This window comes from Dendropsophus ebraccatus, chromosome 7 (genome assembly GCF_027789765.1).
Source record: "Dendropsophus ebraccatus isolate aDenEbr1 chromosome 7, aDenEbr1.pat, whole genome shotgun sequence".
Classification (NCBI taxonomy): Eukaryota; Metazoa; Chordata; class Amphibia; order Anura; family Hylidae; genus Dendropsophus; species Dendropsophus ebraccatus.
This window is the reverse complement of record NC_091460.1, coordinates 99,981,208-100,125,386: the sequence shown is the minus strand read 5'-3', so window position 1 is coordinate 100,125,386 and position 144,179 is coordinate 99,981,208. Positions and strand designations below refer to the sequence as shown.

Sequence of the window (144,179 nt, the reverse complement as noted above, 5' to 3'; positions counted from 1 at the left end):
CCCTGTAGTGTCAGCAGAATAGAACCCCTCCCAAAAGTCACCCCATTTTGGAAAGTACACCCCTCAAAGAATACATCTTGGGGTGTGGTGACCATTTTGACCCCACAGGTATTAGAGGAAAGTATTCAAAAGAAGACAGTAAAAATGAAAAAATAGAATTTTTCCAATAACATGTTTGTTTAGTTTGAAATTTCTCAATTTCACAAGAAACAGGGGAGAAAACTCACCCCAATATATGTAACGCAGGTACTCCTGAGTAGAACGGTACCCCATATGTGGGCATAAACCACTGTGTGGACACACAGCGGGCCTCAGAAGGAAGGGAGCTCCAAGCATTTTCAGTGCATGATTTTTCTGAAGAAGTTTCTGAGCGCCAGGTGCGTTTGCAGTGCCCCTGTAATGTCTACAGAATAGAACCCCCCCCCCAAAAGTCACCCCATTTTGGAAAGTACACCCCTCAAGGAATTCATCTTGGCGTGTGGTGAGCATTTTGACCCCACAGGTATTGGAGGAAAGTATTCAAAACTAGACCGTAAAAATTAAAAAAATTTAATTTTTCCAATAACATGTTTGTTTAGTTTGAAATTTCTCAATTTCACTAGGAACAGGGGGAAAAAAGCACCCCAAAATTTGTAACGGAGGTTCTCTTGAGTACAATGGTACCCCATATGTGGGCATAAACCACTGTATGGGCACACAGCATGGCTCAGAAGAGAAGGAGTGTCATTTTAGTTACAGGCAATATGTGGGTGTTTACTGGTTATCTGGGGTGGTAATAGACAATCTCGGGGTGTTTACTGGCTATCTGAGGTGGCAACAGGCAATCTGGTGGGGTTATGGGCAATCTGAGGTGGTTACGAGCAGTCTGTGCCAATCTGGGGTGGCTATGGTCAATCTGGGGTGGTTACGGTCAATCTGGGGTGGTCACAGGCAATCTGGGGTGGTTACGGGCAATCTGGGGTGTTTACTGGCTATCTAGGGGTGGTTACTGGCTATCTGGGGTGGTGATGGGCAATCTGGGGGTGTTCACTGGCTATCTGGGGTGGTGACGGGCAATCTGGTGGTGTTCACTGACTATCTGGGGTTGCAACGGGCAATCTGGGGTGGTGACGGGCAATCTGGGGTGGTTGCGAGCAATCTGTGGTGGTTACAGGCAATTTGGGGTAGTTACAGGCAGTCTGTGGCAATCTGGGGTGGTTACGGGCTGTCTGGAATGGTTATGGGCTATCAGGGGGGGATACGGGCAATCTGGGGAGATTACGGGCAATCTGGGGTAGTGACAGGCAATCTGGGGTAGTGACAGGCAATCTGGGGTAGTGACGGGCAATCTGGGGTGGTTATGGGCTGTCTGGGATGGTTATGGGCTGTCTGGGGTGGAAACGGGCAATCTGGGGTGGATACGGACCATCTGGGGAGATTACAGGCAATCTAGGCTGGTTACAGGCAATCTTGGGTGGTTACAGGCAATCTGGGGTGGTTACAGACAATCTGGGGTGGTGACGGGCAATCTGGGTTGGTGACGGGTAATCTGGGGTGGTTACAGGTAATCTAGGGTGGTTACAGGTAATCTGGGGTGGTTACAAGTAATCCAGGGTGGTTACGGGTAATCCAGGGCACTTGACTTTGGTGACAGGCGTAAAAAAGTGCTGGCACCATTTGGAACAAGCGATCAGTGGTATATAGTATATACTGCTGATCACTTGTACTGGGACCACACCGGGTGGTCACCAATCATTGCCCCATGCTCTCCGCCACCTCCGGAGGTGGAGAGAATGAAGCTTTGATCATTTTTAGGAATCCATCACTGTGAACAGAGTCTGTTCACAGTGATGGTGGCTGCCATCTTGGATCAGATGGCCGCCCAGGGAGGGGAGGGTCAGTGGCCAGGTCACTAGGGTTAATTCTGGGGACAGGGGGGGGGGACATGTTCTCATCTCCTCTCACTGTGGATTCACGGTGAGAAGAGATGAAAGCGTTCAGCTGCACTGGCAATGTCTGTTACCGGTGGCCGCCGTTATACTGATAATAACGGCGATCGCCGGCGAGGGGACTTGCCGGGACTGACCCCACACTCTGCCCCAACCCCTCAGCGACCTCCGATAGCTGAGAGGAGGGGGCTGCGGGCATTACCGGAGCCGCTGCACTATTCTGCACCATCGCCATAAAGAGCTGATGGCAGCAGAATAGAGCCCATTAGTGATCGCCGTAAAAATCCATATCGGCGGTCACTAATAACATAACATAATACATGTATTCTCTGGGTCGCTACGGTTACGGCGATACCACATTTGTATAGTTTTTTTTGGCGCAATAGAAACTATCTTCCTAGCAAAAACCCACAAAAACTGTCGCCGCATTGCAAGATCCATAGCGTTCTCATCTTTTGCGTGACAGAGCTGGTTTGAGGCTTATTTTTTGCGGGAAGATCTGTAGTTTCTATTGATACCAAGTTTTATATGTATATGACTTATTGATCTCTTTTATGACGTATTTTCTAAAGTGGATTGATAAAATACAGCTATTCTGGTACTGTTTTTTTTTATTATTTTTTTTTACAGTGTGTGTCGTGCGATATAATTATTGATAGAATTTTATAGATTGGGTCGTTACGGACGTAACGATACCAAATATGTATAGGATTTGTGTTTTTGATCACTTTTATGTAATGTTTTATAGTGTATGGGGAATGCAATGCATCTTTATTGCTGGGGGGGGCTGTGTTGTGTTTGGTGCACACTTTTTATAACTTTTTTTTACTTTTACACTAGTGTACATTACTGTACACTAGTGTAAAAGACTTAGATCATTGATACAATACATTGCAGTACCTGATGTACTGCAATGTATTGTATCATGCCTCATGCTGACAGGCAATAGCCACGGCCACCCCTGTCAGCATCAGGCATCTCCATGCTGACCCCGGGGACCTTCATTAGGACACTGGAATCACCATGGAGACATCGGGACCCCGGACGGCGCCGCTGGACATCGCGATCATGTAGATGGACCTGCGGCGCCGTCCGGGATCCACCGGGACCCGTTAAATGCCGCTGTCATGGTTTGACAGCGCCATTTAATGGGTTAAACTGCCCAGAGCGGAGAATCCTCCGCTCCGGGCAGTTACAGGAGGGGGTCAGCGGTCACACTGACCGTTGATCACCCGTCCTGCAGCTGCCGCCCGGCGGTAATTTATTCCGATGCGCCCCCCGTTAAAAGGCGTACGCATCGGAATAAAGCCCATTAGTGGCCGCCGTGAAAAGGCAGCATGGCGGTCACTAAGGGGTTAAATATACACCTTGTGTAAACTGCCAACAGCAACCAATCACAGCTCAGCTTTCAGCTCTGGTAGAATATAAGAGGAGCTGTGATTGGTTGCTGTGGACAGTTTACACCAGGTGTATATTTACACTCTTTCATAAATCTCCCCCAATATGTATACCTGCAACAAGAAAGCTCATCTAGCATTACAGCTTTGTCACTTGGGTAGTCCTTGGAAGCAACATGTAAGGGAACCCAGGACCTGAAAGGAATACAGGGACAGACAGCACTAGGCCCTCCAAGACTGTCCATGCCTACTTGCCAGCTCAACTCTAGGCGTTCGGGGACAACTGGGCGATGGTCCCTACGCTGAGTAAGTGAGACACAGAACAAGACAAGACACAAACACAATAAAGAATAGTCAGCGAGATACAGGTCAAACCGGAGATAGCAGTACAAAAACTGTAGGCATATTATCCTGGTCCAGGGAGGCACTCTGACATCCAGACCGCAAAGAACAAAGACTGACAACTAAGATAGATAAGTGGAGAAGGCAACTGTCCATTACTAGTTAGAACTCTGTCTGGAATCGGACAGGTAGGAGACGTGCACACTGGATCATGGCCAGTAGCGCAGTTACTTACACATTTTACGGGCAGAGGTCGCCACTGAGGTCTGAACAGGCACGGACATAACACAATACCAGCAAAAATCTCAGTGTGTCTGATACCAACCTAAATGGGAACTTGGAAAGGGGAAGTTAGTAGCAGCTCCGCTACCGAAGGTCAAAGTGATCATAAAGATGATTATATTTTGTGCCCGATCACAATTTTTTTTCACTTTTTTCCCATTAAATCTTTTGTAACTTAGGTTGGTAATGATGTTCGCAGTGATGTGGAAGAAAGTGAGGAAAGTGGACAAGAAAACAGTAGACCATCGGGGATTGAGACCAAGACCGGCTACTGGACTAGTAACAATAACAGTGTATCTCAAAAGATTGTTGAAAACAGAATAAATAATGGACACTCAAAGACTAGTTAACACACTACTGGTTGACAGCTACTCAAAATGTTAGTATTGTTCCTTTGAAGTTATACTTAACAAATTCTGAAATAGCTGCTTGTCATACATCCGCCACACTGCAGAGCAGTGTGTTTAGACATTACCTAATTTATATAATACAGTGTTGTACTTATGTGCCTACTTTCTGTTGCCATGTAAAGTGCAGTTCACATTCACACAGTGCTAATCTGGAGTGAATTCTGCGCTTTAATTTAAAGGAATAATGCCTGAAATTATCAGCTTCTCCCCACCCCACTGACTTATTCCTATCTGAGTATAGGGAGAGATTGATTAAGTTTACTAGTCACTAGTTGTCACTAGTTTTAGGCCCATATAACCAGTAGCAGCATGGAATGTATGAAAATACCACATCTCCTACCATTGTTAGATGTCTCTAGTCCAATTCATGGGTGTGAAGAAATTAAAGGAGAAGTCCGGTGAAATTTTTTATTTAAAGTATAAAGTGCTTTTTTTCCCTGCACTTACTACTGCGTCAAGGCTTCACTTCCTGGATAAAATAATGATGATGTCACGACCCGACTCCCAGAGCTGTGCGGTGGCTGCTGGAGAGGATGATGGCAGGGGGACACTGAGGGACACAGGGCACTGGAGGGACACTGAGCATCCCTCTGGCATCATCCTCTCCAGCAGCCACAGCCCACTCAGCTCTGGAAGTCGGGTTGTGACATCACCATGTTATCCAGGAAGTGACATCACCATTTTATCCAGGAAGTGAAGCCTTGATGCAGTAGTGCAGGGAAAAAAAGCACTTTATAAGGCCCCCCTTTACACGTACGGAAAAACGGACCCAGACAGCTGTTTTGGGGTGTTGCCCCTCATCAGTGTGGAGCAGGATTCTGGCTAGGTGGGAGCAATGCCTAGTAGAGCCATAAGAGAAACAGCTGTCTGTGGATGGATACCTGGCCTAAGTTTTTTCCCTTGTCATTACATTGACTTATAAGGCCACTTAATATGGTGGTTTTGGTGGTTTCCCTACAGGAGCCACCCCTTGGCTGGGTCCTTGCCAGAGGGATATCTGGCTAGTCCTGTGTTTTTAGAGACTCTTAATTGAGGCTCCACAGGCTCCTCTTTTGCATATTAATGTTTCCCAGGGGGCAATGCACTTAGGATTTCACTGCATTGAGCTCTTTGAACGGCAGTGTTATCGTTTGGCAGATCAGCGATCTGTTGATCTTCTAAGATGGACATTACTCTGAATGGAGCACAGCAAGAGGCCACAAAAGAGAAAGTAAAAACAAATTTTCAATAAAGACTGGGTTCACACGTTTTTGCAATACGTTTTTTTTCCGGATGCTTGTGTGTGCATCCATTTTGATCTGTTTTAACATTGACTTCTATTATGAAAATCAAAACGGATCAGTTTTTTTAACAGACACAAAAATTAGGTCGACTACGTTTTTGTGTCTGTCTGTCAAGAAACGGATCCTTTTTTACTATGGAAATCAGTGAAAAAAACTGATCAAAACAGATGCACACAAATGCATCTGTTTTTTTCATCAGGTTTTTTTTTATTTTTTGCAAAAAACGGATGAAAAAACAGATTGCAAAAACGTAGTGTGAACCCACCCTTACATGGAAAATGTTTATACACTATATTAAGTATAAAAAAAATAAGAATACAAGAATAAAAAACAATCATTCAAAGGTGTCTATAGCCTTAACAATAAGTATGTTTTACATAATAGAGGGGAAACAGTTTTCATTATTGTTCAACTCTGTATCAAACATCTTATGTAAAAATAGCATGAAAATGTTAATTTGCAACAAAAATGTGTATTTAAGTGGATGACCTATGCAAACAAAAAGTTTTGGGGTAAAAACAAGAAGAAGAGTGCATACATAACACACAAACCTTCACATGTAAGTGCGTTAAAGAAAAAAAAAAAAAAGACTAAAATGGCAAAAGTATGCTAGCCAATCACAGATGAATTGGAAGTGGTCACACTGCTGGTGCTCTGTAAATTGCCCCCAGTACCTTGTAGCTGCCAGGCACAGCTCTCCAGAACCGTGTTCGGTAGCCTGTGGCAGTTCAGCTTTTTTTTTAAATAAAAAATCCTGAATGCTGGGGACTTAATGCAAAGCCCAGCACCCAAACATCCAACCAAGTATGAGCACAGAGAGCAGGATTAAAGATTTAGGGCCCTATTCCACCAGACGGTTATTGTTCAGATTGTCGTAAAATCGTTTGAATCTAAACGATAATCATTCGTTTGAATAGCAGTTAACGACTAACTACCGAACGAGAAATCGTTTAATAAGACTTGGACCTATTTATATCGTTGCTTGTTAGCAAATTGTTCGCATTGAATAAGAAGTCGTTCGGTCGTTCGCAGTAGTGACGAACGCAATAGCAAGACGACCGCAAGAACGATCATAAGTAACGACTATCTTTCCATGTAAATGGGCGAACGATTTCAGGTCTTTCGTAATAGCGGTCGTTTGGATCGTTTATCGTTAACGATTATGCGTCCGGTAAAATAGGGCCCTTACATTTTAAATATGCCACCAACTACCTGGCACAGTGCCAGAGAGCTGCATCTGACAGCTTCCCTTACGTCCCATTGGCATCACAACATATGGGGTAAATTCGCCCCTGCGAGCCCCTGGGACGAAGGAATATTTAATGAAAAAATAACAATTAAATTTTAATCTCCTCCTCCATGAGGTATAAATAGGCTCCACCTCCCCCTAGACCTCAGTCTTTTTTTACTTTGTTGCTGTTAGCCCTAGGGGACTTTGTCCCTCCTCCGTTTTTATGCTTTGTTAACCTGTTGCATTCAGGTTTTCTCTCCAGGTAATGATTGCTGGGATGCCGCTGGAGCCGGTGTCCAGGTAGTATCCTGATATTTGCTTCTGCAGGTCTTGGCTTTTAAGTTTTTCTTACCTAGTGCGTCTTGGAACGCACTCTGCGTGTCACCGGAGCCGCTGGCTTTTCTTCCAGTCGCGTTCGACTGTGGAACGCATCAGCGCTGCGTGCGTCTCAGCACTGCGGCATCCGCGTCATGTAACTTCCGGGGGCCGGCAGCGGCGCGTGCTCTCTGCATGCCGGATTAGCTGTGTGTTCAAGGCAGAAGGTAAGCTGTTGCTACCTCTAGGTCTGGCTGTCTTCCTCTGGAAGGATTTTCTGTGGCTCATTTGGATCTAATAGAAAACATCTGAGTGCAAAGTGCTGTGATCTCTCTTCTATATACTTAAAAGTAAGTGTTGCTGCCACCTAGTGTCTCTTTCCGATATCACTCTAGCCAGGCTAGTGGTTTATATGTATTGTAATACATTGACTATTTGCAGATGTCTGAAATGGAGACCAGTCCTGCTGCTGGCAAAAGACCTTCTAAGGAAGCACTTCATGTGCCGAGTGTGAGACTCCACTACCTGACGGCTATGGATACCGTAGGATGATCATTTTTTCCAGATAAGATTCATCCTTTCTTTCATAAAAATATTTATGAATGCCTAAAAATATTTATAATGCCTAAGTACGCTGTCCTTCATGCAGACCTAAACCTATGAGGAGCCTGATGTTCAGGATGTAGTTGTATGGGTCAATGACTATGTGCAAAAGACTTTAGCGGCTAATGAGAATCGCCGCCCGTGTCCTAAGTTAAAGACCAAATGGAGTATTTCTCTCTCTACTCCCAGCCTTTGAGTATATTACTTTATGGCTGTAGGATTATGGTCATTTTCAGTTTTACTGTGATTGATGAAGTTAAGTCATCCTCTTCTTCTGAAACCTCTTCTACTGAAGAAAAACCCTGGGTTGGAGATGCTAACTCCAAAATTCAGCTCTGTAATATGGAGTTCCAGCCAGGTAGGCTGTTTGGCTCTGAGCTGGATAAATTAATGGAGGAATTGTCTGACAAGGAGGGGAAGTCCCTACCATTGTCCTATAAGAGCGGTGATTCCTTTCGCAGAGCAAAATCTCCTCAGCGAGGCAAAGAGAGATACCAGTACAGAGGTTGAGGAAGAAACTATTCCAGAAGAGGTTCCGGGAAGCAGCAGAATAAGGACATCAACTAGAAACCAGACTTCTGACGCAGAAGCTGTCCAGTGGGAACACGTCTGAGTTTGTTTCTCCCTGCCTGGGAAGAATTAAGAAAAGATCACTCAGTCCTAGAGACAAAAATTCTTTACCTCCTTTCCATTGAGGCTCTAGAGGATGTTCCTCTATCTGAGATCGGTCAGGGAGTTTACTCCCCAGTGTTACTAGTGCTGAAGCCATCCGGAAATTGGAGGCTTATTATAGATTTGCGATATCTCAACAGGTGCATCATAAAGAAGATGTTCCACATGGAGAACATAAGATCGGTAAAATCTATCCTCCAGGAGGGAGATTTTATGGTCACCATAGATCTACCGGATGCATATCTTCATGTACCGATTCTGAAGGCTCAAAGGAGAGCCTTCACCATCCAAATCCAGGGGAAGGTAAGACACTTACAATTCAAAGTCCTTCCATCCGGAATACCTCCGCACCCTTTGTTTTCACAAAGGTAGTGTCACCATGATAGTTCGCTTTCGTTTACAGGGGATAAAGTTATCCCTTACCTGGACGATTGGTTGATTATGACTCAGACTCAGGATCTTCTGAGAGTTCAGTTGAACTATGTCCAGGACATACTTCAACAATTAGGTTGGCTTATCAACATAGAGAAATCAGACTTAATTCCTAATTCCTCCTCGTCAGGGATCCATAAGAACATAAATGCGCTTTCTAGGGCTCCTTGCCTCAGCTGCGGACGCGGTGCCATGGGCGTTATGGCACATGAGATTTCTTCAGAGAGAAGCACTAACAGTATGGAACCGAGGACTGAAGGACTTGGATGCGATGCATGTTCTATCGACTCAAACAAGACATTCTCTAATGTGGTGGAGACAAGTCAAACATGGAGTTTTATTTTCAGAACCACACTGGATAGCCATCACGACAGATGCTTCAGGAACAGGTTGGGGAGCTCATCTGACAGTCATCACGACTGCAGGATCTTGGAGTCAACAGGAATCCGCTCTGCCCTCCAACGTGAGGAAGCTCAGAGCGATTTACCTAGCTCTTCTTCATTTTTCTCCTCCTATTTTACAGAGAGCAGTCAGAATCCGGATGATTGACAGGACCTGTGTGGCGTACCTAAACAGGGAGGTACCAGATCCCATTCTCTCCTCAGGGAAGTAGAGAAGATTTTTCTGTTGGGCAGAAACCAGAATAACCAGACTCTCTGCGATTCATATCAGGGGTGTCGACAATATATTGGCGGATTGACTGAGTTGAGGCCTGACATTACCGGGAGAATGGTCTCTCTCAAGGAGAGTGTTCATTCAGTTAACCCAGAGGTAGGGGCTTCCTCAGAGAGACCTCATGGCATCAGCAAGCAATGCCAAACTGAGGAATTTCTGTTCCCTTTACAGGGCAGACAATCCCACGGTAGTGGACTCAATGACAATACCATGGACATACCAGCTGGCGTATATCTTTCCTCCCATAGCCATGATTCCCAGAGTTTCACGAAGATCAGTCTAGATCAGTCGTCAGTAATAATAATAACTCCCTTCTGGCCGAAGGGGTCATGGTTCACCCTGCCCATGAATATGAGCAGAGGGGAATTTTGGAGGTTACCTCTGCATCCGGATCTAATATTCCAGGGTCAACATCTGTGCAGGAATCTTTCCAGCCTCAGCTTGACAGCTTGGAGACTGAGAGGACCGTATTGGACTCTAGTTTTTCTGAGAAGGTATAGTATACCCTTTCTCACGCTCGTAGTAGCACTACAAATAAATCTTATGCACGTTTTTGGAAGATTTTCAAGATTGGTGTGCGAGCAGGAGTATTGATGGACTTAAATCTTCTACTCCACAGTCATTGGAGTTTTTACAGGAAGGCTTCTATAAAGGATTAAAACCTAGTTCCATCAAGGTGCAGATAGCAGCCCTCTCTGCACACCTAAACTCACGTTTCTTTCAGATCTTGGAGGTAAAGAATTTTGTTAAGGCTAGACTATGCCTAACCTGGTAAAGCAGGTAGACCCATGGGACTTATCATTTGTGTTGAGACGCCTGTGTCTTCCTCCCTTTAAGCCTTGGGAGGAAGTAGACTTCAAGTTAACATTGAAAGTTTCTCTTTTAGTAGCCATTACCTCTGCTAAGAGAGTTGGAAAACTTCAAGCCCTTGGCTCTGCACCTCCATACGTGATTTTTTTTCCCAAGACAAGGTTATCCTTGGGTTCCTTCCAGGATTCCTGCCTATGGTGGCTTCATTTGCCAACATCAACCAGCCAATAGTATTGCCTGTATTTTCTCCTACTGGATCATCTAAAGAAGACTTGGATCTTTCTTTATTGGACGTATCCAGAGCTATCAAGATCTATCTACATAGAGTAGGTGATTTTCGTAAAGACGAGAATTTCTTTATCCCTTTCGCAGGAAAGAACAAGGGGAGAAAGGCTTCAAAACCTTCAATATTCAGATGGATCTGTGACTCCATTGCCTTATGTTACTCCTCTGCTGATCTGGATCCACCAGAATTTACCAGGGCTCACTCTACTAGAGCTGTGGCCTCCACTTGGGCAGAGCGTGCCGCTGTGCCACTTGGGGACATATGCCAGGCAGCTACCTGGTCGTCTTTGACTACCTTTGTGAGATATTTCAGGCTGGATACTTCTTTCTTGTCAAGAACAACCTTTGCAAGATCTGTTCTTAATGCGGACGTAATAAATAACCCGCCCATTGGGGATAATGCTTGCTAATTCCCCATATGTTGTGATGCCAATGGGACGTAAGGGAAGCTAAAATTATTATGTTAATTTGTTTTCCCTAAGACCCATTGGCATCACAAGACTCCCTCCCTGTGTTTTATGTTTCTTTATAATTAGACTGAGGTCTAGGGGGAGGTGGAGCCTATTTATACCTCATGGAGGAGGGGATTAAAATGTAATTGTTATTTTTTCATTAAATATTCCTTCGTCCCAGGGGCTCGCAGGGGCGAATTTACCCCATATGTTGTGATGCCAATGGGTCTTAGGGAAAACAAATTAACATAATAATTTTAGCTACAAGGTACTGGGGGCGGTTTAGAGAGCACCAGCAACTTGACTGGTTCCCTTTAATTTGGAACATTACATTAGTATGTAGTTTTCAATCTCTTTATAAAATTTTGAACCCTAACCAATAAACATAAATTCCTTAACCTTTGTGAACTAGAGAAGCTTTCAGGCAGACATATTATTAGTGCTTATTGCAGGTGTATTATGGAAACAACACCAAAGCCTCAAGAAATGGTAGTGTGCATAAACTTTATTGACATCTATGTATGGGTTAAGTGCTTGGTGCAACTTAGCAGACACTGTGATCTGGATGCTGGGAAACATCTGGGTGTAGAGTCTGGCACAAAAGTGGGAATAGATGCTAGGGGTAAAAAAAAAAAAAACCATCACAATCAGAGATTATGGGGACTATGTATCATTGAGGTTTTTCTGTCTTATAATAGATGTCTGAGGATTTTTTTTATGCTATAATATTTATCAAGCAGAATTAGTTTGTTTTTCCTTGTGTTCACCACATTTTCAGAAGAATCGTGGGACTAACATAAAGTGAAGATTGTTAATATAGAACCTAGTTGAACCAAACCTTTTGAGCATCTCAAAAAATCTTATACAGTATTAACAATATATATATAAAAAAAGTGATTCTTTACATAATTATTTAACTGCATAAACATGTGTTCTCCATAATTTTACAGTTGGGTCAAATATATTTTGTACATTGATTCAACTTTACCTGCATAAAATGTAGAATGTATTACAAATATTTAAGTAATCTTTTTTTTACTACTTTTACTACTGTATTTTAGCTGTATCCTTCCACAGAAGTCTGTAAGGTGCAGCTGAAAAACACCCAATGACAGCAGGGGTACATTACTTTGTCCTCTTCTTCAACATTTTGCAATTTTCTGTGGTACTCAAGTATAACGGTCTCTTAGGCCGCATTCCCATGTTCCGTGTTCTGCACGGAACACGGATGTGGAATACATGTAACGGACTTCTCCCCTGCCTGGGCAGAATCTGTGATAAGAGGCTGGAAGCGGGAGGACTGTATTCTGTCAATACAGCACGGCACATATGAATACAGTTCCCCCGCTCCCGGCATCTAATTGCAGATGCCGCCCGGGCAGGCGAGAAGTCCATTACATGAATTCCACGTCCGTGTTCCATGCAGTACACGGTACGTGTGAATGCGGCCTTAGGGTTACCTTTTAGGATAAGCTACCCTGTGTAAGCGAATCTGTCAAAATGTTTTGGTTTGGCAATGTTATTCGAAAATGAACATTCGGGGGGACATGTATCATTGTGCGGTCCGGGGGTTTTCGGCGGAAATTGCCGATTTGCGCAATATTTTATTCGCAAATGGCCGATTAGCGAATAAAATATTCACAAATGCACTTTCCGCCGGGTACGCCGGGGGGCACAAAAAGATATGCCGAAAACTTCTCCAGTCCTCAGCTGGCGTAGGTTTTCGGCGGTGCACACCAGAGCGCACGGGATTTATGTAGAGGCGGACTCCGTAGCGCCGGAGATGCGGGGACATTTATAAGTCCGGTGTAAAAACCGCCGGACTTAATAAATGTCCCCCTTAGTGTTTGAATGCCCACGGCTACTGAAGTTGGATGCCATCCTAGAGAGTTCTGGAAAACATGGATATAGCCTTTGGCTATGTTCCCACACAGTATTTTTGCTCAGTATTTTGAAACCAAATCCAGGAGTGGATTGAAACCACAGAAAGGCTATGTTCACACACTGTTGAAATTTAGTGGATGGACAAGATTTACTGGCAAATAACATTAGATATTTCAAAACAAATGGCATTAAATTACGGCTATCCACTAAATTCTAACAGTGTGTGAACATAGCCTTTCTGTGGTTTATATTCACTGGTTTTGGTTTCAAAATACTGAGCAAAAATACTTATTGTTAGCATAGCCTAAGGGTCAAAGTGTACAAGGCACAGTGTATCTGAAGGTAGGGGTCAAAATAACAATGTCCATTAACCACCTCCCACCACTGTATAGAAAATTAACGTAGCTGCAGCCTATGCCCGAGGCTGCAGAAACATTAATTTACAATCCAGGATGATACAGGGGACCCGCCGCAGCTGTCAGCACCCAAGCCGCACTCCGGTGCTGACAGTTAACCCTATAGATACTGCGGTCAGCACGACCACAGCATCTATAGGGCTTTAGAGAGAGAAGTCTCCCTCTACAAAAGGAGAATTCTCTTGTAACCATCAAGTCCAGATAGTAGCCACGGACACTGTAAGCCTCAGGCTTCTGTTGTCCTGGCTATGGAGGCTGGCGGGGAAGGGAGGGAAATAAGGCCGTCTTAGGCGTGCGTCCGCAAGCTTTGCCCCCTGCCGCTGTTGCAAGCTTCTAACAGTGACAGGTAACAGAGAGGAGGGGGCAGAGGTTGGGATTTAAAGGGAACCTGTCACCCCCCTGTGCCGTGGTGACGCCCGCCTGACCCCCCGGTGGAGCACCATATACTTGCCCCTTCCCCGAAGTCCCAGTCCTGGACCCGCTCCTACCACCACACTACAATACTTGACTAAAACTTTTTGCCAGACTTCTCCTTTAAGCTAGAATATGGTTTATATTTTAGAGTCTTCAAAGTAAAAGCCCCCATTTGTTTTGATGGTTGCTTTGTACACTCTTGGCATTCTCTGAAGGAGCTTCATGTTTTCAGTTAACAGGTGTATTTAACCCTATCATCATATAAACAGTGCACTGAAACCAATGAATGAATTAATGAATAAAAGTTTGGAAAAATATTAGAAGAAAAAAAAAAAAAACAATACATTGAAAGGGTGTCCAAACTTGTGACTGGTACTGTATGCTGTACACTCGGAGTGGTTTGGGGAAAATAGATGTAAAATAAAACCAGATTAGTACTAACTTCATATAATTAAAGGGCATATGCAGAGAGAAGGAAAGGTCCTACCTTTTCTGCTCTCTGGTGCGCCACTACCTCTCTCTGTCCATCTGAGCTGACACTACCACAGACGAGAGGCAGAAAGGAGCATGTTGCGGCTGCCCAATGTTGCCAATGTCCTTTACCATTGGCAGATCCAGCTAAATTTGGTGAAATCTGACAAAATAATATCTTTGGTAGTCATACACATAAAATTAACAGAAAAAAGCTCATACTGTCATAAAACAATAGGCATAAAACCCTTCTTTGTCTCTCTCCAGCTTTGCAATAACATTTTAGACTTGAGCATTTGTAAACTACTGTAATTATCACTCTCTATAGCTACAATATAAGCTGTGTAATGGACAAGATTAGATGACATAACGAAACACAGAATGGTTAAAATAATTCCTATTAACTTTTAACTTATACCTTTTAAAAATATATACATTTTAAAAACATTCTGTGAGTTGTAAATTTTTTAGATGGAACCCTATTTTTTTCAGCTTGCTAACAATAATTTTTTTGAGTGGGAAAGTGAATTTTGACTCCTTAGTAACTGATCACTTAATATAATCTGTATTACACAGAAAAATCGCATAAGGTTCACATAGCCCTCCTACAATATTGATTTTTTTTAATAATGACAACACTACAAAGTATGCACCACTTAGAAATTGGCAAAGAAGAAAAGGGTGCAGGAAAGAAAAGGCAAGATATGTGGTTAAAAGCATGAATAAAATATAACTTGAGTTTCAAATAATCAGTTTGTGTAGTTCATGTGTTGGAATTAGGAAAAACTAGCATGCCCTGGAATCTGAACAATTTTGACTATTGTTCTAGATCTGTGTTTCTTAACTCCAGTCCTTAAGACCCACCAACAGGTCATGTTTTGCGGATATCCCATACAACGGACAGCTGTGGCAGTTACTGGTGCACTGACTATAATTATATCACCTGTGAAATCCTCAAAACATGACCTGTTGGTGGTTCTTGAGGGCTGGAGTTGAGAAACACTGTTCGAGATAGACAACTAGGTCAGAATATCTTCAAAATATGAGATTTTAGACTTCTGGTTCTGACACATGTATTTGATGAGAAAACAGGTGGGGTGTACTCGAGCGCTGTCTGTGTGAACTAGCCGCGTACTAGGGACAGATGAGATCACCTGAATATCCTAATAGTGGTACCAACAAAAAACAAAGTAATTGTATCTGTTACTCTCAAGAGTAAGAAAGGAGGTTGGATCCTCCAAAACATGTTGAGGTGTTTTCTCTCCCATCAGCCTCAGTAGTTTGTGACATCACACTACCCGGCAAAGTGTTGCACGCGCTACCAGCTAGAGCGCGTCCCTTGTGAGGAGTATACTTCAATTGGAGCAAACAGACTGCAACTCTCTTCAGCAATCACTACACCACAATTTGGAGTAAGGATTGCTAGCTTGCTGTTGAGGTATGACCATTCTGGCTGCTGTCCTAATGGGGACCCAGGAAGCATGTATAGGAGACCTATGGAGGGAGGTGCCCCCACTTCCTATCCAGTGATAGTATTGTATAATTGTATAGTAGGGAATTTTTGTCCAGAATTGTCAGAGAGGTTACCACTAGCTTAAAGACATCCTGACGTGTTTAGCATGGGGGGGGGGGGGGATAAGTAATGTGTAGGAAGGGATGGATATCTTCTTATGTGCATGGCCTGCCATTGGAAATTTGTGTCTAATCTGGATGGGCATACAGCCAACTCCCTTTCCGTTACAGTGACAGAAGGGTGTCTGGTTGCGATGAAGGGCAGAAGGTTAGAAAAAGAGTCTAACAATGATAGTATATAAGAAGCCAAGCCATAAAATAAATATATGCAATAATCTCTTTATTAGATTGAAAAAAAATGGCCATAAAAATGAATGAAACCATACTAATAGGTTGCAGCAACAAATGTACAAACTGCTGAAACCAACCAACTGCTCCAGGTGCACGGAAGGTTTTAAGTCCAGAAACCATCAAATGCAGCAAAGATGATTCAGCACCAATGGAAGTAGAAAAAACCTTTTTTTTTAGCCTTTATTCAGCATAAAAGTACAATGCTTATGCGTTTAGGCTATATGCCTTGGTTGCAACATATAATACTTTGTTGGTGTCCACCTTTTTTTAAGGCATGGGTCTCCAAACTGCGGCCCTCCAGCTGTTGCGAAACTACAACTTCCATCATGCCTGGACAGCCAAAGCTTTGGCTGTCCAGGCATGATGGAAGTTGTAGTTTTGCAACAGCTGGAGGGCCGCAGTTTGGAGACCCATGTTTTAAGGAGTAAGCTTACTCCATTTTAGAGTCACATGTCCACAATTAGGCCCCCTTCACGCGTCCGGAAAAAACATCCAGATTTCCGGACCCATAGACTTTAATTAGTCACGGACACCCTTCCGGACATGTCCTAATTTTGTCCGGAATTCCGGCCGGGACGCTCCCATAGAAGTCTATGGGAGCGCCGGAATCACTGGCACTTTCCTGATGTACCCAGCAGCATCCAAACCCCCCCCCCCCCCAGACCTTAGTTTAAATCCCCCCCTGATCGGACCCCTGCACGCTCTCAGGGCCAGCCACCGCATACACCCACCCGCGGCACAACCACAACCCCAGCTCGCAGCACCCCCACTCCACCCGCGGCACCCTTGTACACTCATCCCCGGTTCCACATCAGAAGACCAGGAACCAGGACAGGTGAGATCACTGCTCTCCCCCCCCCCCCCCAAACTAAAACTCCCATCATGTCCTGCTGAGAGGTCATGATGGGAGTTGTACTTCTCCAGCCTGTGGCCATCCAGGTTGCAGAAGTACAACTCCCACATGTCCTGCTGACAGGTCACAATGAGAGTTTTACTTCTGTAGCCTGTGGCCATCCAGGTTGTAGAAGTACAACTCCCATCATGACCTGTCAGCCAGGCATTATGGGAGTTGTAGTTCTGCAAGCTGTGACCATCCAGTTTCCAGAACTACATCTCCCATTTTTTTCTCGAAGGTTTTTCCTGATGGTTTCCTGAAGGTAAAAACGGATTACTGTCAGGAAATCCTGATACTTTCCTGATGACATTTGAGGCTTCCTGATCAGGATTTCCTGACAGTAAAAACTGACACGGATGTGTGAATGGGGCCTTACACCAATTGTTTACACATGTATAGATAAATGAAAACCATGCAAATAAAATAAGAAGGAGAACATAAAAACAAAAAACTGGCATGTGGTGCTTGATGCTGAGTTATAGTGTGTTTATATAGACAGATTTTTCTAAAAGATTATTAAAATCCATTCCTGGCTTTGGCTTCAATAATCTGTCAGATAAATCTTTCTGTGTAAATACACCCTTAGGGCCCTATTCCACCAGACGGTTATTGTTCGCATAATCGTTAACGATGAACGATCTCAAACGACCGCTATTGCGAAAGACCTGAAAACGTTCACTCATTTCCATGGAACGATAATCGTTACTTATGATCGTATTTGCGATAGTTTTTTCTTCGCTATTGCATTTGTATTTACTGCAAACGACCGAACGATGTCTTATTCAATGCGAACAATTTGCGAATGTTTTGCGAACGAGCAACGATAAAAATAGGTCCAGGTCTTATGAAGCGATCAACGATTTCTCGTTCGGTTGTTAATCGTTTACTGCATTTCAACCGAACGATTATCGTTTAGATTCGAACGATTTAACGATAATCTGAACGATAATCGTCCGGTGGAATAGGGCCCTTAGAGGTACATCCCACATTTTGTATATAGCACTGTTCACATGCTGCCAAAAAAAAAAGATCAACGTCTGAGTAATATAAAAAAGAAATCATCAGTGTATAGGGACACTGCTGCTGTCTACTGGATATACAGCTGCAAGGTGTTCCATCACTTGTTGTCCGGGATTTTTTTTTAATAAACTAGCACTGCATTGACCTCTGTGGGTGCTGTATGTTGTACACACACTTCTATTTAGAGCACTTATTGGGGGAGATTTATGAAAGGGTGTAAATATACACCTGGTGCAAACTGCCCACAGCAGCCAATCACAGCTCCTCTTCTATTTTACCAGAGCTGAAAGCTGAGTTGTGATTGGTTGCTGTGGGCAGTTTGCACCAGGTGTATATTCACACCCTTTCATAAATCTCCCCCATTGTGTTCTCAGGCTCAGTCACATGACCACTCTGCCTGTGTTTTCTTTACTTCCTGTGATGTCACGTTCTCTTTTTGTATCCTGTTCCTGCCAATGAGGTAACAGTGAGTCATCAGGTGGGTGGGACAGACATCCACACTTATCTAGGTCCACCCATGTAGGAGGAGCTAACATCTGAGTCTAGAAACTCCAGCAGTAAGGGCAGCATGACATTGAAGAGACCAGGAACTAATAGTTTTGTTTTGGGAGACACAGATTAGCCATGTTGCTCTGTAGTGTCCTGTACTCATGTATGTCCCCCAATGTTTGCATGGATTGTATCACACATTGTAAGCCCCTTTGGGGACAGGGACCAATATGAGTGACTACAAACTCTGTACAGCGCTGCAAAATAAGTTGGCACTATGTAAATAAAGGAACAATGTTATTATTGTACAGTAAAGATCTACAGTGGCCGGGCAGTGTAATATGGAGAGGAGACATGCTACGTCACCTCTGTCTATTTATTGCTGAGGGAAACTAAATCCTGGCTCATTAAACACACCCACCTGCAGGATGGCAACTGTAGTGTTTATGTATTCCAGGAATACTAATGTGTACATGTGTGCTGGGGTTTGTAGTCCTACAGCAGATAATATAATATGAGTAACTATTAGAGGAACAACTACACGAACGGAACAGATTACAAACTATTCACTTTTTAATAAAGAAAAAATTGTTGGACAACCTTAAAATGACAGTCACCCCCTTTTTGCATTCTGACATCTCTACACAGGTGTAATGGGTAAATTTAGCAGTTTTCATACCTTATTTTATATCATACGTCATGGTGCTTGTTCAAGTAAATAAAAAGTCATCTTTTATCAACTGCAGATTATGTTAAGTGGGCAGGGCCTCATGGCATTAGCACCACTTAGCCCCACCCACAATGCCACCGTTGCCCCCCCCCCCTCACCAGCCATTGGAACAGGCTGGCCTAAAGGTCTAGGCCCCACCCCCTCTAGGTCGGCCCACAAATGGCCACCAAGGGGGTGGGGCAAACAGTGTTGTTGTGGGCGGGGCTTAGTGGTGCTAATGCGGCGAGGCCCCGCCCACTTAACACAATCTGCAGTTCATAAAAGATCACTTTTTACTTGAACAAGCACCATGACGTATGATATAAAATAAGGTGTGAAAACTGCTAAATTCAAACCCTTTACACCTATGTAGAGATGTCAGAATGCACAAAAGGGGGTGACAGTGTCACTTTAAGTATAACGTAAAGGGGACAATGGCCAGCCCTGCCTGGTGCCTTTGTGAGAAGGGTTCAGACAGAGGTCCATTGACCCTAACTCTGGTGGGGGGTCATAAAGAGCAAGGATTTTCTGGAGCATGACAGAGATGATGCCAATTTGTGCATTCCAGGAAAGACCAATGGACCGACTCTGTCTATAGAGCACTGACAGGTGAGAATCTTACACACAGGACGTGATATGTAGTGTTTTGTTTGTATTGTCTCTGGCTTCCCTACCCTGCACAAATCATGGATGACACTAGGGCAAGGCACCAGGCAATGACCTTAGAGTAGTTCATAACATCTAGGTTGATTAAAAAAATGGGTAAGGTAGTTGTGGCACAAAGTGGGTTTGGGAACAGGGCCGTTTCTTGTGCCGGGCGACAGCACGGGGCGCCACCAGCTAGGGGGCGCTAGTGGCGCTCCCGGGGACCTCACCCAGCCGGCTTGGACAGTGTGCCCCGCACCTCCGGCCCGGCCGCCGACACACGCCGCCCTACACTGCGCTCTGAGGGCCATTCCCCTGCTCAGGACGCCCTCCGTCCGTATCCTGGCTGCAGCCCCCGCCCCCGCACATCACCTGCTCAGGACGCTCTACATCCTGTCCGTCCCGCAGCCGCCGCCCGCATTCCCCGCCCCTGCACTTAGCTGAGCTGAGCCCACATCACATCCCCCCTGTATCCCCCCTATAGATGGCGCCCCCGTATTCCCCCCTTATAGATGGTTCCCCCTGTATCCCCCCCTATAGATGGCTCCCCCTGTATCCCCCCTATAGATGGCTCCCCCCTGTATCCCCCCTATAGATGGCTCCCCCCTGTATCCCCCCTATAGATTGCTCCCCCTGTATCACCCCCTTATAGATGGCTCCCCCCTGTATCCCCCCCTATAGATGGCTCCCCCCTGTATCCCCCCCTATAGATGGCTCCCCCCTGTATTCCCCCCTTATAGATGGCTCCCCCTGTATCCCCCCCTATAGATGGCTCCCCCCCTGTATTCCCCCCTTATAGATGGCTCCCCCTGTATCCCCCCCTATAGATGGCTCCCCCGTATTCCCCCCTTATAGATGGCTCCCCCGTATTCCCCCCTTATAGATGGCCCCCTGCACAGCAGATAAAAAAAACAAACACCCAACTCACCTACCAGCGCTCCCCCGTCGCTGCTTCCTCTCCTCTTCTGCCCCCGGCTGATGCGTCGCTCCCCGGGGGATTCTCAGGGAGCTCACACATCCGGAAGCTGGGATTTCCGGTACAGGAAACCCCAGCGACGCGCACTGAGGTTCCTGATTCGTGCGCTCCCGGAGAATCCCCCAGGGAGCGACGCATCAGCCGGGGCCGGATTTCCTCTTGCGATCGCAAGCAAGAAAGTGCTTGCGGTCGCAAGAGAAGGGGAAGGGGGCGCGCGCAGGGCCGTCTTACCAATTGGGCATGGGAGGCAGCAGCCTGGGGACCCTTGCGTCCTAGGGGGCCCCTGCCCGCTGTGACAGCGGGCAGGGGCCCCCTAGGACGCAAGGGCCCCCGGGCAGCCGCCTACCATGCCCAATGGGTAAGACGGCCCTGGTGGGCCCTACCCCTGAGTGGGCCCCTGGCATTAGGTGGGCCTTCCTGTCTGACTCTTTCTACCAGAGAATAAAAACAATTTCTATGCTATAGAAGCACAGACAAATATATGTAAGGTACCATGTGTCTTCTTGACCTAACAGCATCTAACAGTGTCAGCAGTTTGGAACGTGAATTACGTGAATTATGTGAATTACAGAAGTCTCGTAACAAATGATAGTCAGGCAATGGAGTGTGGGAAGATAATAAAAACTATACTCACCAGTCCCCGTGTCCCTGGACCACGCTCTCTCCCACAGCTGCTGGAAGTTTTTCAGTCATTTTCGAACAGATTCTGTGTATGTCACGGCCCCAGCTCAATATCACATACTCGCCTGATGGATTGCCTGCTCAGCCAGTCAATAACTGCAGCGGTGTCCATCCCCAGTCAGTGATTGGCTGAGCGGGCACATTAAGGAAGAGCTTCAGGGGCACAGGGATGGGTAAGTATACTTTCTTTATTATGTTCCTGCACCCCCCTGCCTACCTGAGATTTGTTAGTTTCATGGGGCTGCCCCTTTCAAGAAACTTAAGTGGCACGTTATGCTGTTCGCATAGACTGACTGAAGAGTTACTAGTAGTGAGCTAGCATCGCTGGTCACATACACAGCTCTGTGCAAGGTCACTATAGTAATGTGTAAGGTTTGGTGCTTATTATATCTGGTGTAAGGTATGGTGGGCCCCAAGAATCAAATTCCCAGGTGGGCCCAAGGTGGTGCTTCCCTTAAAATCCATAGGATAGGGGATGTCAAGCTAAGAAAAAAATCTTTCAAATCAACTGGTGTCACAAAGTTATATAGATTTTTAATTTATTTCTACTAAAACCCCTCAATCCTTTCAGTACTTATCAGCTGTATGTCCTGCAGGGAGTGGTGTATTCTTTCCAGTCTAACACATTGCTCTCTGCTTCCACCTTTGTCCATGCCAGGAACTTACTTTAGACAGTTACTTACTTTAGCAGCAGATATTGACGTGTCAGACTGGAAAGAATAACCACTTACTGCTGAACATACAGCAGCTAATAAGTACTGGAAGACTGGAGATTTTTTTGATAGAAGTAAAGTACAAATTTCTGGCACCAGTTTATTTGAAATAATTTTTTCTGCTGGAGTACCCCTTTAATACTGTGGACTATTTTACTTTTAAACAACTTGACAGCCCCTTTTGTACAGTCAGTGCAGTTTCTCCATTGATCAACTAATCGGGTGATCACTGATTTCCTATGACAGCCTGGGAAATGTAGTAATACTCTTTGGCTGCCTTTTCCACATAAAACAAAATCAGATTGTCAGCTGTCTCACTCATGTTAACAAATCCGCCGTATATAACTGTATACCAGTGGTTTTCTAAACTCTGTATAGAAATGTCTGTGAAGCACAAGTGTCCCTCCAAAAAGTTGTGAGGTATGGGGGAAGGGCTGACTGCAAAGCATTATGGGGAAGCTTTATGTCCTGTGTTTTCAGTCATCATCATCATCAGCAGCAGCATCATCAGCATAAGATTTTACAGTAATGGAGCAGCTTTATCAACCTGCCAGAGACAAAACACAATCTGATTCGCCTAGAGCAACCAATCACAGATAACCTTCATATATTAACAAGCTCTTATAAAATTAAAGCTGTGCTTTGATTGGTTGCTATGGGCAGATTAGACTGTCTAGGTTGTGCATGGCAACCAATCACAGTTCAGCTTTTATTTTAACAGAGTAATTTGAGAAATGAAAGCTGAGCTGTGATTGGTTGCCACATCAAACCATATTATTTAGTGTTCTTAGTGTGGCCTAACCATAAGCTGTTTGCTTGGTCACAAGTGTGTTTAGTGACCTCTGCAGTAAAGTGCATCACCAGTCATTAATGGGTTAATGCTTCAGATGTGTTTACCTGCAGTAACCATAGCAACCATGCACTATGATGACAAGTTCTTATGTCATAAAGAAGGTTCCATAAAGCAATGCACCGCACCCGGATCAGTGCCATCTTGGATGCGCCAGAGGACCTTGAGCTTGACGAATTTACTGCCCCCTACCCTTGATGAAATTTGGAGGTTCTAGCAGGGGACCTGGATCTGTGAAGGAGAAGAGATACATCCGCCTAGCCATCAATAAGGTGACAGCCTCATCTCATCTCTCTCACATCCAGTTTATTATATTTATAGTATGGTATTACCCTCTAAGCCCAGGGGAGGGGCAGCTCTCCAGCCATGGCTCCCTCAAGGTTTCCCCCACAGGGGGTTTTTCCTCGCCTGAGTGCTGGAGGGTGACTCTTTGTGAGTCGGGGGTCTGCCATTTTCAGTGTCATGTAATTTTAAATAAAATTGGGCCCCTTTGACACTTGATTACAATGTGTTGTGTCTTTATTTTGCGTTCTTTGGTTTAACTTGGGGGAGTTGGGGGTCCATCACATATTGCAGAGCCATAAAGCTGGACGTCTGCCTGCTACACAGATCTATCACCTGCACAATGAGCACAAGTAGCATGGAGCAGTGGACGGTAGAACTCCTGCTTGTATGTACATATCCCTGGATTAAAGGAAGACTCACATCTTGAAGAAAAAACATGCATCACAAGGTTTATACCTACGACTGTAAGGCTTGGCAAAAGGTCTTATCAAGTGACAGGGTCACACCAATCATAGCAACACGGACACCACCATAAATATACATCATATATACATAACCCCCCCCCAGTTCTTCAACATAAAACCTGGAATCACATGATAAAGAATCACATGATTTGTACCGAAAAAGCCCCACAGGGGATAAAATGAGAACGAAACTTTACACTAAAATGAGAACATGGCAGAAAAAGTGCCAGAAAAAACACCAAAAAGCAGGAAGATGTGCAACAGTCTTAATCTTGGTTCACATTTGTAGTGAATTCAGTAGAATTAAATTGGTACTTTTTTATCTTTCAAATCAACTGGTGTATAAAGATTTGTATTTAACTTTTATTTAAAAAAAAACCTCTGACTCAGTGTTCTCTGCTGCCACCTCTGTTCATGACACAAACTGTCCAGAGTAGAAGAGGTTTTCCTGTCATGGACAGAGGTGGCAGCAGAGACTGTGCACTGTGTCAGCCTGGAAAGAACACAGCACTTCCTGCAGAACATACAGCAGCTGATAAGTACTGGAAGACTTTTAAAGTGTAACTGTCATTTCAGGGTCATTTTTCTGAAAACAATAAATATCAATAGTACAAGCGATTTTAAGAAACTCTGTAATAGGTTTTATGTAATAATAATAATAATAATAATAATTTTTTATTTATATAGCGCCAACAGATTCCGCAGCACTTTACAATTCTGGAGGTACATACATAGACAAAAAATCGACATTACAGAGATACATATAATTATCCATACATGAGGAGTGAGGTCCCTGCTCGCATGCATGAGCTTACATACTATCAGGAGGGGGTGCGAGACAGAATGGCAGAGGGGCAAAGTGCATCGTTGTTCTTATGGTCCAGCCATCTTTATGTACTAAAAGAGTTTCCTTCTGTACTGAAAAAGGTATCTCCCAGCCTCCCCCCTGGAGATTTCTGTCTCCATTATGTGGCTATGGAGAGGGGAGGGGCTGTTAGGAGTGACTGAGCACGGAGGATTTCTGCACAGCACAACACCCTGCAATCTTGTCTCAGTACGTTCATAGATAAGCACTGACCTTTCTGACACCTGAATTTAGCATTTTAGGTGCCCAGACAGTCTACAAACAGCTGACCTTCATGTCACCTCTTCCTGCTCCCTCATCTCCCTCAGCCCCTCCCCCCTCCATAAGGATAGAATGGAGAGAGCAGAACCCGTCTTCACTGGCTTCTCTGTAATGAAGACGTGTTTGCCTGATAATGCACAGATAAGAAGTCAGGGGGGAAGGCTGGGAGATTGCTTCTTGAGTACAGAAGGAGTTTTTTTTGGCTGATGAAACCTATTACAGAGTTTCTTAAAATCGCTTATACTACTGATTTCTGCAATAAAAAAAAACATGACAGTTACTCTTTAACCTCTTAAGGACCCATGACGTACCGGCACGTCATGGATCACTGTCACTTAAGGACCCATGACGTGCCGGTACGTCATCCCTTTAAACGGGCGCCGCGGCCGGCCGGGTCCCGATCGGGGGAGATAGCCTGCTATAATACATAGCAGGCCATCTCTCCCTGTCGGCATGGAGGGTTGTTAACCCCCCCCATGCCGACGATCGCCGCTATTGGCTGATAAGCCCATAGCGGCGATCGGAACCTTTCCGGGCCATCGGTGGCCCGATGACCCGGAAAAAAAATGGCGGTCGGTGCTGTCCGAGGACGGCACCGACCGCCATTACTGTAAAAAGTAATGGTGGTCACGGTACCACCGTCCCGATCGCCGTGAACGGCCGGCCAGCCGGCCGGCCGTTCACGGCGATCAAAGTCCCCACAAGTAATAAATACCTGCTCCGGACCCCTCAGCTAGGTAGCTGAGGGGTCCGGAGCAGGTATTTGTACATTACTCACCTGTCCCGGGGTCCTGATCGGCGTCTTCCGGGTTCCCGGCGTCCACTTCCTCTTGTTGGGACTTCGGCTTCTTCCGTGAGTCCCGATCGTCTCTTTCCGGCTCCAGCGTCGTCTATTTTCGTATTTTTCCGGCTCCAGCGTCGTCTATTTTCGGATCTTGCGCTCTGCTGCCCCCTAGCGGTTGATAAGTGTAATACACGTATCAGCCACTACAGGGATGTTCAGAATGTAGTAAAAAAAAAAATTTTTTTCCCAATTTTTTTTTTTTCTATTTTCCGCACCCTATCGCCGCTGAGTGTTGATCAGCATCGCACGAAAGTGCGCTGCTAATCAGCAACTCCTCCTTTTTGGCGTAGGGTGTTTTTTTTTTATATCCTACTGCCACGGTCTGCTTATAAGTGCCGAACATAAGTGCGGCATTCATCAGCAACACCATTTTTGGCGTAGGTTTTTTTTGTATACTTACTGTAAAAAACACGTAAAAAAACACTACATTACACCACACTACATTGAATAAAGTTTTACACTACACCACTACATACCCCATATACCAATCCCCATATAAAGATGGCCCCCAGGGTGTTTTCGGTGTCGGACGCATACATTATTATTGCCTCCGACACCGAAACAGCCAGTGAGGATGAATTGGGGGTCCTTCTTTCCTCCATTCATCCTCATCCTCCTCATCATCCAGTGACGTGTCTGGGAGTAGCGTAGCGTACGCTGCCCCCCAGACACGTCTTTTCCGCCAGTACCGTCCCAATAAGAGATGACGGTATGGCGTGAAATTCTACAAACTCTGTGAGAGTACCTCAGGGTACACTTACAGATTTAGGGTACGTGCACACTGCGGAATGGCGAAGGATAACCCTTCGTGCATTCCGCAGCTGGCACCCGCCGGCGGACTGATGCAGGGGCGCGTCTCTGCCTGTGTCATAGACTCTATCCTATGCATGGGCGGATTCCATTATCCGTCATTCCATCAACACGTTGGACGCAGAGCGGAATCCGCCCGTGCATAGAATGGAGTCTACGACACGGACGGAGACGTGCGCCTGCATCAGTCCGCCGGCGGGTGCCAGCTGTGGAATGCACAAAGGGTTATCCTTCGCCATTCCGCAGTGTGCACGTACCCTTAGAGTGTATGAAGGAAGGGACACTCGAATCCAGCCGCCAGATGCCCCCCCCCCCCATCCTCGGAGTTAGTGGGGAGATCGTCCGGGAACTGATCTTCCCACTGCTGGATAAAGGTCACCACCACCCGTACGGGGATAACCTTTATACCAGCACCCCCTCTTCCGGTCCCTCGCTGCCCGAGCTACTGTAGCTTGCGGCACGATCCGAACATATCAGAAGTAGTAATAGAGCCCTAATATTTAGCAGCCATGGAGCGGACCCAGCGCTTCTGGATATGAAGGACCCTGTATCGCACCAGGACAACATTTTCCAGGTGACGTCCCCCACACTGGAGAAAGGGAGACCCCAGAAGAAGTGCAGAGTGTGGGGTAACAGGGGGATCAGGAAGGACACCATTTACCAGTGTGACACCTGTCCTGATCCCCCCGGCCTCTGCATACTGGATCGCTCCAAGGCGCACTACACGTCATTGGGGTTCTACATTATCTAAATTCTGTCCCTTATTCCTATTTCAGGGGTCACGTTGATCCAGGGATTATTCTGATCGCCATTATGGAGTCGGGAAGGAATTTTTCCCCTGTGATGAGGCTACTGTCGTCTGCCTCACGAGGGGTTTTTGCCTTCCTCTGGATCAACACAGGTTGAATTTGATGGACACCTGTCATTTCCAACCTTATAAACTAATAATTGGCCTAATACCCCCAAATAAATTAGAATTGTCCCTTTTCCCCAGCTAAATAGGTATGGCCGCCATTCCCATTAGAGGATGCCATGATGCAATTACAAAGCCTCTGTGCGGCCAGGACAGTAGAAACCCCCCACAAGTGACCCCATTCTGGAAACTACACCCCATAAGGAATCTAACAAGTGGGGCAGCGGGTATATGGCCCCCTGGTGACGGCCACATTTGGGACGTGAAAATGAAAAAAATGGTATTTTTTATTTTCACGGCACATGTCCTACACATGTGCCCATCACTAGTGGGGTCCATATGCTCACTGCACCCCTTGTTAGATTCCTTATGGGGTGTAGTTTCCAGAATGGGGTCACTTGTCGGGGGTTTCTACTGTTCTGGCAGCACAGGAGCTTTGTAATTGCGACATGGCCTCCATCCCCCATTCCAGCCTCTAAATGGCGCTCTGTCCTTTTGGTGACTTGCCCTGTGCCCATATGGCAAATTATGTCCACATGTGGGGTATTTTCGTACTCAGGGGAAACTACCCTACACGTTTTGTGTTCATTTTCTTTTTTAACCCCTTGTGGAAATGGAAAAAAATCAAGGCTAGACCAACATTTAGTGTAATTTTTTTAAAATTTTTACTCTAAATCATTGATCTTGTCTTGATTTTTTCATTTTCACAAGGGGTTAAAAGATAAAAAAAAACACAATGTGTAGAGCAATTTCCCCTGAGTACGGAAATACCCCACATGTGGACATAAAGCGCCATGCGGGTGCAGGGTAAGCCTCCAAAGGGAAGGTGCGCCATTTGGTTTTTGAAGGCTGGATTTGGATGGAATGGATTTCGAGGGGCCATGTTGCATTCAAAAGGCCCCTGTGTTGCCAAGACAGTTAAACCCCCCACAAGTGACCCTATTATGGAAACTACACCCCTCAAGGAATGTAACAAGGGGTGTAGTCAGCATATGGACCCCACTGGTGACGGGCACAAATGTGGAACAATGTGGCGTGAAAATGAAATATTAAATTTTTTACACTATAATGTTGGTCTAGCCTTGAATTTATCATTTTCACAAGGGGTTAAAAGAGAAAAAAAACACACAAAATGTGTAGAGCAATTTCCCCCGAGTCCGTAAATACCCCACATGTGGACATAAAGCGCCATGTGGGTGCAGGGCAAGCCTCCGAAGGGAAGGAGCGCCATTTGGATTTTAGAGGTTGGATTTGGCTAGAATGGATGATGAACGCCATGTCGCATTTACAGAGCCCTTGTGCTGCCAAAACACTGTAAAACCCCCACAAGTGACCCCATTCTGGAAACTACACCCCTCAAGGAATCTAACAAGGGGTGCAGTGAGGATATGGACCCCTGGATGACGGGCACATTTGTGCCATGAAAGTGAAAAAATGAAAATTTTCACTTTCACGTCACATTTTTCCACATTTGTGCCCGTCACCAGTGGGGTCCATATGCTCACTGCACCCCTTGTTAGATTCCTTGAGGGGTGTAGTTTCCAGAATGGGGTCACTTGTGGGGGGTTTCCAGTGTCTTGGCAGCACGAGGGCTCTGTAAATGCGACATGGCCCTTGAAATCCATTCCAGTGAAATCCAGCTTCCAAAAGCCAATTGGCGCTCCTTCCCTTTGGAGGCTCGTCCTGCGCCCGCTTGGCACTTTATGTCCACATGTGGGGTATTTCCGTACTCGGGAGAAACTGTGCTACATGTTTTGTGTTTTTTTTTTTCCTTTTATCCCTTTGTGAAAATGAAAAATTGAAGGCTAGAACAACATTTTAGTGTAAAAAATACTTTAGTCTTTTTTCAAGCCATATTGTTTGGAAAATCTGTGAAGCACCTGTGGGGTCCAGATGCTCACCGCACCCCTTGTTACATTCCTTGAGGGGTGTAGTTTTCTAAATGGTGTCCCTTTAGGGGTGTTTTTTAGGTTTTGGCACCCCAGAGCCTCTGCCAACCTGAAGTGGTACAGTCAAAAATGACCAAAAATAACGGAGCCATTGAAATTCACTAGGCGCTCCCTTATATCTGAGGCTTGTGGTTGCGTCAAATAGCGCAATAGGGCCACATATGGGGTATTTCTATAAACTGCAGAAATGGGGCAATCAATATTGGGGTGCATTTCTCTGGTAATAGGTTTATAATTATGAAAAATATTGGATTACAATAAAATCTCTGCACAGAAAATTAAAATTTTAAAATTTCTTACACACTTAGCTTTTATTTCTGTGACTACCCTAAAGGGTTAAAAAACTTTCTGGATGTGCTTTTGCAGAGTTTAGGGGGTGCAGTTTCTGAAATGGGGTGCTTCGTGAGGCTTTCTAACACACAGTCCCCTCAAATACACTTTAAACCTGAACAGTTCCCTAAAAATATCTGATTTTGAAATTTTACTGAAAATTTGGAAATTTGCTGCTAATGTTTTAAGCTTCCTATTGTCTAAAAAAAATGAAATATAGTTTAATAAATGCCGCCAACATAAAGTAGACATGTTGCTAATGCTATTTAATATATAATTTATGTGGTATAACCATTTTCTGTATAAGCAGAAAAGTTTTAAAGTTGGAAAAATGCATTTTTTCACAATTTTTCACGCTATTTTGGGTTTTTTCATAAAGATTCGTTATAAGTATCGACTCCAATTTACAAGAAATGTGAAGTACAATATGTCACGAGAAAACAATCTCAGAATCAGCCGGATAGGTAAAAGCATCCCGAAGTTATTAATGAATAAAGTGACACTGGTCAAATTCATAAAATTTGCTCCGGTCCTTAAGGCCATTTCAGGCTCTGTCCTTAAGGGGTTAAATAGAAGTAATTTACAAATCTATATAACTTTGAGACACCAGTTGGTGTGAGAAGAAAAAAGTATTTGCCAGAGTATCTCTTTAAATTAAATAAAAAAGTCAATTAGCTTGACAGTGGAAACTTAAACTAGACGGTGTAAAAATGCACCATATTAAGGTCTCGTTCACACCACGTTTTTATTCTTTTTGCTCCATGACCTCCATACCCATCTGTTATACATAGACTTCCAAAATTCATACTGAAATACCTCCCATTCTTGCTTTTTTTGAATCACCCCCCTTTTCCTATTTTATGAATACAAATAAATAAATAAACATATTTGGTATCGCCGCTTGCATATTCTCCCAAACTATTAAACGATCACATTCCTGATCATGCACAGTAAACAGCGTAAGTGCAAAAAAATAGAATTGCATTCTGGAACCTGTAGTACTGTGTACAACTGATAAACCAGGAAGTGCAGAAACACAAAACAGAACAAAACCCCCCAAAACAAATGGATTTTTGGTAGTTTCAAAACTGGAAAAGATAGGTAAGTAATGCTTTATGCTTCTGCAGAAGTTTCATTTTTTTTAACCTCTACCTGGAGTTCCCCTTTAATGGGACTTCTCCTTTCAAGATACTTATGTGGCACGTTATACTGTTTGCATAGAGTGACTGACAAGTTACCAGCAGTGAGCCAGCATTGCTGGTCACATACACAGCGCTGTGCAAAGGTTTGCTTATATCTGGTATAAGTAGGGTGGGCCCCTAGAATTAAATTCCATGGTGGGCCCAAGGTACCCCACTGGGGACACTGGGGACAGCGTTACAATAGGGACAGCACAGGGGAACAGTGTTACAATGGGGACAGCATTACAATGGGGACAGCACAGGGGGACAGTATTACAATGAGGACAGCACAGGGGGACAATGTTACAATGGGGACAGCACAGGGGGACAGTATTACAATGAGGACAGCACAGGGGGACAATGTTACAATGGGGACAGAACAGGGGGACAGTATTACAATGAGGACAGCACAGGGGGACAATGTTACAATGGGGACAGCACAGGGGGACAGTATTACAATGGGGACAGAGCACAGGGGACAGTATTACCATAAGGACACAGCACAGGGGGACGTTATTACTGTATGGAGGGCACAGCAGTAGGCATTATTCCTATATGGAGCACAGCATGGGGCATTATTCCCATATGGGGGCACAGCAGGGGATCCTGTATACAGGGGGCAACACACATACTGTACCCACTGACTTTAGTGCACATGACACAAAAATGTGGATAGAAGTTGTTGTAAAAGTGCGGAGCCTGAGATGTTTGTCTGGCAGGTTCAGAAGAGAAGAATTGTAGCTGCAAGAGATCATCATGGTGGCCTGGGCGAGATGGAGAGGAAAAGTGAAAGTGACACTCCAGATGAAAGAAGACGTCACCTGTGAGTCACTGGATGATTTTTGAAAGGTTGGGTAACACTGCTCTGTGCCATAATACACACACTGCTTTTTTCTAGCAACAACCTGATCCAATATCACTCGGACATCAAAGGGGGGGGGGGGGGGAATGGGCGCTTCTGTCAAGAATCTCCCTATAGTCAAAGTTACCTAGAAACTGCCCTGTTTGGGAATGAGGGTGATAATGGTCTCAAGGAACTAAGGGGGTAGAAATTGCATTAAAAGACATACATGGTAAGAGGTTTATTAATAATAATAATAATAATAATAATATTATATATTTTATAGAGACTATTGTTGAAGCCGTCAGGCTCAGGATTTTTCCTAGAAGGAAAAAATTTGATGAAACCTTTGACCTCTAGTTCTTTAAAATCCCTGTTCAAGAGATCCCTGTCTTACTGACGATGTGATAAGGATGTAGCAGAGCTGAGATAGGGAAAATGATGTAGCAGAACTGAGATAGTGAGAACGATGTAGCAGAGCTGAGATGTCCAGGGGTGAGAAGGCTGCAGGTTAGAGGGCTGCGGGCGGCCGCGGATGAGACGGCTGTGGGCGGCCGCGGATAAGACGGCTCCGGGCGGCCGCGGATCAGACGGCTCCGAGCAGCCGCAGGTGAGAGGGCTGTGGGCGGCTGCAGGTGAGAGGGCTGCGGGCGGCCGCAGGTGAGAGGGCTGTGGGCGGCCGCAGGTGAGAGGGCTGCGGGCGTCCAGGGGTGAGCAGGCTGCGGGCGGCCGCGGATGAGGGGGCTGGGGGCGGCACACAGTTGGGGCTGCAAGCACAGGAGCGCTGCGGGCAGCCACCGGGTGAGCGGGGGTAAATGCACAGCCTGATGGAGAGGGGAGGAGTGAAGGGGTTGTGCACACAGTGTGGGGGGAGGGAGATGCATGATATGGGTGATCTCTGTGGGGGGCGCCGCTACACAGTTGCACTTATCGGAGGCTGCCAGCGGCCACCGGGAGACGGGGGGCACAGACTGTGGGTACGCTCAAGGTGGGGAGGTTACATAGAGCTGGTGAGCTCCAGGGCGAGGGGCACACAGTGGGCGGTGCTGCTGTCAGAGAGGCAGACAGCTGCAGCGTCTCACTGTCCTCCCTCACTTCAGTGGACTGGGTTAGAAGCGCTAATCCGGCCCATTGAAGAGATGGAGGACACGTGATGCCGTCTCGGAGGGTGCGGGCCAGGAGCAGGGAGCGGTGTCGGAGTGGACTGAGAGCTGATGATTCTATGCAATCCGTGGGGGTGGGGGCACCTAGATAACAGCAGAACTGTGCAGAATCTGTAATAAATTTATATTGGAAAGATGGAAAGCTACGGGTGGGCAATGTATTAATGCAAAAATAATTTTGGTGGGGAATACCCCTTTAAGCATGTTATAATGGCCTTTGATGTTGTAAAGTGTATAATATTGGCTAAAGACATTAGTAATGTCTGCAGATTTATGCACTACTGATCCATGAGGTCTTTATCTTAGGATGCATGTGGTCTGCAGTCTAAGGGTACTATTACACGAATTCTCCATGTAATAAATATAACGAGACTTTGCTTTTGAGTCCTGCACAAAAGCCGTGTACTTCCCCCAAATGAGCAGAACGTTGTCACATAATGACTCCGTCCTGCTCATTTAAGTCAATGTGGCCGCCGGTCACACTTCGGAGTAAACACAGCGTAATTCCTTGAGCGGAGAGCGGCGGCAGCAGACAAGCGCGCCCCCTTATTCACTCAAAGCAGCACACTGAGCGTGGCAGGATTACGCTGTGTTTACTCAGTGTGAACTAGCCTTAATGCTGGAATACAGTGAGCATTGCAGCTCAGCTCTTGAGCTCAGTGGTGCCTTTTGCAACAACTGCTGTTATTGCTCTTCATTGTGGGTGTGGGAAAGGGGGATATATGTGTATGTATAGGTGTAAACAATGAAAGGAAAAAACGTCAGCTCACCATCCCGCTAAAGTGTCCACAGTGCAAATCCAGTGTCCCGTAGATAGGAGCACGTGTAGAACGAGATATTGCGAGCCGTAACTCGCATAGGATCCAATGGAAAGGTGAAGTCCACAGCTCCTTAAAATGTGAAAATCTTTATTTAGCGTCCAACATCAAACAAAAATAAACATACTGAATAAAAACAAGCGCCTACGCGTTGCGGAGATACACTCCTTAATCATGGCAGAAATAGAGTGAATGTAATAAACTTTTAAAACAGACAAGATGTGACGCCCTGTATGGAAACCACCCCCCCACAAAGGTGGGAGGGGAGGACGCTCCAGCCAGGTAAATCACATGTATTGTTTCCAAACAAGAAAACCTGGCATGGATAAAAAACACACATTAGTAAATATACATGAGGTCACTTCAGTAATTTAATCCCTTTGGAAATCTAGTGTTCAGGTTAAGGATGCAGAATGCCTCTCTTTTACGGTTCAGGGAAGAAAAATAGCGCTGCACCTGATAAGGCCAGGTATTGGGATTTTACCTACTTGCACCGTACCTATTTGACTACACCTATATAGACTGCCCTCTGAATGAGGAGATGATCAGAGCGTGACAGAGAGATGTTCTGGATGAAGAAGAGGAATGCTGGAAGCACGTCACTTAGAACAGCTCCTGGAAAGTTATCATTTGTAGACACAATCCCCAAGGACCCAGAGACTGTTATCTATAAACAATTTATGGAAAACAAATACATTGTGCTCTTGGATTCATGAAAAAGTATCTTTGTACAGAATGTATTGTTTTAACCTTTTTGACCTTTTTGAATAATAATAATAATGAATACTAATATAGATGCCATTGCGCATGACTGAATATCTAAATCACTAGCACCGCCTCATCTATGTCTTATTAGCATTTGTTACCACCCTATATTTTATCTGTCTATAAAATGTGATGACCATAATAAAACTTGGGCCATTTTCTCCAGGCTTATAATCATGATACATTGTCTTATCTGTGTCAGTGACGTATAAGTAACGAGCTGGTAATACTGCAGGATTCCAACTCTAGATATAATTTAAAAACCATCCTTTACCTGGGTTTTCGGCTTCTCTCCATAGAGAGAGGTCAACATATAAATTTAGACTTATCAATTTGGCGTCCGAACCGGGACTCAGCCTTTTTGCAACCAGAACGCAGACAGACGGGATACGGTGATTTATCCGTCATCAGACGCACAGATATAACTGGCCAGGTAAGAAAGACTTTCCTTTCTTACGTACTATCTGTGCCTCAGGGGAACGGATCTAATCAGATTCCTGTCACACCTGCGTTCTCTATATATGTTTGTAAAGCTGAGTCTATTTGTTAGACAAAGAACTCTGTAACCCAGGATAGGACAAGGTTAAAGTGCTGCATTGCCGTCGCAAACTGTTGTGTGATTGAGATAAGCTGTTGCTGTATTTATGCTGAATTAAGAAAAGGGATTGCCGAACTTATTCACTTCTACGTCCTTACGGGGAGGCTGTGATTAATGCTTAACCCTTGTAATACAGCATGGCATCGAGAACAGCTGCAAGGTCACAGACAGTAGGCGCATAGACTCTTTGTATGAATGGGTTCCTGAACTGAGAATTATCTGTCCAGAGGATGGTGGAAACAGTACTTGTATTAGTTCCACTCCTTGGGTTTGCCTTGTGGAAGGCTTACCGACATACACGGCATGGATCAGTAGATCCGTGGACGATTCTCACCTCCTAGAAGGAGAGAGCAAAGAGGGAAGGCATCCCGCCGCAAGCAGGAGCCTACTAGACAAGACCTAGACAGGTCTGGAGAGTCCCCGATAAGCTATCTAGGATCAGGGTGAGAATGGGACAGATGTTCACTAAAGAGGAACCCATCATCTTTATGGGAGGGCTATGGGAAATTGAACAGCTAAGATATAGTTAGCGACGGGCATGGGAAGATGCAGTGCAAGATCTAGAACAGATCTTGAGGAGGTTTGATATGAAGGCAGATACATGCCTTAGCCCCACCAACCTCTGCTCTCTGACCAATACCTGGGAAACTCCTCACACTCCTGTGCACACTTATTTTTGCCTTGTGGGTAGGTAACCAGACCTACATGTAACATGCAGGGCAAATGGGTCCTTGGAATTTCCAGGAACCTTAGGGTCAATGTAAGTACTATCCCTAAGGGGGAATCAAGGATTAGAGTTCTAAGAGGGGAGGGTGTGGAGTAGATAGATGAGAGCCGGAGGGTCAGACAGAAGGAAAACATTCAGAATAATGGGTGGGAAGCACAGGTCCAGCTGGGTGGACATGTCATGTGCCGGTGACCAACAATATCTAGATAAGACAGAATATTGTAGTGTGTGTGGCAGACCCAAGCCACATCATTATGTTACATCATTGTACCCAGTTTATATCTGTATACAAACCCCAGATCCTGCGAAAAGCCAACCTACCTCCAATGGTGGCGTATAGACCCTTTGCTCTGCAGGAATCTTCCCCTTGGTCAGCTGTTGAAGTAGTTACTTTGATTTAAAGTGCCCCTGACCTGATAATAAGACCAATGCCTTTTGAAGTGGGCAGCCTAAATTCAAATAGTGTACAGTGCCATGTAAGTGTCTAAGTACAAAGCCACGTACTCAGACAAGGAGAACAGTCCAGCTCATTGCTAGATACAGTACTGAGAGAGCTGAAAAGAGGTTAATTAATGCTGCGTAGTGAAGCAGCATACAAAGTTTTTTTTTGTGTGTTATTTGTTATGTGTTGTACAAGGTCATTAAACAGCTCTGAGGGCTGCAGATCACATGCAAGCAGAGTTAGAGAAAAAAAAAAAGAATCAGAGCTGTTAGTGTAATGTAATGTACGCTCCTACATTATATACTATATTTCAGCCAGTCTTACTAAGCTGGTGTTCCCCTTTAGAAGTAGTATGTGACTTGTTACAAAATGTTGATCATTTTCTGTTGTCCCGATCATAAAACATGTATTTAGTTATGTACGCCACTTTTCTGTAACCAAAGATGGCGACTGAGAGCCAACCACTTCTACATATCATTCACGTCTGTATTATAATTGTGACGTCTCAAAACCATGCCCTAAGCCAACACCCCTATATCCGGTTATCTAGTCCGGTGGCCATTTTAACTCCTGGCATTTCTGTCCTCCGCCCATACTGCTTAGTGTCACTGAGGGGGCGGGCACAGGACTCTCCGATAGAGTCTAACAACTGTTTTGCACATTTATCAATGATTGTTATTACCTGATGGTGAAGAAAGTTAGACAAAGGTTTGTTGAAAGGAAAAGTATAGAGACTGTTTGAAGGAATCAGGTCTAGTAGACCTATTATTGTATAAGATTGTTATACGGGAGTGTCAGTAGGAGTCAGAGGGAAAAAGTACGTTTATTTGGAATGTCAAGAGAAAAGTGATAATTGGTAAAGATCAAACGCAGAATTTTGTGCACTTATTAAGAACCCAATGGTATAAGGAGCCTGTAGTAACTTATTACTGTAACTTACACATTTTTATTTAAAAAGTATTTTGTAGGTGTATATATATATGTATCCCAATATATATATTGTAAGTGTGTGTCCCCAACGTATGATATTTCTAAGAAGAAGTAGTTTACTACAGTAAAATATATATATATTTCTATGTAACTTATTTAACAAGTCTTTATATATGTGTATATATGTGTACACATCTATCCTAATAAGTTCTACGCAAATTGTTTTTTTTTTCCTACTAAGTTATAAGTATGTGTGCCACTGTCCAAGGTTACAGTCTGGTGTATAAGAGCACAGCGCTGATATCTTCTGTAACTTCAAGAATGTTTGAAAAAAAAAAAAAAAAAAAAAAAAACTTCCAAGAAGTTTTAACTCTTGTATCTATGATTTTACTGCTCACTGCTCAAGGTTAGAAGTGAAACACAGAGCGTTCTGTTTACTGATAAGAGCAGCGTATTGAAGGAATATTCATTTCAGCGGATTCATTTAATTTTTTTTTAATGTTTTTATTTTTAGGGTTAACAGTTTTGTGATGATTATAGCAAACTTAGCTCATGAATATATATGTATTTTTATCCCTAGTAAAAACCAAACCCATATCCATGGCTCCAGTCTGCACTCCTTATGCCCCCAATATGTATATATTTTTGCTAGGTGCATTGAATCCAGCATCTCTGTTGCCTCTTGATGTAGATTCAAATGGGGGAGGGGATAGAGGTGAATGGGAGTAGCCCATTTTGATGTTTTAAATTTTTTTTAAACATCGTACAATTTTTTTTATTTTTGAATAAAGATGTTTCTGTTACTTATTGTGTTTGATATTTTAAATTGTGAAAGATGAAAATGTAATTGAAAGCCCAAATATTAATGAAAGTTTAAAAGTTTTCATTGTAGATTATACCAGACTTTTCAAAGATGGATGACACAAGACGCAAGGATATATGGTGACCACCATGCAGCGTGACGTTCCACTGCAGAAACCGCTCCTGCCATAAGCTGGAGGTGAGGACAATCACTGAGACATGTAGGATGGTTGGAGGTAACTGTGCAGAGGTCTATATGAAGCCCACAATTATGGGTTAATTGGCAAATTAGAGATTTGTTTGGTCCCTGGGCTTACCAAAAACACTTGTAGAAAGAAAAAAACTGTTCAAAAAAAAAAAAAAAGAAGAAAAGCCACCATAGAGCGGCTGACGCAACGTTCACGCAGACAAACCCTGAAGCAAAAAGGGTGATAGATGATGGATGAAGCTGCCAATGCTGTTTCTGTGCTCTTCCCAAGGTAACCGCGTACAAAGCGTACAAGGGAATGGGGAGATGTGTCCAGTCTCTTCCTGAGGTAACCGTACATAGTGTACAGGTGGAGGGGGAGATGTGGATCTGTTTGTTTTTAAGTCTTTTCCAGAGACAATCAGCAACAAGCTGAGAGACCAGCGGATGGAGAGAAGGTACAGGGTAAAGATGGCATGCAGACAGTAAGTAAGTTACTGTGTTTGCCAACCGCCTTGTATCCCACTGTAAGTTATCTGACAAAACCAGCAGAAGGAAGCCATGTGTAATGTGATGTAGTATCCTCACATTGGGCGGCCCAGGGGACAACAAATATAGCAGAGAGGGTTGTGTAGGGCTGTATTATCTACACCTGCCATAACCTACTGTAAGTAACACCGTAAAGTGCCTGTCTGCATAGTCTGTCATCTTCCTGCCTGTTTCAGGGAATGTAAGTGGACGTCATCCACCTGCCACAGGTGGTCCATATAGGTATGTCCTTGTCTGTACTGGTGTCTTCTTTACAGGTCAGCCAAAGCTATGGGAGACGACAAAGCCAATGTCTGAGGTGATACTAGTGGCCTATATATAACTGGGGCCAAGAGTCCAAGTGTCCGTAAAGAGGCCTGTCAGTCAAAAGATGGGTTTAAGGATAAAGGATCCATACCAATGCTACTATTACAAAAAGGATCATATGATATATATTATTCTCATAAAAAGGCTTCGAAACCTTAGGTGATGTATCATTTACACTTTGCTTATATTTCTATGGTGGTTATTTTATGTGTAATATGTGATGATCTCAGTGAGACAAGAGACAATTCAGTAGGATCCAAATATTATATCGGTAATAAGCGCCCAGTTACTTCATATTATTGGTCTATGTATTATACTATATGATTATGTACAGTAAGAGATGGGACCATGAGACCAGTCATTAGGCCTGTGTGATCTAATCATAAAGATGTTTTCTATGTACAAAACGAAGTAAAAAAAGACTAAAAAGAAGTGGAAAATTCTGAAGATCTCATACTGACGATTGTGAATTCACTGATTGGTTATTATAAGTGAATCTAGTGGTTACATAGTAGGTCACATTGTGGAAATGTTATTGCATTCACCTGTTATGCTGTTTTTGGTTTATGTATCAATGAACTTTTATTTTTGCTTTTGCTATGAGATAAGATTTGTTCACATCTAAACTTTTCTTTTTCAGAAACTTTTTAAAGTTAGTTGTTGTGACTTTCCAATACCCACATGATGCCTAAGTGGTAGAGTCCTTGTGATAGAGTCACGTCTGTTATATACAGTGAAGAACTTATTGTCTGATCACTCAGTGTCACACGGAGACGTAGGAGTGACAGGAGACTAGTTAGGTTCGAGACGGAGGATTGTCTTACCTTTAAAGCCTTCCTACGGTAAAGGGACCTAGAGAAGGGGGCTACATCTGTAGTCAAGATTAGGGACAGGAGTGATAAGACAATAAGGTTTGGTTATTTTGATAAAAGCCGGAGAGGTATTAGTCATGTATATATGTTGGTTTGGGTATTGATAATAACCTTTTATTTGTTTTGTTGTAACTAAGCTGTATATTGATTTGATGTATACTGCACAGACTCACCCATTGTTTAGTATTTTCTTTCAGTTATTGCAAATCTACCTACCTCATCTGCTGTAAGTTTGTTCCGCCATCTATAACTCTCAATAAAACATATAGTACTATTTTTGTCTATCCTATGGTGATGCCCATAAACTAATGGGAGTCCTTCAGGGTCTCATCCAAGTGGTCTTATGCCTAATACTGGTCTGTTTGCCAGTAAAAGTGTTTATGTGTATTGTTTCTCGTATAAAACCTCGACAAACAAAAAGAATGTCTACCATCATATAGGTAACTAACGGGATTATGTTTTCTTTCTCTTATCGGTTCTCTTGAATCTGTGTCGCCTGGACATTTCTGGAGGTTGGATGCTGGACAAGTACTTGGAGGATGGGTTCACCCTATGGAGAAGATGTGACCCCTGAGCAACCCGCGGCTCAGACAGTATCTTTGGAACCTCTGGCTATGTACCAACCACAGTGATTCCAGTCCAAGGCTTCACGGATGTCAAATGGGGGAATGATAAGGCCAGGTATTGGGATTTTACCTACTTGCACCGTACCTATTTGACTACACCTATATAGACTGCCCTCTGAATGAGGAGATGATCAGAGCGTGACAGAGAGATGTTCTGGATGAAGAAGAGGAATGCTGGAAGCACGTCACTTAGAACAGCTCCTGGAAAGTTATCATTTGTAGACACAATCCCCAAGGACCCAGAGACTGTTATCTATAAACAATTTATGGAAAACAACTACATTGTGCTCTTGGATTCATGAAAAAGTATCTTTGTACAGAATGTATTGTTTTAACCTTTTTGACCTTTTTGAATAATAATAATAATAATAATGAATACTAATATAGATGCCATTGCGCATGACTGAATATCTAAATCACTAGCACCGCCTCATCTATGCCTTATTAGCATTTGTTACCACCCTATATTTTATCTGTCTATAAAATGTGATGACCATAATAAAACTTGGGCCATTTTCTCCAGGCTTATAATCATGATACATTGTCTTATCTGTGTCAGTGACGTATAAGTAACGAGCTGGTAATACTGCAGGATTCCAACTCTAGATATAATTTAAAAACCATCCTTTACCTGGGTTTTCGGCTTCTCTCCATAGAGAGAGGTCAACATATAAATTTAGACTTATCACACCTCACACCTATGGCTGATACTGGTGCCCCTAGGCTAAATAAAAAACACATCAGAATTTTGTGTATGAATTGATCAAGCCATACTGCCCCATGTACCATCATGCCGGTATCTGATACACATGGGTCCCTACACTAAGTCCACACCGTGCCAGTCAGTGGCCACCAACCCCGCAGGCACGCACAGTCAGGGAACGGGGGCCATGGGACGGCCCTGCGACCCCCATGCCACAGGACCAGACCCAAAAACACCACACCAGAACCCGGCCAGCACCGCCGGCGGAGAAGGTCGCCCCCAAACAGCACAAGTCTGGATGAGGTATTGCGCTCACCATAGCTGCTGCAGACAGAATGGGAAAAGACAGGAGGGATTAAAACCATGTGCACTCAGGTGTCTCCTGCTAATTGCGGTCATGTGGGTCTCACCAGGAGGAGTGCAAAACACGGAGAAACACTCTCTTTTACGTAAGTGCTGCGTCCAGTTGCCTCCTCGTTTGGGTTTAAACACCCTTTCTATTGCACTAACCTTGAGGCTGCTAGTATCCCCAGCGTGGCATTCAATAAAATGTTTGGATAGCCCAGACACCCGTCTCGTAAGTCCATGTCTGGATTGTGCCCTAATATCTCCCAAGTGTTCTCCAATGCGTATTCTGAGTTTCCTAATCGTGAAGCCTACGTACTGTACATTACAACTAAGGCAATATGCTACATATACTGTGTGTGTTGAGTTACAATTTATAAAGGTATGTATTTTGTAACTTTTACCTGTATTGCTGGAAAGAACTGTCTGCTGTTTGTAAGCCAGAGTGCACGTTGTGCAGCGGGGGGTGCCACATTTGAAAAAACCATCTACTGATCTACCAATGTCACTTGGGGAAAGAAGGTTACCAACAGTCTGGCCCCTTCTAACTACACAGCGAACACCAGGCATAAGGATTTCCTCACATCTGCTATCCTGGTATAAAAGCGGAATGTATTTTAGAATGATTTTCTTGATATCATTGAACTGGGGACTATATTTGGTACTAAAAGTAAGGGGTTTGGGTACATTTTCCTGTGTAGCCAGTGTGCTAGAACCACATCTATCTAGCAGATGGTAAGATCTATTATGGCGTTCTGCAATAGACCTGGCTCTGTCAATGACGTGGTCCCTGTACCCTCTTGCTCTTAAACGATCCCCTAGTTGTTTAGCACACATATTGTAAGAAATATCATCAGAACAATTGCGTCGCAACCTAATGAATTCCCCGATGGGGAGGTTGCGGGTCACATGGGGCGGGTGACTGCTACCTGCATGCAGTACCCCATTTCCTGCACTCGGTTTTCTGTATAGGCTGGTAGTGATTAACCCATTATTAAGGTGTAGCATAACATGCAGAAAGGGAATGGACTGCAATTCAAACTGAAATGTAAACTTTAGATTAAGAGTATTGCCATTTAGATAGTGAACAAAATTTATGGCTTCCTCTCTGGTGCCCCCCCATATTAGGAGGAGGTCATCAATGTACCTGGCGTACCACCTGATGGCCCCCCTATACGGTCTGTGGACGCTGTACAGGATGACCTCCTCCCAATATGCCATATAGATGTTTGTGAGCGATAGAGAGAAGCTCGCGCCCATCGGGCAGCCTAGGATCTGCAAATAAAAATTATTCATGAACTGAAAGAAATTATTGGATAGAAGAAAATCAGTAACTTACAATATGTATTTACGTAGGTTAGTACCGTAGTTACTGTACTTATCCAAGTGATAGGACAAGGCCTTCAAAGCTAGACCATGGGGTATACTTGGATACAGTGCGGTGACGTCACAGGACAACCAGGACGAATTTGGGATAGGAGGTAATTTCTCTAGACTAGCCAATAGGCTTTTACTGTTCCGCACGTATACTGTAGTACGGGTAGCTAATGGCTGCAACAAATCATCAAGCCATACACATAGACGCTCCAGTAAGGAACCAATACCTGCGACTATGGGTCGTAGTGGAGGTGGGAAACAATTTTTATGAGTCTTGGGCAGGGCGTGGAAAACTGGGGTAGCAGGAAAATCATTACAAAAGTACTGTCTTTGTTTGTCATCAAATACTCCCAGCTCCACGCCAGCAATACAGATAAAAGTTACAAAATACGTACTTTTATAAATTGTAACTCAACACACACAGTATATGTAGCAAATTGCCTTAGTTGTAATGTACAGTACGTAGGCTTCACGATTAGGAAACTCAAAATACGCATTGGAGAACACTTGGGAGATATTAGGGCACAATCCAGACATGGACTTACGAGACGAGTGTCTGGGCTATCCAAACATTTTATTGAATGCCACGCTGGGGATACTAGCAGTCTCAAGGTTAGTGCAATAGAAAGGGTGTTTAAACCCAAACGAGGAGGCAACTGGACGCAGCACTTACGTAAAAAAAAGGCATTCTGGATCCTTAACCTGAACACTAGATTTCCAAAGGGATTAAATTACAGAAGTGACCTCATGTATATTTACTAATGTGCGTTTTTTATCCATGCCAGGTTTTCTTGTTTGGAAACAATACATGTGATTTACCTGGCTGGAGCGTCCTCCTCCCCTCCCACCTTTGTGGGGGGGTGGTTTCCATACAGGGCGTCACATCTTGTCTGTTTTAAAAGTTTGTTACATTCACTCTATCTCTGCCATGATTAAGGAGTGTATCTCCGCAACGCGTAGGCGCTTGTTTTTATTCAGTATGTTTATTTTTGTTTGATGTTGGACGCAAAATAAAGATTTTCACATTTTAGGGAGCTGTGGACTTCACCTTTCCATTGGATATGTATAGGTGTACCTAAGTGCTTTTCAACTTTGCCAAGTGACCATTGGTCCTCTTTTTCTACACTTTTGACATTTTGTTGTAACCTAGTTGATGTGCTTATTTTCTGCTTTATGTCTGTTCCATTGTTTTACACAGTGTTTTCACTTTCACTGGAAAAAAATTAGATGTTGACCTCCATCTGATTGAACATCTGTAGGAACTGCTGAACCGTGGTGATCCCACCTTGCAACTTATAGGATGTAAACGTTTATTTCTGTCTCATCAACTTTTGGGGGCCAAGAATGGGGAGACAAATGTCCTTAGAGTGGTGGCCGTGTACTGTAGTGCACTCCATTCATCCTATTTATCCCTATGGGGCCACCTAATTGTTTTCTTCTTAATTTGATAATATAATGGGGGCTACACAATATTAAGTAGGTGGTTTAATTTTATGGTTGATGGGTGTATAACTGTAAAACAAAGGTAAAAAAAATTTCTTCCATACTACACTAATGTGGGTATTATGGAAGTCGCAACCACTTTTATCCAATTATGGTTAGAAAATGAAAAAAGAGACTATGGGGTCCCAACTGGTATTTGAAAGATGTGTATGTCTCCACTTAGACACAAATTGCAATGGAAAAAATCTAAAACGAATGAGTGGTAGACTGACACTCTAAGTTCGGGTGTGAAAAATAGTTATTTATTCAGTGCAGATAATGTATAGAGGGGAAAAATAGGTAGCAAGTATATAGGACTATTAACAAGAAGAAATAATGAGGAAGGGTGTGTGACTGATGGAAGGGTCTATTACACCCTGCCTCACTCTAAGAGCCACTAGGATAGAGTGTTCCCTTAAACCAAGCGGAGCTAGCCCTATTCTAAGTGAGTGTGATAGTCAGGTAGTCAACTTTTACTCGGTCGCTTGTGTGGGCTATGTAACAATTCCTGCTTGGAAATAGCAACAGCATAACATATAGGTATATGTGGTGTGCATGAAACGAAAAATTCCATCCACGGCTTCAATAAAATTATGGTAGCTTTATTGGGACATCACAAAACAGAAAACAAAAAAAAAAGATAAAAAAAACACGCCGACGCGTTGCAGGGTTAGAACCCCTTAATCATGGCCATATGTGGTGTGCACTCTCTTGGATTAGACACAGATATTGTATTCTCGGCTATAGTTATTCTTCAGGAAGATGTGATGACATGTTGGCACATATTCGGGAAGTCAGTGCATGCGCACTAGCTAGGGCATAAAAACCTACTACAGGATGAAGTGGTAATAGTGTGCGCAAGCCTAGTAACAGAGAGACTGTGGATGTATCAAAACACATGTCTGTGTGGAAGATATAACCAATGTAACCTTGTAGCATGATTTAATAAACACTTGATAATCAAACACTGAGTGGAGGGGGGAGGTAAACTCTTGTTATGAGAAATGGAGAATGTAGTGGCTACCATATGAGGATTATGACATATCAGAAAGGGGCAATTATCGGTAAGTAAAGATAAGTATGATAGATACGTGGTAAGTATATGGTAATGGCTGATATAGGCAAGTGATTATACAGGGATATAGACCATGGTAGGTATGAAGCGGGGGATAGAGAAGGGACGAGGTGGAGGGATCGGGTCGGGAGAAAACTAACATATGATATGAAGAAACAACGGACATTTTTAAATAAACAATGTAAATAATAGTTGGACGTTTAGGCCCTCTGGCTCTAGGGTTTTTAACCAATATATCCACTCTGTCTCTTTCCTGAGTAGTTTGTTATCAATGTCACCCCTTCTGGCATCAGGCGTTAGATTCTCTATTGCTTTTAAAGTGATGTTAAAAGGGGATTGGGGGTGTATGGTCCGCATATGGTGAGACAATGGTTTATATCCAGAGTGTTCTTTATCCCTTATGTGTTCCAAGATTCTCCGTCTGAACTCCCTTTTGGTTTTACCTACATATGATTTAGGGCACCCACATGTGGCCAGGTAGATCATGTGGGATGCCTTGCAATTGGCAAATTATCTGTTGTTGAAATTGGTGGGGTTGGAGACTAAGCAAAAAGTTTTAGACCCTGCAATATAGTGACAGGCTTTGCAGGTTCCACATTTGTATGTGCCTGTGATCTGGTTGTCGAGCCAGGTGTGGGGTTTGTGTATTGGGGGAACATAGTGGCTGTTTGTAAGATAGGTTGCGGCCACGCCTATATGAGATCAATGGGCGTTCAGGAATAGTGGAGGCCATATGGGGATCTGTTTTAAGAATCGGCCATGCCTTCTCTAGGATAGACCTGACTTGCGGTGCAGCGCAGTCATATGTCCCAATGATGCGGGTGTCTTCAGGGAACTTGGTCGTGTCCTTAGGTCTAGAGATCAGTAGATCCTGGTGGTTGCTTGTTTTGGCTATTTTGTAGGCATGCGTGAGGGTGCGGTTGGGGTAGCCCCCTTCTTTGAATTTCTTTCGGAGTTGTTTTGCTTCTTTTTCAAAGGATTGTTCTGTAGTGCAATTACGCCTGATCCGTAGGTATTACCCCATTGGGATTCCCCTCTTCAAGTTGAGGGGATGATGACTCTCCCATTTCAGCAAACTGTTTCCCGCAGTGGACTTTCAATATGCTTTGGTGATTATTTTAGTATCTTTCATCCTGATGATCATGTCCAAGAAGCAGATTTCATCCCTGTTGATCTCTGATGTGAATCGCAGGCCGATTTGTGGTTTAATCAGTATTTGGGTCACTATATTGATGATAAGGTTGGTAGGTTTCATGGTAGGGGTGACATTAATAACAAAATACTCAGGAAAGAGACAGAGTGGATATATTTGTTAAAAACCCTAGAGCCAGAGGGCCTTAACGCATTATTCACATTGTTTATCTAAAAATGTCCGTTGTTCCTCCATATCATATGTTAGTTTTCCCCCGACCCGATCCCTCCACCTCGTCCCTTCTCCATCCCCCACTTCATACCTAACATGGTCTATATCGCTGTATAATCACTTGCCTATATCAACCATTACCATATACTTACCACATATCTATCATGCTTATCTTTACTTACCGATAATTGTCCCTTTCTGATATGTCATAATCCACATATGGTAGCCACTACATTCTCCATCTCTCATAACAGGAGTTAACCTACCCCTCCACTCAGTTTGATTATCAAGTGTTTATTAAATCATGCTCCAAGGTTACATTGGTTATATCTTCCACACAGACATGTTTTGATATAGGCATGCGCGCACTATTACAACTTCATCCTGTAGTAGGTTACTATGTCCTAGCTAGTGCGCATGCACTGATTTCCCGAATATGTGCCAACACGTCATCATGTCTTGACGTGACACCATTATGTCACCAAATTATGCGATCAAGGTACGCTCTATTCCACGATCTTCCGTGCAAGCGCGCTATGCTGACACGCATCGTTGTGACGTCACCACTCCATGCTCCGTCATCACATAAATAGACGCTGGAAGCAGCTAATTCAGTAGATGTCCATCGCTGCCTCTGCCAAACCAGCCATCGCACTGTGCTCCAGGTCTACCTGCATTATAGTAAGTTCCATCATACTTTTACCCAGTGGAATAACTATATCTTCCTGAAGAATAGCTATAGCCGAGAATACAATATCTGTGTCTAATCCAAGAGAGTGCACACCACATATAGCTATATGTTATGCTGTTGCTATTTCCAAGCAGGAATTGTTACATAGCCCACACAAGCGAGTAAAAGTTGACTACCTGACTATCTCACTCACTTAGAATAGAGCTAGCTCCACTTGGTTTAAGGGGACGCTCTATCCTAGCGGCTCTTAGAGTGAGGCAGGGTGTAATAGACCCTTCCATCAGTCACACACCCTTCCTCATTATTTCTTGTTAATGTACTTGCTACCTATTTTTCCTCACTGTATTTTATCTGCACTGAATAAATAATAATTTTTGACACCTGAACTTAGAGTCTCAGTCTACCACTTATTCGTTTTAGATTTTTTCCATTGCAATTATGGTTAGGATCATCAACTTGCTAAACAGCATTGTCTCTGTCTTATAGGGGTATTTTGCTCAGAGTTAATATTTCAATATGTTGCTGCCCAGGCACAAAAGATAAACAACCTATTCTTACCTCTCCACGCTCCCCTCGATGTCCTACTGCATGATCTTTGGTCCCCAGGTGAGCGAACCCAACTCTACATCTGAGACAAACTCGTCTGGCAGTGACAGCCTGCTCAGCCAATCACAGGCCACCACGGTCTCCTGTCTCACTCAGTGATGCTGTGATGCACTTAAATTAGTGTTACTTCAATATTGGCAGCGTATCAAGTATTTTTATTGTATTGTTACTGTGCAGGAAAGCGGACATGCATTCACATTTTCACACTAAGACAAATTGTCATTAATTATTCTTGCCTATAACCTCTTTCTTTCCACATCCTGCTATTTTTGCTAAGAAGAATCTAGAATCACTGTACCGGCTAAACAGAAAATAAACTACTACACAAAATACATTTTATCATTTCTACCCTGGAAATTGTACCATAAGGTGTTGAATTTAATGGTGAAATCTAGTAAAAAGGAAGTCTTCAATAAGTTTGTAATCCCATACCAACAACATTGATATCTAAAACAAAAACTTCTAAGGCCACACATCAAAGCGTCTCATACTTACGCAGCCTCTTATGGGCAATGGGCAAGGAAGTTTTACATCTATTACCTGACAAATATCCAGGTATGGATCAAACAAGACAAAATTGGGAATGTCATGTTTTATACTAGCTCTTCTCTGTCCAAGTAAATAAATCCGGCCATTTGCAGAACAGCATCCCATAAAGAACTTGCAGTTGAGACATTCTTCTTCAATTACTGACCACATTTCATTACGAAAGTCGAAGCGGAGAGCTTTTCCTCCAATGGTATATAGGATTCCATTAAGTACAGTAGCCCCCAAGTCATACCTTGAAAACAAATTGTAAGTGTAATTTAGAATCATGCTTATCAGTGGTATGTATAGAATTATTCCAATGCAAGATCATAGCATCTCACTGACATACATTACCAGGCAGGTTGCAAATGCCATACCATAGCTGCAAAATCGCCAAATACCATACCATAGCTGCAAAATCGCCAAATACCATACCATAGCTGCAAAACGGGCCAAATCACATGCATATCGTGTTCCAGTCACTTTTTCGCAAAACAACTGTATATGAGCTGCTGAAAATCCATTTACAGCTCACCAAAAATCAGTCTGTAAATCAACCGCATGATCACTACCAGACTTCTTCCTTTGAGGTGTGCTTGGAAGATTTAAAGGGCAACATCCAACGTGAAATTGCTCACGTTGCAGGATTAAATCACTTACCATGTTCCCTCACTACATGAGCTTAACTGTTGTCAGTTCCCAAACAGATCCTAAATATCTTGTGAAAAATTATACAGTTCTAGTTATAGCGGTCCAGGTTTCTCATTTGTGGCACTACTGCAGTCAAGGATTTCGCTCTGCTAAGTGCCTGGAAACTGTCCTAGCAGAAAAAAGTGTACAATGAAGGTGTCACCTGTGTCTGCATGGTGAACGAGGAAATTGTAGGTGCTGCTTGTACTTGTAGGCAGATCAAGCATCTCTACTAAAGGACTCTGGAACACCTTGTGTGCATGTCCTTACTTAAAGAGAACCTATCAGCTGCAATTCATGTTCCAGACTACTGACACTGTTAGATAGCTGTTAGGTCAAGGAAACACCTTTCATATATCCATCTGTGCTTCTAGAACATAAAAAAATTGAAAAAATCTATAGTGGGCTTTCCCAAGCTCATAAAGTGCAGCAAACATCTCCTCATCCCCCTTCCCATACCTGACCCTGCTTAAGACGCAGCTTCCAGATGTTATGCAGGAAGGGGGAAGAGAGAAAGCATTCAGCTTGTAGCTTTTCAAGAGTTTGGAAAAGCCTATTTTACTCTTCCATAGAATAAAAAGCATTTTTCTGCATCCTGGAAGCACAGATAACGTGTCTCCTTAATCTAGAAGCTAACAGTGTCAGCAGTTTGGAACATAATAAGTTCCATTTAACCATTCCTTTCAACACAATCTAACAACTTAGTCAGAATGGCCTAGAAGGTGAGCAGTTCCTAGAAACTACCATCCTTTACTCACAGTCCAATGATGCACCCCCTCTCAAAGTCTGTTAGTTGGGCAGAAGGGAACCGTAGGGGCAAGTCTAACAGTCTGTAATCTCTGACCATGAGGTACTCTAGTGTCTGAGTATTAATTTGGGGGTAAGCACTTTTACACCTACTTGTGGGAAGCCTCAGGGGGACATTTACTAAGATGCACTCCTGGCGTACAGCATGGAAAAGGCGCAGATTCGCCCCTTTTCCATGGCTTATGCCAGTCGTATCCCCCGCTTACCTCATAGGCAGGCTGGTACGGCAAGGCGTGGCCTCCTCCTGTGCCTGATTTATCATGATTAACGTCCACTCTACACCTGCATGCGTCTTCAGGGAAAAAGAGGTGGGGCTTTATTTAAGACTGATGGATCAGTACACCTGTCTTGATAAATGTCCTCCTCAGTGCCTAATCAGAACACAAACAGTTTTGCAGCAAGCCCACATTGGGTGCATGCCAGAGGTCAGAAAAATGGCAAAAATAAATAAATACGGGAGTCAGAGAAACAAAAGAAAGTAGGGAGAGGGTGAAAAAGGAGGGTATAAAGATTAATAATGGGAAGAAAAGAAAGGACACTGCTGAAGAGGAACAATGTTATGGCTCTCAGGATGAATGGCTTCCCAGAAGGAATCCCAGGATGCACAGATTTCATGGAACTGATCTAATGTGATGTTAAGGCTGACACTAAGATACTCCATATTTCTTGTCAAGAAGGCGGGGGTAAGCCTTTCCAGTGAAGAGGAAAATGTGGAGAAGCATTCTAGTGTTGTACATCCCAAGGTTCTTAATGGGGATATTTAAAGCGTAACTGTCATTTCAGGGCCATTTTTCTGAAAACATTAAATATCAACTGTACAAGCGATTTTAAGAAACTCTGTAATAGGTTTTATGTACTAAAAGAGTTTCCTTCTGTACTGAAAAAGCAATCTCCCAGCCTCCCCCCTCACATCAGATAAAGCAGGATTTCTGTCTCCATTATGTGGCTATGGAGAGGGGAGGGGCTGTTAGGAGTGACTGAGTCCTGCACAGCACAACACCCTGCAATCTTCTCTCAGTAAGTACATAGATAAGCACTGACCTTTCTGACCCCAGAATCCTGCAGTTTAGGTGCCCAGAGAGTCTACAAACAGCTGACCTTCATGTCACCTCTTCCTGCTCCCTCATCTCCCTCGGCCCCTCCCCCCTTCATAGGCTTACAATGGAGAGAGCAGAACCCGTCTTCACTGGCTTCTCTGTAATGAAGACGTGTTTGCCTGATAATGCACAGATAAGAAGTCAGGGGGGAGGCTGGGAGATTGCTTCTTGAGTACAGAAGGAGGCTTTTTTGGCTGATGAAACCTATTACAGAGTTTCTTAAAATCGCTTATACTACTGATTTCTGCAATTAAAAAAAACATGACAGTTACGCTTTAATAAAAAGAGGCCCAAGGAGGACATGAATATTGAAAACGTCATTTTCTTTCTTACAGCAGTAGGTGCTAAAGGAAGGGGCTTGCCATCGATTTGCAAAACGAAAGGAGGCTTTTGCATTAAAGCACCCCTTAAACATGTCATGGTGAGGCCATCAGCGATTGACTTCTATTGGAAAGCCATTCAAAGTAGTGAACACACTAATTGATTCAGTAGGACCAAAATGTGATAATGTGGGATATCTGAAAAACACCCTTTCCTTCCTCTTTAAATATAATTTTACACATAATGGAGGAATTAATATAGATATTATACTCTACCTGGGCATAGGAGAATAAGTGATTACCTCCCACACATCTAGTACTGTGTTCAGTCGCTGTATTCCACTATAGACATCACCATTGTCATCACGGCCACATATAACATAAAGTTTGTCGTCAACACTGACAGCTGCTGCTCTTTCAACAGGTTTAATGAGAGGGCTCCTGGTCTCCCATGTCATCTCTGCTAGATCCAGCCTCTCTACATTTGCGATGACACCCTCATCTGTGCTCCCACCAATGACATAGAGGTGCAGCCCTACTCCCACAGCACAATGAAAGCTTCGGGAAATCTTCATAGGCGGCCCATCTCGCCAACAGTTATCTGAAGTATCATAAATGAGAACCCAGTCTATGTTGTACCATACAAAATCTCCTCGAAAATATCCACCAGTGACGATAACCAGGTTTCCTGTAATCATAAAAACAGAACAAAAGAGAAAATAATTATTACCAACAATAAATTGTATTCAGTTATTGCATTGCTAGATTTTTATTACATTATTACATTTTGGTCATACTAAATCATTTAGAGCCTCACTACTTTGTATGGCTTTTCCAATCAAAGCCAATCGCTGGAGACCTCGCCATGACATGTTTATTAGAGACAGATACGCTTCGAAGAAGCACTCAAGGTTTTATTCGCCCATGTAATGATAACTCATCACCAGTATTCCCTCAGTGTCATCTGTTTCATCCCATTTTAGCAGCATTCATACAATACTGCAGCTGTACTGACTTACTATACAGCTGCTTTAAAGTCCTGTTCTCCTGAGATCAGGGGGAGAGAGGATGGTAGAGGGACAGCTTGTACAGTCTGCATGGGTCCCCCCTTCCATGGGCTTTTACTCATGACAGCTAATGAGTAGAGATTAGCGAACCGGGTTCGGGTTCCAGTCGATCAAAATCCGAACGTTTGGTATTTGATTAGCTGGGGCTGCTGAACTTGGATAAAGCTCTAAGGTTGTCTGGAAAACATGGATACAGCCAATGACTATATCCATGTTTTCAACATAGCCTTAGGGCTTTATCCAAGTTCAGCAGCCACCGCTAATCAAATGCCGAAAGTTCAGGTTCGGATTGACTCGAGCATGCTCAAGGTTCGCTCATCTCTAGTAATGAGTAGGAGCCAAAGTCTTGTTGAATCATCTACTACTCAATAGCAGTTTACCCACTGCTGAATTTACACAGTGCTGCAATGTAATCTTTACCTCCCTTTAGCTTCTCAACAGTAGCAATAGTTCAGTGCTTAGTATAACCCCTTCATTGCTGTTGCTTTATTGCATTTCTGCTCATACAGCACCTTGTAAATCCTAACTGTAAACCCTTCTCCACCACAGTGAAGCCTGTTTGGTGCACTTTCTCCAGCTCTATGTCATAGCAGCAGTATGAACTTAGTATTGTACTGTACTGGGATTGGCTAGGTAGCTAAGGGATGAAATAATAGCTAAGCCCTAGTCCCACCCCATACCATGGAGAAAATGAGAAATGCTACCATTTCTCCATATATGCATCACCTATGTTTCTATCACCATAACTTGAAAATATCTATCTAGAGGACAGTAGTAAAGATGAGCGAATTTGCCGAAGTTCGGGTTCGTATGGACCTGAACTATCGGCTTCTGATTCCCGCTGTCTGCAGCCTCCGTAAACAGGGTGGATACAGCCTTACGGACCTCCTGGAAAACTGGGATACAGACACTGGCATAGGCTGTATCCCAGTTTTCCAGGCGGTCCTTAGGCTGTATCCACCCTGTTCACGAAGGCTGCAGACAGCGGGAATCAGTAGCCGATAGTTCAGGTTCATACGAACCCGAACTTCGGCAAATTCGCTCATCTCTAGACAGTATATAAATAATCACTATATTTAGAGAGAGAGTTACCTACTGTGGCCACTGCATACTGGGTGAGGTTTTTCCGTTTTAAAGAGGGGCATGCCCTCCATGTACTTGTTTTAGGCAAATAAATGTAGAGTTCTTGTTCTTCTTGTTCATGTTTTCCACCAAGCACATACAAGGTCTCATATGTTCTGCTTGATGACATCACATCACCCATGGTGCGCCATGCCATGGGCGGGTTGCTGTTTAATGTTTCTAAAAGCCTTAAATAAGTATCTTGCCCTTTTGATTTTTGAATTTGTTTGACCAGACCATCAAGGAAAGTGAGGCTAAGGAATGCAGGTCTTACCAGTGCAACGAGCTCCTTGAAATGCATTTCTCGTACGGTGTCCGCCATGACCCATTTCATAACAGCATCAAACACAACATCTTCATTCGAAACATATAAGTCATCCGTTTGCAGCACTGCTTCTAGAGTTTCCTTATCTACCTGACTGAATTCATCTTCATGGTCATTTATGAGCTCAGATAAGTGTGTGACAGCGACATTAACAGCAGAGTCATGAAGATCCATATATCCGTATTGCTGGGAATAGGACATCATACTTAAACAGTTAGACATCTTTAATTCTTGGACCAGAAATGCAATGCAGAACTTCTTAGCTTGACGCAAATCTAAAAAATCTGCTGTTTCCAGGAGATCTGTGACATTTCCTTGATTTAGTTCCATACTCCCATTTTTTACAAAGTCTAGCAGAGTCTGGAAACATTCCTTGTTTACCCCATTAAGCTGTATTTTACATAAAGAACTCTCTTTAAATCCTCCATAAAACATTATCTGGAAATATCTACTTTCTTCTGCCAACACAGATTTCTCCATATGGAAGAGTTTTTTGTCAACTTCAAGAATAACTTCATTCACCTCATCCATTTTTGACGGTGATCCTTACGGAATGCTACTGAACAAGAGAACTAGTAAAATAACTATAATTATAAGAATAAGTTATACAACTCACTGCTCAGAACCACAGCAATGCTTCAGTTTGTTGAGAAAGTTCTGCATGTCCTTGATCCACACGTCCTACTTTCCTACTTTTCCTATACAGAAAGCTTCTCAAACACAGTGACTTGTATATTCTGAAGAAGCATCTAGCTTGTAGCTAAGTTTGAATATTGTCTATTCAGCTGTTCCAAAAATAGCCTGCGTTTCTGTAACTTCTGCTTCTGTCTTTCATTTTCAAAAAGAATCCTATGATCGAAGGCATCACCACAGCTTAATGGGCAACTCCGGCCAAAAGTATTTTTAATATGTTATTACTTATGGAAAGTTAGACAAATTTAATGTACACTAATTATGGGAAATGCACATATAGGGCTATTTCCCTTAATTTACTAGACCAGGAACACTGGGAAGCATCGGGAGCACCGTGCTTCCTGCGGGGTGGGGGAAGGCTGATGCTTCCCAGTGTCCCCGGCCGGCATGCATGTAAGCAGAGAGTGGCGGCAGGACGGTGAGTGGGTCAGTGCGGCCGGGCGGCAAGTCGGTCAGTGCAGCCCGGCGGCGAGTCAGTCAGTGCGGCTGGGCGGCGAGTCAGTCAGTGCGGCCGGGCGGCAAGTCGGTCAGTGCAGCCGAGCGGTGAGTGAGTCAGTGCGGCAGGGCGGCGAGTCAGTCAGTGCGGCTGGGCGGCGAGTCAGTCAGTGCGGCCGGGCGTGAATCGGCGGCGGGATAGTTTGACGTTTGAAGCTGGGAGGAGGAGGGGGAGCAGCGGAGGGGGCATGCTAAAGCCCTTGTGTAAGGAGCGGCGCTGCCGGTGTGGGGGGGGGGGGTGCTGGTGATGGGGATAGTACACTACCGTTCAAAAGTTTGGGGTCACATTGAAATGTCCTTATTTTTGAATGAAAAGCACTGTACTTTTCAATGAAGATAACTTTAAACTAGTCCTGACTTTAAACAAATACACTCTATACATTGCTAATTTGGTAAATGACTATTCTAGCTGCAAATGTGTTTTTTGGTGCAATATCTACATAGGTGTATAGAGGCCCATTTCCAGCAACTATCACTCCAGTGTTCTAATGGTACAATGTGTTTGCTCATTGGCTCAGAAGGCTAATTAATGATTAGAAAACCCTTGTGCAATCATGTTCACACATCTGAAAACAGTCTAGCTCATTACAGAAGCTACAAAACTGACCTTCCTTTGAGCAGATTGTGTTTCTGGAGCATCACATTTGTGGGGTCAATTAATCGCTCTAAATGGCCAGAAAAAGAGAACTTTCATCTGAAACTCGACAATGTATTCTTGTTCTTAGAATTGAAGGCTATTCCATGTGAGAAATTGCTAAGAAATTAAAGATTTCCTACAACGGTGTGTACTACTCCCTTCAGAGGACAGCACAAACAGGCTCTAACCAGAGTAGAAAAAGAAGTGGGAGGCCGCGTTGCACAACTAAGCAAGAAGATAAGCACATTAGAGTCTCTAGTTTGAGAAACAGACGCCTCACAGGTCCCCAACTGGCATCTTCATTAAATAGTACCCGCAAAACACCAGTGTCAACATCTACAGTGAAGAGGTGGCTGTAGGATTTTGGGCTTCAGGGCAGAGTGGCAAAGAAAAAGCCATATCTGAGACTGGCCAATAAAAGAAAAAGATTAGGATGGGCAAAAGAACACAGACACTGGACAGAGGAACACTGGATCACAAAGAAGAACGTTTGTGAGACACAGAACAAATGAAAAGATGCTGGAAGAATGCCTGACGCCATCTGTTAAGCATGGTGGAGGTAATGTGATGGTCTGGGGTTGCTTTGGTGCTGGTAAGGTGGGAGATTTGTACAGGGTAAAAGGGATTCTGAATAAGGAAGGCTATCACTCAATTTTGCAACGCCATGCCATACCCAGTGGACAGCGCTTAATTGGAGCCAATTTCATCCTACAACAGGACAATGACCATAACACACCTCCAAATTGTGCAAGAACTATTTACAGCAGAAGCAGGCAGCTGGTATTCTATCGGTAATGGAGTGGCCAGCGCAGTCACCAGATCTGAACCCCATTGAGCTGTTGTGGGAGCAGCTTGACCGTATGGTATGCCAGAAGTGCCTATCCAACCAATCCAACTTGTGGGAGCTGCTTCTAGAAGCGTGGGGTGCAATTTCTCCAGCTTACCTCAACAGATTAATAGCTAGAATGCCAAAGGTGTGCAATGCTGTCATTGCTGCAAAAGGAGGATTCTTTGACGAAAGCAAAGTTTGATGTAAAAACAATGTTATTTCAAATACAAATCATTATTTCTAACCTTGTCAATGTCTTGACTCTATTTTCTATTAATTTCACAACGTATGGTGGTGAATAAGTGTGACTTTTCATGGAAAACACAAAATTGTTTGGGTGACCCCAAACTTTTGAACGGTAGTGTACATGTACTACTCCCCCAGCATCTGCTCATGCTATAAGCAGAGGATGGGAGGAGTAGTACAGTGTATATGTGTCCAGCACCGAGCAGGGAGGTAGATGCATAGGCACCTCTTTCCCTCCCTGCTTGGTGCCCTCCAAATGTACTGATTGAATACATTTATGGATTACTTTGGGGAGCAAGGACACTTGCTCCCCAAAGTATTCCATAAATGTAATCAATCAAAAACGCAATGTACATAACATTTTTACATACACAGTCATCCATTGAATCAATAGAGTGTCCAGCGGGGGCTCACTTTATATAGAAGTCAATGGTACTCATTGACTTCTATATATAGTGCGCCCCCTGCTGGACGTTCCATTGGAATTACACCCTGGAATTCCACCCTGGACGTCACGGTATTTCTGAGAAATTAAAGTCTCCCTGATCTAGTAAATTAAGGGAAATAGCCCTATATGTGCATTTCCCATAATTAATGTACACTACAAATTTGTCTAACTTTCCATAAGTAATAACATATTAAAAAATACTTTTGGCCGGACTCCTTTAAGCCTAAAAAGTTAATATAAACAAACAGTAAAACCAAACCAAATCATATATGAACTGCACCTCCAGGATTTATTTTTAGTTGTTAAACCCGCCCTGTTTTACAACCTGCACCTGATGCCAAATGTGCCAAAGGGAACTCAAGTTTGTTCCCTTGAGTTTCAACAGACAGACAGTTTGCTTTCATACCTATGTACTGTGAACAATGAGTGTTTACACTAAGGGCCCTATTACACGGGACGATTATCGTTCAAAAAATCATTAGATCGGATTTGAACAATAATCATTTAGTGTAATAGACAACGATTAAACAACCAACGAGAAGACGACCGCAAGAACGATCATAAGTAACAAGAATCGTTCCGTGTAATTGGGTGAACAATTTCAGGTTGTTCGCCAAAGTGGTTTAAGATCGTTTATCGTTAATCTTTGATTCATGTAATAGTACCCTAAGACTTGAGGACAATTGACAATAATTTTGAGGTCAGCTCAATATATGCAATGAACAAAATACGAACAAATTTTCATTCGTCACTTGAACCTTGCCGCGTTTACACCACAAGATTATAGCTTAAATTCAAAAGTACGTAATTTTTTGGAGCACTAATCGGGCCATGTAAAAGGCGCTCACGCATCTCATAGGTTTTCCGCTACAGGTACCCCTAGGAATTGTAAGTAAGTTATGGGCCCTAGAATCAAGAGCGCAATTACCCTGCAGTGCCACTATACCGTGAATGTAATATTGTACAGGAAGGGCAGTGTAACGCTGCTAGACGAGACTCACCAGAGGCTGTGCCTTCCTGTCCACTCCTCTGCTATACTCCATGCTTGTCCTGGGGCTGTTTGTGTCTTATGTCGCCATATTCTTATGCCTTCTGTTGCAGTGACACCTCTGGCCACTAGGGTGTTCAGACAGCAAACTTTTCTGCATTTATAGATGCAGCTGGTCTACACCTGCTATTGCCTTCTGCCAATCCAGAGTCACCTGCTCCTATTTAAACTAGCTCCACCTACCACTTCCTTGCCTGAGCATTAATGGAGTTTACATTCCAAGCAGAGGTATCTGTCTGTTGTTTGTGCTGTATTCTCATGTATTTTAACCCATGCCTGTTCTTTGGATTACACTTTCTGCTTGACCCCTGTCTGTACTGCATCTCTACGGTTGCTGACTCGGATTGTCTGACCTACCTCTAAAGTCTCCTGCCCCGACCCTTCACTTGTCTGACTACGATACCTGTCTCGCCCCCGGTACTGCGCTGACTCTCCTTCTGATGACCTGGCTTGCTGACCACATGTACTCAGCCTATTCCCAAGCACCTTGCACTGACTCTAGTTCTTGGGACTTCGACTCCCGACTCCTGCTCCTTCTTAAATAGCCAGCCAGACACCAGAGGAGTTATTTATTAAACTGGTGTTAAGTAGATCTAGCTCAGCAGCTTCTTTCTTGGGGCAACTTATGAGTCAATGAGGCAAAGATATAAAGCACATTCTCCGGTGTGTGTGTGCAATGGATGCAGCCAGTCTCCAGCCTCCATCTCCTGAAGAACTCAAAAGTAGACGAGATGGAGCAGGTGGTCTTTTCCTGCTGACAGTCTTCTATGTTTCTAAGTAAATATTCACTATATACAAAGAAAAACTGCCACATTGCCACATAGGCCCCGTCCCCCTCGATGCCCATTGGTATGGGCTGACTTAGAGGGGGTGGGGCCTAAACCTTAAGGCCAGCTTGTTCCAATGGTCGGTGAGGGGGTGGGGCCTATGTGCCTATGACATCATGGAGGGGAGGGGCCAATAATGAGGCTGTGGGGCTAAGTGGCGCTGATGCCGTAGAGCCCCGCCCAGTTAGCACAATCTGCAGTTGATAAAAGATCAGTTTTTACTGGAACAAGCACCATGACATATGATATAAAATAAGGAATGAAAACTACTAAATTTACCCTTTAAGGGTGCCTTCACACGTACCGACTCGCAGCGTTAATAACTAGCTAGGTCCTGGCAGATCACTGTCAGTACATACACGCAGCGGTCGAAACGACGCGCGTGTATGTAATTCTGCCGGCCGCTTAACCCCTTCTGATGCCGCCCGCTCCCGCTCCGCTCTGTATACATACCTCCTCGCTCCACGGGGTCCCGGCGTCCTGCTCTCTCGCCCGGCCAATCAGTGGCTGCGGCAGGGCAACACACTGATTGGCCGGGCGCGAGAGCAGGACGTCGGGACCCCGTGGAGTGAGGAGGTGTGTATACAGAGCAGAGCGGGAGGCGGCCGGCAGAACTACATACACGCAGCGGTCGTTCAGACCGCTGAGTGTATGTACTGACAGTGATCTGCCAGGACCTAGGCGACTCGCAGCGTTATTAACGCTGCGAGTCAGTACGTGTGAAGGCACTCTAAACCTGTGTAGAGAAGTCAAAATGCAAAAAGGGGGTGGCAGTGTCACTTTGAGAACCGGACCGATTTTCATTTTTGCGTTATCATTTTTTCCTCCTCTTCTTTTAAGAGCTATAACTCTTATTTTTCCATCTACCGGGCCATGTGAGGGCTTGTTCTTTTCAGAAACAGATGTACTTTGTAATGCCACCTTTTAAGCTACCATAAAATGAATGATATAACACTCAAAATATCATTTATAGGATCAATTTGGGGCAAAAAATGCAATTCCGCAAATTTGGGTGAGTTTCTGTGTTTACGTAATGCACTTTTCAGTAAAACTGACAAGCTATCTTTATTCTATAGGTCAGTCTGAATACAGCGATATGCATGTTTTATAGTTTTTCAAATGTATTGCTATTTTTATTAACAGTGAAACTTTTTTTTTTTTGCAAATAGGTATTATTATAATGGCCCTATTGTGACCAATGGGGCTGTATGGGGCATCAATTTTTTGCGCCACAATCTCTAGTTTTTATTAGTATCTTTTCTGTGTAGATGGGACGTATTAATCACTTAATCAATTATTATTAATCATTAATTTTTTATATATAAAATGTAATTTTAAAAAAATCAGCAATTCTAATGTTTTTTTTTTTTACAGCTTTTTGCTCACGCCGATCACCATGTGGGAATAATATTGTTTTATTTATTTATTTATTTATTGTTTTATATGTTTATTTATTTTATTATTCTTATGTGTTTTATTTATAAAATGAGAAGGGGGGGAGGGGTGATTTCAATTTTTCTTTAAAACATTTATTTATTTATTTACACATTTTTAGTTCCCCTAGGGGACTATTACATAGATACATTAGATTGCATTCACTGATCAGTGCTATGCCATAGCATAGCAGGGACTAATGTTATCTGCGATCTATCTGAAGACAGAAGATCTGACTACACCGAGGTAAGCTGTATACCTCCAGCAGTCAGGCCATGCGATCGGAAACCTTGCAGACATGCTGCGGAGGGCCCGATCATGAAGTGACAGGAGCTGCTCCTGCCACTTACACGTAAATGCCACGATTGTGGTGTTTAAGGGGTTATTGGCCATCTGCTACGCGATTTACGGGTTAGGGTAAATGTATGCACATCACATAGATTTGTGCTTGGCAGGAGGATGAGGCAAGGTTGCCCGCTGTACCCCTTGCTATTGCGATAGAGCCTCTGGCCTTGTGTCATTCTGGTATGGTGAGGGGGTTCCCTTGTGGCAAGAAGGGCAAGAAGAGGGTACCATTATATGCAGATAATAATATGTGACTTTGTCCGGACTTAGCATAAACTGGCATAAGTCGGTAATGCTACCTCTTGCCCCTCCTTGCTTCCCCTCCATATCCTTGATGTGCCTTTTTAGCTAGTGAATAAATATAAATACCTGGGTATAGTGGTGATGCCCTGAGTGCAGGACTATATTTCTAATAATCTAGTACCTTTGATGAAAAAATGTGTAAACAAGATGGACGCCTGGCTTTCCCTTTCTGTGCTAGGTAGATGTAATCCTCTACAAATTATTACAATGTTCCAGTTCTTATATGTGCTGCACAATACAGTACTCCCTCAACTTAAAACTTGTAACTTGAGACCAGAATCAACATACAGTGCTACAGACAGTGAAGACATGTGGCACATGTGAATAAGTAGAAGATGGATCCAGGCCCGCATCTGCCATGAGGCGAAGTGAAGTCTTCGCCTCAGGCGGCAGCTCCCACGACCCTGCAGGGGGCGGCACTGGCCGCCCCTGCACAGTGAGCTTTCATGCATATATTATATGCATGACCGCTCACTGACTACAGGAGCAGAGAGATCAGCCATAGACTGATGTCTCTGCTCCTGTATGCGTATTCCGGGGCGTGCTACGCTAATAGCGTACCGCCCACGGAATATACGTGCAGAAGCAGGGACTCCAGTGTGATGCCGGACTCCCTGCTTCTGCACTATAGGAGCGCCCCCTGCTGTCAGCTGTGTCTGTGTCCTTATTAGGAGGCACACACAGCTGACAGGAGGCTCAGAGCAGGGAACTAAGAGTTCTCTGCTCTGTGCCATTCACTTCTAGGTCGCAGGCTGTGTTAGTGCTGCGATCTAGAAGTGATCTGGAGCAGCCAGTGATGTCTTCCTGGTCAGGCTGCTCTATGAGATCTGTGATCAGCCTGACCAGGAAGCATCCAGGAGGCCACAGGGACAGCGGGGGAACGAGTGGTGAGGTGAGTAGCTGCTGGCCTGTTTTTTGTTTTACTTTGCTGAGATGGGGGGCGACACAGGAAAGGAATGATACAGGGGGTGATTGTGGGGAGATGGGGGGACACAGGAGATGGAGGGACACAGGAGATGGATGATACAGGGGGTGATTGTGGGGAGATGGGGGGGACACAGGAGATGGAGGGACACAGGAGATGGATGATACAGGGGGTGATTGTGGGGAGATGGGGGGGACACAGGAGATGGATGATACAGGGGGTGATTGTGGGGAGATGGGGGGGACACAGGAGATGGATGATACAGGGGGTGATTGTGGGGAGATGGGGGGGACACAGGAGATGGATGATACAGGGGGTGATTGTGGGGAGATGGGGGGGACACAGGAGATGGATGATACAGGGGGTGATTGTGGGGAGATGGGGGGACACAGGAGATGGATGATACAGGGGGTGATTGTGGGGAGATGGGGGGGGACACAGGAGATGGAGGGACACAGGAGATGGATGATACAGGGGGTGATTGTGGGGAGATGGGGGGACACAGGAGATGGATGATACAGGGGGTGATTGTGGGGAGATGGGGGGACACAGGAGATGGATGATACAGGGGGTAATTGTGGGGGGACACGGGAGATGGATGATACAGGGGGTGATTGTGGGGAGATGGGGGGGACACAGGAGATGGAGGGACACAGAAGATGGAGGGACACAGGAGATGGAGGGACACAGGAGATGGATGATACAGGGGGTGATTGTGGGGAGATGGGGGGGACACAGGAGATGGATGATACAGGGGGTGATTGTGGGGGGACACAGGAGATGGATGATACAGGGGGTAATTGTGGGGGGACACAGGAGATGGATGATACAGGGGGTGATTGTGGGGAGATGGGGGGGACACAGGAGATGGATGATACAGGGGGTGATTGTGGGGAGATGGGGGGGACACAGGAGATGGATGATACAGGGGGTGATTGTGGGGAGATGGGGGGGGGACACAGGAGATGGAGGGACACAGGAGATGGATGATACAGGGGGTGATTGTGGGGGGACACAGGAGATGGATGATACAGGGGGTGATTATGGGGAGATGGAGGGGGACACAGGAGATGGAGGGACACAGGAGATGGATGATACAGGGGGTGATTGTGGGGGGACACAGGAGATGGATGATACAGGGGGTGAGTTTGGGGAGATGGGGGGGACACAGGAGATGGGGGGACACAGGAGATGGATGATACAGGGGGTGATTGTGGGGAGACACAGGAGATGTATGATACAGGGGGTGATTGTGGGGAGACACAGGAGATGGATGATTCAGGGGGTGATTGTGGGGAGATGGGGGGGACACAGGAGATGGATGATACAGGGGGTGATTGTGGGGAGATGGGGGGACACAGGAGATGGATGATACAGGGGGTAATTGTGGGGAGATGGGGGGACACAGGAGATGGATGATACAGGGGGTGATTGTGGGGAGATGGGGGGACACAGGAGATGGATGATACAGGGGGTAATTGTGGATAGATGGGGGGACACAGGAGATGGATGATACAGGGGGTAATTGTGGGGAGATGGGGGGACACAGGAGATGGATGATACAGGGGGTGATTGTGGGGAGATGGGGGGACACAGGAGATGGATGATACAGGGGGTGATTGTGGGGAGATGGGGGGACACAGGAGATGGATGATACAGGGGGTGATTGTGGGGAGATGGGGGGACACAGGAGATGGATGATACAGGGGGTGATTGGGGGGACACAGGAGATGGATGATACAGGGGGTGATTGTGGGGAGATGGGGGGACACAGGAGATGGATGATACAGGGGGTAATTGTGGGGGGACACAGGAGATGGATGATACAGGGGGTGATTGTGGGGAGATGGGGGGACACAGGAGATGGATGATACAGGGGGTGATTGTGGGGAGATAGGGGGACACAGGAGATGGATGATACAGGGGGTGATTGTGGGGAGACACAGGAGATGTATGATACAGGGGGTGATTGTGGGGAGATGGGGGGACACAGGAGATGGAGGGACACAGGAGATGGATGATACAGGGGGTGATTGTGGGGGGACACAGGAGATGGATGATACAGGGGGTAATTGTTGGGGGGACACAGGAGATGGATGATACAGGGGGTAATTGTGGGGGACACAGGAGATGGATGATACAGGGGGTAATTGTGGGGGACACAGGAGGAATATGAGGAGATGGATGATACAGGGGGTGATTATGGGGGGCACAGGAGGAATATGAGGAGATGGGAGGATTATGGGGGGCACAGGAGGAATATAAGGAGATGGTGAGACACAGGTGGGGGGGATTATGATGAGATTGGAGGATTATGAGGAGATGGGGGACACGGGGGATTATGACTACAGGAAGAGATGGGGGGATTATAACTGCCTGGGGGGATTATGACTACATGAGGAGAATGGGGATTATAATAGTGTGGGGATGCAGAAGGGATCTTCTAAATTGTGGAGCCTAAAATGTCTGTCCAATAGATGCTGCGGGAACAAGTCATGGCTAACAGAAGTCTTCATGATGGAGTCGGATCTGAATGTAGAAGAAAAGAGAAAGTGAACAACTCTGATGAGAGAAGACGTCACTTGTGAGTCACTGGATGTAACTGTACCCTGATCACTATACTGTCACTGTGTGGGGGTAATGCTGGACTCTATACAGTGTTTTTTATTCAGTAGCAGTACTGGTGGTATTGATCAGTCAGTGGTGGAATTTTTCCCTTGTAGTGGCAATATTGGTAATAGTATTTAGTCACTATGGAGTGCTGATATGCAGTCATCATGTGGTGGAATTATTTGGTGTTTATATGATGTTGATCTCAGTTGAGGGGGGGGGGGGACGCTATTTCAGTTCTCGCCTCAGGCAGCAGAAGAGCTAGAATCGGCCCTGGATGGATCAATAAAAGAGTCCATTTTACTTGTAAAACCCCAGTATTAGTGAAGTGCATGCAGTCATTGGCTGTCTGGTATCTCCTCTCTACAGTATAGTGTGATACTACATGTCCTGTACTGCTTATTTACCTGTGCCAGGATGAGTTGCTCCTTAGGGCACTAGGTGATACAACTATATTTTATTTTTCTGGGACCCTGACGGAACTGTACAGGACCCTGTAAACCAGTCCAGTGTTTTACATAGGAAGAAATGTAGTTTCCAGTAGCTCTTTCTGACTGTTGTATGTAAGTACCTGCTGTATCTATATTAGTTATCTGCTTATTTTTCTTTAATTTCTTAATTTTTTTTTCTCATTTTGGGATTATATATTGGGGCTGCAGAACCAATGACCAGTTTTCTATAGAGTTATAGACTCAACAAACAATGGTTCTCCTAGAACATTGTATGTTGAGGGACCACTGTACTCCTTTGCAGTGGGATAAGGACATGGGTGGATTGGCGGTTCCTAACCCATTTTTATACTTTCTGGCTTTCTCACAATTACGGCATCTAAAGGGATGGGGCCAAGTCTGGCGATTTGGGAAGTCGGGAAAACTAATTGAGTGGATGACAGGTTATTCCCCTTCTGTTGGCGGGACGTATGCCTACATTTGGGCAGCCAGCCCCTACATTAACATCGATCACTAAGGGTCCTATTACACGGGCCGACAATGGTCCGATCATTTTAGTAAACAAGTGCCGATCTGCTAGATCAGCGCTCACTTGCTGGACCTATTAGACGGCCCAATAATTGGGCAGTAAGGGCTGCATGGACATCATTAGCGATGTCCATGCAGCCTTTGCTCAAACACCTGATACCTTACCTCTCCCCGCTGTTCTCTCCTGTGCTCCCCAGGTCACGGAGAGGACCAGGAGGCTGCTCTGCATATCTGATCAAAAGAAATCTGAGCCAACTCTGCCCATGAATTTGATGTTGATCCAGTAGAGTGGGCTCTGATTCCTTCTGGGGGAGTAAGACCAGAGGAAGCATAGCACTAGCTGGTGTAACTTTTTTTGGACTTTTCTAGGTAGCAGAGTATAGCTCGCTTCATATCCAGAGTATGCAGCTTGGCATGCTATTTTTGGCTCCGGGAAGAAATACCTTCTGCAGAGGTGTAGCTAGCAGTGCTGACTGCACTGAGTGTCCCAAACACTGTTTTAGGCTATGCTCACACATCTTTTTCTGTCCATGTTTAGCCTGTTTCTTTGCTTCACAATGACGGCTGTCCGAAAAGGTGGACAAAATACGTCCAAGAAAAGTCATTGTGTGAACACAGCCATACAATGGATCCAAGCCCCACTCTAGGGCTATGTTCACACATGGTATTTTGATCAGTATTTGTAGCCAAAATCAGAAGTGGAGCTGACAGGGCAAAATTATAATGGAAAGATTTGCCCAATTTCTGTGTTTTCAAACTACTCCTGGTTTTGGTTGAAAAAATACTGACGGAAAAACTGTGAGACCATAGCCTAGTTCTTTTAGGCTGCATTCACACGTTCCGTGTTCGCTCCGTGAATCACAGATGACACAGACAGTGAATGCCTGTCTGGTAGCGGGGAAACAGTTTGAATCTCCATGGCACTGTAGTGACACGTCCGCGCAGCCCTGAACTCCATGGCTTGTTTATTGCAGCTGCTGGCATACATTGTGTACACTGTGGAGAATGTGTATACTGAAGGGGAGGGGCAATCTGTGGCTCTTTAGGTTGCAGAACTACAGCCCCCATAATGCCATGCTGACAGTTTGTGATGGGGGTTGTAGTTTTGCAACAGGGGGGTCTTCAGCTGACAAAACTACATCATGTTGTGCTGACTTTTCATGATAGTTGTTGTAGTTTTTTCAACAGCCTGGGGGGGGGGGAAGAGATTTGGAAGCAATGATTTGCAGACTGTTGCACAGTACATTAGAGGGGGCAGTGGTATAGTTCATTTGGGCATGGTGGTACAGTATAGTAGGAAGGTGGCGCCAGAGCAGGATGGAGGAGAAAGCGAATATGAACAACTCTGATCAGGGAAGAAGTTACCTATAAGACTGCATCTGACTAAGGGGGGTGGGGGGCAAGCTGAATAAACAGAGAAGTGTTTCTAGATACTGGAGGAGGTATGTTTGAGTGAATAAAGGGATTATGGCTGCTGTTATTGCACTATAGTGTATATCTTCCTATCCCCTCTTGTCATGCTGACAGGTTATGTGGACAGCCCTAACAGACGGTACATAGTGTTCCTTCTCTACACTCACCCCTCTCTGGCTGTTCAGGTCTCCTCTATCAGTCACATATATTTAGTGCAGTAAAAAAGTCACTAGATTTAACCCTTACACTGCCCTTCTGGAGAGATTACTGCTCCATTATCTGCAGCAGGGCAGTGAGGGGTTAAATCTAGTGACTTTTTTTGTGCAAACTTAAATGTCCCTGAACAGCAGACCAGGGCAGCCAGAGACCAGCTGACTCACCCTTATCCCAGACCCTGCACCTACCATAACTAAAGTACAGGGGAGATCCCTTAATGTGCAGAGAGATTATCTGTGAAAGCTCTCTGCAGGCCGGGTCGGGGGAGGTCCTGCATCCCTTATGCTGTTTATCAGAGCAGTGAGGAGACTTCCTGCTGGTGCAGAGGTCTGGTCAGCAGTCTCCTCTGCTGTGTGGTGAGTCCCCTGACCCCCCCCCCCCCCCCCCCCCTCCTCCACTCTGTCCCCTGTCCCCAAGCCCCCCCCCCCCTCCTCCACTCTGTCCCCTGTCCCCAAGCCCCCCCCCCCCCCCCCCCCCCACCGGTCTCTGCGCCCGGGGCAGCTACCCCCCCTGTTCCCCCTCGCTACACCCGTCAATGCAAGCTGTGGCAAGAAGGTTAGCTATGTCTGTCAGCACAGTGTCCAGAGCATGGAGAAGATAGCAGGAGATAGGCCAGTACACCAGGAGACATGGAGGCTGTAGGAAGGCAACAACCCAGCAGGACCGCTACCTCCTCCAAGTGCTAGAGCCCTGTAAAATAACCTCCAGCAAGCCACTAATATCAATATGTCTGCTTAAACTGTCAGAAACCAACTCCATGAGGGAATGAGTGTCCAACTTCCATAAGTTGATGTTGTGCTTACAGCCAAAGACCTGCAGAGCGATTGGCAGATTTGACATTGGCGTCCTGTGCTCTTCACGGATGAAAGCGGGTTGACACTGAGCATGTGACGGATTTAACAGTCTGGAGACGCCGTGGAGAGTGATCTGCTCCCTGCAACATCCTTCAGTATGACCAGTTTGGCAGTGGGTCAGTAATGGTGTGGGGTGGCATTTCTTTGGAGGGCCGCACAGCCCTCCATGGTCTCTCCAGAGGTAGCCTGACTGCCATTAGGTACCGAGATGAGGTCCTCAGACCCTTTGTGAGCCCATATGCTGGTGCGGTTGGCACTGGTTTCCTCCTAATGCAGGACAATGCTGGACCTCATGTGGCTGGAGTGTGTCAGCAGTTCCTGCAAGATGAAGGCATGTAGGCAATGGACTGGCCCGTCCCTCCCCTGACCTGAATCTGATTGCGCACAACTGGGACATAACGTCTCGCCAAATTGTAGTGACAAGTGTTTAAACAAATTGTCACCCGCTATTTTTTATTTGAATGTGAGTGGTAGTCACTGTACAATCTACGTTCAGAAATAAAAGTAACATTATACTGATATAACTTGAGTAAAGATAAGTGTGACTTGAGAATGCTTAATGCTTTCCGATCGTGCGTCATTTGAATACCAGAGGCTGACGAAGTTGGATGCAGCCCTAGGGAGTCCGGGAAAACGGGACTGCCTAGGGCAGCATCCAACTACATCAGCCACTGGTAAATGGACTTCCCTAAAAAGTATAAGTGTCAGATGCTATGTGTAAAATCATATGAAATGTAGGCTAAATTAGTTGCAGTTGATGGGTCTTTATAAGTAGTAGTGTGTATTTATTTTAGGGCATTGTAGATGTCATATTTTACCTTGAATACGCAAAAAGAATCAATAGCCAAAAAACAACAAAGCGCAGAAAAATAAAACAAATCCCTCATAATAAAACATGACCATATGTGGACAAACTTATTTATCTTTTAAAGCAAGTTATTTCTTGCTCAATATGGCTTACATCTGCCATCACAAAATAAAATATAAAAAAGAAAAGAAAAAAAAAAAACAAAAGAAAGAAGATCTTCAACTTGAAGTATTGTGCATCCCAATGGAATCTCAGGTTAAATAGATCCTGAAAGAAAGCTAACCCTCTTGTTGCTGAACGAAAGGGTTTGGAATGGCCTCCATTCCATCCTGCGGACAGATAAGAACCACAGACGTTCCTCTACAAACAACAAGTCCAAGCTGCCTCGTGTCTTCTGTTAGCTTGTACTGGTCATCTGGGTCTATTGAGGAAAATAAAAGTACATTAAAGCCATACATTTATTTCTTGAGGTTTGCTCCAACATGTTCTGCAGCTCTGTATAAGCAGTAACAGCCGCAGAGCCATTTACTGGCCTCAGCGCTGTCCCATATGTCAGTGATTGGCTGAGCAGGTTGTTACTGCTAAGTCTGGCTCGAAAATTTCGGTGGGACACCAGAGACAGTGCAGCATTATATAAAAAGTGCGGAAGTATCCCTTACAGGTGCACGCTGAGCGCCAATGAAGCAAGCTTGTAAGTTGAGCTCACGCTGTAGATGATGGGTACTGACTACTATCAGCAGCCGACACTCATTGTTATTGACCAAAATCAATGTTATAGCGATCATGGCACTTAAAGTGACTCTGTAACCACCTTAACTACTTATACCTTCTTTTAGCTGATAAGAAGTTCTTTTTCCGGGTATGTTTATCCATGCTGGTGTCGCTTTCCAGAGGCCGAAATTCATACTTTATTCGGGCTGTAGGCGTGCCAAAGAGGAGTGGCCTAGAGCGATCGTGCCCTAGGCAAGCGCCGCTTTGTGTGGTGTGGTTATCCATCTCCCCCTGCCTCCCGATCCGCCCTCTGTCCGGCCGCACAGTATCAGCAGTCATTGCGCATGCGCCGCCTCCTGACCCCCCCCCCCGGCACGGCTGCAATGACGTAGCTGGGTCCGCACCGCCTCTTTGGTATCCTCACAATGCTGCCCCCGCCCCGTTTGTGACGTGCCCGGCCTTTCCCCGCCTCTCCTGCGAGCAAGCAAGCAAGGATAACCAGCAAGGATAAACATACCAGGAAAAGAACTTCTTATCAGCTAAAAGAAGGTATAAGTAGTTGGGGTGGTCACAAAGTGGGTAAATGGGTAAATGCGTCTGTCAGGTGTCCGATCAATATCCTAACAATAAGATCTGTTACCCTTTGTCGTTACCATGCTAAAGCCAAGCACCGATTTCACTACTTAATCCAATGACAAGTTTTTAAATGTGTAAAACAGTCCCTCCCCTAGCACAGTTCAAATTACCCTCCTTTTCCCATGAAAAAAATAAATACATTTAGGGGGAGATTTATCAAACTGGTGTAAAGTAGAATTGTCTTAGTTGCCCCTAGCAACCAATCAGATTCCACCTTTCATTCCTCACAGACTCTTTGAAAAATGAAAGGTGAAATCTGATTGGTTGCTAGGGGCAGCTAAGACAATTCTACTTTACACCAGTTTGATAAATTTCCCCCTTAGTGTCACTATGTGCAGAAATTATTAGATAACTAAAATATGTTACTGTTCCGGAACAGTGATCAGCATAAACATTGTTGAGTGTATAAGGAAAGGGCTGAATTTAAAGCAGTTTAAATGAATAAAACAAAAACCACACAGTTCACACCCACCTCTCATGTATTCTATGGTTCCATCCAATACAAGATTCAATAGAGGATCAAATCCTTTCAAAACGCCACTGGCTGTAAAAGCAAAAAAAAAAAATAAATAAAATAAATAAAAGGATTTTTATTAAAGACCATAGAAGAGGTGAACAAACCTGCATCAGTGCAATGTTACTAGTTTCACGTGGGAAATTCTGGCAAAGAAAAACAAAGGCCAAGACTAACTTTTTAGGGGAAGTGTCTTCAGAAAATGATAATTTACCCATTTCACTACCTTAGGGGGCATTCATAGTGAACAGACAGCATGATAATAGTCTCCTGGACGTGTAAGTGTGTGTGTATTAGAGATGAGCAAACATTAAGCTTGCTTGGGTTTGCTGTAGGCTGTGTCCAAGTTTTCCAGGACTCCTCCGCCACCATCAAATGCTACACGCTCAGGTTCAGACAAAGCCAAGCTAGCTCGAGGTTTACTCATCTCTAATACACACACACACACACAATTACACTTCTAAGAGACTATTATCACTGAGTTGTTTATACTATCAATGCAATGCAGTTATGCTAAAGCTATACATATTACCTAACGTGTACAAGGTTCGCTCATCTCTAGTGTTTGTATGTATATTTCTATCTATCTATCTATACACCTTGTCACAAAAATATATAAAAGAAAAGGTAGACGGAACTCCGTAGTCATAAGCTGGTGCATGTGATAGGAGTTCCCTCCTAACATACAGCTAATGAAAGAATCTGGCACTCACCAATTCTGATTCAAAAATTTATTTTCAGACATTGTTTATCTATTCACAAACTATGCAGGACCCATTTTGGCACTAGCCTTTTCCAACTGCTAGAAGAAGGCTAGTGCCAAAACACGTCCTGCATGATTTCCAAATGGATATGCGATATGTGAAAATAAATTTTTGAAGCAAAAGTGGTGAATGCTGAATTCTTCCATTTACAAAAAAAATATATGCATCCAGAAAAAAATAAATAAATAAAAATCGAGCCACAATCAGGCCACTCAGCACGAATGTTGTCTGGTAAGAGATATGCAAATGAATAAAATTTAGATGCCAATGAGACAAGGATAAGCGCGTTATGCGCATATGAGATGTGTAGCTGGGAGAGTTTAAAAGCAGGAGTGCTCGCACTGTAGGGCTATTCAAACAAATCTGTCAACTTGAATGGACAGTAATGTCACTAGAGATGCCCTGTGATGTAACCGGCGGCAGTACGAACAACTGTCGGACTTAGAGAGGGGCCATATAGTAGGCCTCAGAGAAGCAGGGTGGTTGAACAGGCATATTGGCCGCCCCCTCATTTGGAGTGATCTGGTAGTTGCTCGGCGTTGGCATAAATGGATCACGGAAGGGAAAGTCTACCAATGCAGATGGTCAGGACATCCCAGGAACATAAATGAGCGCGAGGATCGCACAATCATAAGAGCAGCTTTGTCCGCACCAACACTATGACGGCTTGCAGTTACCTGGACGGCACTTTAACACCGGCTGCTATGCTATCAAGTCGCCCAGGTGCAATTTATCAGCAAGACAACACTTGTCCTTATCATGTAATAGGTGACCTAATTGATTTAATGCCATGCTGTGTTTTGGCTTGTATAGCTGACAGAGGTGGCTTTACTACTTTCTGATATGTAACCTTTTTCATGCCATAACTTCTTAAAAAAATATATGTTTTCTTCTGAATTTGTAATCATTTACTTATCTCCTCAAACGCTACATACATGTTTAAGAGGTTGTCCATGAAAAATTAACTTTTACCCATCCACAGGATAGGGGAAAAGCAGGTGCTCGCGGGGAGTCCAACCTCTATACACCCCCCCCCCCACCCCAATTTCTGTATAAAAAATATATATATAATTTATATTATAGCAAAAAGATGGCAAGCTGTTTATGTTATTCGCATGGGCAGCAACATATCAAAGTTATTTTTGAGCAGGATACCCCTTTAATAAGCATGTACATCTAAGCAAACGTTTATGTCAAGGAGAGGGGTATTGGGGTGAATTGTTTAGGTGCAAGATATACTACATTATAATGAATATTGGTATCAATAATATTGGATAGTCTCAAGTCTTCACAATTGCCACTTTAAGGATGTGTTTGCTACATATAGGCCTGTGTTCACCGGTGCATATTCATTGCGTTATTGCAACATTTAGTTGCAGTAGTTAAACATTTCATTGCTGTTATGCGACGTGTGTGAACATACAACTATTTATCTCCTTAACGACCAATGGTATATGTATGTCATGGGGCTCACAACGAGAACTCTCTATGTACTGTGCTGCTTCCAGCTGCCGGGGTATGCGGCTATTGCCGGAACAAACCACTAGGTAACCATTTAAAGGCAGCTGTTAAAACTGACCGGCATTTAAAGGGAATCTGTCAGCTCCTGGGCCCTATCTAAGGTGCTTACAGTGTGCTGTAGCTGGCAGTCCCCTAGTCAGCATGGTGCTTTTTGGCAATTTTCCATGCAGTGGATTATGCACAATTTCATATCTCCTACTGTACTGAAGAGGCAAAGAGGAGTTGTTTGTGCCACACTCTGGCACACCTCTCCACTCCTTCCCTCCCTCCTCTTCATGAATAATCAAGGCTGCCTGGCCTCCTGCTCGCTCAGCTGTCAGTCAGTGTCTCTGATTGAAGATCAGTCCTCTGTAGGCAGGTTATGTCTGAAAGAAACACTCAGGTATAGTTGAAGCTGTGGTCTGGGGGTAACTCTCCTGTCTAGTGACCTGCCAGCAGTTCATTCTCTGGTTCAAATCCCCTGATGGAAATAAAATATAGGTCTTTATTTATTTAAATTTTGTTTAAATGTTTAAATTATTGTATCATTTTTGAGGCTATGTTCACGCACAGTATTTTTGCTCAGTATTTTGCAACCAAAACCAGAAAGGCTCTGTTCACACACTGTTGAAATTGAGTGGATGGCTGCCATTTAATGGCAAATAATTACTGTTATTTTAAAACAACGTACGATATTTGTCATTAAATGACGGCCATCCGCTCATTAGATTATGTGATCTGGTCTGGAACCTCTCACTTCACACCGGTGTGTGTGTTAACTCGGGATATAGCCAATTACCACCTCTTTGGCTAATATCAGCTCAATAGTTCAGTATATCCCAGTGTTATAAATGACACTTTCTCTTGTGGGTGCACAATATATGAAAAGAGTTCACGCACATTTAGTAGTCTTCACTTTGACTTCTTTTATTTGGATTATTCATTGGAGGTAGCTGGAGGCTAGGTGTCCTCTCTCCTGCGCGACAGGGGAGAGGACGCCTAGCCTCCAGCTAGCTCCAGTGCTCTGTTCACACGCAGCTGAACTGAACTACAGCATTCAAATAAAAGAAGTCGAAGTGAAGACTACTAAATGTGAGTGAACTCTTTTCATATATTGTGCACCCACAAGAGAAAGTGTCATTATAACACGGGGATATACTGAACTATTGAGCATCCGCTTAATTAAACAGTGTGAGAACATAGCCTTTGTGTTCTCAAGCCACTCCTGGTTTTGGTTGCAAAATACTGACCAAAATAGTGAGCAAAAATACTGTGTGGGAACATAGCCTTAAAAGTGATACAATAATGAGGAAAAAAAAACCTCTGTTTAATTTCCATCAGGGGATTCAAACCAGAGAATGATCTGCTGGCAGGTCTCTAGACAGGTGAGTTACCCCTAGACCTAGGGCTGGGCGGTATACCGTGAAAATACGGATACCGTCTCTGGTGTCGGTTAACCGACCTCAACTTTGCCAGGACGGTATCTGCGGTATTTTACAGATTTTTGTTTGTGTAGGGACAACGTGTCACAGCCAGACAGGACGTGCAGCAGATTGGATGAGGGGAGTCTTATCTCAGGTCCGAGACAGAAGGGGGATCACTGAGCTCCGAGACTACAGCCCGGGGATCCGGATTATCTCTCTCCCGCCCCAAAATGCGGACACTGATCCTGTTGAGCCTCGCAGGCAAGTGCAGCTTCGCAGTATCCTGCGGTCCCTGCCTGGATCTCTCTTTCCGGGAAGCACAGGGCAGACGTCTGCAGGTTGAGGACCGGACTGCTGCTGCACCGTGACCTTCTGCCCCCTCCCGCTCCTGTCAGAGCAATTGCCGCGCAGAGCAGGGACCTGGAGCCAGAGCAGTTCCGAGGCTCCAGTCACTGTGCACTGCCACAACTATCCCCCGCATGTAACAGCCAGCAGCCTTCAGGGGGTAACCTACTACTGTCCTGCCGTCCACACAGCCCTCCCCTCCCCCGTAACTCACAGACGGCACCGGTCTCCAGGAGGTCCCCGGCCAGATAACGATCACGCTGTGAAAGTGTCTGTGTAGCGGCAGGTTACTGCACGGAGGAGCCGCTTTCTTGTTTAGCTTCACTGCACTGCACCTTATCATTGACACCTGAGGCTGAAGGAGAAAGCGGCTTCCTGGCATAGCAGAGCTGTCTCAGTTCCTGCACACCACATATAGCTCTGGCTGTGCCTGGCATAGCAGAGCTGTCACACAGGAGGGGACAGGTCTCTATTTATAAGCTATATGCACACGCTCCTGTGTGTACATAGTGTATATACAGGGACCCGTCCCCCTTCCTCCTGTGTGTACATAGTGTATATACAGGGACCCGTCCCCCTTCCTCCTGTGTGTACATAGTGTATATACAGGGACCCGTCCCCCTTCCTCCTGTCTGCACATAGTGTATATATAGGGACCCGTCCCCCTTCCTCCTGTGTACATAGTGTATATATAGGGACCTGTCCCCTCCTGTGTGTACGTAGCTGTATAACAAAATATCCCCAGTTTGGCACGGGCAAGTGGGTGTGGCTTGCAAAAGGGGTGTGGCATACAAAGGGGCATGTCAATTATCGTTCAATTATTGTTACCGCAGCTACATGTGCGATAAACCGCGATATTGATTTTGGCCAATATCGCCCAGCCCTACCTAGACCACAGCTCCAACATAACCTACCTACAGAGGACTGATCTGCAATCTGACAGCTGAGCGAACAGGAGGCCGGGCAGCATTGATTATTCATGAAGAAGGGGGATGGGGAAGGAGTGGTGGGAGAGGTGTGCCAGAGTGTGGCACGAACAACTCCTCTTTGACTCTTCATTACAGTAGGAGACATAAGATTGTACATAATCCACTGCACAGAAAAATACCAAAAAGGCACCATGCTCACTAGGGGACTGCCAGCACCTCAGCTAGGGCCCAGGAGCTGACAGACTCCCTTTAAATAGCTTGTAAAGGCCGTCCATGGTGGTCTAGTGTCCAGAATGGCTTCCCACAATGCAATCGGAAGAAGCCAATCTGTCACTTACTGGCTTGGGCCTCAACAGCATAATGACGCTGGTCCTGATTCTGCCTTCAGCAGCCCCAAGTAACTGAGCACCAATCACATAGATCAATGCAGTACATACGTACTGCTTTGATTTGTTATGAGCAATACACTGAATGCTCATAGGAGTTTTCTGGGAGGACTACAAATCTATGGGACTGTATATCATGGACTAGACTCCTGACCTCTTATGGAAATCTCAACATCATGATTTATTACGATGCCTTGAGCTCTGAAACAGTTAAAGTGTCACTGTCGTTAAAAAATTTTTTTTTGCTGAAATCAATAGTACAGGCGATTTTAAGAAGCTTAGTAATTGGATTAGCCGAAAAATTTATTTTTATCATGAAAAAGCAGTTTAACCTCTTAAGGACATATGACGTACCGGTACGTCATATGTCCTCATTAGCACTACAAGCGCCGTGGTCCCGGGTGCTGCGTGTAGCCCGGGACCGCCGCTATTAGCGGGCACGGTCTGATCGCCGTGCCCGTTAATGAGCTAATCGGAGGCAGCTGTCAAAGTTGACAGCTGCCTCCGATTACTGGAGGCAACCTTTTCCTGGGGTCTAGTGGGGGAGATCGCTCATCCGGGACGTTGTCCCGGAGGAGCGATCTCCGTTACTGATGCCGGACGGGGACTCGTCCAAGATGGCGCCGTCCCCGGCTCGGCACTCGTTTACTTCCGGCTGCAGCAGCCGGAAGTAAACGAGTGCCTATCTCATTGATCTCTGCAGCATATCTATGCTGCAGAGATCTCAATGAGAGATCAAAGTGTATATACTAGAAGTCCCCTAGGAGGGCTTCTAGTATATGTGTAAAACAAAAAAAGTGTTGTTTATTGTAAAAAGCCCCCTCACCTAATAAAAGTCAGAATCACCCCCCTTTTCCCAGGTTTTAAATAAAAGTAAAATAAACAAACAAACATTTTTGGTATCGCCGCATGCGTAATCGCCCGAACTATTAATCACATTCCTGATCTTGCACGGTAAACTGCGTCAGCGCTAAAAAATCCCAAAGTGCAAAATTGCGCATTTTTGGTCGCATCAAATCCAGAAAAAATGTAATAAAAAGCAATCAAAAAGTCATATATGCGCAATCAAGGTACCGATAGAAAGATCACATCATGGTGCAAAAAATGACACCTGACACAGCCCCATAGACCAAAGGATAAAGGCGTTATAAGCATGGGAATGGAGCGATTTTAAGGAACGTATATTTGTTAACAATGGTTTGAATTTTTTATAGGCCATCAGATACAATATAAGTTATACATGTTATATATCGTTTTAATCGTAACGACTTGTGGAACATGCATAACAAGTCAGTTTTACCCCAGGGCAAATGGCGTAAAAACACAGTTCCCCCAAATAAAAGAAATGCGGGTTTTTTTTTCAATTTCACCACACTTTGAATTTTTTTCTGGTTTCGTAGTGTACCAAATGCAAAAATGCAGCCTGTCATTGCAAAGTACAATTAGTGACGCAAAAAAATAAGGGCTCATGTGGGTTTCTAGGTGGAAAAATGCAAGTGCTATGGCCTTTTAAACACAAGGAGGAAAAAACGAAAACGCAAAAACGAAAATGGGCCCCGTCCTTAAGGGGTTAAAGCTCTCCCTCTGTCTTCATGGTTTTCCTATGAAGAGAGGGAGATAAGGCACCAAAACAGGGCAACAAAGAGTTAATTTACAGTTACATCAGCACTGACCTCTGAATAGCTCCCCCACTGTGTAATCCTTTGTTCTCTGCTGCAGACTAATCTTGCTCCTTCCTCCTCCCCCCTCTCCTCTCCATAGCACAGACAGTATTGATTTCCTGATTCTGAGCAGTGGATGACAGAAAGGAGAGGAGGGGGGGACCTGGGAAAAGCCTTTTTAAATGCAGATAATTGCATATTTGCCTAAAAAACCCAATTACAAAGTTTCTTAAAATCGCCTGGACTATTGATTTCTGCAAAAAAAAAAAAAATAAAATTAACGACAGTGACTCTTAAAAACTTTGTGCTCCTGTAGCGACACAGCTACGTCAGGTAAGCTATTTCAGAACTCTCTGGATCGTAATAAATAACCATGCCAAGAGTTCCATAAGAGATCAGGAGTCAAAACGATTGCGCTGATATAATTCACCTCCCTTACCATATCAGCTGCTTCTGCAGCATTATCTTTATATCCATAAAAAACCTGTTTTATTCTAGCATGCAAGGTCGGGAGAGTTAGCAACTAGTTACCTGGGAGGAGAGCTGTCTGTGACTAGTCATGGCTTTCTGCCTCGCAGCGCACACTGCAGGGATGATTGACAGGCAGAGAGACCCATTAGTGACCTTTCTTCCTGTCAATCATCCTTGCTGAGGCTCTGACAGGCAGAGAGCTGTGACCAGACATGGACGGCTCCCTGCCCAGATGACTAGTTGCCGCCCCTTCTCCTGACCTCACGTGCAGCAATAAAACACGTTTTTGATGGATATAAAGATAGCGCTGCGGACATGGCTGATGTGGTAAAGGAGGTGTATTGGGTGCAGCTGGAAACTATATCCCTTTAAAGTGAATTAATAAGTTATGCAAACAATACCTTCTCTGCCGCCCTGGAACTTCACTCGAATTGTCTTGTCAATATATTTTGAGAGGTCAAGGATACTTTCCTTTTTCTTCTTTTCTTTATCCTTATTCACAATAAAAGAACATAATTAAATGTCTGAAATGAATGCAGATTGTGCTACTATGTTTCTTTCCCACAGATTCTCAGTTATAAAGAATATTTTTGTGACAGCATAAGCAGACACCCCTCATGTTACCCCCCTCCCCCCCCACATTACACTGTGGCCGTTTTCACGGTCAGGAAACAGGGATCAGGAAGCCTTTTGGAGACCATCAAGAGTTTCCTGCTCCTCCTTCGCTTTTGGCTTTGAGTACAGAAGTGACGTCACTCATGCACTGCAACGCTAGGAGGTAGCAGCCTCTTGTGGCTGGAGGTATAATATTGCCTATGGCCACAAGACTGATTGACAGGGTCAGGAGCCAACGGCTCCAGACCTTGTCAATCACAGCGCCACATTTAACTGTATGCGCTCCAGATTAGGAGTTTGTATAGTTAAAGGGAAACATAGCACCTGGTAGCACTCGGCCGAGCTGCCAAGCAGTGTATCTGGAATTCCAGACAGATTCCGCATTTGTGTCCAGAGCTGTCCAGATTTCTAGATGCCCCCATAGGGTTCTATGGAGCGTCCGTGACTGAATTCTTATTTAATGTTATATGACGTATGCGCAGCACAGGAGTGTTATATACCGTATATACAGCACAGAGGTGTTATATACCGTATACACAGCACAGGAGTGTTATATACCGTACATACAACAAAGGTATGTTATATACAGCACAGGAGTGTTATATACCGTATATACAGCAAAGGAGTGATATATATACCGTATATACAGCACAGGTATGTTATATGCCCAACTCTATTGAACGTATGTCTATCACCGCAGCCAGCCGAGGGACAGCCACCGATGAATCAATGGTGTGTAAGTGCAAAGCAGACAGGAGTAGTATATATAGCAAAGGAGTAGTATATATACAGCACAGGAGTGTATATATACCGTATATACAGCACAGGAGTGTATATATACCGTATATACAGCACAGGAGTGTATATATACCGTATATACAGCACAGGAGTGTATATATACCGTATATACAGCACAGGAGTGTATATATACCGTATATACAGCACAGGAGTGTATATATACCGTATATACAGCACAGGAGTGTATATATACCGTATATACAGCACAGGAGTGTATATATACCGTATATACAGCACAGGAGTGTATATATACCATATATACAGCACAGGAGTGTATATATACCGTATATACAGCACAGGAGTGTATATATACCGTATATACAGCACAGGAGTGTATATATACCGTATATACAGCACATTAGTGTGTATATATACCGTATATACAGCACAGTAGTGTATATATACCGTATATACAGCACAGTAGTGTATATATACCGTATATACAGCACAGTAGTGTATATATACCGTATATACAGCACAGTAGTATATATACCGTATATACAGCACAGGAGTGTTATATACTGTATATACAGCACAGGAGTAGTATATATACCGTATATACAGCACAGGAGTGTTATATACCGTATATACAGCAAAGGAGTGATATAACATACCTGTGCTGTATATACGGTATATATCACTGCTTTGCTGTATATACGGTATATATCACTCCTTTGCTGTATATACGGTATATATCACTCCTTTGCTGTATATACGGTATATATACTACTCCTGTGCTGTATATACGGTATATATACTACTCCTGTGCTGTATATATGGTATATATACTACTGTGCTGTATATACGGTATATATACTACTCCTGTGCTATATATACTACTCCTGTCTGCTTTGCACTTACACACCATTGATTCATCGGTGGCTGTCCCTCGGCTGGCTGCGGTGATAGACATACGTTCAATAGAGTTGGACATATAACATACCTGTGCTGTATATACGGTATATATGTCCAACTCTATTGAACGTATGTCTATCACCGCAGCCAGCCGAGGGACAGCCACCGATGAATCAATGGTGTGTAAGTGCAAAGCAGACAGGAGTAGTATATACAGCACAGTAGTGTACATACACCGTATATACAGCACAGTAGTGTACATACACCGTATATACAGCACAGTAGTGTACATACACCGTATATACAGCACAGTAGTGTACATACACCGTATATACAGCACAGTAGTGTACATACACCGTATATACAGCACAGTAGTGTACATACACCGTATATACAGCACAGTAGTGTATATACACCGTATATACAGCACAGTAGTGTATATACACCGTATATACAGCACAGTAGTATATATACAGCACAGGAGTAGTATATATACCGTATATACAGCACAGTAGTATATATACCGTATATACAGCACAGGAGTAGTATATATACCGTATATACAGCACAGTAGTATATATACCGTATATACAGCACAGTAGTATATATACCCTATATACAGCACAGGAGTAGTATATATACCCTATATACAGCACAGGAGTAGTATATATACCCTATATACAGCACAGGAGTAGTATATATACCCTATATACAGCACAGGAGTAGTATATATACCCTATATACAGCACAGGAGTAGTATATATACCCTATATACAGCACAGGAGTAGTATATATACCCTATATACAGCACAGGAGTAGTATATATGCCCTATATACAGCACAGGAGTAGTATATATGCCCTATATACAGCACAGGAGTAGTATATATACCCTATATACAGCACAGGAGTAGTATATATACCCTATATACAGCACAGGAGTAGTATATATACCCTATATACAGCACAGGAGTTCTCAGGACATGATGGGATTGCACTGTGCACTGGAGAGCGGCTGCCATAGACGCAGCTGGGCCCGGCTACCCCAGACCAAGCTCTTTATTCTACTGAAACCCACAGGGTGTGTGAATAGTGCAGAGAGCGGCCCATGTAGATGAGGCGGCAGCCGCCACCCCCGCACACAATACCGCCCGCCATGCACCATGAACACCGAGCGGCCGTTTCTTACACCGGCGCCATAACAGATATAATATAAGTCCAGCGAAAACCGCACATTTCCCCCTCAGTGAGAACATTCACCACTCACCGCCATCTTTCCGCGCCTCTTTCTCCCGGGCCGGAAGCTGCCACTTTAACTAACTCGTGGGGTTTACCGCACCGTCCCACTTCCAATATCTCCATGATACAGTTCTTTAAAACGGGTTAATAAACAAATACGCGATTTTTACTACATTTTAGTATTGTGTTTAGCTTACTATAAAGTCAGGACATTTATTTACAATATTAAACCTGGCATTATTTATCATAACGCGCTCCTGTAAATTGTGGTACAGTCCGTTCTTCCTGGCACTTTAAACTGCAGAGGTCAAACAGCGTAGAGGGTAGGCGGGCAGCCATCTTGGCGTAGCCTTCACTCCAGTGCATGTTGCCCAAATGGCTGTAACAAGTCTGTAGGTGTCTGTAGAGTCAGTAAGTATCCCTTTTATGTGCCATTAACTTTTCATCTAGCTTTTTTGTTCATTCATACCTCTGAGTAACAGAAGCTGGCCATAGTTTGTCTTTGATTTTATTTGGAAGGAATTGGGCTATTGGCCTGTGCATCTATATCACTACAATAAAAAGAACAATAGAAATAAATTGCTGTTCACATAGGTGCATCATGTCCTTTGGCACTCCCATGGCTTCTCCAGGTGTGTACTTCTGCAAGAAAATCATTTTAAGCTCCTGTCCCGCGGGTACAAAACGTGGCCTGGCTGGCCGCATATGGATCAGCCCCCTCTGACAAATGCTGGCGCTGTACCCCTACACCGGCTCATTGATGCATATCTGGTGGAGCTGCCCCAAATTGAAATTATATTGGTAGTGATATTGGAAGAGAGTGATCACTGAGGTAACAGGATCTACTGTGAGTCTTTCCATGCCTATCATCATTCTGAGCCTGCCAACTAAGGATTGTAAGCTCACCAAAGGGACTTTAGCTACCCACTTACTGGCGGCAGCTAAGGCACTCATTCCGCTGAAATGGCCGCAAACACTTCCCCCAACTCTATCGGAGTGGTATCAGAAAGTGAACCAGATCTGCAGATTCGAGGAACTGATCAGCAGGGCGAATAGGTCCCTGTCCCATAACAAATATATGAAATTATGGAAACCCTGGCTGGACTCTCCTTCCTATGCCCACCCAGTCCTCCTCCAGCCCACTCCTCCAGGTAGCCCTAGCCAATCCTCTCCTATACCCAACTCTGCTCAGGCGCATTGATCTGGCCCCCTGCCTGGGGAATTTACTAGCATGTCTGTTGTTGTTGTTTGTATTACATGTTCACAACAAAAGAATAAAAATGATAATTGATAGAAATAAATTGCTATTGCTTCCTGGTTCAGTGCAGGGGGAGTGAGGACAGGATGCCAGGGCTCTGAGCCTAATCAGCTCAGCATCACCATGTGTCTCCACTGAGGTTACACTTGGCTCCAGGGACAATAAAAGATTTATAGACATGTGTGACCTCAGCGGGTGATAGTCGAGAGGGGAAAAGTACAGACATACTGTTCTCCAAGGTCTAAACTACCACTCTTTTGCAATCAAAACCAGGAGTGGATTGAAAACACAGAAAGGCTATGTTCACACACTGTTGAAATTGAGTGGATGGCCATCCACTCAATTTTAACAGGGATTTGAATCACAGAATGAACTGCTGGCAGGTCTCTAGACAGGTGAGGTACCCCGAGACTACAGCTCCAACACATTTTGGCTCAGACATTCAACTATATCTGAGTGTTTCTTTCAGACATAAACTGCCTACGGGGTACTGATCTGCAATCAGAGACACTGACTGACAGCTGAGCGAGCAGGAGGCCGGGCAGCATTAATTATTCCTGAAGAGGAGGACGGAATGGTGAGGTGTGCCAGAGTGTGGCACAAACAACTCCTGTTTGACACTTCATTACAGTAGGAGACCTGAGATTGTGCATAATCCACTCCATGGACAAATTACCAAAAGGCACCATGCTTGCTAGGGGGCTGCCAGCTACAGCAAACTACCAGCACCTTAGGTAGGGCCCAGGGGCTGACAGATTCCTTTTAAAATAATGGCTGTTATTTGCCATTAAATAGTGGCCATCCACTCAATTTCAACAGTGTGTAAACAGAGCCTTTCTGTGTTTTTAATCCACTCCTGGTTTTGGTTGAGAAAAAAAAAAAAAAACTAACAGGCTGTAACATATCCTCCCTCCCATACCTGACCCTGCTGGGAGGGGGAGAGAGGAGAAATCCCAGCTTTAAGCTATGCAGGAGCTTAGAAAAGCCTCTATTTGTTCCAGGGATTAATAACAGATTCCCTTTGAAACAACGGCTGTTGTTTTGAAATAACAGCCGTCATTTTCGTTAATGGCGGCCATCCACTAAATTTCTGTGTTTTCAATCCACTCTTGGTTTTGGTTGAAGAACACTGAGCAAAAATACTGGGGGAGATTTGTCAAACATGGTGTAAAGTGAAACTGGCTCAGTTGCCCCTAGCAACCAATCAGATTCCACCTTTCATTCCTTACAGACTCTTTGGAAAATGAAAGGTGGAATCTGATTGGTTGCTAGGGGCAACTGAGCCAGTTTCACTTTACATCATGCTTGATAAATCTCCCCCACTGTGTCTGAATTTAGACGGATTGCAGCGGAAATCTCACAAGTTTTGCAGTGTGATCCGTTACGATCCAAGGTTCTGTCCATGCCTGGATTGGTAATCTGGCGGATCGGGCAAATGCCTGCTGGGCCACCACTATTACCAATCCGGGGGCCGCCGGTTCCGCTGCATACTTGGACTGGCGACCCTCTGCAGTGCTCGAGAACAGGGCGGCCACTGGCCGCGCTGTTCACTGACCCGCTGTGCCACGTTTGGGACGGCCACCTTCCCCCCCCCCCCCCCTTGCGCACTTAGGGGCTCTGCTGCCACTTTAAAATTCACGTCTGAGTAGCAGAAGTGCCGCGTGCAGGCACGTTTGCTACAGCCCACCACTGACGGCTGACGGCACTTCCTGGACGCGCCGCAGAGGATCCTGGAGGGCTGAGCTGAAGATGCTGACGGGAGTCTGGACAGCAGGAAGCAAGAAGATTCTGCTGCTGCTGCTGGGGAGCGATGTGGCAGGTGAATATGCTTGTTTTTTTTCCCTCCACATGGGGGCTGCAAAGCAGGGGCTGCCTATTCTACATGGGGATATTACAAAGGGGTGTAGGCTATTCTCTATGGTGGGGCAGGCTATTCTATATGGTGGGGCATGGTATTCTATATAGGGGGAAGGCTATTCTCTGTGGTGGAGCAGGGTATTCTATATGGGGGGCAGGCATATTACAAAGTAGGGGGGACTTTTAATATGGGAATGTTACAAGGCGGGGCGAGCTATTTTATATGAGGCTATTACAAAGGGGGGAACTATTCTATATGGTGATGTTACAAAGGGGGGGGGGGACTATACTATATGGGAATATTATAAAAGAGGGGCCTATTCTTTATGGGGATGTTACAAAGGGGGGCTATTTAATTTCGGATGTTATGGGGGGCGGGGGGGCCTTAATACAGGGATGTTACAGGGGGGCCTTTAATATGGGGATGTTACAAAGTGTGTGTGTGGCGGGGGTAATTTTATATGGGGATGTTACAAAGTGGGGACTACTGTTTGGAGGCACAAACTGGGCCTAACTGCTTATATAGGGGCAGAGAGGGAGCAAGGTTACTGTGTGAAGCAATACTCTTGGGGAGTTTGTATATAGATGTGGATGATGCTGGAGCGAGGAACCTAAAATGTTTGTCCAGTAGATCCTGCTGAGAGGAGTCATGGCCAGAGAAATCTTCATGATGGCCGAGCAAGAAAAAGCAACCAACTTCAGAAAAAACATTACTTGCTCATGCAGAGAAGACGCCTCCTGTGAGTAGATGTAATTGCACTATAATCACTTCATTTATAATTCTTCTTTTCATTACCAGCTGAAGTGTCACAGTGACAGCCACAGCACCTCCATGTAGTTCAGTCTGAGGTACAGCTGTAGCTCGGCTCCGCCTCTGTGACACTTTCGCTGGTAATGAAATGGAGAATTTTAAAAGTTTACACTGGCTAAAGGTCAGGGGTGGGCTGGCCAGGGGGGCAGGGAGGCATTTGCCCCCCAGGCAGGGCCCCCTGTGGATGCTTGGGGCCGCTGGCATCTGCAAACATAAAGTTGTGCTGCACACACGGTCTTGCTGCTCAGTAATAGTAATGCAGTGACTTACTATACTTTGTGAGCAGGAGCCAGGAGCATTACTTTCCGTGCGGCCAACACCTTTGTGGAATCATGCACATGTTCTGAGCTAGGCTGCATCCCGTGATCTACAGGAGTTGTGGTGGCTCTGTTTCCTGCATGTTACATGGCTCCGCCCCCCGACCTTACACCTCTGCTTTCTGCTCTGCACTGTAAGTGCTCTTCTCTCTTAGGGTACTATTACACAGAACGACAATCTAGCAGATCGCTGCTCGTTTACAGGTATTATCGGGCCCCCATTGGCCTGTGTAATAACACTCTTAGGATCCCACTCAGCTCCCACAGGCTGCCCACAGCTCCCACAGGCTGCCCACAGCTCCCACAGGCTGGTAAGGCAGTGTAAAAGCTTTTATTCTGTGGGGTGGAGACTGAAAAAATATGATGTGACCAACTGTGTTCATAGATCTGCATGGATACAATGGGCACAGTATCCAGGAGGATGGTGCCCAGCCTTGGTTGCTCACCTCAGCCCCTGTACTTGTCACCTCAGTGATATGACCCCTAATCTAATAATTCATGTGCATAAACTAGAGGCTGTTCCAGAGGTCCCAGCACTGCCTGAGGTCACTGTGGATAGTTCTTGCTTCCCTTGCACATCCTGTAGCTCACTGTAGGATGGATGAAAGTCTGCTCTCTGTTATCAGCCATTTCAGGCTGTGGAGAGGCAGAGTAAATGACCTGTTATCAGCCTGTTATCATGTCTCTAGTCTGGGGTCTTCATAACTCAGTTAAGGGTCCTGTCTAGAGTCTGGAGTCACTGTAGAGTCGAGAATTATTATTTAGGGGTCAAGTATATTGTAAAGAAGAAATGTTAGCAGAGCTGCCATATCTTTTGTACTGGTTATGTATTCTCCCAGTGACTGTATCAGATCAATGCTGTATTCTCTTGTATAGTCTTCTGGGTGACAATACTCTGTAAAGTGCCATTGAAGACTTAGGCCCCCTTCACACGTCCGGAAAATCTGTCTGGATTTCCGGACCCATAGGCTTACATTAGTCACGGACACCCTTCCGGATTTTTCCCGAAGGGTGTCCGTTCCGGAAAATAGCTCAGGATTTTTTTTTCGATCCTGCCCTATTTTCCAGAAATCCGGCATGGACGCGGGGCGCGGGAACCATGGACGCGTCCGGGGTTACGGATTGTATGGGCAACCCCCTCCAACCACCACCCGTACCCCTCTCCACGGAGCTCACCAGACGGCACCCCCGGTCACCTGCTGCCGATGTCCTGTCTCCCCCTGGCCCTATTGCCAAGCCACCCATCCACTCACCCCCCCCAAGAACTCTGTGGCCGCCACCCCCGTGCTGGCAGGTCATGATGGGAGTTGTACTTCTGCAGCCTGTGGCCATCCAGGGTGTGGAACTACAACTCTCATCATGCCCCAGCTGACAGGTCATGATGAAAGTTGTACTTCTGCAGCCTGTGGCCATCCAGGTTGCAGAACTACAACTCTCATCATGCCCCTGCTGGCAGGTCATGATGGGAGTTGTATTTCTGCAGCCTGTGGCCATCCAGGTTGCGGAACTACAACTCTCATCATGCCCTGCTGACAGGTCATGATGGAAGTTGTACTTCTGCAGCCTGTGGCCATCCAGGGTGTGGAACTACAACTCTCATCATGCAGCCTGTGACCATCCAGGTACACTAGGGGCTGTGTGGGTACTTGTGGTGCATGTTGGCATACTAGACCATATTGAGAACACTTTTTTTTTCTCCTCATCAGGAAATCCTGAAGGCTTTTCCTGATGGTTTCCTGAAGGTAAAAACGGATTACTGTCAGGAAATCCTGACACTTTTCTGATGACATTTGAGGCCTCCTGATCAGGATTTCCTGACAGTAAAAACTGACACAAACATGTGAAGGGGGCCTCAGGGGGAGATTTATCAAACATGGTGTAAAGTGAAACTGGCTCAGTTGCCCCTAGCAACCAATCAGATTCCATCTTTTATTCCTCACAGACTCTCTGGAAAATGAAAGGTGGAATCTGATTGGTTGCTAGGGGCAACTGAGCCAGTTTCACTTTACACCATGTTTGATAAATCTGCCCCTTAGTGTATATTCACCATATGGTTACTGTACCAAGAGTAATACTTGTGCAAATATAGTACAGTGGTAGGGCCCTTATAAACAGGCCAACGTGAAGCAGGATCCTGCTGATCATCACCTGGTACTGCGCCCATGCATTCAGGGTGCCTTCACACATACCAAGTTTGCAGCAGATTTCACACTGAAATCCGCTGCGATACTTGGGACTACTATAGCCTATGGCTCTGCATTCTCCCAGCGGATTTTCATTCCACTGCGAGAATGTAGTGACCGCCTTGTTTAACTAAATAGCTGCCAGGCTGGTAAAAATAATAAACAGCCCCTGCTTACCTGCTCTCTTGTTACGCTCAGGCTTGAGTCTCCGGGTCCCTACTCACTGACAGCCTGCTTAGCCAGAGATTATTTGAGCAGGCCGTCACTGTTCAGGGACACGGATACTCAAGCCTGAGCGCAGCAAGGGAGCACGGGCAGGTAAGCATTTGTGGTTTATTATTTTTACCAGCCTGGCAGCTATTTAGTTAAACAAGGCAGTCACTACATTCTCGCAGTGGAATGAAAGTCCGCTGGCAGATTGCAGAGCCATAAACTATAATGGTACTGAGTATGGCCATAAACTCTGCTGCAAACCTGCTACGTGTGAAGGCACCCTAAACTGTAAGAGCAACACCAAATCCAGAGCGGAATTACCATAATGATTGGTCACTACCTGCGGGCCAGTGGTGTATGCTTGCCCCCAGGGTAAAATTTGCCAGCCAGCCCCTGCTAAAGGTCCTGTCACTTATACTGTATCCCCCCCACACCTTTCTACAGCTCTGTACTTGGTATGGACCTCACAGGCTCCCTTTCAGGGCATATACATACATAATCCATTGCAGATTTGATGCTGCTAAAATACATAAATATGCAACATCAAATCCACAGTAGATTATGTTTTATCTTTATTTTTATGTGTTGCCTACTATTCGTCTGCTTTGTGAATACTGAACATGGGCTAGATCGTTAAGACACTTGTGCAATGTTCAGACAAGAGAAAATGTTCCAGTGGCATTGCTAATGATGAAGAGGGTGGGAAGGAGGGACGAAGGGGTGGTGCAAAGTTAGGGAACAGATATTCTAAGCCACGCCCGTAGGGCACGGGGCTGCAAGTTTAAAAGTTTTTTTTTAGGGCAATAACTGCATCACCTGCCGAACGGACCCCAGGACAGATCTTGGATTAAAAGCAGCTATCTGAAGGTACAAGCGGTTTGGGGGGGGGGGGGGGGGGGGGGTCAGATTGTGGGTACAGAGTTACTGTAAGTAAGTAGTTAGGAACTTGGCGAATTAAAGCAGATATCGCTACAGCATATATAGTAGACTGCTATCTATAATATATCGGGGATAATATGGTATGTTGGATGCCAAGGTTTGAGTGCCAGGGCTGATTTCAAGTCCCAGTCCGGCCCTGGTCCTGTCAGTTCCTATGTGAATACATACTTGCAGCAGACCTTTTAGACCTCTGCGAGTATGTAAATCATCCGCCCTCTTAACATACACGCTGCCGACACATACATTACCCGTCCTTGCTCTCGCTTGCTGCACGGGCTCCTGGATTCCTGCTCTCCAGCCCAGCCAATCAGTGACTGCCACTTAGTTTTTCTTCAGCCTGTTACAAGTCGTTCATCTACCTAATATGAGCACCACGCAGTCACTCTTATCTATACTCTGCAGCTTTGAATTTATTGTGTTACGTAATTACCTGGCGGTGCCGTTCACCCTCTGTGTGCTGTAATTTAAAATGCTTTAAACAGATCTGTGAAAAACACAGACACGGATGCAAAATGGAAGCAAAGCATGGAAGGTTTTGCACCGATCATGGACGTAGCTTGCAGACTATATTCACAGACCAGGAAAAAGACTGTGTGAATGAAGCCTAACTCTTCTTACTATGTAATAAAAGCATCTACTGGAATCACAGACAGACATATAAAAGGTACCAGGTGTCAGCAGATTGGAACATGAAATCAAGCTGACAGATTGACTATAAGGGTGGTATTACACGGGACGATGGGAGCCCGATAATACCTGTAAACGAGCAACGATCTGCTAGATTGTCGCTCGTTTACTGGACCTATTACACGGCCCGATAATCGTTAAACAAGGGCTGCAGGGACATTGTTACCGATGTTACTGCTGCGGTCTTCTTCTCCACGGGTCCCGCACGCTCTAGCTTTAGAGTGGCCGGTCAGCTGACGGAGCGCTCAGCCAATCACAGGCCGGGACCGCCTGATCGTTGTCATCGGCTGATCGTTGTATTTATTACATGGAGCGATAATCGGCCGAATCGATTATCGTTCCGTGTAATAGTACCCTAATGGTCCCTTTACACGTAGTGACTATCTTCCTGTGTAAATGCAGATAATGATCAAGCGACGAGCGATAGGATGATCCTTTCATCCTGTTGTAAAATTGTTGTTGGTCATTTATAATTTTTCCATTGATCCATTGTAAAGAGTCTTTTCACCTGTTGTGTGGGTTACCACGAACTCTTGAATGAACAATCGAAAATGCGGGTGCTTTGAACGACAAATCATTACATCTAAAGGAGGCTCATTCAGCGATTAAAAATATTGATCAATGATTTCAGAACGATTAATCGCTACGTGTAAAAGGGACCATTAGTCAACATGAACTTTGCGGATGGTCTCCCCTTAGCTAGTGGCTGGCACAGGTGTCACACATAGGGTCCATTCACACCAGCAGGATCTGCAGCACATATGATGTTGTATTCCACCTTCTAGTTACACTGTATCTGCTGTGTGAATGGACGCAAAAGCCTGGAGAGAATTCATAAGGAATGGGAATTATTAGCATTTCTTCTTCTCGGTCACATGATGATGGGAATAATACACCACATGCTGTAATGGACCCATCCCGTATAATGGAGGGATGCGCGGTTACTGCTGCTGATCTAATTTAACAGAAGTGACGTCAGCGCGGCGAGGGGCGAGGATTGTCCCGCCCCCTGCACTGACTGATGCGAAGAGAGGGCGGAGTCACACGGCAGGTGCTCACTGCGCATGTGCTCAGCATGGCGTTGAGTACCAGCTGACTGGCAGTTTCCTTGGCTTTGTGTATGGGTTGTGTCTAAAGTCCATGAGCTAAGAAAAGCCGGGAAAAAATTAGCTCCTCCCACACGGGTCACATGACCTTGTGACGTCACAAGCTCCTTCCCGCGCATGGACTTTAGTCTCCACCCTACCAGCACAGCCCACGAGTAGCAGGTAACGCACCACACGCGGGTTATTTATTTAAAGAAGTTTTTCTTCTAGCGGCATATATGTGGGCGATATGTTCTGCTCATAGCCGTATCCTGTGAGGCCTACGTTGGACTATTACTGCTCCATACATATATTGTATACAGGCAAAAGTGGACACATTGCAGTTTTTTTGAAATCTTAGTCAATGGGAAACGTGTTGTACCTCCCAACTGTCCCGGATCCAGCGGGACGGTCCCGATTTTGGGGTCACGTCCCGCTGTCCCGGTACAGCCCCCGTGTGTCCCGCCGCACACTGGCTGAGCAGGAAACATCGGCTTCCTGCTCTGCTAAAACTCTTGTGGCCCAAGGCGTCATTCTGCCTCCGGCCACAAGAGGCCGCTCTCTCCCCCATAGCTCTGGTCAGGGCCGGATTATCACAGCTCTGTGGTGCGCCCCCTATACAGCAGTACAGTACCTGACAGAGAGAGCTGGTGCCAGAGGAGGAGCACGGCTGCTGGGGTCCGGGGCACATGAACTGCATCAGCCTGGAGCGAGGGAGAGCAGAGCAGTGGTGAGTGAGGGGGCCTGGGGAGGGGGTGTCTGGGGGTTCTGTCAGGTGTCCCTCAGCAGTACATGGTGCTTATCCTCCCTCCCTCCCCAGCTCACAGTGCCCCCTGTGCTTGTTCCCCTGAGCCTGCTGCTGTAACATACAGGGGGCACGGACAGGAGGGGAGTGTGGAGACCTGGCAGCCCAATCCCAGCATTGTCTCCAAGCTCTCCTCCTCCTCCTCACAGTCCCCGAGCTGCTGCTGTAACATACAGGGGGCACTGACAGGAGTGTGGAGACATGGCAGCCTTATCCCAGCACTGTCTCCAGGCTCTCCTCCTCCTCCTCCTCACAGTCCCCGAGCTGCTGCTGTAACATACAGGGAGCACAGCACAGGGGGCACTGACAGGAGTGTGGAGACATGGCAGCCTTATCCCAGCACTGTCTCCAGGCTCTCCTCCTCCTCCTCACAGTCCCGACTGCCAGAGATGCTGCATAGTGTTACAGCAGAAGCTTCATGTGAGGAGGAGATAGGAGCCTGAATGCAAGGGAGAGGGAGGGGGGGATTAACCCATAAGTGTCTGCACTGTTGTGTGCACAAGTGGAAGAAGACAACTTTTATTGTACATACCATATCGCTGCATTAATTTAAGTCCCATTGTAATAGACCCATATTACTGTAATGTCCTATCTGTCACAGGATTGTGATCTCTATTTGTTCTGTTGTGTAATGTAGCAGTATGTCACCTCTGCTGGATGTATCAGTAGAAGAAGGCTGGGATATAGTCCACATCAGAGGTGGCATACTGGTACATAACACGGCACAAGATAGCAGCAACAAAACAGAACAAATAGAGATCACAATACTGTGACCAATAGGACATTTATGGCTCCGTTCACATGGAGTAAAACTGGCGTTCCTCAGCGCGGAGAGAGGAGGCGCACGAGCCTACCATAGACTGTCATTATGACACGGAGGCTGGCGGAATTCCACCAGTTTTACACTGTGTGAATGTGGCCTTACAGTAGTACAAGTCTATTATAATGCAGGAAATGAAGTCTTGAAAAATTTTACAAAAAGGAGAGATGGATAGAGAGAGATAGATAGATAGGAGAGAGATAGATAGATTAGAGAGAGAGATAGGAGATAGATGGATAGATAGATGGATGAACCAGCAACTCTCCGTTCTTATGAAGTTCAAAAAACATGCTTGAAAAAGACCGCGATAGGCGGTTGAAACGTTGCACTTTTAGCATGGAATATATTCCCGTATTTGAACTTCATAAGAACGGAGTGTTGCTGTTTCATCCATTTATATATTACTGTGGACCCGATTTATATATTACTGTGGACCCGAGTCTAAGGTCTTACCCGCTGGCACCACCTAAAATTTTAAGTAGTGCTGCTCTCATCAAGTAGATAGATGATAGATAGATAGATGATAGATAATAGATAGATAGGCACAAAAAATCTGCAGAACTCGTAGAAACTGATGAAAGGTGGGTGCCCACTGCGTGCCTTGATCAAGGTATACTCAGCTATAGGTCCAAAAATGCAGTAGCACTCCAAAAGTCCAAACATATGTGAACGTTTATTTACACACCATGGAAGGGGGGGTGCTACTACCAGGGGACATAGAGTTTTAGCTGCTATATGGGGGAGACAGAAAGGTCTTACATGAGGACACAGAGGTAGCTTATTACTATATGAGGGCACAGAGGTGGTGTATCTACTATATGGGGAAGACAGAGGGGTCTTACTACTATATAAGGGCAAAGAGGGGGTGTATCTACTATATGAGGGCACAGAGGTGGGGTATCTACTATATGAGGGCACAGAGGTGGCTTATCTACTATATGAGGGCACAGAGGTGGCTTATCTACTATATGAGGGCACAAAGGGGTCTTACTACTATAAGAGGGCACAGAGGGGGTGTATCTACTGTATGAGCGCACAGAGGTGGTGTATCTACTATTTGAGGGCACAGAGGGGCCTAAATACTATTGAGGGTCCACAGTAGGCCTAAACACTACAGGGTGGCATAGAGTGAGCACTGTTACAGTGCAGAGCAATATACATGGGGACTTTGTATAGATTGTGAGGATGGTGCAAAAGCAAAAAGCCTAAAATTTTTATGTGGCAGATTCTTCAGGGACGAGGTATTGCCAGAAGTGGTTTTCATGATGGATTGAAAAAGTGAGCAATTCCGATTAGAGAAGATGCCCCCTGTGAGTCATTGAATATAGCTGTACTGTAATCACGTATGTGGTGTAAAGAGCCTGTGCAGCATTTGTATCTACCTCCATATGGCTCAGTGTAGTGGAGATACTGGTCTTTGTATAGTGGATGTTATGTAGTAATGGTATGGGGGTATAAGTCACAATGTGGTGATATTTGTTTTTTATATAATGGTAATAGGTGACGTGGATATAAGGGTTTGGCTATGGGGGCCTGGTTATGGGGGAAGGCGTGGCTATAGGGGGCGTGGTGCATTGCCGTGACTGTCCCTCTTTCCTCTCAGCAAAAGTTGGGAGGTATGGTTCAACTTGTACTGTATTGCACACTGCAGAAAGCGCTACTAAAATCTGTTAAAACCTATGCTTATAACATATACACAAAAAGCAGTGTGAACGTGGCCCTACCAAGATGCTTTATAGCTGCTGGCTTCATCTGTCACAAAACTACAAGCCTCAGCATGCCCTGTAATACTAGGAGCCGTAGTGGGGTCCTGGCGGTCCTGGCGTTGTAGTGAGATGAAGCGTGCACTGCGGTCACTGGGGATTCTTGCCCTTTACCATGACCTTACCGAGCTGTCTGACAACCAGGGGCCACGTGTCCGCTGCGGATCTGCCGCTAGAAGATCTTCTATTGCCGCATTAATAAACATCATTGATGCCGCCGTTCTGGTAATTTAAGCCACCAGGATCCATTGTGTTATTGACACCACGTTCTGATAATTGACGGCATCTGGAGATGTAATGGCTTTATTATTACTGGTAACATCATCGCTATCCTATCTGTATTAATTAGGCTGGGATCACACTGCGTTTTTGTAATCCGTTTTTTTCATCGTTCTTTTTTTTTTTGCAAAAAACTGATAAAAAAAAATGGATGCATTTGTCTGCATCCGTTTTGATCCTTTTTTCTATTTACTTCCATTGTAAAAAAAACGGATCAAAACGGATATGTTTTTTTGACGGACACAAAAACGTAGCTGACACTATTTTTGTGTCCGTTAAAAAAAAATGGATTCCCTTTTGATCTGTTTTTTTTTTTTTTTTTTACAATGGAAGTCAATGGAAAAACGGATGCACACAAATGCATCCGTTTTTTGCAAAAAACGGATTGCAAAATTGCAGTGTGAACCCATCCTTACATGTCACAGCCTCATCATCTGACAGTGTATACAGTATACAATGATAAGGCCAGGTGATGCGATTTTACCTACCTGCACCGTACCTATATGACTACACATATATATATATATACAGGCCTTTCAATTAGAAGCATCAGCACATAAAAGTATAGAGTTCCTGATAGGGTTAATTTTATGATTCTAATATCTGGGAAATTCCTCTATCCTTGAGACTTCTGATACATGGAGACAATAAGGAATTTTCTCAAGATGAACTATTTCTTTATCTTTATCAAGTTTTGAAGGTTATTGGAAGAAACTAGACTGTTTGGTCTATTGTGCTCTTGGAATTATGGGAAAGTATCATTGCAAAGAATGTATTGTTCTAACCTTTTTGACCTTTTTGAATAATAATGAATACTAATATAGATGCCATTGCGCATGACTGAATATCTAAATCACTAGCACCGCCTCATCTATGTCTTATTAGCATTTGTTACCACCCTATATTTTATCTGACTATAAAATGTGATTACCATAATAAAACTTGGGCCATTTCTCCAGGCTTATAATCATGATACAATGTCTTATCTGTGTCCATGATTTATAAGTGACGAGTTGGTAATACTGCAGGTTACAGCTCTAGATATATTTAAAAACCATCCATTATCCTGGGTATTTGACTTTTCTCCATAGAGACGGGTCGACATCTAAATTTAACCTTAACAACATGGAAGCTACGTCTGCGTGCAGTATAACTGATACCACCTCACATGTACCGTGCCTTATTCGTATAGCAGTAACATAAGTTTGTATTCTGTTACAGTCTCCTCCACCACGTCGCGGCAGTGGGTGTCTCTGCGAGCTGTAGCGCATCCTCCCCCTTATTCTGTTGGCGGACCAGCCTGTATTCAGGTCACTATATTCTGGACTGAGCTCTTTTGGAAAGGTAGGCCAAAGTCTGGGGTCATGTATTCGCTCACTGTACCCCGCACCTAATCTAGCTGTACTGTCTGAGCAGCTTGTCACTGTGCTTATTGTCTTTTCACAGCTTGTTATGTCACCTCACAAGAAGCAGAAGCAACATGCAGCACCTCCTCAACCCCCCCCGAGGGGTAAGTATCACCTTCATTAGGTTATTCCTCGTATTTAAAGGGGTATTCTGGAGCAGACTAAAAATAGAAAATACAACCATACTTGCCTTCTCCCGCCTTTTTTTTTTCCTATCCTGCATCTGAGATTAGGAGCTCTTAGCAGGAGCTCTTGAATCACTGGCCGCAGTGGTACTCCATCTTGCCAGCTCTAGAGTGAGCAAAATGAAGACTGATGTATGTGGCCATATGGCCAATTGTAGGAAGTAGGAATGCACGATGCACCGAAATATCGATACTACTATCGATATTTCGGGCAAAAATACGGTTCGATACCAGGATTTCCAGGTATCGATATTTTATATTAAGCTGCATAATAACACGGCTTGATATAAAGTATAGAGCAGAGAATACAGCCGGCGGCTAGGTGAGTGCCGGCCGTGTTCTCTGTGTGCCGCCCCCCTGCGGTCACCTCCTGAGCTCACCCACTCTCCGCTCCTGGCGGCTGCAAATTCAAATAGCCGGCACATAGCGATCGCTAGTGTCGGCTATGTAACTGTGTACATGCCGCTGTCACAACTGACAGCGGCATTAACCCCTTCCCAAGTCGCTCCATATACAGCAGGGGTCTCTGCTGCATATGGAGCAGCCCCGCTGAGGAGACGATGCGTCCGCTATATATGCAGCTCGGCAGTGAGGTGGGGGAGGCCGGGGCTGTCAGGATGCAGCCAGTGTGGACTGTGTAATGTGCGGGGGATGTAACCTGAGAGTCCCTTCTCACACGGGTGCGGGTTGTGCATTTTATTAACTACACTTCATCACACTGACCAGGAAGCATGGTGCATGAAGATAACGCTGCAGCCGCCCGACGGCCCGGACAGGTCGTCAGGGCATAAATCACTGGTCTGTATGTGAGGCAGCTGTGCGGCGGTCTCCATAGCACAGGCTGTGTTCCCCAGGCAGTGTGGTGACCTCTGCCCAGCCTGTGTGTCTCCCCCCTCCTCCACAGCCTCCCCGTGCAGTGTCCAGGACCCTCTCCCTGTGCTGTAAGCCGGAGGAGTCTTATCTCCACTCTTTCTATCTCCTTTCTCTCTCTGTTTAATTACATCACTAGTTTCCTCTGGCTTCTTACCTTGTGTCCATCAGTCAGTGTAAGTGCCCTGCTGTTTTATCTATCTATCTATCTACTCTTAAACTCTCTCTTCTCTCTCTCTCTGCCCCCTCTATTTGTCTCTTCTCTCTCTCTGCCCCCTCTATCTGTCTCTTCTCTCTCTCTCTGCCCCCTCTATCTGTCTCTTCTCTCTCTCTCTGCCCCCTCTATCTGTCTCTTCTCTCTCTCTCTGCCCCCTCTATCTGTCTCTTCTCTCTCTCTCTGCCCCCTCTATCTGTCTCTTCTCTCTCTCTCTGCCCCCTCTATCTGTCTCTTCTCTCTCTCTCTGCCCACTCTATCTGTCTCTTCTCTCTCTCTCTGCCCACTCTATCTGTCTCTTCTCTCTCTCTCTGCCCACTCTATCTGTCTCTTCTCTCTCTCTCTGCCCCCTCTATCTGTCTCTTCTCTCTCTCTGCCCCCTCTATCTGTCTCTTCTCTCTCTCTGCCCCCTCTATCTGTCTCTTCTCTCTCTCTGCCCCCTCTATCTGTCTCTTCTCTCTCTCTCTGCCCCCTCTATCTGTCTCTTCTCTCTCTCTCTGCCCCCTCTATCTGTCTCTTCTCTCTCTCTCTGCCCCCTCTATCTGTCGCTTCTTTCTCTCTGCCCCCTCTATCTGTCTCTTCTCTCTCTCTCTGCCCCCTCTATCTGTCCCGCCCGGCTCCCACTCCCACTCCGCTGTATACATTACCTGTCCGCGCTGCACGGGGTCCCGGCGTACTGCCCTCCCGCCCGGCCAATCAGTGTGTTGCCCTGCCGCAGCCACTGATTGGCCGGGCGGGAGAGCAGTACGCCGGGACCCCGTGCAGCGCGGACAGGTAATGTATACAGCGGAGTGGGAGCCGGGCGGGAGCTGAAGGGGTTAAGGGTCGGGCAGAATTACATAAACGCAGCGGTCGTTCAGATCGCTGTGTGTATGTAGTGAAAGTGATCTGCCAGAACCTACCCGACTCGGAGCGTTATTTATGTGTTCACATGCTGCTGTATGGTCATTTGTTGCAGGTTTTTACATATTTAAATACTTTTTGGACAATAACTGCATTGCAACCACCACAGACTCAAAGGGGTCTCCCAAAATATAGAATACCAAATAACTAGCTGATTGGTGGGAGTTGTAGTGCACAAAGAGATGTGTTGGGAGTTGCAGTTGTACAGCAGCAGCCACCTTGTGCACAACAACTCCCAGCATACCTCCTTTTGCACATATCTGCAGTCTGGGGGGGGGGGGGGGGGGGCGTTATATTTGTATTTTTACATGTTTTTTTTTTTTTTTTTTTCAAACTTAAGTATTGAAATGGTATCGAGTATCGAAATAAAACAGCTGGTATCGGTATCAAACTCAAAATTCTGGTATCGTGACATCACTAGTAGGAAGGCTTCATCTTAGGTTGTAGAAACATAGAAGATTGTTGGCAGAAAAAGTCCACTTGATCCATCTAGTTTGCCCTTTTAGTTTTTCCCTTATTATCTCACTATAGATTAGGATCTGTTATCCTAATAACAGATCCCTATAGATGACACCTATCCTAATAACAGATCCCTATAGATCACACCTATCCTAGTAACTGATCCCAATAGATCACACCTATCCTAGTAACGGACCCCTATAGATAACACCTATCTTAATAACAGATCCCTGTAGATGACGCCTATCTTAAAAACAGATCCATATAGATCCCACCTATCCTAATAACAGATACCTCTTTAGGCTACACACAGTATGAGACCGGCCGTTCTGTGACCCGGGCAGGTCACAGAACGGCTGGTCTTAGAAAAGATCATCTGGCCGGTACTGCAGTACCAGCCGGATGATCTTTAGGGCCGCAGCACACAATGGAGTGTGCGGCCGGAGCCGCTTGCCCTATTTTGTGAACTGACAGGGTTTTCTGCAGCCGCTTTTCACTGAATGGCGGCCACAGACAACTGACTTGACAGTTTTCTACGGCGCCGCTAGGGATCCCGGCTGTGATTCCACGGAACTTACGTTGTGTGAACATAGCCGTATGTGGTGTACCCCCGGTGTGATGTTATATCGGAGGAGCGGCCGGTCACCTGCTTGGTGTTGAAGTGTGACTCCACTCCTGTGGTGGTTGGCAGAGATACAGCCGGACCTTGTAGTGTTGTCTCGTGACCCCAGTGCTTGGTGGGCACACAGGTATGGTGGTACACCTCCTTTTAGTTTTGAAGGCTGTTTGTACCCTTTTCCCCTGTGGTCAGTGTCCTGCCGGGTTGCTCCTGGGTCCCTTGAGCTATTATCATGGATGGCCAGAGTGGTATAGTGACCCCCCCCCCCCCCAGATGATAGGAACCGCCACCCACAGAAAGGGGAAATGTCCCAAGGTTGCAGTGCGTGCTGTGTCGGTGGTGTCGAGTGATCACAAAGTCTTTTGAATATAGTTGAGCCAGTTTACTACTTGTAAATGTGCAGAAGTTAATACAGCTTCAACAATATGAGGTTTCTTTAGATAAAGCTCTTGAAACACACTTGACAAAGTTTCCAATAAATACTTGACAATACAACGACCAGATCTGTAGTAGAAGTGCAGAGTAGGATATAGTTGAGTTGTGCTGAGCCATGCAAGAAGCAGAGTAGCAGAGAGGAGGATGCCGTGAGAGTCTCAACCCATGTAGTACTGTGCTCTGCCGGGATGTAGGAGGATGAGGTAGTATACTTAAAAGAACAAGAACACCTGTGCCCATGTATTGACCTTGACCTAGTCTTCAAACCACCTTATTCCCACTAGACTCGGCTGAACCTTCCTAAAGGGGTGACACAGGGATGAGCGGAATGCTGAGCGTTTCCTGCTGACACCCGCTCTGCGAGATAAGAGTTCCTAGGCTTACTGCAACTTTGCTCTTTCTGGATCAGTTCCTGGCTCTTTGGTGCTATAGTGGATACTGTCCTGCTCTGTGACTTCTCCTTGTCCACAGCGTGGGTTGAGGTTGTCCATGGCTTGTCCTCTCCTAAGAGGAGTTTAACAGTGCATAGTGCTATATAGCGATACTAGTAAAGAAGTTGTGAGAGGCGTGCTGTCTTGCGTCCTTCCCAGGGGCGTAGCAAGGGGTTCAGTCTAGGGGGGGCGAGCAAGTCTGAGTGGGCCCCCAACCGATTGTTACCCATAGGGAACCTCAGTAGACGACACTGCTTTCCAAATAATAAAGGAAATATTCTACTACATTACTCATAGAGAATAGGGATAGAGAGCAGTGTAAAATGCTTTCTACATTTCACATATGTGGCCATCTAAAATTTAAAGGGGTTATGCAAGATTACAGAACCATAGCTGCTTTGTTCCAGAAACAGCACCACCCCTGTCTTTAGTTTGTGAGTGGTATTGCAGCTCACACTGATGAGAACGGGGACAAATGTGTAATACCACACATGTCAATTCTTTGGGCGGACAGCGAAATCTGCCGGAGCATATAATAGAGCCTATGGACAGGGTGAGGAGTGAAGCGGGAGCGCACAGGGAACATTGGCTGATTCCGCACATAATTTTCTGACACAATTACTCTGTGTGTATATACCCTAACAGGGATGTCAAACTCACTGCCATACAACTGTTGCAGAACCACAATTCCCATCATGCCTGGACAGCCAAAGATAATTGTTTATTTACACAGAGAGATTTATCTGACAGATTTTTGAAGCCAAAGACAGGAACAGACTATAAACAGGTAACAGATCATAAAGGAAAGACTGAGATTTCTCTTCTTCCCAAATCCATTCCTGGCTTTGGCTTCAAAAATATTTCAGATATATCTCTTCCAAGTTAATTGTAGTTTTGTAACAGCTGGAGGGTCATAGTTTGACACCTGTGATCTTTATGTTCAATGAATAATCTCTACTATATAAACGAGCCCTAAACAAGATATTACTAATAATACCAGCATATTCAGGACAAATAATACTGTTATACCATGACCACTACCCTTACCATACACTGACTGGATAATAGCGCTATATTGTCACTGAATAACATCCACAATATAAAGGCCAATATTCTCCCTAAGCAGTGGCCATATTGAGGTAAATCAAGGTGTATACAGGTTCTGCAGTTCTTATAAGTGAAATACCCACACTTCTGTCTTCATGCAATATTTATGAGTACTTAATAAGGGGCAAGTGCCTTCCTAAATATTCTGCAGTTAGTCTGTACTGCTACTACAGCTCACCAATACAATGCCTCTAAAGAAAAAATACTGAAATTATGTAGCCCAAAAATAAATCTTTATTGGAAACAAATATTAAAAACAATTCATAAAAAAAGAGAGACAAAAAACCAACATTAAAGAACAGTGGCTATCCCGGAGGAAATGATAGGTTGTAATTAAATATTATTGCACATGCCCAGTCCCCGACCAATTAGACTTACACAATGTAAGTAAACAAGTAATAGTGCAAAAAGAGCATTTAAAGGTCATAGTAAGTACTCAATACATACAATTCATTATCATATTGCACTTTGCCCATAAATGTTATTGACCCCAAAGGTCCTAGGGACCTGGCATAGATACCTATATATCAGACATAATATATATCCTCCGGGACGCCACCATTCCGACAGAGTGATCATAGTGCATCTACATCTAGTGACTCACAGGAGGCGTCTTTTCTGCATGAATAGCAGGTGATCTTTTTAATATTCAAAGTTGTTCACATTTTCCTTTGTTCTCCACCTGGCTCCAGCCATCATGAAGACTTCTCCGACTATGACTCTTCTCCATAGGATCTGCTAGAGAGACATTTTAGACTCCTTGATCCAAGATCATTCTCATGTCTATACAAAGTCTCCGTAGTGTAGCCCCCTTTATGCAACCTCTATGCAGTATAGGCCCCTCTGTAGTGTTGCCCCCCTATATGCAGTATAGGCCCCTCTGTAGTGTTGCACCTCTATGTGCAGTATAGGCCCCTCTGCAGTGTTGCCCCCCTATGTGCAGTATAGGCCCCCCCCCCCCTATGTGCAGTACACCGCTCCTTCCCCCTGTAGGCCTTTTCTGGGCAGTAAAGGGAAAGCATGTACAGGATGTAGAGGATACTGGAAAAGCTGGGTGACCTCTATCATACTAAGCATTAGATGCTGGGAAAGCTAGGTGACCTCCATCATACTAAGTATTAGATGCTGGGAAATCTGGGTAACCCCATTATACAAGATGATGGAAATGACCAACATCATAAGAACTGCACTCACCACATGATGTCGTCATGGACTTCTTTATAAATTCACAGAAAGTGACATCAAACACAGTGCGGACTCCAATGGACAGACGTCAGGTAGTGGTAGGATACAGCCTGTTTCGTGCTGATTGCGCCTCATTAAACCTCGGGGGGGGGGGGGGGGGGGGGGGTCCTTTGAAGCGCAATCAGCACAAAACAGGCTGTATCCTACCACTACCTGACAGCTGCCCATTGGAGTCCACACTTTGATGTCACTTTCTGTGAATTAATTAAGAAGTCCATGAAGACATCATGTGGTGAGTGCAGTTCTTATGATGTTGGTCATTATCTGGAATCCAATAATATGAGGCAGTACTCCCAGGTCTCCCCCATTCCATGTGAGGTGCTTACTGATACTACTTGGTAGTGCAGTGCCAACCACTTATCTGTCTTGCTGCAAGATGCTGGAAAGCTGTGTAACCTCCATCATACATGATGCTGGAAAGCTGTGTAACCTCTATCATGCATGATGCTGGGAAGCTGTGTAACCTCCATCATACATGATGCTGGGAAGCTGTGTAACCTCCATCATACATGATGCTGGGAAGATGGGTGACCGCTATCATACATGATGCTGGGAAGATGGGTGACCGCTATCATACAAGATGCTGGGAAGCTGGGTAACCTCCATCATACAAAAACACAGAAAAATGCAACAGCTCACCGCAATGGCAAGATACAGACCCACTACAGACATGAAAATAGTCAAAAGCAGCCCCCCCAACTGCCAAAAAAAACTTCCATAAAAATAATGAGGCTCTTGGTTACCACTTGAAAATGGCGTAAACTGCCCCACCACGTTACGGTGGCCTCATGCTCAGGACAGTCCTACACTGTACTATGGCCTCTCCATGGCATGAAATACGCCTATGCTCTGGGCATGCAAGATCTAATACCAGCAAGAGTAATTACACCACCTGGGTGGGACAGGTGGAGTGCACGACCAAGTAGAGGCAGCCACTCCCCCATCTGGAACACAGAAAAAAAAAAAAAAAAGGACAAATTTGGTCAGCTCTCCTAGAACACCATTCACACTAGGCAGATGGGGGAGTGGCTGCCTCTACTTGGTCGTGCACTCCACCTGTCCCACCCAGGTTACTCTGATTATTCTCTGTTTATTCTGTTACTGTTACTCTGTTTATTCTGGCACTATTCTGGTTACTATCTGACCCGGGGGTAGCGCACGGGGGGTTGGGGGTTTCATGGGGCGGAGCCTATCGGACCAACCGGAGACATTCGTTTACCGCAAAACCTGCTGATGCCTACTCCCCCCGCGCTGTGGATAAGGCCCCCTCTGTGCAGTGCAAGATTTCCCTTCCCCTCACTCACACACACACCTACTCACCTCACCCGTTCCCCAGCTCTTCTCAAGCCGAGCCGTCCTTTTCCAGCTTCCGGTATAGGCAGCCAGCCTGACTTGCAGAGGCTGCCTGCACAGGAAGCGCTCTCTGCTCCAGCGTGACATTCCCTTTAGTTGTGCGTGCCTCTTAAAGGCGTACGCACAGCTAAAGATCACTCAGGCCTCGGGATCTGGAACCCTTCTCCCAGATCCCCTGGCAGGTTCCCGTTAAGTTGAGGGCCCGGTCACTGAAAGGTGGTGGCTGCGGCCCTAAGCAGCTGCTGAGGGACAGGCCCTGGAGACAAATTTGCTTCTGTCAGTGGGCCCCCAGCCTTGGTGGGCCCGGGGGCGGCGGCCCCCCTCTGCCCCCATCTAATTTCGCTACTGGTCCTTCCCATACGGGGTTCTGACTAAAACTGAACTGAGGTACGGGGACCTAGCAGAGGGCCAGGGCCCATATAGAATCACTGTGAAGAGCTATCTGGCTTGCGTCCTTCTTCCACAACGTACAGATCAAAAGACTCTATGCTCCTCCTCCACCCATGTGACTTACTTTCTCCCAGCGTGTAAGGTGTGCTGTGAGTGGGTGAAAGAGTGCAACAGAAAAATATTTATATGTATAGCGCCAACAGATTTAAATATATAAATACATTACAGGTTATATTTATATTAAATTATACAATGAATAAATTAAAATACAGAATTAGAGACCTGCTGTCGAGAGCGTACAGACTAGGATGACTGTGGGTGACACGAGAGGTAACAAGTGCTTTATTTGTCAATGTTCCAGTCATTGTACATAGAATCTCAAAGTTCCTATAGGTGATTGGGCAAGTCAGTCACACGCCATTTTCTGAGCTAAGGTAGCAAGTACAATGTAGATGGCACCAAAGAGGTTATAGAGAGGATGCAGAAGGGATAGCAGAGGAAGATGAGATTAGGAAATGTTATAAGCGCACCTGAAGAGATGAGTCTTCAGGGCACACGTGAAACTGGGGGTGTTGGAAAATAGTCTGAGCTCTTTGGGTAGGGAGTTCCAGAGAACTGGGGCAGCACGAGAGAAGTCTTGGAGGCGGGAGTGAGAGGTTCTGATTATAGAAGAGGTTAGTGTAAGGTCATTAGCAGAACGCAGAGCACGGGAAGGATGGTAGGTGGAGATGAGGGAGGAGATGTATGGAGGGGCAGAGTTGTGGAGAGCTTTATGGGTGAGGGCACGGCCGCCAACAGGGCAGTATTGGCGGTACAGCTGTAAGGGGCCCGGCCTCAAACTAGGTTCCAGGGGGGCCCAGCCGTCCAGCTTCCCTTCATACAGGCTCCTTACAGCTGTACCGCACAGGAAGGAAGAGGTAGAGACACACAGGGGCCGGAGCTGCTGTGTGAGGAGCAACAGACTGCAGCTGGGGCCGCAGCTTCCCTGCATAGAGTAAGTGAGTGTATGTTTGTGTGAGAGAGTGTGTGTGTGTGTGTGTGTGTGTGTGTGTGTGTGTGTGTGTGTAAATCTGCTACTGCTGAACCAGTCCCTACCACACTGACCACTCATCTCTGCTGTGCCTGCCTGTAGCCCAATGTAACACAGCTCATTGTCCAGGTCACCAATCACCACAATTCAGTGTAGGTGTATAAAATATATATCCAAAAGACCACTGCTATAGAGATGAGAACTGTATGGGGGACGAGTGGCACCACTTCAAATTGAGGAGAAAGGAGGGATTATTAGAGTGTATGGGGGGCTGGGGCGGAGCCTGACCGGGCATGTGAGCAGACGTGTGACCTGAGAGCTCCGGCGGGTCCCGCTGCATACCGGCGATTACATCCTCCTGCGGGCCACCAAACTTTCCAGCAATCCTCCCAGGGGTACATAGATCCCCAGGAACCGCTCCGGTGCCGAGACCATGGCCGGAGGGACGTCGAAAAAGACTAAATCGACGGCGGGAGCGGGTGGCCGAGATATCCAAGATGTCGCCGACCCGCCGCCTCATACACCTCGCTCCACACGGCTGCTTACTACAGGGACGGCTGCCAGGCTGGCCGAGTTTCAGAAGCCGCCGACCCCCCGGATGACCCACAACTGTGTCCGGTATGCTCATGAGGAGGGGGAGGACATTGAGGAGTGCCCCATAGAAAATGGCCCATTAGGAGCTGCTATTGTGGAGGGCTGCAGTGGAGAGGAGAGGGAGGAGGGCTCTGATCCCCTGGCAGGAGCTGCAAAGCAGTGCAGTACCCTATCTCTATGTACAGAGACAGCCCATGCTCAGGAGCCCACACTGAGGGACATTCTCCACGCTGTAGCACAATGCAATTCCTCTATTTCTAAATGTAATACTGCAATCTCCACTCTTACACAACAAATTGGCAGCCTGCAGGGTGAAGTGGGGTTTCTCCGCCAAGATTTACGTAAAGTCAGTGACAGGACTACCGAGGTGGAACATAGGGTGGGAGATCTGGAGGACAAAGTTGCGCCCATCGCATCCACTTCCCGAAAACATGATCAGCTACTTTCTCAGTTACTACTGAAAACGGATGACTTAGAGAATCGTCTGAGAAGGAATAATGTGAGACTTGTGGGAGTGCCAGAGAGAGTCGAGGGCGCAAATCCCACAGAATATTTAGAAAAATGGCTTGCTGAGGTATTTGGGAAAGACGGTCTGTCCCCAATGTATGCGGTAGAGAGGGCTCACAGAGTACCTATGCGACCTCTTCCACCTGGTTCCCCACCTCGGGCGGTCCTAGTGAAATTGCTTTATTATCGGGACCGTGACATCATATTGAGAGCGGCACGGAATTCTCCGGACGCAGCTATTAACGGCAGTAAAATCTCCTTCTTTCCTGACCACTCTGCGGAAGTTCAGAAACAGCGTGCCCAGTTTATTGAGGTGAAAAGGAGGCTGCGTACCCTGCAGGTACCTTATGCTATGCTATATCCTGCCAAGTTACGGGTTGTTGCGGCAGGGGATACCCATTTCTTCACCTCCCCAAGAGATGCGATGCGTTGGCTGGATCAGGAGGAACAGCATCTTCGTGGAAGGCGCAGCCCTCGCAATCAAGATGCGCCAGCCTGAGACCCGGACAAAACTACCTCGCCTTAAGATTTGGTGCCCTCGAAGGACTCCCGAGTGTCTGATAAGTATTGACGTACAAGTATTTTCTGCCATTTATTTGCTCCTGCTGACCCGCGGGATTTCATTTCTCCTGTTTCAAGTGGGACCTGTTATGCTCTCTGTATGCAGCATCGTAGCTGACTGACTGTTCACTGTCCTTTGGTTATGGAGGACTGGTGCCCCGGTCTGCAGATTTTTTGGAAGCAGACCCTTTTGTTCCTGGATACACGGTTATGTTTTATTTGGGGGCACTTTTTCTCCCTCTGTTTTTCTTTTGTTGATTCCACATGGTGCCTTACTCCTTTCATTATGCTTGTTGTGCTCCGAGACCTATGCGCTACTGCCACCCAGTGGCTATTTTTCTCCTCATTTTATGAGCTTCATTACTTGCAATGGAATGTGTATTATAGGATTAATGATATGCCTACTGTACAGTCCTACCGTCTCATTTATATGTTAAAGGGTGAATATGGCTGGTAAGCTTACGGTGATTTCTTGGAATGTGCGGGGCCTGGGGGAGGCGGATAAGCGGTATGCAATGTTTGATTCCCTGCGGCAGCATCATCCTGTGGTGCTGTGTGTTCAGGAAACGCATCTAACTGCTGACACTACACAACATCTGAAGCGGGCTTGGGTGGGGTGGAGTTACCACTCCGTGTACACTCAGTACTCTAGAGGGGTGAGCATTCTGGTTCATAGGGATATTCCCTTCACATGCATGGACAGTAAAATTGATCAGAATGGTAGATATGTCTGTTTATACTGTGTTATCTATGGAGTTAGATGCATGAGTTAAGTGCAGTATATGTCCCTCCCCCGTACGGTTGCACGGTGTTGAATAGGGTGATGGAGTTTGGCGCCGCGCACCCGGATGCACCTATCTTGATAGTGGGAGACTTCAATATGGTAATTGACCCCTCGATAGATAAATGTAGCATGGGTTTTGTGAGCCCGGTGGCCTCTGCCACTCCCTTGGGGAAAATGCTGGTGGAACTGTCTCTCTCAGATGTCTGGCGCCTTAAGCATCCGGGTGAGCGGAGTTACTCCTGTTACTCTTCCACACATCACTCTCTGTCCAGAATAGATCTAGCTATATGCTCTGCCCCACTGTTAAATCAAATAACCTGCGTGGATTATCTCCCCAGAGCCCTCTCGGATCACTCACCCTTGAAACTTCAAATGACGCACCCTGGCTCTGGGGCGGTCGGGAGGAGTCTGTGGAGACTGAATCCGCACTGGCTGACCGTCCTAGATCCGGCTACTGTGGTGCCGGTGGTGGAGGAGTATTTTGCTTTAAATGGGGGCTCGGTGTCTCTCCGGGTGGAGTGGGATGCCATGAAGGCATATCTTCGGGGACATTTTATCCAGCGTATCACTGGGGCAAAGAGGAGGAGGGGGCAGTTACGTCAGGATCTTCTGAAGGGTCTGAGAGAACGGGAGGAACAGCATATTTTACAACCAACTGAGGCTACGGCTCGGAGACTCCGAGCTGCCCATATGGCGCTTAACATATTCGACATGGAATCTGCAGCCCAGAAACGTACATTTGCCAAACATTCCTTTTTTGTGGAGGGAGAGAAGGCGGGACACATTCTGGCAGTGGTAGCCAATGCCCAAAGGGACACCACCTACATCACTAGTATCCAAAACCAGGAGGGAGTGGCGGTGACGACACTACATGACATACTGGAGGTGTTCCGACGCTATTATCTGACACTTTACTCTTCCCATTTAGAGGTGACAACGGCCCAACTTACACAATTTTTACTTGACATACCCTTACCAACTCTCACACTAGAACAACGGGACTTCTGGACGCACCATTGTCCCTAGAGGACCTGGAAGCTGCAGCAGCTTCTCTGCATAATTATAAAGCCCCCGGGGCAGATGGGTTCCCGGCGGAATTGTATAAATTTGTGGGGAAACCCTTACTCCCTAAATTGCTGGAACTATGGAATGCCTCCATGGAGTCGGGCACTCTGCCCGGGTCGATGCAGGAGGCGATAATAGTAGTCTTGCCGAAGCCCGGGAAGGACCCTCTAGTACAAGACTCCTATAGGCCCATCTCCCTGCTCCCGGTGGATATCAAAATTATAGCTAAAGCCCTGGCCACCCGTCTCTCTGGGATTATCTCATCTCTGATACATCCTGATCAGACGGGGTTCATCCCTGCCAGATCTACGGCCTTGAATATACGTAGGCTACACCTTAACTTGCAGTTACCAGTGGAGAACCCGGGGTCTCGGGTGATTTGTTCATTGGACGCTGTCAAAGCATTTCCCGCTTTACCGGGGGACACGGCAGGGCTGCCCGATCTCCCCGCTACTGTTTGCGCTGGCTATAGAACCCATGGCCTCCCTATTGCGCTCGCACCCTGGCGTGACTGGCTTTAGGAGGGGATCGAGGGAGGATAAACTGGCGTTATACGCTGATGATTTATTGCTGTACCTCAGTGATTCTTCCTCTTCCCTTTCTACTGCAATGTCCATAATAAATGAATTCGGGACTTATTCAGGCCTTACCATAAATTGGGACAAATCAGTTATTATGCCCATAGACTCAGAGGATAGTTTGCAGCTAGGTCCTGCCATCCCACTGAGGTGTGTCCACACCTTCAAATACCTGGGAGTTACTATTTCTAGGGATGTTAGGGCCTATGAAAAACTGAATATGACACCCCCTGATATATAAATTCCAGCAAAAGCTAGCGGTCTGGCGCAAGTTGCCTCTGTCTGTGGTGGGAAGGGCGAATTTGGTGAAGATGATTTGGATGCCGCAATTACTATATATCTTACATAACTCTCCTGTGTGGCTTCCATCTCGTCTTTTCCATAAGATACATGCTATTTTTCGCTCCCTGATCTGGGGATCCCAGCATCCACGCATTAAATTAGACACATTACAGCGATCCAAGACTGACGGGGGTTTGGCGATCCCTAATGCTGCCATGTACTTCCTGGCAGCTCAATTACAACATCTGAGGGGATGGGAGCTGGATGACGGAGGGGACCAAAACAAAGTACTGATTAGGTATCACCTACACTCTGACTACCTGTTTGAAACTCTGGAGGCCAAAAGGATACTACTGCTCTCCCCACAAATACCAACATTATTGCTCATCCATAAGATGTGGTGGAAACTTAGAGATCTATATGGTATCACGGGGTATACACAGTACACCTCCATCTGGGACACTCCGTGGTTAGGGGATTTACACTTTCTAGAGGGATTTGCCACCTGGAGAGATGCCGGGATTCGGAAAATAATGCAGTTATATGATGGAGGGCAGTTGAAGCGTTTTGATCAATTACAGAGCCAATTTGTTCTGCCCCATGCTCAATTTTATAAATACCTACAATTAAGTCATGCATGTGAAGCGGAGGGGGAGGTTCTAGTGTCGGGGGTACAACATCTGCCGCCTATGAATATTGTTGGGGAATCTGATTCCACTAAGGGACTTATTTCCTGTCTATACCGCCACATCATCTCCAAGTATTTAGATAGGTACCCACTTAAATTGAGGGAAAAATGGGAGGGGTGATGTTGGCCCTATAGAAGAAGGTCAATGGAAAGAGATACTGGAAATGACACCTAAGCTGTCCCTGGGGGAGCATCACCGACTCTTCACACCTGTACCTCTTACACCGTGTGTATCGCACGCCACAATTCCTCTTCCGTATTAATGTCAGAGATAGGTGCCATGTCCATGAAGGGGGTCTTTTACATATGTTTTGGCGATGCCCCAAGCTGTTCCGGTACTGGGGAGGGGTGGCGTCGGCCATACATAAAGCCTATTCAGTAGAATTACAACAATCTCCGCTGGTGTATATATTGGGCTATGTGGAGGATCTGGCATTGAATGTGGGGGAACAGACTGCAGTGGCTCGCGTCCTGTTTATGGCACGTAAGCTTATTGCCCAACACTGGCTTGACGGGGCCCCTCCCTCGGTGTCGGAATTTGTGAAAAAGGTTAACTGGTTAATTGGTATAGAAAAATACGCATATGAGAAACGAAAAGCTAGCAAAAAGTTTGATAAGATTTGGGGTAGGTGGATGGCTGTGCCTGAGCTCGCGTCCCCAGGGTCCCGCACGTAGGTTGCGTTGAATCGCGCGTAGATGGGAGAAAGGGTATATATTGCTATCCTGTGTTCACCACCTGTCAGTGGGCATTCTGTACATTTGAGTTCAGAGAATTTTCTAATTTTTCTTTTTGAACTACAGCTCAAGAACATTCACGGTGTGCATGGGCACATAAGGTTCTCGGAAAGTTGGTATATGAGGACATAGGAGGGATTATTACAGTGTGTGAGGGGCCTCTGCTATGGTATATGAGGACATAGGAGTGATTATTACAGTGTATGAGGGGGCTCTGCTATAGTACATGAGATAGGAGGGATTATTACAGTGTGTATGGGGCTGAGGGGGCTCTGCTATGGTATATGAGGACATAGGAAGGATTATTACAGTGTATGAGGGGCTGAGGGGGCTCTGCTATGGTATATGAGAACATAGGAGGGATTATTACAGGGTATATGAGGATATAGGAGGGATTATTACAGTGTATGGGGGGCTGAGGGGGCTCTGCTATGGTATATAAGGATACAGGAGGGATTATTACAGTGTATGAGGGGGCTCTGCTATGGTATATGAGGACATAGGAGGGATTATTACAGTGTATGAGGGGCTGAGGGGGCTCTGCTATGGTATATGAGATTATAGGGGGGATTATTACAGTGTATGAGGGGGCTCTGCTATGGTATATGTGGATATAGGAGAGATTATTACAGTGTGTGAGGGACTGAGGGGGCTCTGCTATGGTATATGAGAACATAGGAGGGATTATTACAGTGTATGAGGGGCTGAGGGGGCTCTGCTATGGTATATGAGAACATAGGAGGGATTATTACAGAGGATATAGGAGGGATTATTACAGTGTATGAGGGGCTGAGGGGGCTCTGCTATGGTATATGAGGACATACGAGGGATTATTAGTGTATAAGGGGGCTGAGGGGGCACTTCTATGGTATATGAGATTATAGGGGGGATTATTACAGTGTATGAGGGGGCTCTGCTATGGTATATGAGGATATAGGAGGGATTATTACAGTGTATGAGGGGCTGAGGGGGCTCTGCTATGGTATATGAGGACATAGGAGGGATTATTACAGTGTATGAGGGGCTGAGGGGGCTCTGCTATGGTATATGAGAACATAGGAGGGATTACAGGGTATATGAGGATATAGGAGGGATTATTACAGTGTATGAGGGGGGCTCTGCTATGGTATATGAGGACATAGGAGGGATTATTACAGTGTATGAAAGGGGCCGAGGGGGCTCTGCTATGGTATATGAGGATATAGGAGGGATTATTACAGTGTATGAGGGGCTGAGGGGGCTCTGCTATGGTATATGAGGACACAGGAGGGATTATTACAGTGTATGGGGGGGGTTGAGGGGGCTCTGCTATGGTATATGAGGATACAGGAGGGATTATTACAGTTTATGAGGGCTCTGCTATGGTATATGAGGACATAGGAGGGGTTATTACAGTGTATGAGAGGGCTATGGTATGTGAGGAAATAGGAATGATTATTACAGTGTACGAGGGGGCTCTGCTATGGTATATGAGGATATAGGAGGGATTTTTCCAGTGTACGGGGGGCTGAGGGGGCTCTGTTATGGTATATGAGGATATAGGAGGGGTTATTACAGTGTGTATGGGGGGCTGAGGGGGCTCTGCTATGGTATATGAGGACATAGGAGGGGTTATTACAGTGTATGAGAGGGCTCTGCTATGGCATATGAGGATATAGGAAGGATTTTTACAGTGTATGAGGGGCTGAGGGGGCTCTGCTATGGTATATGAGGATATAGGAGGGATTATTACAGTGTATGAGGGCCTGAGGGGGCTCTACTATGGTATATGAGGACATAGGGGGAATTATTACAGTGTATGAGGGGCTGAGGGGGCTCTGCTATGGTATATAAGGACCAAGCAGGAACCATTAGTGTGTGGGGGACTATGGGGGTTCCATTACTTTGTGAAGCACTATGAGGGCAATTAAAGTGGTAGTGCGGTGTATAACATTTTTTCAATAAATAATACACATTACAAAGTTATACAACATTGTAATGTGTGTTATTTAAGTGAATGGCTCCCTTTCCCATGTTTCCACCCTCCGATGCTTAACCCGGAAGTGTATAATAACGGAATCACTGTCGACCCAGGCCGCCATCTTGGGACAATCATGTCATCTTCAGGAAGTCTGCCAGACTGCTCCAGCCCTCCCTCATGCCGACCCCTCCAGCCCGTGATCAGCTGCTTAGCTGCCATTGGCTGAGCATAACAGAAGACGCCTGGGGCTTACCTGCATAGAGTAAGGGTGCCTTTACACAGACAGGTTTATCTGACAGATTTTTGAAGCCAAAGCCAGGAAAAGACTAAAAACAGGGAACAGGTCAAAAGGGAAAGGCTGAAATATCTTCTCTTTTCACATCCATTCCTGGCTTTGGCTTCAAAATCTGTCAGATAAATCTTTCTGTGTAAAGGCACTCTAATAAGTGTGTGTGTGTGTGTGTGTGTGTGTGTGTGTGTGTGAGAGTGTGTGTGAGAGAGAGAGAGTGTGTGTGTGTGTGTGCGCTGATTTCTGTGGACATGGAGTCTGGAGGGTTGAGGCTGTATGGCTATCTGTATACTATATCCAGGCTGTATCCAGGCTGTATGGTATCTGTATACTATATCTGGGCTGTATGGTATCTGTATACTATATCCAATCTGTATTGTATCTGTATACTATATATCAGCAGTGGCTGACCAGGCATGCTGGGGGTTGTAGTTGCACAGTAGTTTGTGTGTTAAGTGTGCTGTTTGTCTGCCAGAGCACCCACACCCCAGCTAACCGCACAGGTCACACCTCCCAAAGGCCGGCCCTGAGTCAAAGATACATTCCATATTTTTTCTTAGTGGGGGGGGGGGGGGGGGGGTTGACAATTTGGCTGTATGGGGACCCGAAATTCCTGATGGCAGCCCGGGGTGGGGGTGAGGAGTTTGAACTGTGTTCTGTATTTAATCGGTAACCAGTGCAGTGACTGGCACAGGGGGGAGAAATCAGTATAACGGCCGGAGAGGAAGATGAGCCTGGCTGCTGTGTTCAGGATATACTGGAGAGGGGAGAGCTTAGAGAAAGGAAGACCGATTAGTAGGGAGTTACAGTAGTCAAGATGGGAGTGGATCAGGGTGACAGTCAGAGTCTGAGCGGTGTCAGTGGTGAGAAATGGGCGGATTCTAGAGATGTTTTTGAGATGAAGGTGACAGGAGCGTGCAAGAGCTTGAATATAGGGAGTGAAGGATAGATCAGAGACTAGCATAACCCCCAGACATCGAATCTGATGCCCAGGAGTTGCTAGTACCACAGACTGAGAGGGAGATGTCGGGTTTAGGTTTGTTAGAAGGAATACAAGAAGTTCAGTTTTACAGAGATTAATTTTGAGAAAGAGAGAGGTCATAGTGTTAGAGAGAGCAGATAGACAGTCACTGGTATTTTGCAGGAATGCAGGGATGATGTCACAGGAAGAAGTGTATAACTGGGTGTCATCAGCATAGAGATGGTATTTCAGGCCAAACCTGCTGATGGTCTGTCCGATGGGGGCTGTATAGAGGGAGAAGAGGAGGGGACCCAGGGCTGATGCTTGGGGAACCCCAACAGAGAGAGGTAAGGGAGAAGAAGTAGAGTCCGAGAAGGATACACTGAAGGAGCGGTCAGAGAGGTAGGAAGAAAACCAGGAGAGAACAGAGTCCTTAAGACCAAGGGCCCTATTCCACCGGACAATTATCGTTTGCATAATCGTTAACGATTAACGATCTCAAACGACCGCTATTGCGAAAGACCTGAAAACGTTCACTCATTTCCATGGAACGATAATCGTTACTTATGATCGTATTTGCGATCGTGTTTTCTTCGCTATTTCTTTGCTATTGCGAGGAACCGAATGATTATCATTTAGATTCGAACAATTTAGCGATAATCTGAATGATAATCGGTGAAATAGGGCCCCAAGAGAGCTGAGCATGGAGAGGAGAAGCTGGTGTCCACAGTGTCAAACGCTGCTGAAAGATCCAGGAGAATCAGCAAGGAGTAGTTTCCTTGTGACTTGGTGTTCAGGAGGTCGTTTGACACCTTGGTGAGAGCAGTTTCAGTGGAATGAAGGAATCAGAAGCCAGACTGTAGAGGGTCAAGAAGAGAGTTATCAAAGAGATAGCGGGTTAGGGTCAAGAAGAGAGTTATCAAAGAGATAGCGGGTTAGGCGGGAGTAGACAAGACGTTTCAGGAGTTAAGAGATGAAGGGGAGATTGGAGAAAGGTCGATAGTTGGCTGCACAGGATGGGTCTAGAGATGTTTTTTCAGTACCGGGGTAATTACAGAGTGTTTGAATGAGGAGAGAAACATACCAGAGGAGAGGAAGAGGTTGAATATTTTGGTGAGTTGAGTAGTGACAGCAGGAGAGAGGGACTGGAGGAGGTGTGAGGGAATAGGGTCACTAGGGCAGGAAGTGGGATGAGAGGAGGAGAGGAGCTTGGCGACTTCTTCCTCTGTCACTGGATCAAAAGCAGAGAGTGAAGATAAGGTGGGAGAGGTGATGTCATCAGGGCTGTGGAGTCGGAGTTAGAGCTAGTTTTGGTTGGAGTTATCTTTGGCTGGAGTTGGAGTCAGAAAAAAATGTTCTGACTCCCAACTTTAAAAAAAGTCTTTAAAAAATGTAGAATTGAATTTTGATATGAATTTTACAAGTTTTGCTCATGACTATATATTATGAGCAACATTCTAATAGGACACTGGCCCTATTACATAAGGGGGTCAGGGAATATATCAGTAATAGGACACTGGCCCTATTACATAAGGGTGGTCATGGAAAAGTTGTCGGTCACTATTTGGCATTTTGTTTCTGAGCTGGAAGAGTCCATTGTGTGGGGGGAGATCTGTGCTGTTCTCTTCCTGGATGTTGGATGACTGTATATGAGCAGCAGTGTAATATGTAGACATAAGTAGTTTAGCAGTAACCTCTGTCCTAAGTGTGGTGTTCTCTCTGGGAGAAGATTGTCTTTTTCTTCAGTGTTCTATGGTTGCAGTTGTGTGTGTGTGCTATGACTACAGCAGGCTGTTTGTGTGTTTTATGGCTGCAGCAAGCTCTGTGTGTATGTGTGCTATGGCCGCAGCAGGTTGTGTGTGTGTGTGTGTGTGTGTGTGTGTGTGTGTGCGCGCGCTATGGCTGCAGCAAGCTGTGTGTGTGTGTGTGCTATGGCTGCAGCAGGTTGTGTGTGTATGCTATGGCTGCAGCAAGCTGTGTGTGTGTGCTGTGGCTGCAGCAGGCTGTGTGTGCGCTACGGCTGAAGCAGGCTGTGTGTGTGTGCTATAGCTGCAGCAGGCTGTGTGGGTGTATGATATGGCTGCAGCAGGCTGTGTGTGTGTGTGTGCGTGCTATTGCGTGCCCCCACAGTGACCTTCTATATCACTATGTGTGACCTCTATATCACTATGTGTGACCCCCTCTATATCCCTATGGCTGACCTCTATATTACAGGTGTCTGGCATTGTTAGCAGTGTTTCTTTAAGTATGGTGAATATTTAGTTAGAAACATAGAAGACTTTCAGCAGGAAAAGATCACCTGCTCCATCTAGTCTAGTTCTGAGTAGCAACCACTGCACACACAGGAGAAGCTTCCTGTGTATGTTTCAGAAGTCGCCCCAGGATCATGTAATACATTAGGGAGAAGCTGCTGAGCCAGTGTGATAAATAACTCCCCTGATATATGACCGGCCATTTATGAAGGAGCAGGAGTCTGAGTCGGGAGTCAGTCGGTCCTGATAAAATTCAGGAGTCTGAGCTGCGGCTTACCGACTCCACAGCCCTGGATGTCAGAACGGATGGTGTCAATTTTGGATTAGAAGTAGGAGGCCAAATCTTGAGCGCAGGGGTCAGTGATGGGTGACCGAGCCTTGGGCTTGAGAAGAGAATTAAAGGTGTCGAAAAGGCGTTTTGGATTGTTTGACAGTGAAGAGATGAGGGAGGTGTTTGATGATGAGCCTGTTTGGCGAGGTGAAGGGCAGAGTAATAAGATTTGAGGATGAATTTGTAATTAATGAAATCTGCTGAGCTTCTAGACTTCCTCCACAGACGTTCAGCAGTCCTAGAGCATAGAAGAGTTTCCAGGGTGTCCCAGGGCTGTTGGCATCTGTGGCAGGGTGTGCGGAGAGTAGGGGGAGCTACATAGTCTAGGCTAGTTTTCAGGGTGTTGTGTGGCCATGTTTGGCCAGGTGAGGGATGAGATTGTTCTCACATGTTTTATTGGTATATAAACTATGCCCCTCACCTTACTGCCCACATCCCTGAGGAAGCCGCTAGACGGCGGAACGCGTGGGGTGATTTCTTATCCCATCTGACTCTCATTCTGTTGGACTGTATATGGTGATCTTTTCCAATTTTTTTCTATTCTCCATTATTTGTGGTTATATTTTGTTTTACCGGGTCTCTGTCTAGATGTTGGATTTTTGTTATTGTACATACAGTCCAGAGTCAGTGATACATTAGTCCCGGCTGGAACGCCAGCAGGACTTATGGTGACATTTTAGTGATTTTAATGTAGAGCAGTATTTGGGGTGTTGTCTCCCTCATTTTACTACTCCTGTACATTCATATATTTATGTGGTATTTTTGTATCTATGTCAGTATGGGGGAGATTTATGAAACATGGTGTAAAGTGAAACTGGCCCAGTTGCCCCTAGCAACCAATCAGATTCCACCTTTCATTTTCCAAAGAGTCTGTGAGGAATGAGAGGTGGAATCTGATTGGTTGCTAGGGGCAACTGGGCCAGTTTCACTTTCCACCATGTTTGATAAATCTCCCCCTATGAGTTGTTGAGTGTTGATGCCACGCAGATTTCTGTATATGTATGGGGAAGGGGTGTAAGGAGGGGGGCAGTTGTTAGTAATTGTGAAAGAGAGGAGGTTGTGGTCGGATAAATCTGAGGGATCATTTGTGAAGTTGGAGATTGAAAAGTGGCGGAAGAATGTATTCTGTACATTCTGTATTAACCTCTTAAGGACGCATGACGTACCCGTACGTCATGCGCCCATAAGAGGTGTTCAGAGAGGGGGCCGCGCGGCGACCCCGCTATGAACCGCGGCAGTCCCGGGACTGCCGCTTGTAGCCCGGGACCGCAGGTATTAGCGGCACGGTCCGATGAAACATGACAGCTGCAGCCGTTCCCTGGTGTCTAGTGGAGGAGATCGCTCCTCCGGGACGAAAGCAAATGAGTGCCGATCTCATTGATCTTTGCTGTATATCTATACAGCAAAGATCTCAATGAGAGATCAAAGTGTATATACTAGAAGTCCCCCAGGGGGGCTTCTAGTATATGTGTAAAAAAAAAAAAGGATTGGTATTAGTAAAAAGCCCCCTCCCCTAATAAAAGTCTGAATCACCCTCCTTTTCCCAGGTTATAAACAAACAAACATGTTTGCTATCACCGCGTGCGTAATCGCCCGAACTATTAATTAATCACATTCCTGATCTCGCACGGTAAACGGTGTAAGCGCAAAAAAATCACAAGGTGCAAAATTGTGCATTTTTTTGTTGCATCAAATCCAGAAAATTTTTTATAAAAAGCGATCAAAAAGTCGTATATGCGCAATCTAGGTACCGATAGAAAGAACACATCATGGCGCAAAAAATGACACCATACACAGCCCCATAAACCAAAGGATAAAAGCGCTATTAGCATGGGAATAGAGTGATTTTAAGGAACGTATATTTGTTAACAATGGTTTGAATTTTTTACAGGCCATCAGATACAATATAAGTTATACATGTTCTATATCGTTTTAATCGTAACGACTTGAGGAACATGCATAACAAGTCAGTTTTACCCCAGGGCGAATGGCGTAAAAACAAATACCCCCCAAATAAAAGAAATGTGTTTTTTTTTTTTCAATTTCACCACACTTTGAATTTTTTTCTGGTTTCACAGTGTACTTTATGCAAAAATTCAGCCTGTCATTGCAAAGTACAATTAGTGACGCAAAAAATAAGAGCTCATGTGGGTTTCTAGGTGGAAAAATGCAAGTGCTATGGCCTTTTAAACACAAGGAGGAAAAACCGAAAACGCAAAAACAAAAATGGGCCCCATCCTTAAGGGGTTAATGCTGATATAAGACCTAACATAAATGGTTCCCCCCCCCGCCTCCCCTTCTCTCTGCTCTATTTTACCTGTTATTTATCTTATTACAGAACGACCTGAAAGCAAACAGAGCTCCCAGCGACGGAAGCGCTCCCGCCCAGGAGAAAAAGCCATGAAAGAGATCAAGAAGTTTCAGTTGTCAACTGAACTGCTTATCCCGAAAGCCCGATTTTCAAGGCTTGTAAGTGGATGTGATCTCTGTGGCCCCTTCTGTTTTGTCTTAAGTGGTCTGTGGGGTCAAGACTTTTAACCTTCAATTGTTGCAGGTTCGAGAAATCTGCATGAAGTATACCCTGGATGTGCCGTTCCTATGGCAGAGCGCGGCACTTATGGCTCTTCAAGAGGTCAGTATCCCGGCCAATGGGCCCTCAATGTAAGGCTTTGGTCTGCTTAGTCAACTGTAGGCTGAGCGTCCCTTTGCAGTGGCTGGGTTTATAGAGGGAGGGAGTGGAGTAGGATAGCCCCTCTATTACATCCATATGCTTTAAGAATTGCCTTGCACTGTTAGTCCCAGAGGCCACAACCTCCCTTATAAATAGACTAACTAAAGCAATACACTGAACAGTTTTACTATGTGGCCAACCCCTTTAACTTAATGTGCAAGTATAACTATATTAGTTTAGATGACCAAAAAATATTTTTCTTTCAAATCAACTGGTCCAAGATTCCTAATTTTACTTCCATTAAAAAAAAAATCTCAGGTCTTCCAGTACTTATCAGCTGCTGTATGTCCTGCATGAAGTGGTGTAGTCTTTCCAGTTTGACACACTGCGCTCTGCTGACACCTCTATCCATGTCAGGAACTGTTCAGAGCAGGAGAGTTTTTCTATGGGGATTTTGCTGCTGCTCTGGACAGTTCCTGACATGCTCTGCTATTGGGTCAGGGAACCAATAGGTTGCTTGTGGGTGCTTCACCGCTTCAAGACCAAGCCTATTTGGACCTTAATGACCAGGCTTATTTTTCAAAATCTGACCTGTCTCACTTTATGCGCTTATAGCTCAGTGATGCTTTAATGTATGCTAGCGATTCTGAGATTTGTTTTTTCGTAACATATGGTACTTTATGTTGGCAAAAATTTGGTCACTGTCTTGTGTGTTTTTTTTGTGAAAAACAACACAATCATGAAAAATTAGCACTTTATGAACTTTGAAATTCTTAGCTTCTAAAAAAGAAAGTCACATGACAAAAATTAGTTCGTAAGTCACATTATTAATATGTCCTCTTTATTCTGGCTTCATGTCGTAAACATATTTCACTTTTTTAGGGTGTTACGGGGCTTAGAAGTTTACCGTTTGCAGCGTCATCCCTGGTGTCTAGTGGGGAAATCACTCCTCCGGGACAACGTCGATCTCCGTTTCTGAAGCCGGCCGGGGACTGCTCCAAGATGGCGCCGTCCCCGACTCGGCACTCGTTTACTTCCGGCTGCAGCAGCCGAAAGCAAACGAGTGCCTATCTCATGGATCTCTGCAGCATATCTATGCTGCAGAGATCTCTATGAGAGATCAAAGCACTTATACTAGAAGTCCCCCAGGGGGGCTTCTAGTATAAGTGTAAAAGTAAAAAAAAAAGAGTCATTATTAATAAAAAGCCCCCTCCCCTAATAAAAGTCTGAATCACCCCCCTTTTCCCAGGTTATTAATAAAAGTAAATAAATAAACAAACATGTTTGGTATCGCCGCGTGCGTAATCGCCCGAACTATTAATCACATTCCTGATCTTGTACGGTAAACTGCGTAAGCGCTAAAAAATCCCAAAGTGCAAAATTGCGCATTTTTGGTCGCATCAAATCCAGAAAAATGTTAATAAAAAGCGATCAAAAAGTCGTATATGCGCAATCAAGGTACCAATAGAAAGAACATGTCATGGCGCAAAAACTGACACCTCACACAGCCCCATAGACCAAAGGATAAAAGCGCTATAAGCCTGGGAATGGAGCGATTTTAAGGAACGTATATTTGTAAACAATGGTTTTAATTTTTTACAGGCCATCAGATACAATATAAGTTATACATGTTACATATCGTTTTAATCGTAACGACTTGTGGAACATATATAACAAGTCAGTTTTACCCCAGGGCGAATTGTGGAACATATATAACAAGTCAGTTTTACCCCAGGGCGAACGATGTAAAAACACATATCCACTAAAAACACAATGTTGTTTTTGTTTCAATTTCACCACACATTGAATTTTTTCCTGCTTTTGCAGTGTACTTTATGCAAAAATTCAGTCTGTCATTGCAAAGTACAATTAGTGGCGCAAAAAAATAAGGGCTCATGTGGGTTTCTAGGTGAAAAAATGCAACTGCTATGGCCTTTTATGCACAAGGAGGAAAAAACAAAATCGCAAAAATCAAAATTGCCCCGGTCCTTAAAGGGTTAAAGTATCTCATTTTCATAATAAGCATGAGAGAAAATACACCCCAAGTTTTGTAACGCAGGTTCTCCTGAGTACAACGGTACCCCATATGTGGGCGTAAACCACTGTATGGGCACACAGCGGGGCTCAGAAGGGAAGGAGCGCCAATTAGTATTTCCAGTTCAGATTTTTCAGAAGAAGTTTTTGAGCGCCAGGTGCGTTTGTAGTGCCCCTGTAGTGTCAGCAGAATAGAACCCCCCCAAAAGTCACCCCATTTTAGAAAGTGCACCCCTCAAAGAATACATCTTGGGGTGTGGTGACCATTTTGACCCCACAGGTATTAGAGGAAAGTATTCTAAAGAAGACAGTAAAAATGAAAAAATAGAATTTTTCCAATATTATGTTTGTTTAGTTTGAAATTTCTCAATTTCACGAGGAAAGGGGGAGAAAACGTACCCCAATATATGTAACGCAGGTTCTCCTGAGGAGAACGGTACCCCATATGTGGGCATAAACCACTGTATGGGCACACAGCAGGCCTCAGAAGGAAGGGAGCGCCAATTAGCATTTTCAGTGCATGATTTTTCTGAAGAAGTTTCTGAGCGCCAGGTGCGTTTGCAGAGCCCCTGTAATGTCTGCAGAATAGAACCCCCCCCCCCCCCCCCCCCCCCCAAAAGTCACCCCATTTAGGAAAGTACACCCCTCAAAGAATTCATTTTAGGGTGTGGTGAGCATTTTGAACCCACAGGTATTGGAGGAAAGTATTCAAAACTAGACCGTAAAAAAGAAAAAAATGTAATTTTTCCAATATGTTTGTTTAGTTTGAAATTTTTCAATTTCACTAGGAACAGGGGAGAAAAAGCACCCCAACATTTGTAATGGAGCTTCTCCTGAGTACAATGGTACCCCATATGTGGGCATTAACCACTGTATGGGCACACAGCAGGGCTCAGAAGAGAAGGAGTGTCATTTTAGTTACAGGCAATATGTGGGTGATTACTGGCTTTCTGGGGTGGTAATGGACAATCTCGGGGTGTTTACTGGCTATCTGAGGTTGCGACAGGCAATCTGGTGTGGTTATGGGCAATCTGGGGTGGTTACGAGCAGGCTGTGCCAATCTGGGTTGGTTGCGGGCAATCTGGGTTGGTTACGGGCAATCTGGGGGTGTTTACTGGCTATATGGGGTGTTTACGGGCAATCTGGGGGTGTTTACTGGCTATCTGGGGTGGTGACAGGCAATCTGGTGGTGTTAATTGGCTATATGGGGTGGAGATGGGCAATCTGGGGAGGCGACGGTTAATCTGGGGAGGGGACGGGCAATCTGGGGAGGGGACGGGCAATCTGGGGAGGTTGCAAGCAATTTGGTTTAGCTACGGGCAGTCTGTGGCAATTTGTGGTGGTTACGTCTGGGATGGTTACGGGCTGTCTGGGATGGTTACGGGCTGTCTGGGATGGTTACGGGCTGTCTGGGATGGTTACGGGCTGTCTGGGATGGTTACGGGCTGTCTGGGATGGTTACGGGCTGTCTGGGATGGTTACGGGCGGTCTGGGATGGTTACGGGCGGTCTGGGATGGTTACGGGCGGTCTGGGATGGTTACGGGCGGTCTGGGATGGTTACGGGCGGTCTGGGATGGTTACGGGCGGTCTGGGATGGTTACGGGCGGTCTGGGATGGTTACGGGCGGTCTGGGATGGTTACGGGCGGTCTGGGATGGTTACGGGCGGTCTGGGATGGTTACGGGCTGTCTGGGATGGTTACGGGCGGTCTGGGATGGTTACGGGCGGTCTGGGATGGTTACGGGCGGTCTGGGATGGTTACGGGCGGTCTGGGATGGTTACGGGCGGTCTGGGATGGTTACGGGCGGTCTGGGATGGTTACGGGCGGTCTGGGATGGTTACGGGCGGTCTGGGATGGTTACGGGCGGTCTGGGATGGTTACGGGCGGTCTGGGATGGTTACGGGCTGTCTGGGATGGTTACGGGCTGTCTGGGATGGTTACGGGCTGTCTGGGATGGTTACGGGCTGTCTGGGATGGTTACGGGCGGTCTGGGATGGTTACGGGCTGTCTGGGATGGTTACGGGCTGTCTGGGATGGTTACGGGCTGTCTGGGATGGTTACGGGCTGTCTGGGATGGTTACGGGCTGTCTGGGATGGTTACGGGCGGTCTGGGATGGTTACGGGCGGTCTGGGATGGTTACGGGCGGTCTGGGATGGTTACGGGCGGTCTGGGATGGTTACGGGCGGTCTGGGATGGTTACGGGCGGTCTGGGATGGTTACGGGCGGTCTGGGATGGTTACGGGCGGTCTGGGATGGTTACGGGCGGTCTGGGATGGTTACGGGCGGTCTGGGATGGTTACGGGCGGTCTGGGATGGTTACGGGCGGGTCTGGGATGGTTACGGGCGGTCTGGGATGGTTACGGGCGGTCTGGGATGGTTACGGGCGGTCTGGGATGGTTACGGGCGGTCTGGGATGGTTACGGGCGGTCTGGGATGGTTACGGGCGGTCTGGGATGGTTACGGGCGGTCTGGGATGGTTACGGGCGGTCTGGGATGGTTACGGGCGGTCTGGGATGGTTACGGGCGGTCTGGGATGGTTACGGGCGGTCTGGGATGTTACGGGCGGTCTGGGATGGTTACGGGCGGTCTGGGATGGTTACGGGCGGTCTGGGATGGTTACGGGCGGTCTGGGATGGTTACGGGCGGTCTGGGATGGTTACGGGCGGTCTGGGATGGTTACGGGCGGTCTGGGATGGTTACGGGCGGTCTGGGATGGTTACGGGCGGTCTGGGATGGTTACGGGCGGTCTGGGATGGTTACGGGCGGTCTGGGATGGTTACGGGCGGTCTGGGATGGTTACGGGCGGTCTGGGATGGTTACGGGCGGTCTGGGATGGTTACGGGCGGTCTGGGATGGTTACGGGCGGTCTGGGATGGTTACGGGCGGTCTGGGATGGTTACGGGCGGTCTGGGATGGTTACGGGCGGTCTGGGATGGTTACGGGCGGTCTGGGATGGTTACGGGCGGTCTGGGATGGTTACGGGCGGTCTGGGATGGTTACGGGCGGTCTGGGATGGTTACGGGCGGTCTGGGATGGTTACGGGCGGTCTGGGATGGTTACGGGCGGTCTGGGATGGTTACGGGCGGTCTGGGATGGTTACGGGCGGTCTGGGATGGTTACGGGCGGTCTGGGATGGTTACGGGCGGTCTGGGATGGTTACGGGCGGTCTGGGATGGTTACGGGCGGTCTGGGATGGTTACGGGCGGTCTGGGATGGTTACGGGCGGTCTGGGATGGTTACGGGCGGTCTGGGATGGTTACGGGCGGTCTGGGATGGTTACGGGCGGTCTGGGATGGTTACGGGCGGTCTGGGATGGTTACGGGCTGTCTGGGATGGTTACGGGCTGTCTGGGATGGTTACGGGCTGTCTGGGATGGTTTAGGGCTGTCTGGGATGGTTACGGGCTGTCTGGGATGGTTACGGGCTGTCTGGGATGGTTACGGGCTGTCTGGGATGGTTACGGGCTGTCTGGGATGGTTACGGGCTGTCTGGGATGGTTACGGGCTGTCTGGGATGGTTACGGGCTGTCTGGGATGGTTACGGGCTGTCTGGGATGGTTACGGGCTGTCTGGGATGGTTACGGGCTGTCTGGGATGGTTACGGGCTGTCTGGGATGGTTACGGGCTGTCTGGGATGGTTACGGGCGGTCTGGGATGGTTACGGGCTGTCTGGGATGGTTACGGGCTGTCTGGGATGGTTACGGGCTGTCTGGGATGGTTACGGGCTGTCTGGGATGGTTACGGGCTGTCTGGGATGGTTACGGGCTGTCTGGGATGGTTACGGGCTGTCTGGGATGGTTACGGGCTGTCTGGGATGGTTACGGGCGGTCTGGGATGGTTACGGGCGGTCTGGGATGGTTACGGGCTGTCTGGGATGGTTACGGGCTGTCTGGGATGGTTACGGGCTGTCTGGGATGGTTACGGGCTGTCTGGGATGGTTACGGGCTGTCTGGGATGGTTACGGGCTGTCTGGGATGGTTACGGGCTGTCTGGGATGGTTACGGGCTGTCTGGGATGGTTACGGGCTGTCTGGGATGGTTACGGGCTGTCTGGGATGGTTACGGGCTGTCTGGGATGGGTTACGGGCTGTCTGGGATGGTTACGGGCTGTCTGGGATGGTTACGGGCTGTCTGGGATGGTTACGGGCTGTCTGGGATGGTTACGGGCTGTCTGGATGGTTACGGGCTGTCTGGGATGGTTACGGGCTGTCTGGGATGGTTACGGGCTGTCTGGGATGGTTACGGGCTGTCTGGGATGGTTACGGGCTGTCTGGGATGGTTACGGGCTGTCTGGGATGGTTACGGGCTGTCTGGGATGGTTACGGGCTGTCTGGGATGGTTACGTGCTATCTGGGGGTGTTACAGGCAATCTGGGGAGGTGATGAGCAATCTGGGGAGGTGATGGGCAATCTGGGGAGGTTACGGGCAATCTGGGGTGGTTACGGGCAATCTGGGGGTGTTACGGGCAATCTGGGGAGGTGATGAGCAATCTGGGGAGGTGATGGGCAATCTGGGGAGGTGATGGGCAATCTGGGGTGGTTACAGGTAATCTGGGGTGGTTACAGGTAATCTGGGGAGGTGATGGGCAATCTGGGGTGGTTACAGGTAATCTGGGGTGGTTACAGGTAATTCGGGGCACTTGACTTTGGTGACAGGGGTAAAAAAGTGCCGGCACCATTTGGAACAAGCGATCAGCGGTATATAGTATATACCGCTAATCGCTTGTACTGGGACCACACTGGGTGGTCCCCGATCATTGCCCCATGCTCTCTGGCACCTCCGGTGGTGGAGAGAATGGAGCTTTGATCATTTTTAGGAATCCATCACTGTGAATAGTCTGTAATTCATTCCGATGCGTACACCGTTAAAAGGCGTGCGCATCAGAATAAAGCCCATTAGTAGCCGCCGTTGAAGGGCAGCACGGCGGTCACTAAGGGGTTAAAGCGTAACTCATATTTTTTTTTTATTGCAGAAATCAGTAGTATAAGCGATTTTAAGAAACTCTGTAATAGGTTTTATCAGCCAAAAAAAGCCTCCTTCTGTACTCAAGAAGCAATCTCCCAGCCTCCCCCTCTGACTTCTTATCTGTGCATTATCAGGCAAACACGTCTTCATTACAGAGAAGCCAGTGAAGACGGGCTCTGCTCTCTCCATTGTAAGCCTAGGAAGGGGGAGGGGCTGAGGGAGATGAGGGAGCAGGAAGAGGTGACATGAAGGTCAGCTGTTTCTAGACTGTCTGGGCACCTAAAACGCTAAATTCAGGTGTCAGAAAGGTCAGTGCTTATCTATGAACTTACTGAGAGAAGATTGCAGGGTGTTGTGCTGTGCAGGACTGCTCCGTGCTCAGTCAATCCTCTCAGCCCCTCCCCTCTCCATAGCCACATAATGGAGACAGAAATCCTGCTGCTTCTGCAGTGAGGGGGAGGCTGGGAGATTGCTTTTTCAGTCCAGAAGGAAAATCCTTTGGTTTATAAAACCTATTACAGAGTTTCTTAAAATCGCTTGAACTGTTGATATTTAATGTTTTCAAAAAAATTACCCTGAAATGACAGTTACGCTTTAATTCCCACAGTTCTAGGCTTCTAAACAAGAGAAAACAAGTGGAGGGACTGTGGTGAAATTGCTATAATGCATCTTATAGCAAATATTTATTTACACAAATAGACATATATACATAAAACACAAACATTTCGTTGACAAACTACAAATATTTTGGACAAGGGTAAGAACTATGTCTTCCCTGTCTCTCCCTGCCTAGTGCTAGGATAGGACCCCCTGGTTTTAGGTGTCCCAAAATTCACCAGGAAGGACTGACCCTATTCTTGGGTTTTGTTCATCTGTCCCGTCACAGGTGTCATTTGTCATAGATCAATTTAGATACATAAATGATGTAGATAGAGTATGGCAGTTATTTCTCTAATATCCCTCCTTCCGTTTTCCAACTCGTTTCCCTTGGTCTCTGGTGACAAGTTCCTCAGGGAATAAGAAGGGTGTTGATATACAACTGGGATATGCCTTTGTTAGGTCAAGCGTCTGATCCAGTATACATAAATGATGATCACACTTCAGTATCCATCAGGTGGTCAATGTAGGGGGTGATCCCTAAGTCCTGATTTGACCGGAAAGGTGTCCCGGAACAATATTGTGCCCCTTTTCGTCCTTAAGCGGTTAGGTGTAGGTGAGTATCAGCTGGTCAGTGTGTCAGGGTGTTTATGCAGAGTGATGCGCTGCAGGTCGTCTGTTAGAGCGGGGCTGCGGTCTCAAAGATACTGAGTCATCCGCAGTCTGCCTTGTTAGAGTCCGTGCTGGTGGAGGCGCGTCCTCACACTCAGTCTTTACTCCTCTGTGTCGGCTGATATGGACAGAGGTGGCAGCACTCTGTCAGACTGGAAAGAATAACGCCACATCCTGCAGGACATACAGCAGCTGATAATTATTTGAAGACTTAAATTAAATGGTAAATTACAGGTCTCTGGTACTTCCTGGCACCAGTTGATTTGAAAGAAAAAGTTTTTTACCGAACTGCCCCTTCAAGGGTTGTTGTGCAGTAAAATACAAAGGACATTGCCGTTGCTTTATGAAGGACATAATGTCATCTTGTTCTATCCACAGTCAGCTGAGGCCTTCATTGTCCGACTTTTTGAAGACTCCTACCTCTGCAGTTTGCATGCAAAGAGGGTGACTCTCTACAGCAAAGACATAAAGCTTGCATGCTGGATCCGCCGTCTGGAAGGACTGGATTAACGCTATGAACACTATGAAGAACTTTTAAAATGTTACCAACTTTATATTAATGAGAATATTTACGAAGTTTTAAAGAATCTTTTGATACTATGGAGATGTCCCACGAGACAAAAGTGCGTCTGATTTTTGCCTCTAACAGATGACATCCGACCACAGTGCAGCTTCCGCTTCTCATTTGAGCTGTGATTGGTTGCCACCTGTCTGAGAGAGAAACCAGACCCATCTTTGTCTCGGATGGACTGATACAGTCGGACTGTTGAATGTTCAGGTAACTCAGTTATTCCTTTATTTTAACTCATTTATAGTTTTGTGTTCCTGAGAAAGCTGGGTGATGATTACCAGTTTTCTGAGAATTTGTCATCTGCAGCAAAGTTTCACAACAAAATACAAACCCTATCAGTTCAACAATGTTGCAGATCTCTACTCCGCTTCAGCAGCTTAATACGGGTTTATGAACTCCAGGCGTGTGAACCCGGCTTGCCGCTCATCTACTCAGACAACCTTGTTGTTGCCTAATGATGTAAATTACTTTTTTTTTTTACATTTTATATGAACCATATTTAGGAGTTGGCCGCTAGGTAGTAAAATAGTTCAGTGTACAGTATAAGAAAGTGTACTGCACTGCACTTAATGACAGCAGCTCCCTGTACTCCCTACACTTACTGACAGCAGCTCCCTGCACTCACTGTATATACTGACAGCAGCTCCCTGTGTACTCCCTGCACTTACTGACAGAAGCTTCCTGTGTACTCCCTGCACTTACTGACAGAAGCTCCCTGTGTACTCCCTGCACTTACTGACAGAAGCTCCCTGTGTACTCACGGCACTTACTGACAGTAGCTGCCGTGAGTACACAGGGAGCTTCTGACAGAAGCTCCCTGTGTACTCCCGGCACTTACTGACAGAAGCTCCCTGTGTACTCCCTGCACTTACGGACAGAAGCTCCCTGTGTACTCCCTGCACTTACTGACAGAAGCTCCCTGTTTACTCACGGCACTTACTGACAGAAGCTCCCTGTGTACTTCCTGCACTTACTGACAGAAGCTCCCTCTGTACTCCCGGCACTTACTGACAGAAGCTCCCTGTGTACTCCCGGCACTTACTGACAGAAGCTCCCTGTGTACTCACTGTACTTACTGACAGCAGCTCCCAGTGTACTCCCTGCACTTACTGACAGCAGCCCCCTGTACTTCCTGCACTTACTGACAGCAGCTTCCTGTACTCCCTGTATATACTGACATAAGCTCCCTGTGTACTCCCTGTATATACTGACAGCAGCTCCCTGTGTACTACCTGCACTTACTGACAGCAGCTCCCTGTGTACTCCCTGCACTTACTGACAGAAGCTCCCTGTGTACTCCCTGCACTTACTGACAGAAGCTCCCTGTGTACTCCCTGCACTTACTGACAGCAGCTCCCTGTGTACTTCCTGCACTTACTGACAGAAGCTCCCTGCGTACTCCCTGCACTTACTGACAGAAGCTCCCTGCGTACTCCCTGTATATACTGACAGCAGCTCCCTGCGTACTCCCTGCACTTACTGACATCAGCTCCCTGTGTACTCCCTGCACTTACTGACAGCAGCTCCATGTGTACTCCCTGTATATACTGACAGCAGCTCCATGTGTACTCCCTGTATATACTGACAGCAGCTCCCTGTGTACTCCCTGCACTTACTGACAGCAGCTCCCTGTGCTCACTGTATATACTGACAGCAGCTCCCTGTGTGGTGACCAGTGGGAGTGATGTTATCAGTGGTATGATACAGCTCAGCCAAGATGATCATGTTGTGATGCCAGTGCTAGTCCAGCACACAGGTGTGATGTCAGTACCTGCTTTGTAGAGTGGCTGGCTGTATCCCCCTGAAATGGTCGGTGACCTGTGGGGTTGTGATGGGTCCCTTGGGCTCTTGTCACGGTAGTTCAGAGTGAAAATTTATCCACCTGGACTAACGGTACCGCCACCCACAGAAAGGGGAAAATGACCCAAGGTGTGTAGCGGATGTGTATAGGTGCTGATGCAGAGGAAATGATGGCTGAGTCCCAGTGAAATAAATAGAACAGCTTTACTGTGCAGTCTCTGAACAATATAAACACCTTGACAGTAGATAGATAATCTTGATACAGACTTTAGTCCTTCACTGGATCTGTGCTGCAGAGATACTTGAAAGAGAGGTAGTTGTAGCTGTGCTTGTATAGTTTGAGAGTTTAGAGTAAAGTGGAACAGCGTAGAGGAGAGAAGTTTTGTCAAGGGAGTCCCAACCCAAAGTAGTATTGTGCTCTGCCGGGACTTCAGAGGAATACTTGAGACTTGAGAGTGAAAAGTTAACTTGTACCCGTGTTTAGGCTGTATATGATCACCTTCTGCCCTACACTTTCAAGTTTCCATCCTAGTAGGGTAATACAAGCCCCAGCCGTGGTTACCCTGGGTTAAGCTAAGTGTCCGAGGTTCCCTAGTGTCACCTGCACTGCAAAATAGGATACGTAGACCCTCTGGTTCCTTTGTCCTATCCAGGCTAGTTCCTTTTGTAGCTTAGGATACTGCCCTGCACTTTGAGTGGTTCTCAGCATGGGCTGAGCTTATCCCAACTTGTCCTCCATTTAGTGTCTAGCACTAGAGATGATCGAACAGGGCTGAGGTTCAGGTTCGTATGAAGCCGAACCATCGGCATTTGACTCCCGCTGCCTTCCCGTTCCGTGGGGAAGGTGGAGACAGCCCGAGTACCACCTGGAAAACAGGAATACAGCCTAGGTATACCTGTTTTCCAGGCGATATTCAAGTTGTCTGCACCTTCCCCACGGAACAGGAAGGTAGCGGGAGTCAAATGCCAATGGTTCAGGTTTGTGCGAACCTGAACCTTGGCCTTGTTCGATTATCTCTATTTAGCACGGCATAGTGGATATAAGTAGACTGTAACAACTGAGTGTCTCTGGTTGCTTCATACATGTGTGTTTCAGACTCACTTCACACTAGACTGTCCCAGAGAGCCTATAGGACCTGGCTTGGCTACAGCAGGGACGTCTGCTCTATGTGATCTCCTACCACGAGAATCTGAGTAGAAACTGACGCTACACTTCCTTGCACCAAGTGACTACTTCCTACAGGGATGTGTAAAAGACCTTGTACGTGGTGGAAAAGAATGTGTGCAAAGGAAAGAAGAGAAAGGATAGGTAAGAAAAGAAGAGTACATAATACATAAAATAAAAATAAAAAACTGAAAAAAATGGGGAAGCGAACTCATATCTTAGTCCAACCTTACTCATAAATCAGTGTGGCAAATGTATCATAGTTTGTACTCACTTAGCGGAGGGGAGAGTTCTCGTCTATTCTATTACATAATCATTGTTTCCTGTTGCAATAAAAAACACCCCCCATGCCACCTTCTTAGCCATCAATACCTCTGTTACTTAAAAATTGGCAATTAGTTGCTGGGCTAGTATTGACATTAAAGACAATAGTTTTAAACTAGTTGTTATTTCCTTACTGCAATGAAAATCACTCCATGCTACCCTCTTAGCCATCATTCTCTTCATTGCTTTTCAAATGGGAAGTTAGGTGCTGTACTAGTGCTAACATTAAAGACAATTGCCAAACTAGTGCGTAATCACCACCTACTTAGCCATCATTACCTTTGTTACTTTCGCATTGGCAATTAGTTGCTAAACTAGTGCTAACATTAAAAGACAATTACCTAACTAGTACTTTGAAAATCATTACTTCTTCTTGTAATAAAAATTACTCCATGTCACCTTCTTCGCCATCATTACCTTCATTGCTTTCGAGTTGGCAGTTAGTTGCTGAGCTTATACTAACATTAAAATTACAAGACAATTGCCAAACTAGTACTCGCATAATTTGTAAATGATTAATAAAAAAAATATATATATATATATATATATATATATATATATATACATATATATAAAAAAACTACTACTACTCTATACCAAATAAATAAATGAACCAGGTCCCTAAGGGATACCGTACACAGAGAATGATAATACTAAATAAAATTTTTCTCTGAACTCTTTCAATCATTTTGTTTAGACCATTCGGTACCTATCTATTCAACTTAAAAAATCCAGAAGCTTTCTCGCTTACAGAGTTTTGGCAAACCTATGCAACTGGAAGTTTATTTTTCTATGGGGTACACTTTAGACAGCTATCGGTCTCCTCCATGAAACTGTGCAAAGTGTCTAGATACACTGTGTTTTGTGAATTTTGTGTCTGATGTTAAACCTATGTGTATTTATTTACTTTATCAGCGATTAGAGATACTTTATCAGGATAACGCAATGCCAGAAGAACAAAAGCAATTATCATTAACAGTATAGAATTCATTTAAAACACAACTATTTTACGTATGAAGATGATTTTATCTGCAGCACTTGGGACAACAGCGATGGGCGCGAAAATGCGCGCCTGTTTTGCTAACCTATATATGGGGATGTTTGAGATACTTTTTATATATGAAAGTGTTTTTAAAAAATATATATTTAATTCTATGGGAGGTATATAGATGATTTGGTGTTTACCTGGGAAGGGACAGGAGAAAATTTTAAAGAATTTTTTTATTTTTATTAATGATAATCAGTGGGGTCTAAAATTTTGTGAGAATATAAGTCGGAGGAGGTAGCATTTTTAGACCTATCCTTTTATATCAAAGAAGGGAAAATCAACACGAAAACTTTTTTTTAAACCTATAGATGCTAACTGCTACTTGCACTTTAAGAGTAAACATAAGAAAACCTGGAAAGAAAATATTCCATTTGGACAGATGCTAAGAATAAAAAGAAACTGCACCGAAGAAAAGGTCTTTGAAGAACAAAAAAAAATTCTGGAGGAAAGATTCTTGGCAAAAGAAATTCCCTAGAAAGATCATAGAAGGAGCGAGGATAAAAGCAAGAGGAGTGGACAGAAAAAGAGCATCTACTAAAGAAGAAATAAGAAAGTTCTAACGAGGAAAAAGAAAGAGTAACGATGGGATTAATTTCATCACAAGTACTCCAGTAACCATAAGGATATAAGGAAGTATCCTGGAGAAAAACTGGCGAATTCTGAAGAGAGATCCTTTCTTGAGTGACATTATTGCTCGAATCCAAACATGATCTTTAGGAGGGCTAGAATAATAGGGCAACAAATAGCCCCCTCATTTTCAAGATTAAAACGAACAACAAAAAATAATAGAAAGAAATAGCATTTTCAAGTGCAGAAATAAAATGTGCAAAACATGTCCACATGTGATGAATGGTAAGACTTCCATAAAATGTTCTCACTCAGGGGAAAGAAATAATCATTTCTGATCATCTGGACTGCGGGTCAGAATACGTTATATATGTACTGGAGTGCCCATGTGGCCCTCCAGTACGTAGGAAGAACGAGCAAACACTAAGGAAAAGATAAATACACATAGGTTTAACATCAGACATAAATTCACAAAACACAGTGTATCTAGACTTTGCACAGTTTCACGGAGGAGACGATAGCTGTCTAAAGGAATACCCCATAGAAAAATAAACTTCCAGGTGCATAGGTTTGCCAAACTCTGTAAGCGATAAAGCTTCTGGATTTTAAGTTGAATACATTAGTACCAAATGGTCTAAAACAAAATGATTGAAAGAGTTGAGAGAAAAATTCATTTAGTATCATCATTCTCTGTGTACGGTATCCCTTAGGGACCTGGTTTGTTTATTTATTTGGTTATAGAGTAGTAGTAGTTTTTTATATATATTTTTTTTATTTATTAATCATTTACAAATTATGCGAGTACTAGTTTGGCACTTGTCTTGTAATTTTAATTTTAGTAGAAGTTCAGCAACTAACTGCCAACTCGAAAGCAATGAAGGTAATGATGGCGAAGAAGGTGACATGGAGTGGATTTTTATTACAATAAGAAGTAATGATTTTGAAAGTACTAGTTAGGTAATTGTCTTTTAATGTTAGCACTAGTTAGCAACTAATTGCCAATGCGAAATTAACAAAGGTAATGATGGCTAAGTAGGCGGTGTGGAGTGATTTTTATTGTAGTAGGAAATAATGATTACGCAAGTACTAGTTTGGCAATTGTCTTTTAATGTTAGCACTAGTACAGCACCTACTTCCACTCGAAAAGCAATGAAGGGAATGATGGCTAAGAGGGTAGCATGGAGTGATTTTCATTGCAATAAGGAAATAACAACTTTGCGAGTACTAGTTAAGCAATTGTCTTTAATGGTAATACTAGCCCAGCAACTAATTGGCCAATTATAAGTAACAGAGGTATTGATGGCTAATGGTACTTTTACACGGAGCGATAATTCGCCCGAGATCGCACGATTAATAATTTTGAATGAACGATTTTTTTTTATAACGATCGGCGTTCAGACGGAACGATACATCGTACGGATCGTTTTGCGATTGCTTAAGCTTATCCTCTCACACATAGGGGAAATTGTTGAAAAACTGTTTACACCTGAACGATCTGCAAATTTTTTGCGAACGATCAACAATGATTGTGAGAGCATGTTGAAAGATCAAAATGAAACGATTTCTTGCTCGTCGTTTGATCGTGTCGCTGATACATTGCCACACTTATTTATGAGTAAGGTTGGACTAAGATATGAGTTTGCGCCCCATTTTTTTTCTGTTTTTTTTATTTTTGACGTACAATACTGGAGCAGTGGATTTCGGGAGGGTGAAGCGAGCCTGACCAAGTCTCTTCTCTATGTTTACGGGCTTTGTGCTGATAGTGAGTGGTGAAGTATCGCCACTCACCAATTGTAAGTAGTTGGTTTTTTTTTTGGTTTTTTTTCGTTTTTGTTCACCTTATCACAAGGACAATACCACTCCCAGACTACGTTTTTTGGATTTTGTCTATAATATATAATACATAAAAGACAGTAACCCTTTGCTTACGTCAGCTGTGGCAACAGAAAAGAGCTCACCTAGAAGACACTGACATCTAGTGGCGAAACTAGAGAATGCAACATTCATCAACACTTAGCTTTGAGTAAAAGGCTTTCGCGACAGGTGTGGAACACGAAACTACCCGTGGTGGGAAAACCACACTTGCACACCTGACAGCAGCTCTCCCTGTGTACTTCCTGCAGCTGCTGTATGTCCTGCAGGAAGTGGTGTATACTTTCCAGTCTGACACAGGGCTCTCTGCTGCCACCACTGTCCATGGTAGGAATTGTCCAGATCAGGAGAGGTTTCTATGGGGACTTGCTGCTGGTCTGGACAGTTTCCTGTCACGGACGGAGGTGACAGCAGAGAGCACTGTGCAAGACTGGAGAAAATACACCACTTCCTGCGGGACATACAGCAGACGAATAATACTGGAAGACTGAAGAATTTTAAATAGAAAGTTATATAGATTTGGAATTTACTTCGCCAGAGTATCCCTTTAAGTAATGCTTTTTTTGTGCTATAATTCCTAAAAAATTATTGAAAGATTTTTGTTAAACTCTTTCAAAGCAACTTCAATCACATATTCATGGCTCCGCTTCAATGGTGGTGTATGGAGGAAGAATTATGACAATTGTGTCACTGTACCAACTATATATTCTTATATTACACAGAGCCCATGGCCTTTGTCTTATCCATCATTCCATCTCCTTAACTACTTTTTCAGCTCTGAATTCATCCTCTCAGCCAGTGGCCAAGGTCAGCACAGTCAGGGTCAGCCCTATCATTCATTAGATGAAGCGATAAAACAAGCACAAGGACAGGGTCATAGGATCCTGCCTTGTGGAAATGGTTTAAAGAGCTCTCTCCATCTCCACTATACAGAATTGCCATTAATGTAAACAGCTACAGATCGTGCAGGGAAAACGGTAAGCTCTCCTCGAATAAACCCCGCCACCACCTTTACCTCTACTTAAAGGGAACCTGTTAGCATGTGGCCCCAGGCAGCAACGGACATAAACCTCAATATACTTACAACATCAATCCCAGCTCCGTCCGGGTCCTGCTGTTGACACAGAAAAATTGCCAAATCTTCTTGCGCCCATTCTGGTAATGACCTGAGATGAGTCCAACGTCCAAAGGACTTGATAGATGATTCCAGCTTATTCATGAGTTCCTCTTCTTGTTGCCGCCCATTCATGCCTCCTGGATATTGATTGACGTCTTCAGTCTTTTCAAGAATTCCCGCGCATGCACGGTAAACAGGCTACGCGCTCGAGATGCTCCTGTGTACCGCGCATGCGCAAAATCCTACACGTCACTTCATCTGCGACGAAGAGTCCAGACGGCATGGAGCGGACCACGAGGAAGAGATCCTTCGTCTGAGGTGGCGGTAATGTATAAATACTCCAGCAGCAGCAGCATGTTTAACCTCCGGAGCACTGCTACCACTGCACCACCAATGATTTAATCATTTATCTCCTATTGTTTCGCCACCAATGCACCATCCTGGCCACCAATATACTGCTGGGCCAGCAATGCACTCTCTGGGCCACCAATCCTCTGCTGGGCCACAATGTACCCTCTGGGCAAGCACTGAGCCACCAATGCACCCTCTGGGCCACCAATGCTCTTCTGAGACACCAAAGCACTGCTGGCCCACCTCTGAGCCACCAATGTCTGTGCTACTACACCCTCATCTTTGCCTGTACTACTACACCCATCACCTTTGCCTGTACTACTACACTACACAGTTAAATGATCCCTAAAATTGTCCGTGGTTGCGGATCCACGACCATGGACACTTTTACAGGACATGTGAATGGAGCCTAACACTTCAATAAAAATGTTTTTTAAATGCTAACCTATATATAATTACCCCAGTACCCACAGCCACAGGGGTGCTGGGAAGAGCGGTCTACTTTTTGCATCATAGATCGCTATTGGCAAAGTGCAGTCGCGGACTGCACTATGGCTGTGTGAATGTCGCCTAAGTACAAGCTTGGTAATGTGTGTCCTCTGATAGACAGCGTCCACTATGGAGCGTATAAACCAAATAAAGAGGCAGCTACTTTTACATTTTTATTGACTTAAGCACACCCCTACACAACTAGTTTTAAATTTTATTGGGTGGGATTTGAAGTCATCATATGGTTCTCTACACATAGTTGGTTGAAAGAGAACATAAAAAATAAATGTTATCTAGTCAACACCAATTATATTTTGAACATTATTGAATGACAACTTTCACGGCGATATAAGTCCCCAAAAAGTGTTAAATACCTGCTGGGGACACCTCATCTAGGTAGCTGAGGTGTCCCCAGCAGGTATTGGCACATACTCTCCTGATCCCGCGTCCCGATCGCTTCTTCCGAGGATCCCGATCGCGCCCTCTTCTTCGTCAGCGTCTTCGGGTATTTTCGCCGGTCCCGCTTCCGCTCCCTTTGGCAATTTCTGGAATTCGGGTCCTACTGCCCCCTAGCGGCTGATAAGTGTATATTATACACTTACCAGTTGCTATAGGGTTGAAGAAAGTTTTTGGTTTATTTTTTTCCATTTTTTAGTTTCCGCACCCTATCGCCGCTGAGTGCTGCAGCAACTCCTCCTTTTTGGCATAGGGTGTTTTTTTTCTATATCCTACAGCCACATTTTGCTGATAAGTACCGCACATAAGTGTGGAATTTATCAGCAACTCCTTTCTTGGCGTAGGTTTTTTTTTTTGTTATACTTAATGTTAAAAAGACACGTAAAAAACACTATTACACTACACGAATAAAGTTTTACACTACACCACCACACATTTACATACCCCATATACCAATCCCCATATAAAAATGGCCCCCAGGGTGTTTTCGGCGTCAGCGAAACAGCCAGTGAGAATGAATGGGGGGGATCCTTTTTTCCCCTTATTCATCCTCATCATCCAGAGACGTGTCTCAGGGTAGCGTAGCATATGCTGCCCCCCAGACACGTCTTTTCCGCCGCCAGTACAGTCCCAATAAGAGATGACTGTATGGCGTGAAATTCTACAAACTTTGTGAGAGTACCTCAGGGTCAGGGGCGCCGCAATCATGAGGCGACCTGAGTCGTCTGCCTCAGGCGGCGCCACCAGCTGTCTTCATGGGGGCGGCATTCAGTGGCAGATTATAATATGAGCGGTTTCGGGCGGCCGCCCACATTATAATCCCGCCACTGATTGTACCATGTACCGGAGTCCCCCCGCGCCCGGACAGCATCTGTAATGAGATGCTGTGAGCGGGGGAGACTGTATTCATAAGCGCCGCACTGTAATGAATCAGCCGCGCGGTGCCTGTTACTACAGCACGGCGCTTATGAATACAGTCTCCCCCGCTCACAGCATCTCATTACAGATGCTGTCCGGGCGCGGGGGACTCCGGTAAATGCATTCCACGTCCGTGATCCGTCAGGATCACGGAACGTGGAATGCAGCCCCCCGGCTGATGTGCGGCTGCCGGAGGTGTCCCGTCCTGTCTCCGGCAGCGCGCGCATCAGAGAGATCCCCGTGCGCCTCGAAGTCACAGCCACAGGCGCCCGGGGAGCTCTCTGATGCGCGCGCTGCCGGGGACATTACGGGCCACCCCTGGCAGCCGCACATCGCCGGGACCAGACCCATCGGAGGCTCTGCCGGTGGAACGGATGGCAGTTAGTTATGTGTGCTGTCTATTTATTCTGTTCTATATCTGCTGTGCCAGGGGGGGGGGGGACCATCTATAAGGGGGGAAGAGGGGGACGATCTATAAGGGAGGGGGGAAGAGGGGACGATCTATAAGGGGGGACCATCGATAAGGGGGGGGAGAGGGAAGAGGGGACCATCTATAAGGGAGGGGGGAAAGAGGGGACCATCTATAAGGGAGGGGGGAAAGAGGGGGACCATCTATAAGGGGGGACCCTCTATAAGGGAGGGGGGAAGAGGGGGACCATCTATAAGGGAGGGGGACTGTCTATAAGGGGGGGGGAGAGGGGGACCCTCTATAAGGGGGGGGAAGAGGGGGACCATCTATAAGGGGGGGACCCTCTATAAGGGAGGGGCGGGAGGGGGACTGTCTATAAGGGGGGGAAGAGGGGGACCATCTATAAGGGGGGGAAGAGGGGACCATTCTAAGGGGGGGAAAGAGGGGGACCATCTATAAGGGAGGGGGACTGTCTATAAGGGGGGGGGAGAGGGGGACCATCTATAAAGGGGGGGGAAGAGGGGGCCATCTATAAGGGGGGGGGGAGAGGGGGACCATCTATAAGGGGCATCTATAAGGGAGGGGGAGAGGGGACCATGTATAAGGGGGGGAGGGGGACCATCTATAAGGGAGAGGGGACCATCTATAAGGGAGGGGAGAGGGGGACCATCTATAAGGGAGAGGGGACCATCTATAAGGGGGGGGGAGGGGGCACCATCTATAAGGGGGGGGGGAGGGGGACCATCTATAAGGGGGGGAGAGGGAAGAGGGGGCCATCTATCAGGGGGGGGGGGGGAGAGGGAAGAGGGGGACCATTATAAGGGGGGGAGAGGGGGACCATCTATAAGGGGGGGAAAGGGGGGACCATCTATAAGGGAGGGGCGGGAGGGGGACTGTCTATAGGGGGGGGGGGGGGAAGAGGGGGACCATCTATAAGGGGGGGGAGAGGGGGACCATCTATAGGGGGGGGGAGGGAAAGAGGGTGACCCTCTATAAGGAGGGGGACTGTCTATAGGGGGGGGAGAGGGGGACCATCTATAAGGGGGGGGAAGAGGGGGACCATCTATAAGGGGGGGGGAGGGGGACCATCTATAAGGGGCCATCTATAAGGGAGGGGGGAGAGGGGGCCCTGTATAAGGGGGGGAGGGGACCTCTATAAGGGAGAGGGGACCATCTATAAGGGAGGGGAGAGGGGGACCATCTATAAGGGAGAGGGGACCATCTAAGGGGGGGGAAGAGGGGGGACCATCTATAAGGGGGGGGGGAGAGGGGGACCATCTATAGGGGGGGAGAGGGAAGAGGGGGACCATCTATAAGGGGGGGGAGAGGGAAGAGGGGGACCATCTATAAGGGGGGGGAGAGGGGACCATCTATAAGGGGGGGGGAAGAGGGGGACCATCTATAAGGAGGGGCGGGAGGGGGACTGTCTATAAGGGGGGGGGAGAGGGGGACCATCTATAAGGGGGGGAAGAGGGGGACCATCTATAAGGGGGGGAAAGAGGGGGACCATCTATAAGGGAGGGGACTGTCTATAAGGGGGGGGAGAGGGGCCATCATATAAGAGTAAGGGGGGAGGGGGAGGAGGGGACATCATCTAGGGGGAAGGGGGAGGGGGGACCAGCGTCTAAGGGGGGGAAGGGGAGGGGTATAGGGGAGTATAAAGGGGGGGGAGGGGGGAACTCGTATAAGGGGGGGGAAGAGGGGGACCATCTATAGAAAAGGGATAAGGGGGGGAGTATTAGGGGGACCATTCTTCCATAAGTAGGGGGACGTGCTATAGGGGAGGGGGGACCTCTATCGGGGGGGGAGGGGGGGCCCTCTCTATGGGGGCATCTATAAGGGGGGGCGAGAGGGGGACTTGTCTATAAGGGGGGGGAGGGGGACCATTATCGGGGGGGAGCGGGGACCATCTATAAGGGGGGGGAGGGGGACCCCTTCTCCGGGAGGGGACCTGTTCATAAGGGGGGGGGGGGGACCCATCTATAAAGGGGGGAAGCGGGGCCCATCTATAAGGGTGGGGGAGAGGGGGACCATCTTAAGGGGGCCTCTAAGGGGGGGGAGGGGGGGACCATCTATAAGCGGGAGGGGAGGGAGGGGGACCATCTATAAGGGGGGGGAGAGGGGGACCATCTATAAGGGGGGGGGGGGGAAGAGGGGGACCATCTGGGGGCGGGGGGACCATCTATAAGGGGGGAGCGGAAGAGGGGGACCATCTATAAGGGGGGGGAGAGGGGGGGGGCCATCTATAAGGGGAGGGGGACCCTCTATAAGGGGGGGAAAGAGGGGGACATCTATAAGGGAGGGGCGGGAGGGGGACTGTCTATAAGGGGGGGGAAGAGGGGGACCATCTATAAGGGGGGGAGGAGGGGGACCATCTATAGGGGGGGGAAAGAGGGGGACCATCTAAAGGAGGGGGGACTGTATAAGGGGGGGGGAGGAGGGGGACCATCTATAGGGGGGGGAAGAGGGCCATCTATAAGGGGGGGGGAGGGGGACCATCTATACGGGGGCATCTATAAGGGAGGGGGGGAGAGGGGGACCAGGATAAGGGGGGGAGGGGGACCATCTATAAGGGAGAGGGGACCATCTATAAGGGGGGGGGGAGGGGGACCATCTATAAGGGAGAGGGGACCATCTATAAGGGGGGGGAGAGGGGGACCATCTATAAGGGGGGGGGAGAGGGGGACCATCTATAAGGGGGGAGAGGGAAGAGGGGGACCATCTATAAGGGGGGGGAGAGGGAAGAGAGGGGGACCATCTATAAGGGGGGGGAGAGGGGGACCATCTATAAGGGGGGGGAAAGAGGGGGACCCTATAAGGAGGGGGGGGAGAGGGGGACCATCTATAAGGGAGGGGGAAAGAGGGGGACCATCTATAAGGTAGGGGGGGAAGAGGGGGACGATCTATAAGGGATGGGGGAGAGGGAAGAGGGGGACCATCTATAGGGGGGGAAGGGGACCATCTATAAGGGAGGGGGGAAAGAGGGGGACCATCTATAAGGGGGGGCCATCTAGATAAGGGAGGGGGGGAAAGAGGGGGACCATCTATAAGGGGGGGACCATCTATAAGGGAGGGGCGGGAGGGGGACTGTCTATAAGGGGGGGGAAGAGGGGGACCATCTATAAGGGGGGGAAGAGGGGGACCATCTATAAGGGGGGAAAGAGGGGGACCATCTATAAGGGGGCATCTATAAGGGAGGGGGGAGAGGGGGACCATCTATAAGGGAGAGGGGGACCATCTATAAGGGAGGGGGACCATCTATAGGGAGAGGGGACCATCTATAAGGGGGGGGAAGAGGGGGACCATCTATAAGGGGGGGGGGAGAGGGGGACCATCTAGAAGGGGGGGGAGAGGGGGACCATCTATAAGGGGGGGGAGAGAGGGACGGGGGGACCATCTATAAGGGGGGGGGAAGAGGGGGACCATCTATATGGGAGGGGAAAGAGGGGGACCATCTATAAGGGAGGGGGGAGAGGGGGACCATCTATAAGGGAGGGGGAGAGAGGGGACCATCTATAAGGGAGGGGGAGAGAGGGGGACCATCTATAAGGGGGGGGGGAGAGGGGGACATCTATACAAGGGTGGGGGAGCAGGGGGACCATCTATAAGGGGGGAAGAGGGGGACCATCTCCTAAAAGATCAGCACCCTCCTCTCTGACATCCTCTGTGCTGCTGTGAACCTCTCCTTAAAAGATCAGCACACCTCCTCTCCGACATCCTCTGTTGCTGCTGGGACTTCTCCTATAGGATTAGCACCCTCCTCTGCTGACATCCTCTGTGCTGCTGGGAACCTCTCTATAGGATTAGCACCCTCATCTCCTGACATCCTCTGTGCTGCTGGGACCTCTCCTATAGGATTAGCCCCCTCCTCTCCTGACATCCTCTGTGCTGCTGGGACCTCTCCTCTAGGATTAGCCCCCTCCTCTCCTGACAATCCTCTGTGTGCTGCTGGGACCTCTCCTATAAGGTCAGCCCCCTCCTCTCCTGACATCCTCTGTGCAGAAAGGGACCAAGCATTATGTTTATTGGGGACAGCAGTGGGGGGGGGGGGCAGTAGTGGATTATAATGTGGGCGGATTGACGGGGGGGGGGGGGGGGGCGTCATTCTATAGTTCGCCTCAGGCAGCAGAGAGGCTAGAATCACCCCTGCTCAGGGTACACTTACAGATTCATGAGGCTGGGTTCACACTACGTATATTTCAGTCAGTATTGTGGTTCCTCTATATTGCAGCCATCCAGGAGTGGAATAAAAACACAGAAAGGATCTGTTCACCCAATTTTGAAATTGAGTGGATGGCCGCCATATAACTAAATAACTGCCAATTATTTCAATATAACAGGCGTTGTTTTAAAATAACAGCAAATATTTGCCATTAAATGGCGGCCATCCACTCAATTTCAACATTGTGTGAACAGATCCTTTCTGTGTTTTAATCCACTCCAGGTTTTGGTTGCAGTATGAGGACCACAATACTGACTGAAATATACGTAGTGTGAACCCAGCTTAGGGTACGTGCACACTGCGGAATGGCGAAGGATAACCCTTTGTGTATTCCGCAGCTGGCACCCGCCGGCGGACTGATGCGGGTGCGCGCGTCTCCGCCCGTGTCATAGACTCCATTCTATGCACGGACGGATTCCGTCGTCCGTCCAAAGAATGAACACATTCATTCTTTGGACG

The 144,179-nt window shown here is 45.9% G+C and overlaps 4 protein-coding genes across 12 annotated transcripts in view; 2 read left to right on the top strand and 2 right to left on the bottom strand.

The window, feature by feature from the left end:
- CERS4 (ceramide synthase 4) overlaps nt 1-4,825 on the top strand; it is a 101,946-nt gene extending 97,121 nt beyond the window's left edge. For all 7 annotated transcript variants that reach the window (XM_069977977.1, XM_069977979.1, XM_069977974.1 and 4 more), the window contains one exon: nt 4,129-4,825. In XM_069977977.1, the coding sequence (XP_069834078.1) occupies nt 4,129-4,299 (171 nt within the window). In that variant the 3' untranslated portion in view covers nt 4,300-4,825. The remainder of the gene's footprint in view (nt 1-4,128) is intronic.
- Nucleotides 4,826-48,544: 43,719 nt separating this feature from the next.
- LOC138796923 (kelch-like protein 23) lies at nt 48,545-54,799 on the bottom strand. The gene is made up of 3 exons (XM_069976668.1): nt 53,914-54,799; nt 52,031-52,442; nt 48,545-49,093 (listed from the first exon to the last, which is right to left on the bottom strand). The coding sequence occupies exons 1-3, from the start codon at nt 54,797-54,799 to the stop codon at nt 48,775-48,777; spliced, it is 1,617 nt and encodes a 538-aa protein (XP_069832769.1). The 3' UTR covers nt 48,545-48,774.
- Nucleotides 54,800-69,472: 14,673 nt separating this feature from the next.
- LSM7 (LSM7 homolog, U6 small nuclear RNA and mRNA degradation associated) lies at nt 69,473-82,350 on the bottom strand. The gene is made up of 4 exons (XM_069977973.1): nt 82,251-82,350; nt 79,119-79,209; nt 71,196-71,267; nt 69,473-69,797 (listed from the first exon to the last, which is right to left on the bottom strand). The coding sequence occupies exons 1-4, from the start codon at nt 82,254-82,256 to the stop codon at nt 69,655-69,657; spliced, it is 312 nt and encodes a 103-aa protein (XP_069834074.1). The 5' UTR covers nt 82,257-82,350; the 3' UTR covers nt 69,473-69,654.
- A 200-nt stretch (nt 82,351-82,550) lies between these two features.
- On the top strand, nt 82,551-128,956 carry LOC138797601 (histone H3-like centromeric protein A). 3 transcript variants are annotated; one of them, XM_069977972.1, is made up of 6 exons: nt 82,551-82,633; nt 96,461-96,583; nt 96,686-96,749; nt 119,812-119,942; nt 120,028-120,105; nt 128,790-128,956. In XM_069977972.1, exons 3-6 carry the CDS (start codon nt 96,692-96,694, stop codon nt 128,919-128,921), a joined length of 399 nt encoding a protein of 132 aa, XP_069834073.1. In that variant the 5' UTR covers nt 82,551-82,633; nt 96,461-96,583; nt 96,686-96,691; the 3' UTR covers nt 128,922-128,956. The 3 variants fall into 3 exon arrangements, with proteins under 3 accessions (XP_069834073.1, XP_069834072.1, XP_069834071.1); XM_069977971.1 differs by lacking the exon at nt 82,551-82,633 and adding an exon at nt 91,651-91,755; XM_069977970.1 differs by lacking the exons at nt 82,551-82,633; nt 96,461-96,583; nt 96,686-96,749 and adding an exon at nt 106,847-107,551.
- Nucleotides 128,957-144,179: the final 15,223 nt, after the last annotated feature.

Excerpts from the sequence above, each read along its gene's own strand:
- LOC138797601 (XM_069977970.1), top strand. The coding sequence starts at position 107,335 with ATGCTATGCTATATCCTGCCAAGTTACGGGTTGTTGCGGCAGGGGATA. Across the intron at positions 107,552-119,811 it reads GACTCCCGAGTGTCTGATAA|AACGACCTGAAAGCAAACAG; the intron begins GTATTGACGTAC and ends ATCTTATTACAG. Across the intron at positions 120,106-128,789 it reads CACTTATGGCTCTTCAAGAG|TCAGCTGAGGCCTTCATTGT; the intron begins GTCAGTATCCCG and ends TTCTATCCACAG.
- LSM7 (XM_069977973.1), bottom strand. Across the intron at positions 71,268-79,118 it reads GTTCCAGGGCGGCAGAGAAG|CCAGTGGCGTTTTGAAAGGA; the intron begins GTATTGTTTGCA and ends TTGCTTTTACAG. Across the intron at positions 69,798-71,195 it reads AACCATAGAATACATGAGAG|ACCCAGATGACCAGTACAAG; the intron begins GTGGGTGTGAAC and ends TTTCCTCAATAG.
- LOC138796923 (XM_069976668.1), bottom strand. The coding sequence starts at position 54,799 with ATGGATGAGGTGAATGAAGTTATTCTTGAAGTTGACAAAAAACTCTTC. Across the intron at positions 52,443-53,913 it reads GTATGCAGTGGCCACAGTAG|GAAACCTGGTTATCGTCACT; the intron begins GTAACTCTCTCT and ends TTATGATTACAG. Across the intron at positions 49,094-52,030 it reads ACTTATTCTCCTATGCCCAG|GTATGACTTGGGGGCTACTG; the intron begins GTAGAGTATAAT and ends TTTGTTTTCAAG.